Consider the following 141,494-nt stretch of genomic DNA (forward strand, 5'->3'; position numbering starts at 1 on the left):
TCATTACTTTTACATATTTATATACAGAATATAATTATTTTTTGTAGACAGTACAACCATATCAACTATATAATATAATTATTTTGTATATATATAACTATATAAATATATAAATATATAATTTAGTTTGTATATGTGCAGCTTAAGTGAACATTTTAGACACATTCTATCTAAGTTTAACATAATCATAGCCATGAATATACTAAGGTTAGTTTATAAGGATGGCAATACATGTAACTATTCTAAAAATAATAGAGTTTTTAGTTAGAGGGTGTGAAAATAATTATTGTGATGACACGTAAAAATAGCATTTTTGTTAACAATACATAAGAGTAAAGTTAGTTTGTATAGCAGTAGGAGTAAACATAAAAGTTATCATAAAAGTTAGAATATAATATAATTATTTTAAATTATATATATTAATTATATATTATATAAATAACATATTTGTTATTAAAAATGAATCTTATTTGATTATATAAATAAATTAAATTCTAAATGTTAAATATTATTATTTAAAAATAAATGTAAAATTTATTTAAAATATAGGATTAATTTTTGGATATAAGAATAATATTTGATGATATTAAATAAAGTAAATATATTATATAGTTTATAGATAAATTATCACTATTTATTTATTAGTAAAGCAGCAAAATGATAATTCTATCATAAAAATCTAATATATGATATATATAATTTATTTAATTCTAAATTATATAGATATATTTATTTCATAATATATAATATATATTTATATATTATGTTATGCTTTTATTAAAAATAGTGAGTTATATGTGTAATTATATAAATTATATTATATTTTAAATGTGAATTATTGTTTTTTCTTAAAAGTTAAAATATTTAACAGAAAATTTTATTTTTAAAATATTTATAAAAGTAATTTTTTATATTATTGAATAAATTATATTTAATTATATATAATTATTTTAAAATTTTTATATATTGTAATTTCAAATGCTCTACGAAAAATCTTCATATGAGAGCATCAAGGAAATAATATTTGGAAGAATATTATCATCTTATAAATGTTATTCTAAATGTTTCCAAATTGCTTAGTTAGACCAATATTCGATTATATACAGTTCAAATTGCAGATTTTTAGCTAAATTGAAAGATTGCTCAATAGATAATTCGCTCTCTGTACTATTCAAAGCTTCAGCATTTTGGTGTCACATCGTCTCTGCTATCCCTAGTGTTAGTCGAGATACGAGAATGTCTTTGCAATGTGAATGCAGCTTGGGACGCCAAGTCTAGGCACTGCGACATTGGAGGCATCTTCTCGGGTGAAAATACCATCACACTAACAAACCTTTGCACTTGTCGCAGTCGTGTATCATCAGCACTCATGGCTGAAGCCTTGCCGTCTGTTTTGCGGTAGCTACTACCGTCTACTCAAACATCCGATCCTTGGGAGTTATCTCTGATTCTCTATCACTCATCAAACTATTGAAGAATGATGGATTTCAGCTGAAACTTTTTGGTATCATGGATGATATCTATCACTATTTGTCTTATTTTGACGTTATATCTTCTATTTTCTTTCCTCACAACTTTAATGGAGAAACTCATGCTGTGGCAAAATCAGCTCTCTCTTTGGTTGTAACTTGTAACCATATCCTTAGGTGGGATATAATCTCTTCTTAAGTAATGCATGTTGACCAAAAAAAAAGTAATGCATGTTGTTTGATCAAAAAATAAAAATACAGTTCAAATTTCCATGGTGCTCAAAAGTTAACGTTCCAAGTCCAACGGATCTGTTTATATAATAGTTTATTTAGTCAATCGCATATTTCCTAATCAGAAAAGTTGTTGCACAAAAAAAAAGAGTTTTTAATTCCAGTTTAAATTGCTAACCCATATCTGACCAGAAGAAAATAGAGGTCAACTAAAGCGTTTTGAAATTATGATTTCATTGAAAAAATTAATGAATTCAAATCTGCTAGTATATTTCTATTAAGAAACTAGCCAAACATTTTATATAAAAAATCAATGTCTCTGGAATTTACTATATAAATGTTTTCATTTTGTTAATATAACAGCAACACAGTATATATTTATATAAAATTCTATATTTGTCTAAAATTCATAATTTTAGAGAAAGTATAGTGAGCTGTAAAATAAAATAGCAATCTAAGTTTTGTCTTTTTCCCAATTTGTTCTTGTGCACATCTACATTAAAGCCTATGGTTGTGGGTAACAACAAAAGGTTAACGTCAATTATTCGTAACAATAGTGTTATATGGCTGTTTTTCTTTCCATACAATGGCTTAACCTTTTCTAGAACAAAGATAATGGGTAAATAAGCCATCGTTTGACTAAGAATTTTACAATTAATTCATAAATAGAAAAGACAGAAAATAGTAGTAAAAAATTAGAAAAAAATCATATAATTCAGGCGTTCCAGATGACCCAACTGACCAATTCAGAGTAAACAATAAATAAAAAATCAGAGGAAATTAAATAAATAAAAAGGAAAACAATCTGTGCCCCGCAATAATTCCACTTGGACTTGTATCTTTTTCACATTATCGAAAAAGCCGAGAAAAGAATCAATTAAAAAAAAAGGTAAATAAAAAGACAAAACGGCTCTGGCAAAATCTCTGACCTTTAAAGATAGTTCAGTCACATAATCAGCATGTGTACGTCGTTTCTTTTTTTAAAAAAAATAAACAGAAAATTATAAAAAACTTAATTGTCTATATATAATAATAGTGTCAGATAAATATTAACCCAACAAAGTCTCTCTTTTCTCCATCTTTTGTTTTCTTTTTGGCGATTCCCATCAATACAAATCGACATATATATATTTATAAGGTGGTCTTGATGCAGAGGTTACATGCATTGTAGTATTAAAGATTGATTCTACTTCTCTCTCTCTCTCTGTTCTTCTTATACAAAAAAAAACAAAAGCTTGAATCTTTTATCCTCTGTTTTGGCCCGGTAAAGAGATGGCAATACAAGCGCAGTTGCATTACAACGCTTCGAACGCGAACCAAATCGGTACTGGTGGGTCTTTGATCAACAACAATGGAGGAATCGGAATCGGAATCGATCAGTCGTATAATCTTCAGTCGCAGAAGGATTTGAACCAACATGCTCTGTTTCAACACCAACAGTATCGTTCTCAGAGCGTTTTAGACGCTTATATGGAGAGACAGAGGCAAGAGATCGACCAGTTCATCAGAGTCCAGGTTCGTAATCACATCATCTCCCTCCCCCAAAAGATTTGGTTTTTAGAAAAAAAAACATGGGTACTGATTATAAAGTTTCGATCTTTAAAACAGAACGAGAGGTTGAGATACGCGTTGCAAGAACAGAGGAGGCAGGAGACGGAGACGATGCTGAGGAAGATGGAGACGAACGCTTTGGTTTTGATGACGCGCAAGGAGGAGGAGATGTCGAGAGCGCTGAGCAAGAACATGGAGCTGGAGGATCTGTTGAGGAAAATGGAAATGGAGAACCAGACGTGGCAGAGGATGGCTCGCGAGAGCGAAGCGATGGTCGCTACGCTTAGCTCGACGTTAGAACAGGTTCGGGAGAGAGCCGCCGCCTCAGCCGCGTGTTATGACGAAGCGGCGGTGGCGGTGGAGGACGAAGGGTCGTGCTGCGGAGGAGGAGATGGTTTCCCGGCGGAGAAGGTGAGGAGTTGCTGCTGGAATTGTGGGTCTGATGGAGAGACGAGAGTGCTGTTTCTGCCGTGTAGGCATCTCTGTTGCTGCACGGGTTGTGAGGAGGGTCTTGTTCTTTGTCCGATCTGTAGTACCCCAAAGAAGAATAGGATCGAGGCGTTTATTTTCTGAGGGAAACTGTTTTTTTTTTTTTGCTTTTTTTTCTGATAATTGGAAGAAAAGCCCGTTAAGACCGGTCTCCGGTGAACGGAGAGATTCTTACGCAGGGAAGATGACGTGGCAGGGTGATTTGTTTTTTTCGAGAAGTTTAGGGAAAAAAGGGAAAGTCAGACTAGGGAAAGGTTATCGAGAAGTAAATTCTTATTTAGGGTTTTCTTTTTCTTCTTTTGTTTGTTTTTTTTGGAATCAATGGAAAGGAAAAAATCCAGCCTGGATTTGATGAACATAAATCATAATTTTCTTTTTATCAATGAATTTCATGCAATTTAATTTTAAAGATAATTTTCTATATATCTTTAGAACAGCCTTCCAAATATAAGTATTTCTGATTAATATTTTTTTACATTTTATTGCTTTTAATAATTGCATAAAAGAAAACTAATTATTTATTTTGTGAAGAGAATTAAAAAAATGTATTTCATCGATAAAATGGAGAAAAGAGGTGGGAGTAGAGTCCGTAGACACCCGTATTGGGAGAAGTTGTACGTTATTATTGGGTTGCTCAATAATCAATATAGTACTGTGACAAGAGAGCACTATAATAATTATTTCACCAATTTTTTTTCCTTGAATAAAATTGAAAAATAAAGGGATCATCACTGTTTGGCCTGCCACAGGATTGAGTTCTCACGCTTTCCTAAACAGAAACATGTTTTATTGGACACTTGAGCCTTCTTCCAATGGATTCTCGGTCTCTGTTTGGACAGATCTGCGCTACCCTATGATTTCTAGATCCTCTCTAATACCTGTGACTATAGTAGTATTATTGGTATATGGTCTACACATAGGGTGTACTATGCTATAATCACCCTTCAATTTGTCAATAAATAACACTACAAGATTACACTATTATTTTTTTACTATAAGGTTTTGCAATGTTAGATTTTGCGCATCGTTACCTGAGTAACTTGCGACTCAAGAAGTTATAAAATCATAACTCGCAACGTTTTTTTTTCTTCTGGTCAACTCAAGAAATTTAGTTGATATAGTTATGCATGCCAACTGTGGTAGATTTTCTTACCAACTGTGATAGGTTTCTGCCCATATATTTCTTTCCAGTTGTGATAGGTTTATGCCCAATCTGATGTTTCCCATTTCTTAATAGTTAAGAGTCCGTTTTTTAAAAATATATGTAATTTTATTTTTAAAATATATATAGAGCATTTATATATATTTCATCAATTTTTAAAAATAAATATTTTAAGAATATTTTTAATATTTAAAACTTTGAACCGATATAAATTATAAGGATCCACAAAACTTTTACAGTAGGACCGTAAAATTCTTAAGCCGGTCTTTAAAATGAATATGTTACATGAGTGAAGGAGAAAATGCTCGGGAGTATTATCATCTAAATATATTGGTTATTAGGATTTTGATTGTTTCAAATGTATATATCCATGGAAAGGCTTCTGCAACCATCGTCTTCTTCCACAATCTCTCCTTCCAAATTCCCCTGGAGGAGGAATCTCCCTCTCCTTCCTCGTCTCCGCTTTGTCTCTTCGAACAGACCCGAGTCACGCCGAGTCAGCTCCATTTCCTGCAGCAGTCTCCAGAACCCATACGTGGGATCTAATAAGACTAACAATTCCCTGAATGTATCTCTCGAAGCAGGAGAATCGAAACCTAATCATGGGTTTCTCCAACGGATCGTCACCACGGCTGCTGAACAGCAAAAGGTATTGACTTTAGGGTTTTAAATAGGTTTAATCTGATTGGTTGAGAGATAGGATAAGAATCTAAATTGGTTTTTAGTTAACTTTTGTCAGAAGATTCCAAGAAAAATTGCAAAAAGTTCCAATCGGTTTCTGTAACAATAAAGGTTAGGACTTAAGACTGATCTGTAACTATTTGATAAGAACATTGTGTTTTTTAATCCAAAGGTTAAGACTTTCTAACTATTTGATAAGTGCATTTGCTGATCTGTCTCTGTGTGTTACATTCTGTTTTTTTCTTTCGCTGTTTTCTTATGAAGTCTCATGGGTGTTTACTGGATATGTGTTTCTATTGCAGACGTTATCTACTGGAAGAATGGTCGTATTGATATCTGCAGTAGTTGTTCTTTTGCTTAACCCGCTTCTTGCGCCACCCGCTTTCGCTACCTTTCAAACCGTAGCTAAAACCGGTTGGCTAACAAGTGCATGGACCGGTTTCCTCGCTGGTTGCTTACACACTCTCTCAGGACCAGACCACCTCGCTGCTCTAGCTCCGCTTTCGATCGGACGCACCAGTATGGAGAGTGCTGCTGTTGGAGCTCTCTGGGGATGCGGGCACGACGCTGGTCAAGTCATCTTCGGTTTACTTTTCCTGCTACTCAAAGACCGGCTCCACGTCGAGGTGTTGCAAACTTGGGGGACAAGAATCGTGGGGTTGACGCTTGTCATCATAGGAGCAATGGGAATCAAAGAAGCTTCCGAAGTAGTACCTTGTGTCGCCTTGGAAACGGGCATGGTAGCAGCAGAGAAAGAGGCATTGATGATGCCTCCCCTCAAGAAGAAGAAAATAGGGTTTGCTACGTTTGCGACTGGAGTGGTTCACGGGTTACAACCGGATGCTCTGATGATTGTGTTGCCTGCTTTGGCTCTGCCGTCTCGGTTAGCCGGGTCTGCGTTTCTGATAATGTTTCTGGTTGGTACGGTGGTGGCTATGGGGAGTTACACAGCGTTTATTGGGTCGTGTAGTGAGGCATTGAAAGAGAAGGTGCCAAGGATCACAGAGAAGTTAACTTGGGTTTCGTCTGTTGTGGCAATAGGTCTTGGTTTGGGTATTGTCATTAGCCCTTTCTTTGGTTTTAGCCTCTACTGAGAAAGTAAAAGCCTCTTCAGAGACCAGTTTTAACATTTGTTGTAGCTCTAGAAAACCAGAGAACTTTTCTTGGCCCATTCATTTTACAAGTACTTGCATTCCTATTAATATAGTTTAACATAAACATTAATATAAATTACTCATATAAATGTAACAGATTTTGTTGCATAACTTTTTTTTTGAATTGCAAATGGTTTAACCTCGTTGGTGTACTCTCCCCCATATATTCACACCTCTTGGCTCTAATACGTATACGATTTTAGTTGTCCACCTCTAAAGTAAACATATAAGTATATAACAATAGAAGAGAAATTAAATTTCTTTATGACTGTTAAATTAGTTGAACAGGTTTTTGACACATTCAGACCCAAAATGTCAAACCGATATTTATTTTCTGATGTCAGAATTCAATACTCTAAAGTTATTTGATACTTACTACGTTTCTCAGATGTGGTTAGTTCTACATCACATATTTACAACAAGTCTTAGTTCTCTATTCTCCACACAAAGCAAAGAAAGATTCTATTGCCTTTGTTGTCTTTTTCGTTTCATACTTGCTCTGCCTTTTCAAGTACATGTGTAATAGTAGTACGTCCTTGTCGATAGGTTACGTCCAGAACATGTGTGATAACAGTACGTTCTTGTCGATAGGTCTTTGGTTATGTGGTTCTTACTTCTTCTTTTTTTGTGTAATAATCTAGAGTTTGTTTTTTTTTTGTCAATTAATCTAGAGTTTGTTATAAATGTAGAATTCTAGATTTCACGTTTTTGAAGGGAAAAAGGAGCCCTCGCTGATTATATTATAACTTTGATGTATAATATGAGACAAAAACTAAGGTCACAATACAACACAGAAGGTTTTTTAAAGGTTTTTAAAGAGATAATATTACAACATAGCACATAGGATCCACATGATGAAGATTATATTTATAGGGTCTGATCTCTTCCCATCTTTCTTCTCTGCCTATTAGAACCACACAACGACCAATCAATAATCTTGATCACCCATTTTAGATGCTTGGTCTCACGTTCAGACGGCTGGCAAGCTTCTGTCCCAAGGATTTATCAGCCTGTTTTTCACACACAAATATTTTTTACCACATCAGTGACAAAAATGTTACAAAATTTACCTCACTGTTGAGGCTTAGGGAAAGAGACTAATGATAGATTGTCTACCTGAGACCAGTAAGAGATCCAGATGCTGCGGATTTCATGTGTGATGCGAGGGTCTGATAAGGCTTCAATCCATCTACGGATGAATCTTTCTTGTCTGAAGTCAAAACCAAACAGTATAACATCAAGAAACACATATATGCATTGGACACCCTCATAGTAAAAATAAAATAAACATATACCTCTCTGGTGTAAAGGAACGGTATCTCTCTCCAGGCTCCTTGAAGTTGTTCTCTTTCTCAATAATACACTGCAAACACACAATACTAAACTATTAGATCATATGCTTCTTGTGTGAAAAAACTCTTGTGTTGATATGATTACTGACCCTCTCACGTTTCCCTGAGCAGACAGCAGGTGGAGTTGGATACTTCTCAGCATGACGAACAGGATCATACCTTGATGGGAAGTAGTTAACCTGTAACAACATCTCTTCTTGTAAGATAACCACATTCTAGCTTCTAAGTTCAATAAAACGATACTGATACCTCCTCGTCCCTGTGCATGAAGTTCATGAACCCCTCATGGTGATTGTTGTGATGAGCACATTTTGGGGCATTGACCGGTAACTGAAGGTAGTTCGGTCCAAGACGGTGTCTCTGAGTGTCAGCGTAAGAGAAGACACGGGTCTGAAGCAGCTTGTCGTCCGAGTAATGTATCCCTGGAACAATGATAGCTGGACAGAAGGCAAGCTGCTCATTCTCCGCAAAGAAGTTGTCAATGCTCTTGTTCAACACCATACGACCAACGGGCTGGAGAGGCAAAAGATTCTCAGGCCAGGTCTTGGTCACATCGAGTGGGTCAAAGTCGAACTTGTCTTCATCAGCTGGATCAATGACCTGGATAAAGAGCTTCCACTCAGGGTAGTTTCCAGCAGCTATGGAGTCATACAAGTCCTGTGTCGCGTGACTGTGGTTGGTTCCGCCTACACGGACCGCATCTTCTTCCAAGAGGGACTTGACTCCACATGTGGGTTTCCAGTGGAACTTCACGTAGTGAGCTTTGCCTGATTTGTTGATGAGCATGTAAGTGTTGACACCTGAGCCTTCCATGTGTCTGTAGTCTTGTGGGATACCGATGTCATCAAAGAGGAAAGTGAACATGTTCAAGCTCTCAGGGTGGTGTGAGAAGAAGTCAAGGACTCTCCAGTTTTCTTGGATGTGAGATTTAGGGTTTGGTTTAAGAGCGTGGACCATGTCAGGGAACTTCATCCCGTCTCTGATGAAGAAGACCGGGAAGTTGTTTCCCACAAGATCAAAGTTTCCCTGTTCGGAAAGAACAATTTACTTGCTTAGCAAGAAATCTATTTTTTTCTTTTTTACTAATTTGTTAAAAAAAGGTAAATGACTTACTTCTCTGGTGTAGAACTTGACAGCAAAGCCACGAGGGTCTCTCAAGGTCTCGGGACTTCCACGCTCGTGGATGACGGTGGAGAAACGGACAATGACTGGTGTCTGTACACCCGGAGCTCTGAGGAAGTCTGCACACGTTAGGTTAGATATATCATGCGTGACCTCGAAGAAACCTTTTGCACTGGCTCCTCTTGCGTGAACCACACGCTCTGGAATACGCTCCCTGTCGAAGTTGGCAAGCTTCTCGACGAGATGGTAATCCTCAAGAAGTATAGGACCTGCAAAGATCCAACACAATCAGAAGTGTGTAACGTTAACATTTTTTAATTACAGACTGTAAACCATATGAAACGTTCATAGTAAGATAGAGAGGATACCTCTGGGTCCAACGGTCATGGAGGAGTTGTTGTTCCATACAGGAGCACCAGAGTTGGTGGTGAAGAATGGAGAGTTGTAAGAACTCGCCGGACGATACTGCATCAATAATCATAATAACCATTATCAATGGTTTAAACCAAACATTCAAGATGAAGAGGTGAGAGACTAAGGAGGGGTCGTTACCTTGTAAGGATCCATAGTTTGATGAGAGCTGAAAAAGATAGAGAGAGTTCGGAGAAATTCAGAGATTTAGCAAAACGAGGAGATGATGATGATTTTAATATTTGCTTTGCCTATTTATAAATGGCGTGTGTCTTTCTTTTTTTTTTGGTCAAAAAATGGCGTGTGTCTTTCTACCTTTGCGTTTTAAAGGTTATCGTTTTTTCTTATTATTTCTGATAAATTTTCGAAAGCAAACGTTATTTATTGTGGCGATAAAGTCAGAAACGTCTCGATGTTACATCAACAAATAACGAATATTATTGAGAAAATAAATTAACTAAGTTAACTCTTCAAAACTTATGAATAGAGGATGAAAAAACATGACATGTTTTTTGGCTCAAAATTACATTTATGTATTTTAAATTTTTGTTTAAAACCCAATTAATTTGTAGTTTGAACCTTGTAGGTATCATAATATTACTAACACCTTCAACTCGTGGGTAGCTCAAGACGATAAATTATACAATGTGATCAGAATCTAGAGACCCGAGAAGAAAGAGATGGTGATATTGTTAAAAATCTCTAAAAATCTCTTGAAAAAAAGGATGACAAAAACAATAAATAATGTATTTTCAAGTTTCAACCACAGAGAAGAAGAAAACGAGGACGGCATGGAGTTGTGGTTCCTTATCCGGTTCTTTTGGCTCTTTATTACAACCTTTTGGTTTAGTCTGGTTTTGATGACGTGGCTGATTACTTGAGCTCCACGTGTGGTTGGATAATGTGAACGCCTCAGGCTGGAGCAGATTCCTCTTGAATTGATAATTGTTTTGTTTGTCTATGCGAGATGAGATTATCAATTTCCGAATAGTCCACCTCAGAACCTTCATGTTGTTTCTGAAGTTTTAAGTGATTTGAAGACATTTCATTAAACAGAAAAGTACCATACGTTTATTCACCCACCCACGTATGGCAAAGTATGGTCGCCTAACAAAACATGCACATTGGGTTACTCAACCCCCATTGGTTATAGAGACAAAAAAAAGTAAGTGTACATATAACAAAACACTATCATGATTACTATGGGCTTAATAAGCAAGCTGATCTAAATTGACAAACCATGTTAGCTATAGACTTTGACAAATATAACAATATAAACTATAAAGTTTTTGATCTTCTTTTCTTCCATCTTAGTTTTTTTGATCTTGTAAATATGAATAAGATTTACCAAGTGAGCTAGAAAAAAAGAGAGGGAGCAATTGAACCCATAGTGATTTGTGAGTACACTAGCCCAAAAGCTCCACCGAATTAAAACGACACGGCAATAGCGCAAAGGTGTCAAGCGGGCCAATATTTCTGGGCTGGACCAAATACCAAACACGATTCTACAACTAAAACTATTCCTATGTAAGTTATCTATACTATTAAAGCATATTCGGATTTTTAAATTTTTGGCTTGTGATCAAATATGAATATATACATGAAAATTAAAAAAGATTATGTTTTTTCTAATAATCATTTATCCTTTTTCTCCAAACTGCATTATAAAAAATTCAACAAAGTTTTAGGAACCACACATTTATTCAGTTTCATATTATATTAATAAGTATATGAACAATTAATCAATTTTAAAAACATATTATCAATTTTTCCGAATTTTTATTGGATCAATTGGTATTAGATTACGGGTTTGTAGCAAGTTTTTGTTTTTATTGAGTTTATCGATTTTTTAATTATTTTTTTTTCATAAAAAACGAATCTAATTATATATGAATCACCAGATATATCGGTTCAACTACGGGTTAAAGTCGAATAAAAACGCTACCTATATTAAAACAAATTTTAAATTATAATTTTTCCAATTAAAAAGTTTTAAATTCATGTAAATTTTTTTTTTTGAAACCGTCAACAAAGCAAAAAACGCGGATCAAAATCTAGTATACTATTATACCCGAAGTAATCTTGGTTTATATGAAGTGTCCGGATATTATACTTGAAGTAAAAGTGTCCGGTTTCTTTAGTTTCCTAACTAATCTTGAAGTAAGAAGGTTCTTGGTAAGAATTTTCCACAGGCCTACCTTTAGGCTAATTATTGGATCAACCTCATGATCAAATAGACCGCAAATGGTTACGGCTGATTTGTTTTTGAGTGTGTCAAACAGCTACTGAGTTACATTTGATGAAGTCCACGTTATTAAGCTGGTTTAACAAGTTGTAGTATACATGATATGGAAACAGCCTGTTGATCGATTATGTTCGTCTCCTTCACAAGAATCACCATAGTGTCACTAGGTTCATGTTCTTCTAAAAGTCAAAAAGGATACATAGACTCTTTTTAGTTCCTGTGGTCGACTGTTTCATGTTTTGTCTCCACCTTCAATAGTATTTGCTAGAAGCTTGTAAGGTTTGATTTCCTCAAAAAAAAATTCCCTTTATAAAAGGCAACATTTTCTTTTAATTTAATATTAAATTATTAGCCATAACCAGAAACAGCTGGGAATCTGAAATATTGAGAACACCAGGTTTATAATCATAGTTTTTTTTTTTTTTGCCATCTTGTATATTATTAATCATATAAACGGATTTACAAAAGGCCCAAAGATACCCGGCCCAAACAAAAAAGACAAAAGCCCAAACATAAAAGACCAACCGACAGGTCCAAAAACCAAACCGAGACACATCGAACTCTCCCCACCGCAAAGCCCACGTGTTGAAACCAAACAACACAAAGACGCGTGTCAGCGTAAGAAGCATCGTCATCTCCAAGGCTGTCGGTCGTCACCGTCGGGATCGCTACCGATGCCTCGACGGGATCGCGAATCACCCACTTTCTTCCCGATCGAAGTCGACGCTGTTGAACGAGACGGAACATAACCACCGGATCCACCGGGACTAGACTCACGACCACCGCTTCCACTTCCAACGACAAATATTGGATGTAAAGGAAACGAGGTCACACACGAAGGCCCGACCTTCAGAGAGCTTCATCGCCTCCGAAGTCGGCCACCACCCACCACACGAAATACCTTTGTAAACAGTTCGAACCTTTCCTCGAGAATCGAAAGTCGGCGACCACGCCTGACAAAGAAACGGCATGGTCCCAGAGTCATACGCCGGTGAAGCACGGTGGAGGAGCCACCGTTTCCCGGAAAGCCGACGTCGGACCACCACCAAAAGAAAACGTGTATGGCCGCAAACGAAAGAGAAAACAGAAGAAAAAAAAAAGATTGAGAACAGGGCCGGACCGGCGGCAGCAAGAGCCGAACCCGCCGACCGGAAACGATAGAACACAGCGGTTTGTTTTTTAGAGAGAGGTCAGAGGATTTTTCTCTCACTTTCAATTTTTTCCCTTATAATCATAGTTAACTTTGTTTGGATATATACGCCCTTTTTAATTTTTTAAAAATGCTAGATTAAGGGGACGTACATTTCAAATAAAGTATTACTATATGAAAACTCTTGGAAGCATATGAAATCTCGATGCAACATTGTAACCGTCAACCGAAGTAGAATGGCCAGGCAAGATGCTGTACTTTTTTTTTCTTTGAAACACAGATGATGTACTACTATATATATGTTTTCTTTAAGTTTAAATATACAAAAAGACTTGTATGATAATTAAGCTAAGTTCATACACATGACACATTTAGCTACTAATACCATGTGTGACAAAAAAAAGCTACTAATACCATATGTAGTAGTAGCACTCGACAGGACACCTAATAAGAGTACAATCCACAAAATAAACGTATTCACTACATTATTATGTACGGTATGTTAAACATGTATTGTGTATGTATATATGGTGCTTATTAGAGCATATTCTTTCTGTGTGCGTGATTGAACTTAAACATCCGTGATCCGCCACAAGTTTTAACATAAAAGCAGTGGCCTGGCCGTTTGGTAATAATAAGACTTATTCTTAGGTTCACCCCTAGAGTGAACCTAAAGATTCACCCAACCAATAGGAATCACCCATTTCACAATCGATATCTTTTAAAAAAGGAAACAAAATATTATCAAGTTATATTATATTTTTAAAATAAAAAATGTTAAAAATAAATAAAAATAGTAATATATGCAACAAAAAAAATTTAAAATATTTTAAATCCGTCGTCAAAACGTTAAAAACAATAAATCTTAAAAATACCAAACCCTTAATCCTAAAAAGAGTTTAGGGATTAAGATTAAGGTTTTAGTATTTTTAAGATTTATTGTTTTAGTGTTTAGTTTTTTTAGTTAAAATTTAGGATTATTCAAGTATTTATGATTTACCTAAGGGTTTAGAGTTTAGAGTTTAGGATTTAGTATTTCGATGATGGCATTAAAATATCTAATTTTTTTTGCATATACTAGAGTTTAGGGTTTAGAGTTTAAGATTATACAAGAGTTTAGTGTATACCCAAAGGTTTAGCGTATACCCAAGGGTTTAGGGTATACTTAACGGTTTAGGGTTTATGATTTAGGGTTTAGGGTTTATGATTTAGGGTTTAGAGTTTATTTTTTTCGAAGATGTTAAAAATATATTTTTAAATCATTTTTTTAACTACTATTATTTTTAATTTGTTTTCATTTTATTTATTTTAATAACTTGACAATATTTTGTTTCCTTTTTTAAAAGATATCAATTGTGAAATGAATTATTTCTATTGGTTGGGTGAACCTTTAGGTTCACTGTAGGGGTGAACCCAAGAATAACTCTAATAATAATTAAAATAAGAGAAATACTTGGGTCACCCCTAGAGTGAACCTTTAGGTTCACCCAACCAATAGGATTTCGTTATTTCATATTCAGTATCTTTTAAAAAAGGAAACAAAATATTGTCAAATTTTATTATGTTTTTAAATAAAAATAAATAGACAATAATAGTAGTCGCAAAAAAAGATTTATATTTAAAATAATAAATATTTAAAATAATAAATCTTAAATCTTTGGATTTAAAAAACAAATATATTTTTAACACAATCAGCAAAACACTAAACCCTAAACTCTAAATACTAAACCCTAAACCCTTGGGTAAATCATAAACCCTTGAGTAAATTCTAAACCGTAGAGTTTAGAATTTATCCAAGCATTTTGGATTTACCAAGGGTTTAGGGTTTACCCAGGAGTTTAGGGTTTAGGATTTAGAGTTTAGGGTTTAGTGTTTGGCTAACGGTACTAAAAATATATTTTTCTAAAACGTATTTTTGTTTGCAATCAATATTAATTTTTATTTTTTAGTTTAAAAATATTAATATAATTTGAAATATTTTGTTTCCTTTTTTAAAACATAGTGAATATGAAATAACGAAATCTTATTGATTGAGTGAACCTAAAGGTTCAATCTAGGGGTGAACCCAAAAATTTCTCTTAAAATAACATATTGAAAACGAGGACCACCTTTTAGAGAGTTGGAGAAAGACAGATGTTGTAGATGAATCTAGCCGTTACCCGAAGGGGTACACGTGGCACCATTTGAGTGAACGAAGGAAGAGATCTGACCTGTCTTTTGCCCAACTGATGTGGAAACAGTGACGTGGATGTCTTGGAGATAAAGATTGGGCGAGAGAGGTTGTCCTTGTGGTAGGTTATTTCCTTGAACTTCAATTATTATCCTAATTAACTCAATATATATAACAAATTAATCGTAACCCACTTATTTTCGGGAGAAAGAACATAAATCAAAGGATTGGCAGCGAGATCATGTTTAAGATATGATTCATTATCACATGCAATGATATCGTCTGAACCAAAAATATGATCCCACCTCCTACGATAATATTCCCACCAGCTTTGGCTAATCAATTTTCAAGTTAAATATAGACACAGCCAATGACTCAGAGTCTCAGACCTCTCTGCGTTGAAGATACAAATGAATATGCATTAATATTTGGATTATTTTTAAGCTTACATAATTTTCCTTATATAATTTATAATGAGAAAACTCATACAGTCTTTAAGCAAAAAAAAAAACTCATACAGTCATGGAAAAGGAAGATAACAATAATCAGTTTCCATGATTGCACAGCGACCTGGCTTATCTTCTGTCACAAAGACAGCATAATTTCAAATCAAATATTTCTGGTGTACTGTACTTCCATGATGGTGTATTAATTAAAGTAATTTCTGTGTCTATATAGAAAGTAAAAGTATTTCTATCATGTTAATATGTTCACATTTGCGTAAGGGTAAAAAGTAAGTGTTTTTTTTTAAAGTAAGTGTTAATAATTGTATTCCAGAAAGTGATTAGTTAGCAAGTAACTATGGACATTAAAAAAAGAAAATTGATTAAGCCTCGGAGGATAAGAACAAATGTTCTCTTCACGTATTAAAAAAGCAGTAGGGTTTACTAATACTCTAGAGCATGAGCAATTGAGTGTTCTTCCCCAAAACTCTCAAAAGTATTATTTTAATTAATAATAATGTATTTTTGTGAACCAAATAAATTAAGATAAATAAGAAAAAGAAACTATGAAAACATATTCTAAACTTTTTTTTAAAAAAATCTTACTTTACTAATTTCTATTAATTATTTTGAGAGCACTAGAGGAGAGTTTCCCATTGCAAATGCTCTGCTATCATATAATCTGCTTTTCTAAGCATAATTAAAATTTGAAATTACTTTGTTTTGGGACTTGGATGGACCATAACGGTAATAATTACTGGTTATGGTCTTAGAGGCTTCCTCTTCCGTTAATCCCCTATTTTTAACTCGAGGATAATTGCTAGTTCCTTTTTTTCTTGGTCAAATATTTTTGCGGTAATGGTTTATATTTTATGCATCCTTATTTCTAAATTACCATTCATGGACGTTTATATATATGTAACACATAAAAAGTTCAGCTTAATGTCAAAGAAATCCCTGAATCCTGATAATTGTTCGAATAGTAACCATATAAAATAACAAGTTACAAGTATTGGTTTCTTATGGGCAAAAAGTCTGGTAGATTTGATTTTGAGGCATGAATTTCGTTTTTGTTTGCTATAACAACATCTATATTATCAAAACTGAAGTATACGTGAGAATTATTTGGAAACATAAATACTAGTATAAAAAAAAGTATCATGTTTTTTGTAAATACGGATAGTTGTATATTAAAAAAAGTAATAGGTTTATGTTATTAAAAATTTGAAAATTCATTATATTATGAGAAATTATTTACATAGGTCAATTTTAAAATATATGAAAATTGTCCAATCTAATTAATTACCTAAAAACTTTTTTTTGTCTAAAATAATCAGAAAAACAAATTTAAACTTTGTATTCATATTTTAAATCAAAATAATAATTTAAATTAATTTATATCAAAAATTGATTTAAAATATAAATATATTCACGATTTTTACTGAAATATTTATCAATAACCATCAAAAATATTTTCAATATATATAAGAAACCTATAATACAAGTCTAATTTCAATACTGACTTAAATTATGGTTTTTATATATCATATTAAATTTTAAAAATATATTATATATGATTATTTATATGATGATATGTATAAAATATTATTAATTATATGATTATTTTATGATGGTACATATAAAATACGATTAATTATATGATATATATATAATATAATAGTGATTAAAAAATAAATAATAACATATTTTGAAAAATATCCGCAAGGTCGCGAAGATCAAATTCTAATTTATGTTAAAAGTACATGATGAATCTCTAAATACTTTTTGTTCAAAAAGGAGAGTATCTAAATACTTTTAAAATAACAATATAGAACTAGATTCTGATTAAACGGCAGGTATATTTTTTTATTTGCATTTTTAGAAATTTTATTTTGATATTTGTGTTTCTAATCATATTTATATTTTTTAAATCATACTTATGTGAAATATTTTTTAAAAATGATTAATAAGAATTTTGAATAACTGTAATAAAATAGTTGCATTAAACCTATATTAATAGGTCACCTTCCTAATTTAATAGAATAGATACATTGTATTTAAGTTATGCATTTTAATTTGTAGGTTTTATTGTGATTATATTAAAGTTACATTTTTGAATTTTGAAACTAAAATGAGATTTTGTAAAAAAGAAGAAGAGATTTTGATAATTTTAGTTATATTTTTGTATAATATAACCGTATATATATATATATATATATATGTATATATATGTGAAATCTTTTTTTTTTTTGAGTGAATTGTTTTAAGATTCTCCTACATTCTCAGATTGTAAAATGGAAATATATTGTAGGATCCTATATTGTAACATTTGTTGTGCACTATTATAAATGTATTTGGTAACTAATGTCACACACTAAATGTTAGCCAAAGAAAAATGTCACAGGGACTAACCATTTGGTTACGGTTTCTCCGCTATTAATGAGACTTAATGATATGTTAAGAATAAAAATAATCGGTAATGTTTTGTTTGAATTAATTGTAGGACCAAAATAATAACAAATAATAATAGATACACCAAACAATTTTATATGTAGATTTTTTAAGAATGCTTATGTTTTAATAGTATAGACTAAAAATCAGTGAAAAACAAATTAAAAACTTTACAATTTCACGAGAATCCCATAATCAACTTATTTATCACATTAATTCTGTTTTATTTCTGTAAAATTTTAATACTTTAAAAAGTCGATAAGTTTACATGGTTAAAGATACTCGAATGCATACAAACATATGGTTTGAGATTTTCAAGGAAAGTTTTAGAAAATTTCTTCAGAATATTCTTAGCATAGAGTATCATCCACGAGTGAATAATTTATCTTTACTAATTTTGTCAAAAGTGTACCACACCATCAATCCAATCCATCTCCCTCTTTCTTGTTTTGTATAGAAGATGATCCTTTTTAACCACCACAAATAATATGTTCTTCTAAGATTATTCCTGCTATAACAAGTATCCGAAGAGTTTAAAACAAACAAAAGGTTCAATAGCCGTTAAGTAGTCGGAAAGTAGCTAGTTTAGATAGGTAAATACTAACCACTTGGAAAATCAACATTTCACCTTCTTTTTTTTTTGGGCTACATTTCACCTAAATAACGTTATTTGGTAAATAAATTAAAAAAGCAAGAAGAAAGTTGCAAGAAAAGGAGATTGGACAATAAAAGACAAAGAAATCGATATAACCGTTTGAGAAGAAGAAGAGAGAAAAGGGTCAGGATGACAGGCTGACGAGAAAACCTTACACCTCATTTCTATCATTAACCCTCCTCACATGGCTTACCTGTACACTTGGGTTCCACCATCTTCTACTTTTTCTATCCCATTTCAAATTGTATTAACCCCCAAAAATTATTCAGCAAATCTTAATTCACGTTATTCTCTCGCATTTTGTTTTATTATCAGAAAATAATCACAATTCCAGAACCGCAAAAGATTTTGTCTATACCCACCTTTGATTTTTATTTCGTCTCATCACTGTCAGATAATACTAAATGTTAATTATTTGGTATATAGTGCCTGTAATAATGCACAAAAATACAAAAGAAAAAAGAAACAATAAACCATAAATTTATCTAGTATTGTAACTATTTTTTTTCTCCATTGTGATTTAATGATCTTATTAATGCCTTGATTATTCGTTATCAACTAGAATAAGAAAGTTCTAAGTACGATTTTACGTTTAAGAGGTAATCATCTGACATTCAAATTCCCAAAAACTCTTTAAGAAACTTTCCCATTATAGCATTAAGACAGCATCAACCGTACAAATAGTAATAATTTTCTTACAGAGCTGTTTAAGATAATGACCAAAAAAATAAAATAAACACAAGACAATACCGAAAACACCCTTGGCTTATCCAATGGCACTTGCACGGTTCTTTTTAAAAGGCAGAAGAGAGACACACTGTCGTCGTCACTCACCACCACTCAATTCTAGCAAAAAACTCCATACCTATCTAGAGAGAGAAACTCAGAGAGAGATGTCGAAAGAAGTGAGCGAAGAGGGACACACTCAAAGCCATGGAAAAGACTACGTCGATCCTCCACCAGCTCCCTTTCTCGACATGGGTGAGCTCAAGTCTTGGTCTTTCTACAGAGCCCTCATCGCCGAGTTCGTCGCCACGCTCCTCTTCCTCTACGTCACCATCGCCACCGTCATCGGCCACAAGAAGCAAACCGGTCCTTGCGACGGCGTTGGTTTACTCGGTATCGCTTGGGCTTTCGGTGGTATGATCTTCGTCCTCGTTTACTGCACCGCCGGTATCTCTGGTAAGTTATCATCATCCTTCCTTCTTTATTACACGTTTCGTTGTCTTTATTACTAATCTTGTTCTTGGTTCTGTTGTTCTCAGGTGGTCACATCAACCCAGCTGTGACTTTCGGTCTGTTCTTGGCGCGTAAGGTGTCTCTGGTGAGAGCTGTTGGGTACATGATAGCTCAGTGTCTTGGAGCTATTTGTGGTGTGGGTTTCGTGAAGGCTTTCATGAAGACTCCTTACAACACTCTTGGAGGCGGAGCTAACACTGTGGCCCCTGGTTACAACAAAGGAACTGCTCTCGGAGCTGAGATCATTGGAACTTTCGTCCTCGTTTACACCGTCTTCTCTGCCACTGACCCTAAGAGAAGCGCTCGTGACTCTCACATCCCTGTAAGTCTTTTCATTATCTATAAAGTTTTTTTGTGATATAGTTTTGTTTAATCTCATATGGGTTTGTGAAAATTCTGATAATGTTTTGAATCCCTTTAGGGTTTTATGTTTAATCTTATTATAATCTGAAATGGTTCTGTAAAGATTCTTAACAAAGTTTGGATCTTTTGGAGATAATGATAAAGTTTTGGTTTAATCTGCTAAATTTTAGATTATTTTAACAGTTTTATCATGAACTTTGAAATAGTATCAAATGGGTTTGTATGGTACCTTTGATAATGTTTGAATCGAATGTATGGTTTTATGATTAACTTGCTTTAATCTGAAATGAGTCTTTAAAGATTCTGACCAAAGTTTGAATTGTTTGGTGTTAATGGTAAAGTTTATGATTAAATCTTGATGTAATCTGAAATGGGTCTTTAATGAACGAAAGATTCTGACTGAAGTTTGAATCTTTTGGTGCTAATGATAAAACTCTGTGTCTATGCAGTTTAACTCATTTTTGGTGGATTATTTTCTTTTGTGATTAGGTTTTGGCTCCACTTCCAATTGGATTCGCTGTCTTCATGGTGCATTTGGCTACTATCCCCATTACTGGAACTGGAATCAACCCAGCTAGAAGCTTTGGAGCTGCTGTTATCTACAACAACGAGAAGGCATGGGATGACCATGTAAAGTCTTTACTTATCATCATCATTCGTACATTATATTTTGTTAAAGTAATTCGCCTCTCTAATGATTTGATGTTCTCATGTTTTTTGTAGTGGATCTTCTGGGTTGGTCCGTTCGTGGGAGCACTAGCAGCAGCAGCTTACCATCAATACATTTTGAGAGCTGCAGCAGTCAAGGCCTTGGCCTCCTTCAGAAGCAGTGCTACAAATTGATGATGAAGTGTGAATTTACCCACTTAGTGGAGGATTAAATGTTACTTTATTTGTTGCTTTTGTGTGTTATGAGAAAGAATTTAAGTTGGTGGATGGATGATGTTAATTATGAAATGGGTCTATGCTTTCTTTCTTTCCTTTATTGTTTTCGTTTAAAAGAAAAACCCACTTTGTTAGTTTTCAATAGTTTAGTTTTGGTGTGTCTTGTGAATCATTTGGCTTATTATATCAGTTATCTTTTTATTTCTCACATCCAGTTCAAGACTATCATCACTATATTGTATTATTCTACAATATAAGATTTCTCGCAACCTTATCCGCAACGTAGAAATAAAATACAAAATTTTTGGCTGAACATGCTGTATTATTGTCTATAGGAGAGGCGTGGTGGGTTCATCGATTTCATATCAGTATCCTCGGTTTCTCAACAAACCAATTAGTCAGTGACATGTGTACTTTCGTATCAGAGTCGAGTACGTATAATGCGTAACGGCTGTTTCTCGATTGTTCCTTTTATTTTTTTGTCACGTTTCTCGATTGTTCCTTGGATTCCATTTTCCTACGATTAAACTTTTTTCGCTAAACTCTTTTCTCATGCTTCTTTTTAGTCTTTTCCTTCGAATAAAAAATTATAATATACTAAAAACAAAAACTTTTCATTTCTTTTCTTTTCGTGTAGGGATAAAAAAATGAAGCCAATGGGATTATTACAACCAGACAAACAACTATACATTAAGGACCTGACTGGTGTAACCGCAGCGATTGCAGTTGCGGTTGCGGGAGTTTGCGGATGTGGGTAGCTGCGATTTTAAGCGTTTTCTAGAGATTTGTACGACTGGTACTACGGTTAGAAATTGTTGCGTTTGCGGAACTCTTATGACTGGTAAACTACCAAACGAAACATCTGTTAAATAATAATTTAATAATATTTACATTTTATATAATTATAAAAATATTAAAAAGTATAATAATATAATAAATATAAAATTTATATTTATAAAATCATCTTATTAAATTTTAAAAAATTTATAGAAAATATTTTGGTTTTAAAATTTTATAATATAAACTGAAATATAATATGTATACATTTTAAAATTTCAATTATTTCAATTTTAAAATTTTATTGGATATTTTTAGTATTATTTTTATTTATTCTATTTTTAAAGAAAAAAGTTTTATCCTCCCGCAACCGCTCGCAACCGCAAACGCTTGCTGGAATCAACTTTTGATTTTAAGAGGTTCGGAGCGGTTTGAAGCGATTTGTAATGTTTTCTGTGATTGTTTTGAAACGCCAACAACTGCTACAAACCGCAAAAACTGCATTTGCGGGTGGTAGCGGGAAAACCAGTGAACCCCTAAGCCCATTTTCCACCGCACTAAACCTTTTGACGCATGTCACGTAGCTAATATTCACCAATCACCACATGGGTAAAAACTCCGTTAAGTGAATATTGCAGGTATTATTACTGTTTTATAGACCCACACTACCTGTTTATGTTTGGACTTTATTGAGAAGTGATCTGTATTCGGGACTATACCAACTCAACAAATTGTTTTCTGTCTAAAATAATTGAATTATTTGTCTCGACAAAAAATAGTTGTGAACTTTTTTCTAAAACGATCACAATCACATGAATTGGGGTAGAAACAATGTCACGTCTTGTCTTTTCAGCAAAGTGAAACACAGAGAGGAGAAGGGACCACAACAACAGCCTAGCATCTACCCTTTACTGGTTATCACGCCTTTTCGGCTCTGTTTTTGAAAATACTTAGCCGTTATGAAACCTTTTCTTCGTTATCTCTTCTTAGCTTCCGACATGGTCCATTCATTTTCAAGTTTGTAAACCCTAAACCCTATTCGCTTATGAGCCATGTTCTTAAATAAATGGCCGTAAGGGTTTTGTTTTCTATTTCTTTTATGGATTCTGGAGACAATGTTGCAAGCTGCAACTTCCAACAAAGCCTTCTAGACCTGGACAACCAAAGACGTATATGATTCAAAATGGAAAAAAAATATCTGAATAGATTCTATAATTCATTATTATTGCATAAAATTTATCCGAATCTAAAATGTAATTAAGTAAATCTAAGCAAACATTCTAAAAACCCAAAAATCCAAAACCCTCAAATGAAAATCAGAAATAAGTATTTGACACTTAAACTGATAGTTTAAATATTTAATTCCATGTTTATTTTGATATAGTATACAAATAAATATTTAAAACTTAAAGTACTTAAAATACTTAATTCTATGTTTATTTTAATATAATATTTAAAATTATCTGCATTCGAAATAAAATAAACCAAATCCGAAACAAGTTTACTTATAAATAAATTTTAACATTTTTACGAATTATAACTGAATTGAAGTGTTAGTAAACAAATATTATCCATTCAGCCCGTAAAGTTGAATATGGAACTTGAAAACTTGAAAAAAATTCAAATGAATTTGTTCAGAGTACTCGAATATCTATGTCTTATATCTACTGTATTTTATTTCTGAAATCATATTCCAAAATCAACTTAAAAAAACAACAACTAATGCGAAAACAAATTAATCAAGCAAAATTCTGTTGAATCACCAAAATATTTTATAGCATGCACTTGTTAACTAGTATATACTCAAATTCTTTTGAGTCTAGATTTCAATACTTCAGTTTTGTAGAAGATTGATTAAACGCAGATTCCTTTAAAAGTTGACGACTTTTTGGTTTGTAATTTGATGTTCGGAATTATTTTTCTGGAGTCGACAAAAACACACATATTATAGAAATTAAAGAAACATAAGAAAGCTATAGCGATGACAAAAAAAAAAGCAAAAATTCGTTGTCAAAGGTGATTTGAAGCGAAAACCAATTTGTTGTTGACATCATTTATCATCTTCTGTGTTTTTTCTTGTGAATCCTTTACAACTATTGATCTCACTAGTAGTTAGGACTTAATCTCAATGACGTTAATTAAATATTACTCATGTTAATATGTTATGCAAAAAGACCAAGCACATATCTCTTTCGGGGATTCTCGTTCAGTTTCGCCGTTTTACGCTTAGTCTTCGGCTCGTGAGCTGCCTATTGGGCCATTTTGCAGAGGGCTTCAATATAAAGGCCACATGAGTAACTGAAATCTAGTGGCATTGCCGCAAATAACAAAGTTGGTTTGTCCAACGGCTTAAGAAATAAGAACAGAGCAGAATTTAAGACAGAGAGAGAGGCTGTAAGATAATATTCTTACATTATTTCTCTGTGTAAGATTTTCTCAGTATACATTTTAACTATCTCCACAAAATTATCGTTTTGACATTTTCAAAAACAACTAGTTTTGACCAAGTGATTAACAAAAACATCCTCTGCATAAGCCACTTGCAGATTCAGAACATATCTTTCGTTACATAACAAAACTCAAAACAACCTATATTCTTAAAATCATTCCATTAGAGAAAACGAAAGAAACTAAAAAATAAAAGAGCATTTGCATTCAAAAGCCAAACATTTTATTAGCAACAACAAGACACATCAACAACGTTACTAATAAATAAACATTCAGCTTAGTGATATAAAACCATCTTTACCCATATACTTTTAACCTCTGAAAACTCATTGTAGAGTATTTAAATATTGTGCTACTACTTACTATTAACACTTAACAACATCACAATCACACAACACAAAACTCACAGAAGCTCATCTATAAACGTTTTACCTTTAAATTTCTCCATTTTGAATCCTATTTTCTCCATCCTCACCCATTCACTCTCCATCTCAACCATCATGGCCCGTGTCTCCTCGATCCGGGCCCTCGCTTTGGCCACTTCCTCCTCCATCCGAACCAAATCTGCTTCTTGAGCTCCAAGCTCTTCTCTCGTAGCTTTCACTAAACCCTCTTGCCTCTCTTTTTCACTCTCTACATCTTCTTGAGACCGTGCAAACTCCTCAAGAACCAAACGCAGCCAAGCCACTTCGATGTTCACCGACTCCAAGTCTTTAAAAACAGCCAACATCTCCTTGACTTTGACTTTGGTCAACTTCCCGACCGGGGTTGACTTAAGTTCTAGCATCAACGAAGATAAACACTCGAGGTAACGAGACCGCATTGATCCCGACTCCAGCTTACAGTTCTGAGCAATGTCTCCATGTTTCTCGATGATAGCTCTTAGGATTGCTGCCAAACCCGATCTCACTCTGTATTTCCCGACAGAGACGATAGTGTCAGACATTACTGACTCAAGATCGAGCTCTACTCCAATTTCATTGTTATTTTCTTCATCTTCATCATCATCATCACTGTTATCACCACTATTAAATAATGTAGTTTCACTGTCTGCTTCATTCTTTCCTTCTTGTTTTTCCGGTTTAGGTGATACCGGTTTGCTTTTATCAACCTTCACAAATATGGTAGAAATATTAAGAAACATCTAATATAGATGAATATATGGAATCATGGACAAGAGTAAGAGATGATTATACCAATTTTTTTGGGGAAAGAGGAATGATCTGAGAGAGCTTCTTCTCCGGTTTATGCTTAAAGAAATCATCGGATGATGAAGAGGAGAAAGACTTATTCGTATCAGAAACTATCTTGTTCTTCACAGCAACTGCATGGTGAACCTTAGTTGAATTAGCGTTTCCAAAGCTGCCTCCACCATTTTGATATGGCCTTGCAGATAACGGTGTAAGCGGTTGTGGATATGATTCATTCTTTTTCCTACCAAAACTCCCTGAGAAACTAAGAGCCTTTAAACCTGTATTGAAAAAATAACAACAACAATATATAAACTTTTTCTTGAAAAAATAAAAGAATTAACAAAAGAAAAAACAATGATCAGAAAAAAAGAAGAAGAAAATGACCTACCTTGCTTCTTAGTCTTCTTCTTGACATGGCCTTGAGCAATTTTCTCTAGGCAAGCTGAAGCACATTCATGGAAAGGATTGTCTGAGTATACGCAATCCGGATGAGCTTTTTGATTGAAATCCATAGCTTTTAATGAGTGTCACAGCTTCAGTTAGACGCAAGAAACTGCAATCAAGAATTTATAAGACACCAAAGAGCAACATAAGAGCTTCAGCTTTGTGGTTTCATATGAATGAACATATCACGTCGAGGGATATGTATAAAAGGTCAAAGCTATACTCAATAGTTTCAACAAGTAGGGGAAAAAAAAGATTAGACACAATTACAATATACAACAAACTCCAACGAAATAGGATTCCTTTCAGATTTCACCAACCCTCTTAAAGAATTCATTGCTTTATATGAAAGAAAAGGTAAAGAGAGACTTAAGTGAGTTACAAGTAGAGAGTTTCACCAAATATATATCCAGAAAGAAATTTCTTGAGACTAATGGTGAGTTTGATCCCCACAAGACTCATGGTGGAAAGATACAAAGACGACTTTTCGTTTTGGTTTCTTCCTTCGACCACACAAATATTGTAAGTACAATTTTCCAAGTGTCTAAAATTTCAACGAAGGAAGCACTCATTTGTTGACTAAGACCAGAGTTAAAAGGTAGATTAATTTGACCGGCTTGTTTTTATGGTCCACCTTCTGGATCATAATTTTCTTTTTAAAATACTATAAAATTTCGTTTTCATTGATTGTGTTCTTCCGTCACAAAGTTCCTAAGACAATAAAACAGTTTCCAGCACTTTTCATGATCGATCATAGAATCATATATAAACCCACAATTCTAAGCAAGAACAAGAATTGATCTGTTTATGAAAGAAACAAAATTCTATTCACATTAATGCAGATTTACATACAGAAAATGAAAATTGAGAGAGAGATATATACCAGGCGAAACTGGAAGAGGAAAAAAGGGAAAATATAAAATGAATAAAAAATTTCACCATTAAAAGTTCTAGTATATTATTTATATATGGTTTTTATATACTCTTTCCGTCTCAAACTGATCTCTTTTTTTTAAGTTATTTTAAAAAGATACATATTTTACATTTTCAATAATACATGTAATAATGATAAATTGTACATTCTCAACTCACCATCGTTCCGCAGAGGACAAATCAGACCTCAATCAACAAACGAACCAGTCAGAAAATCAATAACATGCATGATGAATGCAGCCTGGAACAAGGATCTGAAAATGGTAGGTATAGCATGGATTTTCTCATGAACATCACCAGCGGCATCGAGTGAACGATCTCTGGTTCAAAGCTTTGTAGGTTCACCACTTGTAGCGGATGCCCTTGCAATTCGATTTGCTCTGCTCTCTGCATGGTTCAGAGCCTCATATCTTTAAGATCTGAGTACTCAAGATGCTCCGACAACTTAACGCTCATCAGAACAATCTCATCCATCATCCAATCAAAGGAAATTGTTGGAATCGTTGCCGACTTCAATATCTTCTGGATTTGATTGTATCTCTTTCTCTCATGTTTCTCGTGAGAAGAATACTGTACAACTCTCTGTCTAAAAGAGTCATTCAGGCTGTTTTGACCTGTATGTGAACTTTAAAGATGGGTTTGTAATGGACTCATACACTTTTTCTGTTTTCCTGTTTTTAATGAAATATTCTGTAACAAAAAAAATGCTCTTAATAGTTTTATAAAATATCAAATTAAGTGTGTGTATAGACTACAAAAACTCTCAATTTATAAGCTCACATATGAGACTTATAATCCTATAGGGAATATGAAAAACAAAAGCCATCAAAAGGAGATTAAGAGAAAATGAAAAAACATAATGAAAGCCAAATAACAATAAGAGATGTAAGCTACTAAGCTGCATCAAATTTATCACAAACGTTTTGACTTTTCTCAAAGGAAACTATATTGGTTTATCTCTTCCTAAGCTAGGATCCAACCAGAGGCGTTCCTGATATGGTAGAGACCCTAAACAATTTAGTAACGAATTTTCAAATTTTTTTTTTTTTTACAAATTGGAGGCCTTTCTCCATGTTAATTTTTGTAAAAATTTTGGTGGTCCTAAGCGAATGTTTCATTTCGCTATCCCTGGATCCAACACTTTCATACCATCCTTTCGTTTTTGTTTTTAAATGCGAAACGTAAACACAATTGTTTATTTTCGTTTTTACAGGTTTGTGATGATGTTTGACAAACCGACAAAGATAGGTCGTATTATATGGGAATACAAAGATAAATTTGAACTTGTTAATATGAATTCAAACTCAAACGCAAATAAATGTTTTCATTTTTAAAATTTGTTGAGTAATTTTACTTGTATAATAAAAAATTATTTTGGTTAATATTGTATTTAATAGAAATGTTAAAAAATAGAAATGAACTATTTTTCAAATAGTATAAATGAATAACTTAAATTGATGTATTATTGTATTTAAGCTATGTAATGTGATTTTTAATGTAATAAATGTTTTCATTTTTAAAATTTGTCTGAGTAATTTTAATTACATAATAAAAAATTTATTTTAGTTAGTATTGTATTTAATAGAAATGTTAAAAATTAGAAATGAACTGTTTTACAAATAGTATAAATAAAATATGATACTATTAACTTTTAAATAAATATATATATATTAGAAATGTTTTATTTTAGAGTAGAAAATGAAATAAAATATTAGAATAAAATTCAAATTTATTTTGGAATTACTCTGTTTACGGTAGAAAATGGAGTAATATATCAAAGATGCTCTAGACCACTTGAAGTTGCATGTGTTGGTATGGTGGGAGGGATGAAGGTAATGTTGTAATGTTTAATTTAGAAAATTTTGTTAAAATTAAACTAGTAAATTCCTTTTTCCGGATTGTTTAAATGAAAGTAAATATCGTCAAAAAAAAGAAGTTATCAGTTACGTAATGCGTGAGACTGCATACTGTCATGTCATTGCATGGATCCCGTCACCCGTGTCATTTACGTGAGAATAAAATAGTTTATCGGCTTTTAAGCTCTCAAGGATTAACCATTTATCATTTGCAAATTGATACGTATATAATTCCTCCATTTTTGTTTTCCAAAATTTTTTGGACATATTTGAATCAATAAAATATTTAGTTGAAAATTTAATGTTCACAATGAATATTTTATAATAAAATAAGACATATATATGTATATTTTTTTTACACCGCAAATAATATATTATTTGGAGCCATGTAATATATATATATACTCTTTCCATTTCATAATAGATAAAATTTTGATTTAATGTATAAAGATTAAATATTTTTTTAAATATAATTTAAAAATTATTCAACCAATCATAGAAATGACTGCAAAATCTAATTGCTTACACAACTTTCAGTAAAATTAAAAATAATATAAAAATATAAAAATTTCATCTATTTTTAAGCATAATTATGAAAGAGAGAATATATCATACAATTTTACTGATTTTCTATGTTCACATCATAAATCTTATATATTAAAACAGAAGTCATGACTTCTTTCATGTATGATTTTTTTTTAGTTTGGACCATCCTTTAATTTTTATTAAATGTATTTTACTAAGACTAATAATATATAGAATCTTTCAACTACTTTAATCATAATATCTTTTGATATATTTTAATTTTAAATATAAATATATATTTTAAAATTTCTAAAAAATCTTTTAAAAGATTTTAACAAAATCTTAATTTTCAAAGATTATATGTAAATATATTCACTAATTTCAAAATTAGTTATGAAATATTATTATATATTAATATATTATATATTAATTTATTAATTCATGTATAACTGTTTTCTATTAATTTATTTTCTTAATAAAGAGTTGTTTGATAGTCTTAACAACATTTCATTATAAAATTATTGGACTGATAACAGAGTTTAGTTACTTTATAAGTAAACTTTGTGGTACCAACATGATCTATTGATAAATATTAAGTTTAAATAACTATATATTAATTTATTCAAGATATTATTCTATCAAATTAAATTAATTCTAAACAAAATTCAATTACAAAAAAATTCAAATATAAAAATTAAAATTTTCAAAAAGGTTTATTTGATTCTTTATTACATGTAATTCTATTATTATAATTCTGAACATTTGATTTTTTTACCTTACTATCAATCCAAATATTTATGTATATAAAATAAAATTCAATAGCCACACAGTTGTGCGTATTGAAATCTAGTTATTTTTAAATTGTGAGGGGGAAGAGAGGGAGAGAGACGTATTGTAATGGCGTAAGTCTGCGATACGAGAAGGCCATTCTTTGGCCCAATAAGAAAGTGGGGGCGTGTGATCAGTCTCATTAGTAATGGGTTTTAGGCTCTTATTAATTATGAATCTCTTTAGAACTGAAATACGGAAAAGAGAGTACTTACAAAATGAACGAAAATATTGCACAACAATACCGTTCAACACAAAGGAAACGGTATTGGTTTAGCTCTTTCTCAGCTAGGATTCAAGACTTTCATATCATCCTTTCATTTTCTGCTTTTTTAATTCAAAACATAAACAGACATGTTCATTTCATTTTTACAATTTCGTAATGATGTTGGATAAACCGGCAAAGATAAGTTGTACTATACTGGAGCACAAAGATAAAATTTACTTGCACAAATAAATTCAAACTCAAAACACAATATGAAACAATCCAGTATATAGCATATATATATATATATATATATATATATATATTTTTACAAAAATATATCATATGTAGCTTAAGAAAAAAGTTACTAAAAGCAAGTTACAAGTGCAAGTCCTTATGCATCAACAAGATTATTAAATACATGTGAAAATACAAAGAGCAAGCACAATAAACACAACATGGCTGGTACAGTGGTACTGAAACAACCCTTGATTGTTTTGATACAACACAAGCATTCAAACTTAACTGAAACTCATCATACTTACCAACAACAAGATAATCATTAATATATTGAGTTTTCTCGAATGAAATTTTGGTTTAGCTCTTCCATTTAAGACCGATACGCGATGATAACACACTGAACATCATCAATGTCCCTAACTTCATATCGAGCGAAACCAGCTTCGTTAAGAACAAAGTTCCATTCTTTCAGAGTCCTTTCTTTGCCGGTGCTTGTGTGAGCCATCATCACCATATCAAGCATCAATCTGACATGCTCTAATTTCTCATCTCTTTCTTCCACTATCGTCGTCTTTTTATTCTCTCTGATTACAGATTCCACTATAAACACTTTTCCGACATTTTCTGGGACCGCTTCTTTGCAATTCTTCAATATCTTTATGCAATCTTTGTCTCCCCAATCATGTAATACCCACTATCATCATTTCCATATTTTACGTATATTAGACCACGTACTAGATTTCACTAATTAATATCATGCTTTAAAATATGATTGAAGCTTTGGAGTATAAATATATTTTTAAAGGGCTCTCATATACTCTCTCCGTTTCAGATTAAATGTCGTTCTAGGGGAAATTTTTCGTTTCAAAATAAGTGTCGTTTTAGAATTTCAATGCAAAATTTATTAATAAGATTTCCCAGTTAATTTTCCTATTGGTTGAAATGTGGTTAGGTGTATAGGTAATTATATTTTTATTTTGGAGATGTATAAAATCAGATGTTTTATTAATATGTGTGCATAAGTCTAAAACGACAAATAAACTGAAACGGAGAGAGTATAAAAGAGTCTCACAAAATAAATAAAGAACGAATCTTTAAAAAGTGTTTAAAGATATAATTTAGGAAAGAAAGTTCTGTCAAAATAAAATTTTAGAGACGTACATTACATAGCCCAATTTCCAATAGACACATATATGTACACATTTTAATATTTTTCATTCATTACATATAGTAAAAGAACATTGGCATAAACTTTTATAACGTATACTTATCATGTTATTATTTCTGATAACACGTGATATTGCAGGGAAAATAGCCTTTTTCAACCCGAATAATTTCAGTCGTGCCAAATACTACCTGAACTATTGCTCAGTGCTAAATACGATTCCAACTCAATTATAATTCAAAAATACTACATAGACTTCTTAAAATATGCCAAAATCTACCTGAACAACTGATCAATGCTAAATACGACTTCAACTCAATTATAATTCAAAAATACTGCCTAACTTTTTAAAACGTGCCAAAATCTAAATTGACCGTAAAATAAGTTAGTCAACCGTTAAAAAAACAAAATAACTTTGTTTTGGTTTAATCTCTTTTTTTTTAAAAAAAATATGCTCATTCTGGGATTCGAATCCGTGCATTGATACACTTTAAAAGAGACACTCTAACCACTGAACTAAAGTAAATTTTTGATATATACTTCTTCATATTCTCCAAATAAAACTTTGGTGATAATTGTTTCTCATTTTTTATGAATACATTAACATATTTTTTTAACTACCAAATATTTAATATACTTATATTATACTAAAATATAAATATAATAAAATATTTTAAATTGCACAAATTAAATATAATTAAAATTTTGAAACTATTTATAAAGTTTTCTTATATAAATTATTGTAATTTTAAAAATTTATTATACTACTCCATTACTATAAATATATTATATTAATTTGTAAAAATAAAAAATTGCCATTCAAATTTTTAAAATTACAATAATTTATATAAGAAAACTTTATAAATAGTTTCAAAATTTTAATTATATTTAATTTTGTATCATTTCAAATATTTTATTATTTATATTTTAGTATAATATAAGTGTATTAAAGATATGATAATTATAAAACATTTTAATATATTTATAGAAATGAGAAAAATTATCACCAAAAATTTATTTGGAGAAGATGAAGAAATATAGTAGTATATATACTTTCGAATTTGTAATAATATATCAAACATTTACTTTAGTTCAGTGGTTAGTGTCTATTTTAAAGTGTATCAATGCACGAATTCGAATCCTAAAATGAACATGTTTTTTTTTTAAAAAATGATTAAACCAAAAAGTCGTCGTTTTGTTTTTTTTAACGTTGACTAACTCATATTACGGTTAATGTAGATTTTGGCACGTTTTAAAAAGTTTAGGTAGTATTTTTGAATTATAATTGAGTTGAGGTCGTATTTGGCACTGATTAATTGTTCATGTAGTATTTGGTACGATCGTAATTGTTCGGGCTGAAAAAGGCCCTTTTCCCTGATATTGTATATTCAAAAAAATCTATTTTAGTTCATGATTTTTTCATCACTTAGTTTTCTTCGTCAAATTTAAACAGAAGTTTTGCTACCTTGAAAAAGGTGTTTGCTTTTCAAAAGGATGTCTCTTTGGAGTATTGGTTAGTATTAGTAATATGATATCTGGGAAAAGAGTGGCATGGTTTCTTTATTTATATGACACTTGATAGTGGTCGCCATCAATTGATTGGGAAGTTTGGTAACATATCATTTTATCATGTCCCAAAGTATTCTTGTTTTTTTTTTTGCTTAAACTTGGAGTATTCTTGTTTTTTTTGGAAGATGGTAGAAACTAAATGGATTCCAAAGTTCAACATTTTAACCTTTTCAACTTTTTTGTTCGACTCAGATTTTTTCATTTGTAGAAATCGAAAAAAGTTTGGGGTTTTTTTTCTTTCTAGAAGTGGGTTGTAAGTTATCTATATGCCAATCAAATAAATTGTAAAGCCTGTAATACACTTTTTCTTTCAATAAAACATGTATTTGTGTTGTCAAAAAAACATGTATTTGTATTTAAATCAGTCCTGTAAATACATTTCTTACTGTATGAGAATTAATACTTCTCTTCATGCATGTATTTTAAGTCTCTTTAAAATATTTAACAAAAAAGTCTCTTTCAAATAGATATCATATGTCTTTTATGCTGTCAACACACACATAAATTAATAGATATACGTATCTAGTAAATTAAAATAACGTGTATTAATAGAACAAGTATATTAAAGCAAACTGACAATCCAGCTACAATCAAAACAATAGAATGCAAACACAAAGGTTATATACCAAAAAAAAAACAAATCATAACTTATTTGTAGCTTAATTAGTAGTAGGCTTATTGCAAAGTAAAAAGAATAACGATATTTCGAACAGTAGGATATTTAAAAATATTGTTAATTTTGACATTTATTCGTTTTTTTATGTTATGTGTAAATTTGATTTTGAGCACTAACTGAAAGTTGTGAGAAAAGGAAAAGAAAAACACTGAATTGTACTATAGCTAATCAAAAGAGCATAGAATTTGCGAATGAATTTAACCTTGATGAAGACGGCGTCACATTTTGGAACAGAATCAAACATATCGCCTCCAACATTCGCAACACCATCCAACCCCTGAGCTACGTCGATAACATGAGGAAGATCGAAGTTAAATCCTTTGATCCAAGGAAACTCCTTCACCAATATTCCCATCGCCTCTCCGTTACCACCTCCTACATCCACCACTGTAGCCACGCTGTCAAACAAGTCGTGACAAGCTTGGGCAACACGTGGTACCACTCGCCTTGTGTCACAAGCCATGGCCTCATTGATCATCTCACTAAAGCACGGATTATCCTCCGCTAAAGCCCACACGTCCTTATTGTGCACAGCATCAAACGGTGGTGGATGTGAACCGTTGACCGAAGAAGAGACAACTGAGCTCAGGTTTAACCACGGAGCCAGCATCTCGCGACTTGTCTCGAAGAGAACAAAAGGAGCTAGAGACTTGCCGTCACGTTTTGTGATCATCATACGGCGAGAGAGTGGCGTGTTAGTGTAGCCTGTGGCTAGACCATCTTTTAAGGGGACTTCTTTGAAGATTCCTTGGTGCACAAGAAACCTCATTATACGACGAAGATGTGATGGAGAGGCGGAGACTGTGGAGGAGAGCTCAGCTAATGTCACGGGCTGTGAGGAAGGATGGTTTTCAATGGCTTCTGGTATCTTAAGATCGATGGCACACTTTGCAGCTGCTATATCTGCAAACCCAAAGACATATTTCCATATGTCTAGAGATGCTTTAGCTTCTTCATCTACTAAGTTTCTTTTACTTTCTTCCATTTTGTTTCTAACTCTCTTTTGTATTTTGTAAAGACTGGTGATTTGGGGATTGAGTGCTTGGAGTTTTTATAGTGTGTATAAAACGAGGGCACCCTGGTAATTTGATCTTGTAAAGACACAACAGTAATTTCGAGACAAGAAAGGAACCCACGTGTTTCATGTGGATTTAATGTTCCTGATCAGTAGTGCACTAAAATCTTTACGGATTCGATTTTCTTTTAGTGAGGATGGAAGATCTAACCACTTGTACTTGATTTCGTTTGTTTATCACTGTGGATTGCCGGATATTAAGGTTAAATCTTATGTCTTTCAGCGTTTGTTAGGATTATTGCTAGTACAATGTGAACCCGTGACGTTAATTAAGTAACCTTGATAAAGAACAATATGAACCTTCAAATTCACTTCAATTCTTAGAGGAGTTTTAGTTTTGGGTTCTAAAAATACACATATATACTTTAATATATAGAACTCATAAAATTTATTCTAGCGACCAAACGGTCCAGAACTGTACAGCTCCCTTGATATTTCGGAACTACATTTGCTCCTGGACATGAGCTAACATAAAAAATATCTGACTCTAAAAGGTTGCTTAACCGAGTCCGACAACCAGACCAGAATCAAAACCAACTCCTTGCATGAAATATTTTTAAGATGTTTCTCACAAAGTGTGTAAAATTGAGAATAAACCAGATGATTTGGACCAGTAAGATATTTCTGCTTTTCAAAGCGACTATAGTGTTGTACTTGCATGATATTATTTCGCAGCTAATTTTCTAAAAACGTTTTCTTCAAATTGGGGATATAGTTAGTTGACTTTGTAATTTTCTACTAGGAGCAAACTAAGACAATGTCTCCTTCAAACTATATATAAAACATATAGACTGCTCATCAGTGGCGGGAGCCAGAAATTTTCTCAACCGGGATCAATCTTATATTAAAATATTAAATTAAAAATATAAGTATAACATAATATTTTTGGATTATCACTAAATATGATTTTTAAAATTAAAATTTATTTACTGTTACTGAAAAGTTAAAACTGATTTGGAGTTAAATATTATTGCTAGAGTTTATTATTTAGTTTAAATTAATTGGTATTAAAATATAATAAATATTTATATAAGTTATTGATTTACCCAATTTTTACCACTATTAAAATCTGAATCAAAGGATAGTTGTTTTAATATATTTGAAAACATCAAAGCTATGATAATTAATCTAAAAAGGACAAATGTATACCATATATTTTAATTTTAATCTTATCTCTTAAAAATTTCTTTAAGTGTTGATATGCTCTGCAATTTAAACAAGGGAAATGAATACACATAGATGATATTTTATTTTAATTAGAAATGTATTTTTGTAGCTAAAATTATTTATATGGGTTTATTTAAAATTAAGATGATAAAAATAATTTTTCAAGTTGGAGCAGTGTGCATTTCACAAAATATAGGGGTCAGTTAACAATTTGTAATGGGGTCAATGCTGTAAATTTAGACAAAACATTACAGATAATTAAAATGAAGTGTGGTCACCTGACCCCCCTCCCCTCAACATGCATCCACCCCTGCTGCTCATCGACCATTTCGTCTCTCCCACAATTTTGACCCATTATTATTCAGAACCGGCTCAGTATATTTATGTGCGCTAGGACGAAAAAATTAAGCTTTAAAACTTATGTTTATTTTGAAGATTAAATAATTTGTTTTTATTATTTTTTTTCAAATCATAATGCCTTTTAGTCAAAAAGAAGTTTAAGTAATTTGTTATTTAAAAGAACTTATCAGAAGTATTTTTATAAATTTTTATGAAAAAAGTTGTATACATATAAAATTAATGAGAGTTTTTCCATCTAATTTACTAAAACTTTAAGAAATTTTATATATCAAAATCAAAGTTCTTAACTATTAAGATACGAGGAACACATGTTTTGTGTTTTAGAATAGTCGCAATGCTTGTCATCTGATCAGTCAGCCCTGATATATTATTATAAACTTGAGCTTTGTATGGTCTAATTTACATTTTAAGATGTGAGATAAATTGTGTAATTTTTTGAGGTAAATCAAACAACACTACTAAATACATGTCATGTTCGATCTAATAAATATATGAATTTTAACTTCCGGATATACATAGGGAAAATCGCATTTTAAATTCTGGGAGTGTCACTTTATAGCACTTTAAACACTGAAGTTTTTTCACTAGCACTTTAAACATTGAAAGTGATATTTTTAGCATAACAAACCTCCAAACTAAATAAGTGACCAGTACTGTTCATTTTATGATGAGGTATCAGTTTTTTTTTGTTTTTAATAATAAAAAATAATAAAATACATGAAAATTGAAAAAAAATCAAATAGTTGGAAGTTCAAAAAAATCTAAAATTTCAAAAATATAAAATTAAAAATTTCAAAAATATAAATTAAAATTTCATATTAAAAATATATAAAATAATTTCTTTTAAATATGTTAATTTTACATAAAATATATATTTTTAATTTTTTATATGTTAGGTTTTGGTGTGAGTGAAGCTTTTTAGATAAGTGACATTCATTTTAGTTTCTCTAAAGTTTGACAGTAATTTATTTAATTTTAAAGTTATTTACTGTTTTTAAGAACTTTACTAATAAATTAATTTCTTTTAAAACAAAATTAAATTTACTATTTTTTTTATAAATAATACTAATAGATATCTTAACAACTTTGTAAAATTTACATAAAATAATAATAATTATTTTTTCTTTTATATATTTTTAAAATGTATGTCTTTTATCTAAGAAGCTCCACTCACACCAAAACCTAATATATAGAAAAATATATTTTATGTAAAATTAACATATTTTTCAAAAAAAATTGTTTTATTTTTAATTTTTAATTTTGAAATTTAATTTTTCGATTTTTTGAAATTTTGGATTTTTTTTTAATTTTCAAAATTTTTTTGTGATTTTTTTTTATTTTTTCGATTTTTTTTACTTATTTTATTATTATTAATTAAAAAACTAACAACTCATCACCCTCAAATGAATTACCTAGTTATCTTGAAGAACAAGTAACTTCGTTGGAGGTTTGTTCTGCTAAAAGCCAGGTTCTAAAACGCGGCCGCACCGGTCGATTAAGCGGCGGAGAAGCGCTAGGCAGAGGGTAAGCGAGGCGATTTCGTCTTATTCGGCCATTAACTCGGGCTCGTCAAAAAAGTTCACGGTTTTGAGGTTTTAAGCTCAAAATCGAGTTCTAAATGATAAATCTATGTGTATTAAGCATAAACATGTAGAAAAACGTAAAAGAAATGGATGAAATCGGTGAAATAAAAGTTATGGCGGCTCTGCAATTTTTTTGCGAAACCCTACAAATATTTGGGGAAAAGATGAAATAATTACAAGTATGCCATTAATGAGAAAAACAAAAAAAAACAAAAATATATGCGAAACGCAGACCCCTTGCGTCGAACCCGCGAACTGTTGCTTGGGCTTCAGATTCAGAAACCATTTTGCCATTGTAAATATCATTGGGCTCTATGGAATTCATTCCTACATATTTATAATTTATCAGAAAATTAAATAACCATTAAAAATTAATCACCGATTAATCGGCGACTAATCCCCGATTTTTGTAAAACTCGCTAGGTCCATACCGACCGCCCGACTCACGTCTAGCGCGATTCCGAACACTGGCTAAAAGTGAAACTTTCAAGGTTTAAAGTGCTAGTGAAAAAACTTCAGTGTTTAAAGTGCTAGAATGTGACACTCTGAGGGTTTAAAATGCGATTTTCCCGATATACATATCTTTTCAAATAAACTAATATAATGATAGTTACTATAAAAGCACACTTTTTTAGCCATTTTAAGTTTTAACGTTCAACTAGATTTTGACCCGCCCTTAAAAAGGGCGGGTATATTTTTTGTTAGAAAATTATTTTACATAATAAAACTTATGATTTCTGATAAATTATATATTTTAACTTTTTATGAAATTTATTTTAAATTTACTTAAATGACTTATTTTTGTTACTTTAAATATGACTAAATTTTAGAAGACTCTAAATAATTAAACCCGTGATATGATTTTATTTATTTAAACCGAAGTTAAATTTATTTTGAACTGATTTTTTTAATTTAAATAAAATATTTTATATCTTCAACACTCTTGTATTGAAAAATTCATTTGTGCGTTTCAAAACATTTTCTATAATTTTATTAAGTTTAGTTTATGTGACTTAGTTTTTATTTTAAATGAAACTATTTTTTTAAGGAGTTGAGATAATTCATACCCGTATTATGATTTTGTTGATTTAATCATTTGTTATTTCAACTTGATTTTATTTTGAGGTTTCATTTAATAAATGCTTTCAAATAATTAATAATGTGAAATATTTTGGGTAAGATATGGTGCAAACATTTAGGAAACAAAATTTTCAAAAAAGCTCAGAATTGAATTATATTAAATATTCTTTAATGTAATTGCAAAATAATGACTTTTGATTGGTCGCAAAAAATGGTCGGAAAAAATACATGCAATTTTTGTAATTACTTACAAATTTGAGGGGCAGATTCATAAACATGCATCTGCTTTAATAGTATAGTATAGATATGTCCGAATCTGTGTATCTGGTCCTAAAATCTCACTACCCGGATCCGTATCCAGGCTTTTTGGATATCATTTTTTCGGACCGGATTGGAATAGATACCGGATTGGATCACGGATCCGGATTTTAATTCACGGACCTATGATACGGTATTGTTAAAGTTTATTTTTTGATTGATAAATTATGCATTAACAAACCAATGAATTAAATTGTTTCCATTAATTAGCGGAATTAAAGTAGGAAGTTTAGGAATATTCCTTAAATAAGATTTACATTTTAAATATACTATTTGGTTGACTATGGATTAACCGTGTTTAAAGGTAAGATAAGAAAAATTGGTTTTAGTTTAAAATTATTAAAATGGTTTCAAATAATAGAAGAATGGCATACTTGTAAATACTAATCAAAATAAATTAAGGGGATGTTAAAAAAAATATGATGTTTTAACTGTATTGATGATAATTTATGAAATTTGATTGGTCTAACTAATAGATTTAACAATTTTTAGTAATATTTTATAATAATTCTGTTTTAAATATCTTGGTTGTTTTTTTTTTTTTTTTTTTTTTTGTCAACAAGATACAGACTCATATAGACTCTGTAAACCAAACTGGGAGCTCCGCATCCATGTGAATGACAAAAGACGATTGCTTCCTTGCACTACGTGCTAAGCTGTCCGCCTTTTTATTTTGTGTTCGTGGTATATGCACGAGCTCTGAACTAGTGAAACTTCTCTTCAAGTGGATAATATCTTCTAAGTAATTTGTAAAGGCTGGCCACTCCTCTGGTTCCGAAACCATCTTCACCAACTGAGAACAATCCGTTGCAAAAGTAACTGAGAACTGTCTTAAATTCCTCATACATTCCATCGCCCAAATAAGAGCCTCCATTTCTGATTGTAATGGCAAACTAGCCGCTCTTGTATTCCTCGCTCCCATAAGTCTATCAAATCCTTCCAAGGTACTATACCATCCTTGACCCGAGAAATTATCATGTTCTTTCCATGAACCATCCGTAAAACACCATCTACCCGGTATAGGTGAGATTACCGCCTGTGATCGTGACCTGTGCTGATCCTCATCCTGAGACAGAATAACTTGTGCCTCAGCCCATAAAGAAGCCTCCATTTCCGCCAATTTAAGCGTGTCTATTGGATCAATATCCAAATTACTAAACACTTTATTATTTCGTGCTTTCCATATGTACCAAAGAATCCACACAAAATGATGATCTTCCATTGCCGGTTGAACTCTCCAAAATAAATGGTCCATATTTGTAAACAGTGCCTGAGTCGGGAATATTGCCGGGTTAGTTGGAATTTTCGATAGTGCCCATATCTGAACTGCCGGTGGACATTCAAAGAACACATGATTGATCGATTCTTCGGGTGCCCCACACCTGTCACAGAGAATATCTCCCTTCATCCCTCTTGCCTTTAAATTCTTTTTAACCGCTATACATCCTGAAACTAATTGCCATAGGAAGTGTTTTATCTTGGTTGTTATTAATAAGAGATCTTATAAGAATCTTTAGATTACGTTTTCTATATAATTTGACAATAAGTATGTAAAGCAATTAAGATACAAATATATCAACATCAATTATTTTTAGAAATTGTGAATAATATATAAAATAAAAACGTGCATAGATTTAAGATTCCACAGTAAAGAAAATATCAGTATTAAAGTATATAATATTTGTTTATTATATCTGTTATAGGGTTTTGTTTTGTATTTGATAATTCACCAAATGTGACGAAAACATGACCAAACATGACGAAAATCATTTTGATCTCATTTAATAAAATGTGTGTATGGAATAAACGTCTGATCAAAAAATAATATATTTTAAAAAAGCTTTCAAAAAAGAATATATATATTAAACATGACATCGATGCATCTCTATAAATAATTTGCTGCTCTAATGGTGGAGGATGAGATATATATGATAGACACATCACACATGACCCTTTTGTATTGGAACATTTGATCTTGTTTGATAAAACGTGTGTATGAAATATTAATCTCATTGGTTTGATAAAAGTCATTGTTTATTTTCTTAAACTTTTGGTTGATATAAACCGATGGATTTTGAAAAAATATGGATGCGTGGATGCCGATATAATAAGGTAACATGAGTTATGACTTCGTTGTATATAAGAGGTTATGTTAAAAATGGATAGGTCTAATAGGTCCAAACAACTTGTATAAGTCGATTTTTCAAGACTGCTTCCCTTCTAATAGTATTGATTATAGTTTTCTTTTTTACAATTTTCTTTTCTTAGTCAGCATTACCTGTTATCTCTCATTTCATTTACCCACTTTCTAAAATCAAGGCCATAACTAAAATACTATAAACTTTATAAAACAAAAATGTTTTATTAGGAAGCAAGACCGGTTATAAGAGATAATGACGTGGCCGGCTAGATATCAGCCGTCACAGAGAATATATAAAGTGAGTCTACTTTGTGGAGAGGCCACCAAACCCAGACGTAGACAAGATATCGATCGACCATTATGAGTGTGTGGGGTTTAAGCAAGTTCGGGTCACCCGTTAACCATAGGGCCATGCCAGTTACTACCACTATGAGCGTGTTGCCAAGCCATCTTCGATTCAGTCCACAGGACCTTCAGAGAAAAGGGTACAGTAGTCTCCAAGTGCATGATCACGACAGTTGAATTGACGAGAACGATGATGAAGATTACAAAGAAATTAACGGTAAGATGAGAGGAGAGCAAGGAAAACGATACTGTGATTTAATATGCTGTAATTTCGGGTTTAGTGGGATTACGGGCTTAGACCCCGAACTGATATTGAAAAAAAACAATGTTTTACTCTTGCTTGTTGTTTACGTGTTCTGTCCTTCACTATCTTCTGCCTCATTTTGTGGAGAGTTTCCAAATCTTTCTCACCTATTGTCACTTCGAAGGTGATTTAATTTAGAGGTTTGGTTGTTTCTTACTTATTTTGTGTTGTGGAAAATATTACATTCTTAAAAAAAAAAGAATAAAAACATAAAAAGCAAACAGATAATCGATGACGATCATGATGATGTTACCATTTTAATTTTATCTTTTGTGGAGTTCAGCGAAAACCAATACTAATATCTCCAATGTAAAACTTTATTTTTCCATTAAATAAAATAAAAGTAAATATGGAGTAAAAATATTTCAACCCTACTCGATTCTTCACTTTATAATAGAGTAATGAACAAACAAAAAATAGATTATTTTATTTATGGAATAAACTTCTAAATGAAATGAGATATGAAGTTGGTTTGGAGTATTTGTTATTCTATGTCCTAAAAATTATGTAAATCATTCCAAATTCCTTTGTACATTGTAACATCCATTATGACCACTAGTGAGTAGATCATAAAATCAGAAACATTGTAACATCCATTTTGAAATCATATTTTCTTTGTTTGAATCAATTTAACATTCTTTAAAAAAAAGATTTTTAACCTTTTGGTTTAGTTCGAGAGGGTCTTCCAAACTTGGTTATTAATTCTGAATACCTGGACGGAGACAATGTAAAGATCTACAAATACATCACTTTTTCAGAGTTCAAACGAAGGGCCATACATGTTAAAGGCATGACGATAAAGTTAAGCTTGGTAACTATCTGACTTAAAATGATTTAGCTAAACACCTTAATATAAGTTATCTACACTATAACCTAACTTTTCTTTCCTTTTAATCAATGTTTCACCAGACAGGCGTTTTATGTAATTATATACCCGTGGATAGATCCGGTGTCTGATTGAAAATAATGTTGTGTCTTTTCGTATTTAGGAACGGAAATAAAGAACGTAAATAGTCATGTCATATTCATACACCAATCACTATCATCTCTATTAGATTTGAATTTATGGTACAATGGTTTCATCTGGTTGTGGGTGGCTAATTAAGCTCAAGTCAACTAAAGGTTGGCTTGCCATATTGTTTGTCAAGTTGATTTTAGATGTTAAAAGCCAGCATTCACATTACAAGATTTTAGGTGTCGGTAGATATACTAGTTGGAGATACTTTTGACTAAGCATTTTCTTCTAAAGGAGTAAAAGGAAGTTGAATTTTTAGAATGAAATATTAATGCAACAACAATGCAACTTCTTTAATAACATAACAACAATGCAACTAGTCTTTAACGAAGCGAGAAACAATAAAACTAAACTAGTCTTTAACGAAGAAGAAAAACAATACAACTAGTGGTTGTCGGCACTTTACTATGTAGAGCCGAAGTTAGAAAGCAAAAAATGGCCAATAAGTAAAGTGGTCCTCTATTGAGTATTTGGCTAGTTGGTTCCTTTTTACGTGAATGATATGATATATGAGAAACATGGAAGCGAAATCATTATAGATATTACCTATGTTACTTAGAAACAGAAGCGGAAACATGGAAGCGGAAACGTATGGAAACGCAGAAGCAAAATTTTTAAAAGAATTAAGAAGCGTAAACGTACTGGAAACGTGTATATATATATATATATATATATTAAAATATAAGAAAATTTTATAAAATCTAAGACTAAAATTTATATGACTTGAATTTAAAATAAATCATTTGCTCATTTATAATAATTTTGAAATGATTTTATATTAAAACTGTAAATATATATATAAAATAAGTTTAAAATAAAATTTTATATTAATACTTTTAGTAATTCATAAATAACTGACACAATATATTTGAATATATGCTATATCTTTAATAAAAACCTCAATACATAAAGATAATTTATAGTATTAGTTTTAATATTTGTATATTTCTATTCTCTCTATTTCATTACTATTAAATTTTAAATTTTATATAAATTAAAAAGTGTAATTTTGTATTTTTATTGATTTATAATACGGTGTCTTAAGAAACGGAAGCGTGATTCCAAAATAGAATCATAAGCTTCTAACGTCTTTTTTTTTAAAGAGAAAATTTTGGAAGCGTTTTGAAAGCGAGAGTCCGCAAGCTTCTACAAAGTTCCGATTCTGACTCTGATTTCGAAGCGGGAAGCGAACGTCTGATGAAGTTTTCGTGCAAACTAGGATATTACTCTATTGCTTTCTTATTCATTTAAAATTTCAAAATATATAGATTCTTTTTCAAAATGTTATCTCAGAAATCGAAACTGCACGAAGGGAAACTGCTTTCCTGCTAGCCAGATTAAAATGTTTCGCTAAAGTAACAGTTTGCTACTCATACAACAAAGGCTACCTTTAGTTTATAAATTATGCACGTGCGAGCAAGCAAAAATTTTCAGTGGAGTTATTTTAATGTCAAATTTATGTTATAGAGATCATATAAACTAATTGTGTAATATTTTACGAGATTTGTTTTCTAAAATGCTAGTAATTTTTTATATACAAGAATTCATATGGGTCACCTGACCTCTTCAATAAAGCGTCCGATTCATTTAGATTGGAATGATTATAATTATTAGAGGCTTTATATAATTTGCAAGTAATTTTTACTTTTCTTTATATTATGTGTCATCATACTATGATTTAAAGTTTCAAACCAAAGGAATTTAATTTCTTTTCGACAGAATAGACACGAGTATCACTATCGTATCACACTAACTACATTCTAAAACAAATGATTATTTGTTGAAAATTTTGGGGAAACAAAATGTTTATTGAGTCCTTTTGCTGGGGGTCGGATTTGAGATTGTGAAAGTTTGAAACATTTTTTAAGAACATTAATCGTTTTTTTTCACAGTTTGGGGTCCTATGCGTATATGAAAAACTATTGGAAACTTGGAATACAACAGATCTACTAGTAGGCTCAATAGTACAAAAAGACCCAATTTGATCAATGTAATGGTCGCATGGGGAGAACACATTATCCCGTCTCTCAGTCTCTGTTCATCGTTGAATGAGAGAAAGGTCTACTTTGTTCTATATAATAGAGGGCTGTGTAAGTATTGATTATGATGGTGAAAGCTTGGAGATGTTTTCGGGAAAACAAATCAATCCTTTACTTTCAGTTTTGTGAGACACTCTTGAAAACATGTTTTCTTGGGGATCAAGGACATCAATATTAACTTATATATATCCTTCTGCTTTCTTGTCCTCTTTATCTCCAATCTTTGACCGATGCTCTTAAAGACTAAAACCATTTAGCATGATGAAACAAAGAGAGAACATTATACAGTAATGGATTTCCCATTTGTAGCACCCGGTCGATATGAACTGTACTCGTTCAGATATTACTAATTAGTAGTAGAACTATAAGTTTTGTCCAAAAAAAATCTGAAGAAGAATGTTTATATTAAAAATGCCTATTTTGAATGAGTTAAAGTTGGTATTGCACATAGACATAGTTCAATGATTCTCTGTTTTTACTTTTTCCTGAGGCAGTGATGTTTAAGCTTTAACTTGTTCTTATGATAAAATAGCGAACATTTTCAAAAATGTAATACTACTGGGTTCCAAGTTTAATTATATACAAAGAATTAAAAAACACATTCTTTGATTAGAGAAAAAGTGAATAATCATGCACAGATAGAAGACTCAAAGATGTCTTTGTATCTAATCACAAAGCAACCAACCTTGTAGTTGTAGTACTTTTAACTAATCTTCATAGTTCTGTAAAGAGGGTCAATGAATGTTCGGTAGATGATATTGATGATGGTGAAATTTTTGTTTAAGTACATAAAGTTGCTAATTAAAAGGGAGTTAGCATTTCTTTGACCGAGTCAAAGTTAGGCATTGACCCAATATAAGCAGATAAGAACTGTGTGTTGTTTTGGTTTCAGAAGTACGAACTATGCGTCGGTTTAGTTGCAATCTACCATAGTTTCCAAGAAGATATAATATGTAAACCCAACAAACTAATAATGGAATGTTGTGTCAGGAGAAGTACATTCCTTACATGTTGACACATATGCACCAAGGGTATGGGTCATGATGTCGGACCCATGAAAGTTAGCTACATTAGTGTGAATCAACCCGAACTCGACACGTTGAGCCAAAGGACGAAACATTGTATGGAGAAAAGTGGAGACAAACGGTTCGATGATATGATGAACCATCTTGCTAGAAAAAGGAAAAATTTGATAGACCTAACACACAAATGTATTATGACATCATCACACCAACTTTGAATATGAAGTTAGGAACGTGAGAAATCAATGTTTGTTATTTTGATTATTAGAAATAAGGAGTTGTGATTAGTTTGTCACACTTGTTTTCCCCTTCAGAAGTTTTAATTTATTTTTGAACTGGGTTTATTTTTCTTTTGTTCTTGTAATTTCTTTGAATTTTAGTTTATCCTAAAGTGTTTTCTTTTATTTTTTAAAACTTTAAAAGCAACCACTCTTTAAGCCACAAAAAGAAAAAGCAGAAAGCTTGTTACTCGAATGTAATTGGATATATGTGGAACAGTACTGTCTTTGTTGCTTTGTTGTGTGTGTCTATATAATTTCTTGTCTCATTGTCTAAGTTGCATCGCAAAGTGAAACAAGAAAGAGTTGGCTTGAACCACACGTCCTTCTTCCCATAAAGAAACTTATTTTCTTAAAAAAAAATGCAAACTGTTTTGGCTAAGAGGATGGACACAGTGAAGTCGAGATTCAAGAGGGTTTGTGTGTTCTGTGGAAGCAGTAGCGGAAACAGAGAGTGTTACAGAGCTGCTGCCATTGATCTAGCTGAAGAGCTGGTCGGGTTATGTTTATACCATAATGAGAATCTTGAAACCTTTGAAACGGGTCTTGATTTTATTGTCTTTCTTTGCTTTTGGAACAGATTACGAGAAGATTGAATCTTGTGTATGGAGGAGGAAGCATTGGTCTCATGGGTTTGGTCTCACAAGCTGTTCATGAGGCTGGAGGTCATGTGCTAGGGTATGCTCCTTCAATCAATGATCTCTTTTTTACCTTTGTGCCCTTGACTGGTTAATGATCTGATATTACTGTGTGATTTGCTTCCATCTTGCTTTGCTTTTATGGGTTTAGGATCATACCAAGGACTCTGATGGACAAAGAGGTACGCTTAAACAACTTTCTTTGCTTGAATGAATATTAGTGTTCAAGGAACTTCTTGAAAACTTGATTTGTATAATAGATCACTGGAGTAACATATGGTGAGGTAAGAGCTGTGGCTGATATGCATCAAAGGAAAGCCGAAATGGCGCGCCACTCTGATTGTTTCATTGCATTACCAGGTACAAAGTAATTAACTACGTAGCTTAGATAGTTTGCAGACCTTAAAAGTTTTTGTTACTCATTAGGCTCCTTTTAGAAACTCTTATCACACTGCACATACCACATCTAACTATTCTAAGGAGAGTACAATTGTCAAAGTAAGGGTGTCCCGTGTCCATAACCTTATAAGAGATCAGTTGTGGCTGGTTTGTAATGTAATCTCTATGTCAAATTGGAACATAATATTATTCCATTACCGCTGCAATTAAATGTAAACGGTGGGTTCTTACTTGATAGTTAAGAAACAAGAGACTATTGCAGTTATATTGATCAAATAATCCTTGTAAACTTGAAACTCGGCCAGGGTTTTTCGAAGTTTACATCTTTCTTCCAAAAGAAGATTTATTAATAATTGCTCTGTTCATGCAAATTGATATCAGGTGGGTATGGAACACTGGAGGAGTTGTTGGAAGTAATAACATGGGCACAACTTGGAATCCACGACAAGCCTGTAAGTGAAAAAAAAGAAGACACTTCACTTTCCACTGTTTGTTGCTCTATGAATCACTAACCAGAATAAAAATATAAAATTCTTGATCTTGTGTGTTTCCACTTTGGGGGAAAAACTGTAGGTGGGTTTGTTAAATGTGGATGGTTATTACGATTACCTCCTCACTTTCATTGATAAAGCCGTTGATGATGGTTTTATCAGGCCATCTCAGCGCCACATCTTTGTCTCTGCCCCTGATGCCAAAGAACTTGTTCAAAAACTTGAGGTGTGTTCCCACCAAAACTTTCCTTTGCTTTTCTTCCCCTTGAGATTCTGACTTAGTCTTGTAAAGATGAAGATAACAAAGATAAAAAATAATTCATCACAAAGTTAACTTTTGTTTTTGATTTTACTCAGGCATATGAGCCTGTGAGTGATGGATCCATAGCAAAATCAAAGTGGGAAGCTGAGAAGAAAGTGCAACAGCAGCAACAACAACAAGTTGTGTTCTGTTCTAACACAAGCATGCAGACAGAGATTTCTCTTTAGACTTTTAGAGGGTCTTTTGTCGAAAGAATATTCAAGGTCCAGGGATAAAAGTCAGTGGGAATTATAAGTTTGTTGTACTGCATATTATTTTGCTCCTACCAACTAAATTTCTAATTTTAGATTAAGGAAATGCTGCTAAAACAAAAGTCCAATATTCAAACAAAAGTCAAATACACACAATTGTTGTGGCTTCTACTTATCCAAACATAGCCACAGCCAGAAGCACTAAAAGACAAAATCAGACAAGGAGAGCTTGCGCCCTTGCTCAAGGAAGAAATGTGTTGACCCAGTCAGCGAGTATGGGCGAAGCAGTCTGACCAATATCTAATGTTGGGACGAGCGATTTGCATCCGCACCGCAGGGAATGTATGACTTCACCTCACAAATCGAATATGTGCCTCATCAGCAAGGACGATGAGCTGTCTTTTGTCTCATTCGGATCATCTTGCGACTATGGAAAAAGGCCTTGTCGATCGAACAAAAGACCAACTTGTCTCCCAAGCAATTCTAGAGAGAGATTTTAGAGAGACAACTTCACGACCTCGATTCATAGTATGTCTGTTTCTTGCTTTAGAACCAGAATTGGAATCGAAACTTTGTTTGGAGGTTTATAATATAACCTATTTAACCTATTTAAAAACATGTCAGAAACTTACAATTCCATTTAAGAAAACACAATATAAATAAAAGAATATTGTTTTTTTAACATAAATTCTAAACTTAATCATTCTATATATTAAATGAAAATTTATTTTATTGACTTATGTTGACGTGTCACTCATACATGTAGTCTGAAAAATCTTTATAATTTTATCGGTCGATGATTTTTAATTTTTATTTATTTTAATCAAATCTAAAAAGGAAATCACATAATCAATTAATGTTAGTTGCCAAACTATTTAAATAGTTTTAAGCATAATCATTTATAGTATCAAATGGTATCAAATATGTAAATTCTATATAATATTTCATCATTCCATTTTTCACTAGTAGTCTATTTATAAATTATATGAAGTATGTTGTTAAAAATCTATCTTATTAAATCAGAAACATTACAACTTCTTCTAGATAAATTTTAAAGGTGGACTTCATATATTTAAATTAAATGTTTCATTCTTTATATATAATACATACCATAGTCTAACTTTGCATTGATGTATTTCTTTAAATACAATTCCTCTTTTTGTCCATATTCCATATATGGTTTTCACATTTATTACATGTCGATTTAAATAAGATAGATACTAAGAATAATAAAAATATTAATCTTACTAGAATTACCCTATACAATTCATTTTAAACTGATCAATATGCTTTCATTGGCCATATTGATTTTATTAGTACAAATAACATTAGGTAGATAAGTCATAGACATATACATAAAGATTTGACTATTCTTTAACTATGTTGAGCCTAATCTACTTTCTAAAACAAATAACACATAGCTTTATATATTGTATAGAATATACTAATATTGTAATACTTATACAATAATACTAAAAACAAACCAAACTGAAATATAATATATATCTAAAATGCTTTGAACCATTACACACAAAATATATTAGACCTCAGAGATAAAATTCACTTTCAAATTATGTAATAATTATTTTAAAAAATTAAACTTCGTAATGTACAAAAAAACATAAGTTTTATATCAAATTTTGTGTTACAATAAAAAGACACAACTCGCGCTTGCAAAGTGTTATTTTTACATACGAAAGATAGTTTTGGTATTGTTCTTTAAACACAAAATTAAATTAAACAAACTCGATACTACATAAAACTAAACAATATAGAATGCATTTTAAAAATAAAATCCGTACGGATGCGCATGGCCTTTGCAAAAATCGTAGATATATTTATATAATATATAAATATATTATGTTACATATATTTTTATATAAATAATACCCCAATGTAAGTTTTGTATGATAAGTATTGAAGATACAAAATATATAGCACTATATATTTAAAATAATATATAAAAGATCTACTTTACGTTATCATAAAATTTAAAAATCAAATTTAGTAATTAAACACATTGCTTATTTAAACACATTAGTACCACATTGTTATTTATCAAAATTTTATATTAATACACTTGCAATCATGTATAACATTTAGTACAAATAAAGATAAAAACAAATTGATTTCCGCTCGGTCGAGCGGGTCATGATCTAGTTTGTTAGTAAAACTAATATATTAGCTTTATTTTTCTATTATAAACAATTGTAAGTCAAAATATACATATATAAAACATATAATTTTAATAAAAAATATTTTAATAACTATTGATGCATCATATATCGGTTTTATTAATTATTTAAAATAGTTTAAAATCATCTGTGATGATTAAATATATATATATATATATATATATATATATATATATATATATATATTTAAAAAAAAATAAAGCCATTTATATTGATTCATTAGTAATGATTTATACCAAATGTATAATAGTATATAATTATATAAATATTTGGTAATCATTTTAAGGTTTTAAATCATCAGTAATGATTATTATATCATTAATAAGAGCTTACAAATAAATATATACATATATACCATATGTTATAAATATTTATAAAACAAAGAATTTCTCGTTATTTATAGGAGTTTACAAAATGTTTATGATGGTTAATAGATTATAAATCATCACAAAAGATTTAAAAATCTTTATAAATTTATTTATAGGAGTTTAAAAAATATTTATAAAATTATTTAAAGTTAAGATTTGAAATTATTGATCATTTATAAAAAATATTTTCTTGAGTTATAAAACCATTTATTATGATTTATGAAACTATTTATAAGGATTCTAAAACTTCTGAGAAAATAATTCATAAAATTTAAAAATTGTAAATATTTTATGTATTACTTATAATTGTATTGTTTCCTTTTTAAGAGGTTTTAAATGTTATCAAATCAGAATCAATCGAAAATATTATTTTCTTACGACTTCATCATTTTCAAAAAAAAAAATTCAAAATCTCAAAAACAAAAAAAAATTGTTTCCATTTTATCTAAAAAAGTAACCAAAAAATTACATCAATCATAAAAAATCCAATGAATATTATGAATAAAATTATATTCCGAAATTTATGAATTTTTTATATTATTAACCTTTGATTAAATCAACAGAATTCACATATGTATTGTTTTGTTTCTTCTTAATAATTTTTTGTGTGTTTATACTTTAGTTGCAAGTGTGGATCTATTTGTCACATTAGTTGATGTTTTGGATTTTAATAATTTTATGAACGAAAATTTGATCTACAAACCAATTAAATATATGTTCTAACAATAATGTTATAAAACAATTTAATAAATTATTGATTTGTAAAAGATGTAAAAACATTTAACTAAATACTACGTAAACCCTATTTAAAATTTTAAAAAGTATTAATAAATAAACTATGTTTAAAATTAGCTACCAAAAGTTTACTTTCGGTTTTAAAATATTTAAATATATTATCGCAGATCGAAAACACAAAATATTATGTTATATCAAAATTTGTACCCGAAAATTTGCGGGCAACCACCTAGTAGTATTAAAATATAGAAAATAGAAATATGTGAATGTTAAAACTAATACTAAAAATTATCTTTATGCATTCAATTTTTTAATTAGAGATATAGTACATATATTCAAATGAATTATGCCAATTATTTATGATATATTAAAATAATTAAGTGGATGATAATTTTTATAAAATTAATTTATTTGTATTTTCACAATTATAATATGAGATGATTTTAAATTATTGCAAATGAATAAATTATTAATTTTAATTTAAATCATATAATTTGAATCATAAATTTTGTAATTCTAATATATATATATGGCTTACGCTTCCAATACATATATGAATTTCTAACCTTTTTTAAAAATTGCTTTCTACGCTTCTGCGTATCCACTTTCAATTATAGAGCATCAGTTTCAGTGGGGGATAAAGTTGGCAAGAAACATGATTTCTCTAAGTCTTCTCTGATCTTTGATATATTTTATATTAGGACCGGCCCGTCATACGGGCGGGATAATAAATTGAAAATAATTTAAATAGTTAAAGTAAATATTTTTGATTATTTTTTAATATATATTTTTATTTTAAAATATTATGTTCTATATTAGTATGAATCATTATTGTATTGATTGTTATTCTTTATTCAGTTTCATTCTCATTATAATTAACTTAATTTTTTTTACGATTTATAAGATTATTTATTTGTAATTTTATTCTGTTTTTACTGTTTTTATTTAATTGGTGTAAAATTGTTGATTTATTTGTTTAATTTGAAGTTCTTTATTGGATAATAAATTTGTTACTTTTTACTTTGTAATTTCGTAATTTTAAGGGTCTTAGAACATTTATTTTTTGGAGTTCTTTTCTTCAACATCTCCTACATATATTTTGATTAATTTGTATCATCTATATTTTCCAATATATATATATAATCAATTTTGAACAATGGTTATAATTGTATTTGCATAGTATTGTTATTTTCTTGAACAAAATAGTTATTAGAAATATATCTTTTTAGATATATTATTTTGAAAATAGTAAAATAATAGGTTAGATATGACATTTATTAAATAATAACTAAGTTAGTTGTAAAAAAAAAAATAGGAAGTTAAATAAATGTGATGGTCTAACCTAAACTATTTGCAAGTAGATAAAAAGTTCTGACTCCACCTAAACAAAAAAAGTTCTAATGTTTTAAATTTTTAACAGTATTGTTACATATTAAATTTAAATATTAAATTTATATATTATGATCCAGTCAATAATATTTCTGACTCCACCGTTGTATATATATATATATCATCCACTCACACGTCTACTCTCTGCCTAAACAATCCATTTGGTTAACATATTCATTTGATATTGTAAACTATTCCGAGTATTCGAACCACCTATTTTTGTTGGTAGGGAATACATGTTTAGACTAAAATGCATAAGTTCACTTTTACTACTGACTAAATTTCCGCCAGCCTTGTCTCTCTGATCACATGTTTAACAAAACTTTGTTTTCTAGCTCATTTCTATAAATACTATAACAGCAAAACTTTACTTCAATTCATTTCTAATTTTTTCTCTAGAATAGATATTACCATTTTTCTATATCTAAAAGAAAAAATATCATTATTATACTACAGAATCATACTTTTTATTTTAAAAATGGTCATTAAAGTGTTAACTTGTTATAATTATAACTAAAACATATACTTTTAGAGAAACATGTACAAACGTTATATACAAAATAGAAACACAGTTTAAATTCAATTTTTTCACAATTATAACTAAAACAGATAATTTTTTTTTGAAAAGTAAAACAGATAATTTTAAGTCATTTTTTATTAAAAGAGGATTCTTTATAGGTCTGTGATGATTTTACAAAAGTTAAAGTGAGTAGAGATAAAAAAAATTAACTATAATAACCAAACGGTATTAAATACAAATCACAATAAATATGGTACTAAAATTTAGTGGGGCACAACGATAAGAAATAGAGAGTTGAAGAAAAGAAAAAGAGAGTAATTCCACGGGACGATGCGTCGATGGCCACTAAACAATTCATTTGGTCACACATATTCATTTGATATTTTAAACTATTCCGCGTATTCGAACCACCTATTTTTTGGAAGGGAATATACATGCTTAGACCAAAATGCATAAGTTTGCCATCTTTAGTTACAGACAAAATTCCGCCAGTCTCTGATCAAATGTTTAACATCATCCCATCAATTCATTTCTAATTTTTTTTCTCTAGAGTATGTATTACCATTTTTCTCTATATCTAAAAGAAAAAAATACATTACTATGTAAACTCTTAATAAAGGAATGTGTTGGTTGGCCATATTAGTTAAGGCTGACATTTTATTCCTTAATTTTGATCTGATTCGTTATTCGTTTCGAAAGATCCCCGAATATCCGTAAGTTTTCAAATCAAAACAAATTTTAAAAACCAATATCCCTTAAAAATGAAACAAATCACAAATACTAAAAATTTAAGAGTCGGATATCTGATCCGCTTCGACTTATATATATATATATATATAATCATATATAAAGTATAAATGTATAATTTTATATAACTATTATTTAAGCATATAAATTGAGAAAATAATATATACTCTTTATAAAGTTATAATTTTTCAAAAAATTTATGTTTTATAAGAACATCTAAATAATTTTTTTTAAAATTATGAAACATATAGTTTTACTAATCTTTATTTTATATTATATTAAAGATATTTTTGAAGATAAAAAGTGTCTTTTGATCACATGTATAACAAAATGCTATAGATACATCACAAATGTGTGTGTTAAAGATTATAATATGTTTTCATACTTTCAGCATATTTGCCTATATAAATATACAATAAAAAAATATCTCCCTCACAACTCTTATTTAAAAATAAAAACGATTCAGTTTCCTCATATTTACTACTCCTCTACGTATTATGGCGGTTTCTTCAGCCTATTTCTGCACCATGTTATTTCATCCATCGTCTTCGATAACATCTTCCAAAATCTCCCTCTCATTGTTAATAACCGCTAAAAAACCCCCCTTCGTCTCCGTTATTGGCGACTCGTACAAAGACGATGCATCTTCTCCCCTAGAGAAACCCACCACTTTCAACTCTAGATACGCTCCTGACGAGCCCGCAATGGCGCATACATTCTGCTCAAACCCCTCGAGCATCAAGGTGTGGAAGTAGTCTTCGCTTACCCAGGAGGCGCATCAATGGAGATCCATCAAGCCCTAACTCACTCCACCACAATCCGAAACGTTTTTCCTCGCCAGGAACAAGGAGGAGTCATCTACATCGCCACTTCCAGCCCAGGAGCTATGAATCTCGTCAGCGGAGTAGCCGATGCATTGTTTGACAGTGTAACTCTCATCGCAATCACAGGACATGTCCCTCGCAGGATGATTGGTACCATGGTGTTCCAGGAGACACCGTTGTTGAGATAACGAGGACTATAACGAAACATAACTATATTGTCATGGACGTTGAAGAAATACCTAGGATTGTGTAAGAAGCTTTCTTTCTAGCCACATCTGTTAGACCCAGACCGGTTCTAATTGACATCTCCAAATATGTTCAGCAACAGTTAGCAATTTCTAACTAAGAGCAGTCTATGCGTTTACCTGTCTACATGTCTACGATGCCTAAGCCCCCCCCACAATTTATCACTTAGAGCAGGTTGTTAGGTTGGTTTTGGAGTCGAAAAGGCTTGTCTTGTACGTTGGAGGTGGTTGTTTTAACTCGAATGAGGAACTGTGCATGTTTGTGGAATATACTGGTATCCTTGTTGCGAGTACATTCATGGGCCTTGGATCTTATCCTTTTGATGATGATGAGTTTTCTCTGCAAATGCTAGGAATGCATAGAACAATGTATGCTAATTACGCTGTCGAGTATAGTGATCTACAACTTGCTTTTGGTGTTCGGTTTGATGACCGGAAAGCTTGAGGCTTCTGCTAGCCTGACCAAGATATGCACATCAACATCGACTGAAATAGGGAAGAACAAGTCAACTCAGGTGTCAGTGTGTTGTGATGTTCAGCTAGCGTTGCAAGGGATGAATGAGGTTCTTGAGAACCGACGAGAAGTGCTTGACTTCGGGAATTTGAGAGGTGAGTTGAACGAACAGAGACAAAAGTTTCCTCTCCGCTTCAAGATGTTTGGGAAAGAAATTCTTTCACAGTACGCCATTAACCTATTTGACGAGCTAACCGGCGGGAAGGCAATTATCACTACTGGTGTCAGGTCACACCAAATGTGGGCGGCTCAGTTTTACAAGTTCAAGAAACCAAGACAATGGTTGTCTTCAGAAAGTCTCAGAGTAATGAGATTCAGACTTTCTGCTGCCATAGAAGCCTCTATTTCCGACCCGGAAGCAGTTGTTATGGACATCGATGATGATGGGAGTTTCATCATGAACGTTCAAGAACTCGCAACCATCAGGGCTGAGAACCTTCCAGTTAAGGTTCTGTTGATTAACATTGAGATGAAACTCCCATCACCATCGATGTTGTACTACTGCTTCCGGATTGGCAATAGAGGCCTCTACGGCAGCAGGAAGTTTGAATCCCATTGCTCAAACACCTCTTGAAGACAACCATTGTCTCGGTTTCTTGAACTTTTAAAACTGAGCCGCCAACATTTGGTGTTGCCAGACACTAGTAATGATAATTGTCTTCCCGTCGGTTAGCTTGTCAAGTAGTTGAATGGCGTACTGTGGAGGAATCTCTTCCTCAAACGTCTTAAAGCGGAGAGGAAACTTTAGTCTCTGTTCGTTCAACTCACATTTCCAATCCTCGAAGTCAAGCACTTTTCGTCTGTTCTCAAGAACCTCGTTCATCCCTTGCAACGTTAGTTAAACATCACAGCACACCGACACTTGAGGTGACTTGTTCTTCTCGATTTCAGTAGAGTCGATGTTGATGTGTACTATTTTGGCCTGACTAGCAAAAGCCTCAAACTTTCCAGTCATCAAACCAAACAACAAAAGCAAGCAGTAGATCGCTATACTCGACAGCATAATTAGCATACACTGTTCCATGCATTCCTAGCATTTGTAGAGAAAACTCATCATTGTCACAAGAATAAGATCCAAGGCCCATAAACGTACTCACAACAGGGATGCCAATAAATTCCACAAACATGCACAGTTCTTTACTCGAGTTAAGACAACCACCTCCAACGTACAAGACAAGTCTCTTCGACTCTGAAACCAACCTAACAATCAGCTCTAAGTGATAAATTGTTGGGGGGGGGGGGAGGGCTTAGGCATCCTAGACATGTAGACAGGTAAACGCATAGACTGCTCCTAGCTAAAAATCGCTAACTGTTGCTGAACATATTTGGGGATGTCGATTAGAGCCGGTATGGATCTAACAGAAGTGGCTAGAAAGAAAGTTTATTGCACGATTCTAGGTATGTCTTCAATGTCCCATGAAAATATAGTTATGTTTCATTATAATCTTCGTTACCTCAACAATGGGTGTCTCCTGGAACGCCATGGTACCAATCATCCGGCGAGAGACCTGTCATGTGATTGCAATAAGAGATACACTGTCAAACAGTGCGTCAGCTAATCCGCTGACGAGATTCATAGCTCCTGGACCGGAAATGGCGATGCAGATTCCAGGTTTACCAGAGAAACGAGCGTAACCCTTGACGGCGAAGACTCCTCCTTGTTCGTGATAGGGAAGGACGTTTCGGATTGTGGTGGAGCGAATTAGAGTTTGATGGATCTCCATTGAAGCGCCTCCTGGGTAAGCGAAAACTACGTCAACGCCTTGACGCTCTAGGGCTTCGACCAGTATGTTTGCGCCACTATGGGGCTTGTCCCGAGCGTATCTGGAGCTGAATGTGCTGGGATTCTCTCGATGTGAAGTTGTGCGGTCTCTGTTATTGGAGATGATGGATGAAACAGATACATGAGTAGGACGGCGCCAGAAGGAGAGGGCGTGGTTAGCGACACCGGAAAAAGACTCTAGAAGATGTTATCGGCGATGATAGAATGCTGCAGACTGAAAAAGGAGTCATGTTAGTACAAGAAAGAAATACGAGGAATGGTTATTGTTTTTTTTTAAAATGAATAACCCCAATACGAGTTTGTTTTTAAAAATCCTCTCAACTAGGTTTGTTCCTCCAAACTAACTTTATTTAGTGAATTAGTTCCTCTCTTTCGGATTTATTTACTTACTTTTGAAGGACATTTAAACACTTATTTTATAAATTATAGTGGAAAAAAAGTCGCTCCTTCTATTCAATCTCTTTATGGGGTAAAGAAGAAGATAACAAACTTAATAGAAATTTTGGGTTAGTACCATTAATAACAATGAATAATACGAAAAGAACTTCTTCTTTTTTGGCAATGTGCATATCATAATTACTTATACAACCGGTAAATCTTTAATTTAGGGGGTTTTCATAAATTGAACATAGTTAAGAAGTTTTACCATTAAAAAAAAAAATCAAAAGTCTAAAATATAATAAATTATCTAAAAATTAATAACTTTAATTTTCAAAATTAGCATTTTAAAAAATTTCTATAAATATATGAAACTGATTGTTTATAAAATCAACATTATATTTGTATAAATTAAAAATGTAAAAAACAAGAAAATATAAGATAAGATATACATTTTATTATCTAAAGATTTATTATTACATTTTTATTAGCTAAGATATAAATTTTATATATTTTCTGGTTTTGTAGTTTCATATATTTACAAAAAAATTGTTAAAAATGATAATTTTGAAAATTAAAGTCACTAATTTTTATATAATGTTATTATATTTTAGTTTTTTGATTATTATTTTTTTAATTGATAAAATCTCTTAACTATGTTTAATTATGAAAAACTTCATAAATTAAAGATTTAGCGATTGTAAAGGTAATTATGACATGTATTGTAGAAATGGTTTAATTCACTAGATAAAATTAGTTAGGAGATTTTCTCGTTAAATAGTGGGGTTTTTACCCAAAAATCACAATTTAAGTGTCATTAAAGCATGTGATATAATTTAATAAAAGAACTTATCTTTGCGGTGGAGAAGAAACAAACGTTCGAGGTGGCTCCTCGGGGATTATTGAAGGCGAGTTAAAGACGTCTCTACAAACGGCTTGTGGAATCGATGAAACTGATGGAGCTTGAACTCAGAAACGAGCTTCTAGCTACGGAGCTGTCTAAGATGTGGACAGTGCCGAGTAAAGCACGTGACTGTTGTCCTGCGTTATGAGAAAAAAAAAACAGCTAATCTGAGATTGGCGAGGGTTGATTGATCTATGAGATCTACTTTGAATAGATCTCTCTCTCGAGCTCTCTCTCTCTCTCTCTCGAGCTCTAACTTGGAATTTGAAATCTGCAGAGATCTGAATTTGAGATCTGTTTCTTTTTTAAAAAAAAAGAAAGAAATGGGTGGAACAAGCAAGAAGACGACGGATCAAAAAGCTGTATTAGACATTGCATCATGGCTCTTCAATGTCGTTACTTCCGTTGGAGTCATCCTCGTTAACAAAGCCTTGATGGCTGTTATGCCGTAATCATGAATCCAAATTTAATAATGAAATAATGATTGTGAAAACTTATCTCTTTCAGCGATGACTTTGTTTATATAAATCGTGATTGATCTTGGGCTCTTTGGTCGGTCTTTGGTGACATTAGAAAGCAAAGCTTTCATGAGAAAGCTTCTTCCCTTATCCAGAGACCACCATGGTTTAGTTGGTTTGCCGAGATCTTCTACTTCCCATATCGATAGCTTGAGGTGGCTCTAGATATAGGATTCTCCCAAATTTGTGTGTTAGGTGTCTGTCTATCAAAACTTTCCTTTTTCCGACAAGCTGGTTCATCATATTAAATATTATCGAACCGTTTGTCTCCACTTTTTTCCATACAGTGTTTCGTCCTTTGACTCAACGTGTCGAGTTTGGGTTGGTGCAAACTAATGTAGCTAAATTTTCATGGGTCCGACATCATGACCCATATTCTTGGTGTATATGTGTCAACTTGTAAGGAGTGTACTTCTCCTGACACAACATTCCATATTATTAGTTTGTTCGGTTTACATATCATATGTACTTGGAAACTATGGTAGATTGCAACTAAACCGACACATAGTTCGAATTTCTGAAACCAAAAAAAACACACAGTTCTTATCTGCTTAATGCTTATATTGGGTCAATGCCTAACGTTGATTCGGTCAAAGAAATGCTAACTCCCTTTTAAGTAGGGGTTCTTATTATTTTTTAATGCTTTTAAGTAGAAAACGTGACTTAAGAAAGTTAAGAAAATCCAACATGTAATTGCTCCATTGCAAGGCTCTGGATCAAAATGTTTTTGATAGCTTTGTTTGGTGAAAAGATGAAATTGTTTTTGATCTAAATGTATTTGACTGTTTTGTTTGGTGAGAAGGAGATAAGAGAACAATGTTTTGTTCGGTGAGATGGAGAAGATGAAAACTGTTTGATAGTTATGCTTGGTGAGAAAGAACTTTATATGGAGTGGACACAATGTTTACACAAATCTGTGATACACTAGAGAACGCAAGACTAGACACAACAATGGCCCGTGACACATTGATACAACAGAGTCCACTACACAGGACATTACTTTCAAACAAGAGTACACAAGACTAGACACAAGAGTGTCCCGTGACACACTGATATAAAAGAAGACAGCCAGAAACCAAATCATAATTTTACCGTTTGGTAATATATCTTTGTAGAGCCTGAGATCGAAAGTTTCAAAGAGACTGTAACCTTCAGTTTCTGATGGGCATTTTTCTTCATCCTTATCGTAGAAGACAATAGGATGATTTCACATGGTTATGCCAAACGTTTTGTCCATCTACCGTGACCCAGTCCACGACAGTTGCAGCAGGCTGCTCGTACCATTCGTCCAGCTGCATTCATATACAAACAAAATGCTGTTTGTTACCCCACATTCATTCATTATTGTAGTTTCTATAAACCTTGGAAAAAATGCGTGTGTGTTTAATTAAATCGATAATAACCATGTCCAAATAATAATTAATAGTAATGATAGTGAGCTTAGAAAGTCGAAGGAGTTTCCTACCAAACCCCATACGCATTTGCAGTGCTCCAATGAAGTTTGAGCATTGCTCAGGCAACCATTTCTCTGCTATTGTATTTATCTTGTTTTGTGGCGATTTCTAGGCAATGCTTAGTTGTCCTGCACATTGTATCAAGCAGAAATAAATTATATTGTACAACTGAGATGATAGCGGTGCATCATTCACACGATAGTATAGACGAGCACTGACTTACCTTTCATATTCTTGCTGGGAATGGTATGCATGGCTTAGTAGAGAGCGACCACTTTCAACTAAATCCTGATGTATATTCCACCAAGTTGATTGCTTTTGCTAAATCTTCCAACACACATGCCAGGGAGCCTCAAGCAGAACTCAAGAGACTCTAGCACCGACGCCAAACTTGCACTTGCATCTGAACCCTCCAAATCTGAAAATAGCAAGAAATAATTACAGCCAGAACTAGATTAAAGCTGTAACATGCATGTCCTACAAAATCAATTGGCTGGAAGAATATTTACCATGTTGGCTTTGAGAAGAGTAGTATATATGGTTTCAAGTTCGGATCTGCGGGCATCCATCTCACGACTAAGACAGAAACAAGTAAAAGAATCAACAGCCAGAAACCAAATCACAATTAATCGAACACAACAAACTAATCAATCTATATATATATTTATTTAAAACTGAAAACAAACACTCGCCCAACTAGTTTCTTTTATAAAAAGACACGGAATATATAAGAAATGCAGAATAAAATATTCTCTAAAATATTTTTATTCGCACATTTCCTTTTATTTTGAAGGAACACAAATTTATTCTCTCTTATTGTTCCCATTTTTGTTCTTAAAAAAAGCTATCTCTTGTTCTGATCGCAACCAGGGGCGGAGGTAGGATGAAATCGAGCTGGGGGCAAGCATAAATTTTCACTATACGTATTCTTTTTGGATTAGAAGCAATTGTACAAATGTTAATCTAATTCTTAAGATTTTTTTTTTTAAAGTAGACAGGGGCGCGTGACCCCGTTACTCCTTCTCTCTGTCCACCCCTGATTCCAGCGCTCCTATCTAATCAAAAACTTCAAAAACCTATAAATATCCAGAGTATCTCATAAGGCATATGAGCCTAGTGAGTGATGATGAAACCATATGAAAATCTAAGTGGGAAGATGAGAAGTTAAATACTATTTTTCAAAAATAACACCAATCAAAAATATACTAATATTTGGGTATACATTTTAGTGATTATTTTTCAGGGTTTAGTATTAACGAACTGTAGTTGGATTTATAAATGTTCAATAAATATTAAAAAAAAATAGTTTTGTTTTGTTTTATCACAAATATTATCACAAACTTGTGGTAGAAATAAAATTTCCCTTTTCTTAACAAAAAAGCTACATGAATAATAAGTCAACGACTCCTTCGGTCATTTATGACCAAAGACTAAGGGGGATGTATTCAACCGAGAGTTTTAGGTGATTTGTATTAAAATGACAAATCCACTGTTATTCAAACATGAATTTTAAAACTTCATTTAAAATCCACTGTTATTGAATTTGACATTTCATAAAGTACTCTCAAATCCACTGTTATTGAAACTATTTTAAGTTGTGGAGTTTTAAAGTTTTGAGGTGATTTTAGGGTGTTTGGGTGGAGTGTCTTAGTTAAAAAAATAAAAACTCAAATCTCATAGTTTTAGGTGATATTCTAGAGTAGTTTAACCAAAATCACTTAAATCTCTGCAACTTATTGAAATCATCTAAAATTCTATTAAAAATCAAATCACATCAAATGTTAAATTAAATACACCCCCCTTAGTAGCCCACAAAGAGTCCACATGGGTGAATCATCTTTTTCTTCTACTTACCCTTACAACTCTTATCCTCCTAGTTCATCTTTCGAAAGTCTGACTTTTGCTTATTTACTCAGGCATATGAGCCTGCGAGTGATGGAACCATAGCAAAATCTAAGTGGGAGGCTGATAAGAAAGTGCAACAGCCGCAACAAGAAAAAGTTTCTGTTATAATAGAGATGAAATTTGCTCCAATGGTACTCTATTTTAGAGTAAAAATTAGAGTGATGAACAAAAAAAAAACAACTTACTCTATATTTAGAGTAAACCTATTTTTCACTCTATTATAGAGTGAAAGATAGAGTACTATTGGAGCATTTTTTACTCTAAACTCTATTTTAGAATGAAAAATAGAGTGGAGTTGGAAATACTCTAACACAAGCATGCAGACTGCTCTTTAGACTTTCCGAAATTATTTGGTCTAAAAAGTATTCAAAATCTAAGGAGAACAGTCATAATGGGAAATATAAAAGTAACGAGACATTATGTTAAAGAGAACATAAAAGAAACAAGCTCTTTTCCAAAAAAAAAAAAAAAACTTAATCATATGGGAGTAATTAAAGAGAACAAAACATATTTCATCGGTGAAAGATGTACCAAGTTCAAATTTGATATCTCTTGATTTTTGTTGTGTATTTGTTCTTATGTTTAGAAAGAAAGAAGAACTGAAAGAACTTAATCATATGAAATGGTCTTTGTATATTAGTTTATGTAGAAGCTACCATTTACACCTCTTAACCTATTGATGTTTTTGATTAAAAAAACCCTATTGATGTTAAGAACTGAGGCTCTGAATTTGATTAGAGATTTAGAGAGTGACTAAATTCCATCTTCAAGATCTTTAATGCATGCCAACCACACGCAAAACGCTGAGAGACGCGCCTAAACTTCCCCTGTACATTTTCCCCTGTACATTTGTGTGTTAGGTCTATCAAAACTTTCCTTTTTCTAGCAAGCTTGTTCATCCTATCATTGAACCGTTTCTCTCCACTTTTCTCCATACAATGTTTCGTCCTTTGGCTCAACGTGTCGAGTTCGTGTTGGTCCACACTAATGTGGCTAAATTTTCATGGGTTCGACTTCGACATCATGACCCGTACCTTGGTGTATATGTGTCAACATGTAAGGAGTATACTTCTCCTGACACAACATTCCATTATCAGTTTGTTGGGTTTACATATGTACTTGGAAACTATGGTAGATTGCAACTAAACCGACACATAGTTCGTATTTCTGAAACCGAAACAACACACAGTTCTCATCTGCTTATATAGGGTCGATGCCTAAATTTATAGTCATACATTAATTTGTAAAACAACGTCATTTTGGACAGATTTTGTAAAATTAAAAAAAATTAAAAAGTGACGGATAATTTTATAAAATTTATCCAAAATAAAGTCTTTTGATAAATTAAAGGATGATTATTACCTTTGATAGTCAATATATATAAGCACGATTTTGAGAGTTTATTTTTATTTTTTATTTAAAAAAATTATTAAAAATAACGTTGTTTTGATAAATTAACGAATGACTAACACCTTTAACGTTTAGTATTAAATAAGCACGATTTTGAAAGTCTATATATGTAGTATTTTTAAAATTTTTGTTTAGTTCAATATGAAATACGTACTACTATATAAGTCCGTGAAGGAATAGACAGGACGCATAAAGTTCATATAGTATTTTAAAAATTTTGTTTAGTTCAGTGCGGAATACGTACTATTACAAAATTCGTGAAAGAATAGGCACAACGCGTAAAGTTCATATTAAAATAAACAACTTTCCGAAATATGCCCTAGGGTTTAAAAAAGTTTGCATGTAAACCCGTATCAGCCAAACGCAAAGACGAGCCAACCACAAGCAAAACGCTGAGAGACACGCCTAAACTTCCCACCAAAACGTTAAACAACCACATCAAGCTTTTCCTCTGGGGATTTTTGAGAGATATCCACATGAAACACGGGTATGTAGACGTAACAAGCAAGCCTACTGCTCCGATAAGAACCGCAAGATAAGTCATGAACGAGAATCCAACGGCTATTAAGAGACTAACCGAACCCAATAACACGCGCAACATCATCCGGACAAAGAAGGAGCAAGGCTTTTGTGTCTTCGTTATGTACAACATCTCTGCGTTATCACATGATGGCATTAAGAATATCGGATATGAGCATAAGCAATAGAAGATAAACGTGAGGTGTATGAAACAAGCGGCTTGCTTTGAGTAGCCTTGTTCGTAAAGTTTCAAGTAGTTGCCTATTGGACCTCCCGTAGCCGGAATCTATCATAAAAATAAATTCACAATAAAGCATTAACAATAAATATTGGAGATATCGTAGGGAGAAAGCTATTTATCTTGTGGATCAACTACTATGAACCGTTAATGTTTGATTATGAAGTGAATTATGTGAACCTACACAAAAGAATAGTATATAAATCGTAATCGTACTTTGACATAACATACCTTGTCACCGTATGCCCAATATACAACAATGGCTACTAGAAACATGCAAATCGCGATGATCACATGAGAGATCACCACGGCTCTCCACATTGTCTTTCTCGAAGGATTATTTGGATCGGAAGGTAGAGTACCCTACAAATATCACAACAAAACCTTGTCAATACTAACCAAAAGAGAACTTAAGTTGAAAACGTAAAATCAGTTTTAAATTGTGATTTTCTCAATCTTAAGACCTGTATCTCTAGGACGAGGTTGTTCCCGCGAAATGCCATAGCTATCATTCCAATTGCGTTGATAATGTTTTCGAAACTTGTATCATTTGTAGTGTAAGAGACATTGTTTTGATGATGATTCCTTTCATTAGCTAGAGGTAAAGTCCATACTGCGGTGGAATATGCTACGGCCATAAGACTACCGACCAACGAGATTCCAAAAAGAGAGTTCATGTTCGGAAACTGAGACATGACCACAGCGAGGATGCTGAAGATCAAGAAGCATTGCACGGTAGTAAGTGGCTCTGTGTCATTTTCAGACATAATGAGTAGAAGTTGATTTATTGTTTTCCCTCCGGTTATAACCAGAATTGCACAAGCTCCTCCTGAAAGATACATCACAGGGAATATTCCCAGAAGTTTCCCAAGCCTCACACCTATATCATATTATTTCATGACCACAACAAGAAACGGTAAACGACAAAGTTCGAAAGAATTTGATAGATTTTTTTTTGTATTACCGAATGAAGCAATTACAAGTCTCAAGTATCTACTGATACGTATTCCTTGTACGGCTTCGTGGAGATTAACAAGAAGCCATATTGTGTAAAGCTTCCATGCAAATCCCACCGTTAAAACAATCGTTCCCCATAACCTGGACAAAATAATATTTTCAGAGAGCACATATTATATACAATAAACTAAATAGTACATAATACAACTTACACATTAAAAACGTTATTACACAATACTAATCGGAACTTTAGATCCGAGAAACTAATGAATAGAGAGAGTTTAGTTTGATACGATATTTTACCATCCAACTGTTGCGAAAGCAGCAGGGAGAAAAAGCAATTGGAAACCAAGTCCCGAACAGATAAGATGAAACGTCGCCGTGTAAACATTCCCTTTTCTTGATTCTGTGATCGGCAGCCACTCTTCCACCGGGATCCGTCCACCATCACCATCATCGATGAGCTAAACCTTTATACGAAAGAGAACCCTCACCAACGAGAGGGATCCCGACCGTCGTCGGGAAGTAGCCGCGCGCATAGATGATTCGAGGGGTCCCGTTGAACTGCTAATAATCAGAACCTAGATGTTAGCAGTTGCTATCTCTTAGCAGTTTAATGCGGCCTTTAGCCCCGATTCGCGTACAGCCTTTCTCTCTGTCAGGTCACTGCAGAGAATGTGTCGATCTCATCACCTTACCAACCAGGGCCTATGTATACAAAACTGGTGCACCATCTGCAATCGCTATATATACCTGACCGGGTTGATTGAAAGTGCCCCTACGGACTGGGACACCTTCTTCCAGAGCATTCTCACCATCTGTACTAGCCTTGCATGAAAAAAGGATGGCCACTCCACTCTATTTCGACAAAAGACCCATCCCCAGCCGCTGGAGGTTGGCTGTGGATCCCTGGAGAGGTTTTGTGACATGGATGAAGGAGAACCATCACTTTCTTGTAATTCTAACTCAAACAACATGGCCAATTTTATCTCTAACATTGTAGGAAAAATTCAAACCTCTCTCTTTCTCTCTCTCTCGAAGATTTATAACGTACAGCCACAGGCTGAACGATGTTATCTTTTACTATTTCTTTTCGACATTCACTGTATTATATAGCTAATTTTTTTTTGATCAACTATATAGCTAGATTATCGGCTATAATTGGGAAGCTGCATTAAAAGTAGTTGAAATCGTAAGATGTGACATAAGCATAATGACGTAGTTAGTTGTGTCATTTTCTTACATTCTAAAGAGGAAGAAACTGAAACCAGCTATCTATTCAAAACCAATTATAGGAAGAAATCAGCCATCAATTCAAAACCAATTATAGGAAAAAAAAATTGTTTGCATATAGACCTTTCGTCTCTTGTCTATATTTATTCATATTGATTGCAAGAATCTTTAATTACTAATCATCAAATAACCTTCAAGATTCAACTACGAAGTACCAAAATCTTTGGAAACAATGTCGTGATGAGTAAAAACCCACTGGTCATTAAGGGTGATTAGATCATAGGACTTAAGAGTTGTTACTTTCACCACAAGAAACAAGAGAGACTTGAATCTTCTTGATTTTGTTCTCTAGTTCTAAAGTGTTTAGGTATTATGAAACTCTTGTTCTACAATTAAAAGCCACAGTAACTTCATGATACTCGGACATACCTTGAGGAAGGCCTATGCATTGTCGGCTTCTACAAGAAACGCTGCATATGCATTCTTGAGATGATTCATATTTTATTATCTTAACATAAATTATATATGTCCAAAATAATATTTATATCAATTGAAAAATAACAAATGAATGTACAAGGAGGTGACGGTAGCAGCACGGTTCATGTCATTAGTCATTACCACTCTGTACTTCCAGCTCATGTCATTACCACTAGATCTTTATACAAACATATAGAAACAAAATTTGAAGTGTAGGAAGCAAACAATATCTGATTCAATCTCCAGAATATTAAGTTTAAATTGTGCATATTAATGTATCCACGAGTGCTACGTTAATATCATATGCAGCAATGAGCTGGAGAAGACATTGCAGAAACATCGTTGAACCAACTTTAATTAAGACTAGATTTTGACCCGCCTTTATATATTTTTTTTTACATTTTTTTATAAATTTAATTTTTATATTTATGTTTTTATTTACGTTTTTTCATTATATAATATCAATATACTAAAACAGGAATATGACCTATTGATATATGTGTGGTCAAATTATTTTACGATAATTATTAAAACCTCTTATTAATTATTTAAAAGAAATATTATACAAAGAAAAATATAAATATGATTAAAAACATAAATATAAAAATTAAATTTCTAAAATATGTAAAACAAAAAAATATACCAGCTCTTTTAAAGGCGAATCCGAATCTAGTCAATACTATTAAAATAAAAACATAATGTATGGTAAAACTATTTTAATACAATGATTAAAACCTCCTATTAATTATTTAAGAGAAATGTTATACAATGAAAAACACAAATATGACTAAAACATATAAATATAAAAATTAAATTTCTAAAAGAATATAAAACTAAAAAATATAAAAAGGCGGGTTCAAATGTAGAAATCTATTTAAAACCCGTTAAACTAAAATCTCTAGAATATCGGATCATGATAACAATTTTTAATTTTAATTTTAGTTGTTTAGTTTTAGTTTTAATTTTATTTTTTAAAGAAACATAATTTTATGTTTGTGTGTTTGTATAATCATATTCTGTATGATATGAATTTAATAGAATTGATAAGTTTTGTAAGTATGTACATGTATCATATGGTAAGGCTTCGTCTTTTTGTCAATATTCAGTCCAAATTATTTGTTTTTTTTATTTGAACATAAAAACAGGAATATAGGGAAGTTACGAACGGTTAACAATATTCGAAGCCCAAATTATCGTTTCATATGCCGAGGGAAGTTACGAACGGTTAACAATGCTCTAAAGGACCTTTTTAATTGGTCATACAGGGTAATTAATATAATAGATTTTGACCCGCCCTTAAAAGGACGGGTAAATTTTTTGTTTTACATCTTTTAAAATTTTTATATTTGTGTTTTTAATTATTTTTGTTTTTAATTTGTATAATATCTTTTTAAAATGATTTATAAGAGGCTTTAATAATTATAATCTTTGTATAATATCTTTTTAGCCAGTTACGTGATTAATGACCATAATTAAGAAATTAAGAAATATAATTATGCAGTAATGGGCGTTCACAAAAAAGCCGATATTAAATCATATTGAATCATGCGCCCTTTTGGGCTGTTACGTGATTAATAGCCAGTTACGTGATTTGGCAGTTATATTAATACAAAAAGATATATTAAAGATGTATTTAGTAGCAGTTATAAAAATTAAAAAGTGGACATAACCCTATATCAATTGGACATGTTGAAGAATTAATAGAATAGATTCCAAATGTCTCCCTTCTCTAAAGGTGTATATATATGCAATCAGCAGAGAGCCAATATACACATAACAAACATCTTTTAGCTCTCTAAACCTTCTCTGAATCTAAGCAAAGCTAGACCATAAAAATGGCACTTTCTTTCCATGTTCGTTCTAACAGCTTCCCTTCAAGACAACACCCTCAAGCCACTCATGTCGATGAGCAATTGAGCCGATTGAGATCTTCAGAGACAGCTTCAAGCTCTTCTATCTGCCAAAGACTTAGCAACCTTCAAGATTTACATGATTCTCTTGACAAGATGCTTCGTTTGTCCATCACTCAACAAACTTTATCTCAAGAACAAATTGAGATGATTCTTGATGGATCTATCAAGATCTTGGATTTATGCAACGTTTCCAAAGACGGTTTATCACAAATGAAAGAGAGTCTCAAGGAGATCGAATCGATTTTAACAAGAAAGCGTGGAGATCTATCAGCTGAGATCAAGAAATACTTAGCTTCTAGAAAGTCTCTCAAGAAATCATTCCAGAAAGTACTCAAGAATTTGAAAACCGGCCACAACAAAAACAAAGAGTCTTTGGCTGTATTTGGAGAAGCAGAAGCTGTAACAGTTTCTTTGTTTGAATGTATGTTTACCTTCATGTCTGGAACAAAATCTTGTGGCAAATGGTCACTGGTCTCAAAGATAATGAGCCAGAACAAAGCTGCATGTGAAGATGCAGAAAATGAATTCACAAGAGTGGACTTGGAGTGCCAATCAGAGAAGTCCTTGAAGATTGAAGATGTGCAGAACTTAAATTCGTGCATTGAAGATCTTGAAGATGGGATAGAGTTACTCTCTAAATCTTTGATCAAATATAGAGTCTCGATTCTTAACATCTAATAGGTTATAGTGCCCAAAATATTTTTGTACAAATAGGATATGCTTGTTAACAAACTCGAAACTAATACAAGAATCTTTCATATGATTAAATTATATATTTTCTTCTTTAATTTCTAAACATAAGAACACAATATCTTTAAGAAACATGAAACTTCAATACCATATCATATCCCATCTCTGTACTTCAACACTTTCTTCAATACTTACAAAATTCTGAAACTATGTTGCTTATGAATTAAATCTTATTCTAATCTCATTTCTTTTGCTTCTTCACATGCCTTTAATCAACGAATGTGGATCTGCCTATACTTCATCATGGATTCATACCTTAATTCTTAGTTTGTTGATTTTATACTTTCTTTGTTTATTTATATTTACTCTGTAATGCTCCGTCTTACTCTGTTCTGCTCTGTTTAGCATTCTTACTCCTGTTTAGTATTGTTAGTGTTTTATTTTAACTTTAATACAAACATTTTCTGATGGATTTTTTCTGTGACTTAGAGCCGACTGATTCAAACGCATTGGTTACGGTTGCGTCTGCGGGAGTTTGTGAGTGCGGATGGTTATGATTTCAAACGTTTTGTCTGAGTGGCACAACGTTTAAAAATTATTACGTTTGTGAAATATTTATGCTGACTGATTATAAAATACTAGTATTATCTCCCATGCATACACACGGGCATTTTTTGTGATTTTCAGTGGAAATAAATTTTACTTTGAGATTATATAAGCTACAAAGAAAATAAATGTTATTTTGAAGGTTATATTTATTGGTAAAATTTAAAAGAAAACTAAAAGCTTGTTGTTTATTTCTCCAAAGTTGTATATTATTACTTTTCTAAACCCAAATAAAATCATTACAATTGAAAAACAAAATTTATAAGTAATCAATCTTTCTTTTGTTTGTCAAAGAAAAGGAAAGTATTATCAACCTTAAAAATCCCTTATATAACAGTTTTATATACTTATTAGTACCTCTATTGTTGTTGACAATCCTATGATGATTTTTCGATTCTACTGCTCCATTTAGAAGTCCTTTCAAAAGTGATGAAGTAGACGGAAACTATATATAAAAGAAAGAGAAATGAAACAAAGAAAATAAGCAAATTAGTTGTCTGGAATTATATAGAAGATAGAACAGTTATATAGATGACATGGTTTTCCTTTGAACGTGATGTAGTGATTTGAGAGAATCTAGATATTTTTTTTATTTTTTGCAGTTTAAATCGTAAGATTTTCTTTTGTTGGTCAATTTTTTTATTTTTACTTTTGTTTTTCAAATTTGTCTTACTGATCGATTTTCTCCATTACTCTTATTTGATTTTTTTTAATTATCTATGTGTCACTGTACAATTGATCGAGTGACTTATGCTTTTATTATATAAAGGATAGTTGTCTGGAATTATATAGAAGATAGAACAGTTATATTGATGACATGGTTTTCCTTTGAACGTGATGTAGTGATCTGAGAGAATCTAGATATTTTTTTTTATTTTTTGCAGTTTAAATCGTAAGATTTTCTTTTGTTGGTCAATTTTTTTTATTTTTACTTTTGTTTTCCAAATTTGTCTAACTGATCGATTTTCTCCATTCTCTTATTTGATTTTTTTTAATTATCTATGTGTCACTGTACAATTGGTTGAGTGACTTATGCTTTATTATATAAAGGATAGATTGCAGCAGTTTAACGATAAAGTACTAATATTAACAACATATTATTACATTATAAAATATGAAAAACATACTATTGTAATAAAATAATTACTAATATAATATGATTAATAAAATATTATGTTTACTTATTTAATTTTTAAAATTAGTTGAAAATTATAATTTTAGTAACATTTGTTTCGAAAATTTATATTGCCTTCATCAACTTTATGGTCAACTATTACAAACTTGATTATTGTTAGGATGTTTATGCAATTTCTCCTTTCAAAAAAAAAAATTAACTTGCACGAGGGACTCTGCACCTTATTGGCTTTGTTTAAACTAAATCCAGTGAGGCTTGTCTCCTTGGAGATGATGATAATAGCACCGTTCAAGCAAATATTCACTCTCAAAACCTCATGTGCAACCAATAGATATTAGTATATTACAGTTCATGACACAACAACAAGCGCTAATACTTGAAAGAGATGATATTCTGCAGTGTAGGAGACAGACAATATGTGAGCAAACCTTCAAAAGATTAAGATTATATAAGCTGGTGCACATGAATGTATCCGTGAGTGATGCTGATATCATATGCCTCAAGTAGACAAAGCCCTGCTGGCTTTGCATTGCAATATTTTATAAAATCATTTCATCTGAGCAATCTGAATCATGTATTTCTCTTATGCACATTGGATGATGCGTTAGGGTGAATGGTTGGAGGGAGACATTTCACAAACATCGTTATCTTTGATTTAAAATTTAAACTACCTAAAGATTCCACATGTCTCTCTTCCTTAACGTTGTATATATGTATTGACCAGAGAGCCAATATAAACAGTTCAGCCATCTAACTAGCTTCTTCATCTCAAGACATAGAAACAAAGCTCAAACAAGAAAATGTCTATTTCTTTCCATGCTCGTTCTAACAGTGTTCCTTCAATGCAACACCCACAAGCTGCTTATGTTGATGAGCAGTTGGCCAGATTGAGATCTTCTGAGGCGGCTTCCAGCTCTTCTATTTACCAAAGACTAAGCAACCTTCAAGACTTACATGATTCTCTTGACAAGATGATTCGCCTATCAATCACCAATAAGGCTTTATCTCAATATCAGATTGAGAAGCTTCTTGATGGATCCCTTAGGATCTTGGATTTGTGCAATATGGCCAAGGACGCTTTATCACAGATGAAAGAAGGTCTCAAGGAGATCCAGTCTATTCTAAGAAGAAAACGTGGAGATTTATTCGCGGAGGTCAGGAAATACTTAGCCACAAGAAAGGTCTTAAAGAAGTCATTTCAAAAAGTACTCAAGAATCTGAAAGTGAGCCAAAACAAAGAGAACTGCAATAAATTCTTGGTTGTGTTTGGAGAAGCAGAAGCTATAACAATTGCTTTGTTTGAATCTATGTTTAGCTTCATGTCCGGATCTAAGGCTTGTAGAAAATGGTCTTTGGTCTCAAAGCTGATGAGCCAGAACAAAGCTACATGTGAAGATGAAGCAAATGAATTTACAAGATTGGACTCTGTGTTTGAATCAGAGAAGTTACTGAAGATAGAAGATGTGCAGATGCTAGAGTGGTGCATTCAAGATCTTGAAGATGGAATTGAGTCACTCTCAAAGTCATTGATCAAATACAGAGTCTCACTTCTTAACATCTTTTAGGTCATTCTGCTTATAATATTTTGTACAGAAAAAATGTTAATATACCTCTAAATGAGAACATAAACTTTTTGGCTATATACCTTTGCTTCTCTTGTTTATCTTTATTCATACTTTTTGCTCAAATCTTTACTCATCAAATAATCTTCATGAAACAAGTGGCACTTCACAAAATCAACAACGAAGTACACAAATATTTGGAAAGGATTTCTTGTTAAGAGTAAAATCCACTGGTCATTAAGCGTGATCAGAGACCACAGGACTTGTTAACCGTTACTTTCACCACAAGAAACTGGAATCTTGTTGATTGTATTCTGTAGTTCTAAAGTGTTAAGTAGAAACTCGTCTTCTACATTTAAAGTTACAGGAACTCTTTTATTATAAGCTGATACACGGACATACCTTGAGGAAGGCCTATGCGTTGTCCCCTTCTCCAAGCAACGCTGCATATGCCATCTTTTTTTTTTTTGAAAATAGCGCTGGATATGCCATCTTGATATGATTCATATTTTATCATATTAGTATATATTTTATATGTCCATATATCAATCAAAAATAATAATGAATGTGCAGGAGGTGATGGTAGGCAGCAGCACAGTTCATGCATATAGTCGCTCTCAAACACTCTGTACTTCCAGCTCATGTCATTGCCACTCGAGCTTTATACAAACATATAGAAACAAAAGTTTGCAGTGTAGGAGGCAGACAATATCTGATTCAATCCCCAAAATATTAAGTTTAAATTGTGCATATTAATGTATCCACGAGTGCTACGTTAATATCATATGCATCAATGAGCGGGAGTGAGACATTGCAGAAACATCGTTGAACCAACTTTAATTAAGATTCCAAATGTCTCCCTTCTCTAAAGGTGTATATATATGTAATCAGCAGAGAGAAAATGAAGACATAACAAACATCTTTTAGCTCTCTAAGCCTTCTCTGAATCTACGCAAAGCTAAACCATAAAAATGGCACTTTCTTTCCATGTTCGTTCTAACAGCTTCCCTTCAAGACAACACCCTCAAGCCGCTCATGTCGATGAACAATTGAACCGATTGAGATCTTCAGAGACAGCTTCTTCATCTTCGATTTGCCAAAGACTTAGCAACCTTCAAGATTTACATGATTCTATTGACAAGATGCTTCGCTTGTCCATCACGCAACAAACTTTATCTCAAGAACAAGTTGAGATGATTCTTGATGGATCTATCAAGATCTTGGATTTGTGCAACGTTGCCAAAGACGGTTTATCAAAAATGAAAGAGAGTCTCAAGGAGATCGAGTCAATTTTAAGAAGAAAGCGTGGTGATCTATCTGCTGAAATCAAGAAATACTTGGCTTCAAGAAGGTTTCTCAAGAAATCATTTCAAAAAGTACTCAAGAGTTTGAAAACTGGCCAAAACAAAAACAAAGAGTCTTTGGCTGTGTTTGGAGAAGCAGAAGCTGTAACAGTTGCTTTGTTTGAATCTCTATTTAGCTTCATGTCTGGACCAAAGGCTTGTGGCAAATGGTCACTGGTCTCAAAGATGATGAGCCAGAACAAAACTGCATGCGAAGCTGAAGTCAACGAATTTACAAGAGTGGACTTGGAGTGCCAATCAGAGAAGTCCTTGAAGATAGAAGATGTGCAGAACTTAGATTCATGCATTCAAGATCTTGAAGATGGAATTGAGTCACTCTCTAAATCTTTGATTAAATACAGAGTCTCGATTCTTAACATCTAATAGGTCACTGTGTCCACAGAGTTTTGTACAAATAGGAGATGTAATTGTTAACTAACTCAAAACTAATACAAGAATCTTTCATATGCTCAAATCCTATCCTTTCTTCTTTAGTTTCTCCACATAAGAACACAATATATTTTTTTTAAAACAAGAAACTTCAATATCATATTATATGCCATCTCTATACTTCCACATGTTCTTCAATACTTCAAAAACTATTCTGAAACCATGTTAAGTATGAATTAAATCTTATTCTAATATCAGTTCGTTTGCTTATTCACATGCCTTTAATTAACGAATATGGATCTTGCTCATACTTCATCATGCATCCATACTTAAAAATTATTCTTAATCTATTGATTTAAACTTTTCTCTGTTTATTTGTATTTACTCTGTAGTGCTCTGTTTTACTCTGTTTTGCTCTGTTAAATAACCATATTAAAATTATTGGATGTGCACGAGTGACTCTGCATGTTATTGGCCTTGTTTAAAGGAAAACTCCAGCACCATTCATGGATAGATATGCGCTCACAAAACCCATATCAGTATTCCACGCACATGCCATTATCATAAGGAGCCTTTAAAAAATTGGAGAAATCAGATTTTGCAGTGTAGGAGTCAGACAAAACCTGCATTAGCCAACGAAGTTTTTAAGATAATTAAAGATGGTGCACATGAATGTAACAACGTCTCATAGGCTTCAATGAGACAAGCCTTGCTGGTTTTGCATCTACCTAAACCAATAACATGTAGAGTCGTTTGTGCACTAAACATTATTTTATAAGATAATTCATGTGACTAAATCTGAATCATATATAATCAATTAGTATTAGTGCTTGATGCGTTAGAGAGATATATATGATCAAAATATAAAAGTCTTGATCCTGTGTGTTTCCACTTTGGGGGAAAAACTGTAGGTGGGTTTGTTAAATGTGGATGGTTATTACGATTACCTCCTCACTTTCATTGATAAAGCCGTTGATGATGGTTTTATCAGGCCATCTCAGCGCCACATCTTTGTCTCTGCCCCTGATGCCAAAGAACTTGTTCAAAAACTTGAGGTGGGTGCCCACCAAAACTTTGCTTTGCTTTTTCTCTTCCCTTGAGAAGTCTTGTAAAGACGAAGATAACAAAGATAAAAAATTTGCATCAGAAAGTTGACTTTTGTTTTTGATTTTACTCAGGCATATGAGCCTGTGAGTGATGGAACCATAGCAAAATTAAAGTGGGGAGCTGAGAAGAAAGTGCAACAGCCGCAACAACAATAACAAGTAGTGTTCTGTTCTAACACAAGCATGCAGACAGAGATTGCTCTTTAGACTTTGAGAGGGTTCTTTTGTCAAACGAGTATTCAAGGTCCAGGGATAAAAGTCAGATGGAATTATAAATTTGTTGTACTACATATTATTTTGCTCTCACCAACAAAACTTCTAATTTAGATTAAGGAAATGCTGCTAAAACAAAAGCCCAATATTCAGAAGATTAAACCAAAGTTGCAGATTACCCTTAATTCAATCAATGAAAACTTTCCTTCAGAGCACTTATATAATTTATGTTAGTTAACCTTCCCTTGGAATCAGAACTTGCATCTACACCTAAGTTTCTTATCTCTTGATTTTTTTGTTGTTCTTATGTTTAGAAAGAAACTAACCGCAAATTTCTGGTAGGTGATCTATACTATTATTTATGAAGTAAATTTGCTTAGTTGTCATGTTCTCCATGATTTTAGGTAATTTTGCTTATTTGTCATATTTTTATTAAGTTTAAGCTAAATTATCATTGATGTATTATTTGTTTTGAGCTGTGTCACTAAATAATTAATTTAAATAATAGTCTTGATGAATATTCTGTATAAATAAAAATGAATTTTATTTTATTAATATTAATATTAAATTTATATGTTATATTAGCTTTTCTTATTTGTCATATTTTTATTAGGTTTTAGACTTTTAGATAGGATATTAATTTATTATTAGTTTCTAACTATTCACTAATTTATTTTAATGATATAAAGTTTATATGCTATATGCTATATTAAATAATTGATTACAAAATAATATTTTAGAACTATAAAAAAAGATAATTCTTCTATATATATTCTTTTTTGTGCCTATCTGAAAACAATATTTTTATTATAAAAGTTAAAAGAAAAATTAAGATACAAAACAATTTATTATTAAATATTAGTCAACATAAAAATATAAATATATTTTTTAAACTATCTCTAAGATATGAGTGTTTTAAAAAAAACTTAACACAATAATAAGTATATATTTTGATTAAAAGTATTTGACATATATAAATATTTTGATGTTTGATTTAACTATTTAAAAACATCAATAATAATTTATTATGCTGATTTTATATTAATAAGACATAAACTAATAAGTATTTATAAGAAATTTATGCCCGCATGTGCGGGCAAAACACCTAGTTATTTTTACTTAACAAGTTATGCAGATCGGATTTTTAATCAAAAAGCTAGAATTTGACCCGTCCTTTTAAAAGGGCGGGTATATTTTTTGTTTTAATTTCTTTTTAAAATTAATTTTTATGTCTATGTTATTTTTTGTAATCGTATTTTAGTTTAATATTAATTTAATTTAATATAATTTTGGTAATTAAATTAAATATGTTAAGTTGCTAATTATACACTTGTGTCATATGCATTTTAGAAATTATTTTAAGCTGTATTCCTAAAGTTTAAAACATATTATATTTTTTTATTAGTTACCTATCATAATTGGTAAAAACATATTTGTATCCAAAAAATCCGACTCAGAATCGACCCGAAAATCAAAATTTCATACTCTATTAGACTTGATCTATATATTCAAATAATTCTTGAAATGTTATATCCAAAGCTGGTATCGAATCCAATTCACATCGAAAATCAAATATTTTGTTTAAAAAAATGTTTGATTTTTTAAAATAATTTTCTGTTATATATGTGTGTGTAAATTGGTTAATATGGTCTTCACTAAATTTATATAAAATCAAATATAATAAATATTTTTAATCGAATAACCTATTTAAAATACATTAAAAAGTGATTTTGCACCATCTATTTAATTTATATTCAAATTAAACTCAAACAGGTACACGTTTATAAAAAACATAACCACTGCATTACAATCTAATCTCCAATTTTTATATTCTGACAATATATCCTTTTACATACATGGTAGAAGAAGGCAACCGATTGGTCTTTATATTTATTCAAACTAAAAAAAATGTATCCCTATAAAATAGGAATTTAAGCTATATAAGATTCACGTACATGATATTGACGTGGGGAAAAAAATAGGGATGACTGCCTAAACCCCTCTGTAAACTCAAAAACCCTATTTATTCCTCCTACACTACTAACCTCTTGACTAAACCACCCAAAGATATAAAGTTTCTGCATATTTCCCCCTAATGTTTTTTTTGCTCTGCACATATCACCCTCTCTAATCCGATTGCAAAATCAAGATTAAAAATTAATCTATTGCGTTTTAAAATTGCGGTTGCCCATTAACAACTACTGACCCGACTAAACCAACCCACACATTAAAAAAAGTGAAATCGATTTTTGGGGGGAGACACGACGAAGACTTCATCTTTGCAGAGGAGATAGAGAGAGAGACGACAGCGAAGGAGAACAGAGAGAGACAACGAAGAAGATGACATAGACAGAGAGTGAGAGAGAAATGAGAGCAGAGAGTGCAGAGGAGAGAGAGACAGCGACTCTGTACCCATGGACGAAACATAGACTCAAAGTGACGTTAGAGACACGACGAAGAAGAGAGGGTACAGAGGAGAGAGAGAGAGACGAAAACGAATAAGAACAGAGAGAGAGAGAGACGAAGACGGAAAAGAACAGAGAGATTAAGTGACCAACAAAAAAAAGAACATGGGAGAAAGAGAGAGAGAGAGAGTAACGAAGCAGAGATAGCGAGATGGAGAGAGAGTCACGAAGCAGAAACGATGTCGAGGGAGAGAGAGAGAGTATGGCAGATCTTCAAGGAGATCTTGTTATCAGATATAAAGAAGCTTCAAGCTTGTAAAAACAACTTGTTTACCTCTTTGTTTTTATTTGGTTGTCTAAATTTGAAGTTGAAATAGAGAATAGAGACTTAGAAGCAGGAATAAATGTTGAAACAGAATTGTTGATAGCTTTTGTTTCAGACTATGTTCTTGAGACTTCAAAAAAAATGTGTGTTTTGACTCTTGTATGGAGTTTTTATGCTTTCGTAAGACATGCGTTGGTGTTTTAGATAAATAAACTTCCAAAACACATGACAAATTCCCTACATAAAGATCACTCCAAACACTACATGATATACTCAAACTCAAACACATGTTACCACGTCTCTTCTCCATAGCTTTCAGTTATCTCTTCATTCCCAAGCAATACAATCTCATCCGTCTTACCACTCGTCTCTCCTTCTTACATCTTCTCAAGCCTTATTTTTGCTCAATAATACTCTTTCGCGAATCCCTCTCGACATCATCTCTGCTTCATCATTTCTCTCCCTCTCGCCGTTTCTGCTTCATCACTCTCTCTGGCTTCGTCTCCCTCTGTCCCTCTCCATTGTTCATCGTCATCGTCTCTCTTTCTGTTCTTGGTCGTCACTCGTCGCCATCTCTCTTTGTTATTGGTAGTTGATATCGTCTCTCTCTCTCTCTCTCTCCTTTGTCTGTCTATGTTCTTGGTCGTGTCTGTAACTGATAAATAAACAGACCAAAACCTAATCTTAATTTACCCCCAAATTGGGTCCCATTCAGTTTCATCTTCATGAGACACGCATATAGTACAACACGTCACGAACTGATGCAGAACACCTCTGCAAACTGGATCTTTAAACTAGTCTTCGCTTATCCAGGAGGCGCATCAATGGCGATCCATCAAGCCTTAACTCATTCCACCACAGTCCAAAACGAAACATAACTATTTTGTCATGGACATTGACGACATTCCTATCAAGAAGCTTTCTTTCTAGCCACTTCCGTTAGACCCGGACCAGTTCTAATCGACATCTCTAAAGATGTTCAGCAACAGTTTGTGATTCCTAACTGGGAACAGGCTATGCTCTTACCTGTTTACATGTCTAGGAGTCCCAAACACCCCAAAGTTTCTCAGTTAGAGCTGATTGTTTGGTTGGTTTCAGAGTCTAAGAGGCATGTCTTGTATGTTGGAGGTGGTTGTCTTAATTTGAGTGAGGAACTGTGCAGGTTTGTGGAACTTACTGGCATTTCTGTTGCGAGTACGTGAATGAGCCTTGGATCTTATCCTTGTAACGATGAGGAGTTGTCTCTGCACATGCTAGGAATGCATGGAACAGTGTACGCTAATTACGCGCACTGTCGAGTATAGTGATCTACTGCTTGCTTTTGGTGTTCGGTTTGATGATCGTGTGAAAGGAAAGCTTGAGGCTTTTGCTAGCAGGTCCAAGATCGTGCAAGTCACCTAAAGTGTCGGTGTGCTGTGACTTTCAGCTAGCGTTGCAAGGGATGAACGGGGTTCTTGAGAACCAACGAGAAGTGCTTGACTTCGGAGAGTGGAGATGTGAGTTGAAAGAACAGAGACTAAAGTTCCCTCTGCACTTCAAGATGTTTGGGGAAGAGATTCCTCCACAGTACGCCATTAAACTACTTAACAAGTTAACTGACGGAAAGGCAATTATCACAACTTGTGTCAGACAACACCAAATGTGGCTGGCTCAGTTTTACAAGTTCAAGAAACCGAGGCAATGGCTGTCTTCAGGAAGTCTCGGAGCAATGGGTTTTGGACTTCCTGATGCCATAGGAGCCTCTATCGCTAACCCATAAGCAGTAGTTGTGGACATTGATGTTGATGGGAGTTTCATCATGAACGTTTCAAGAACTCGCAACCATCAGGGTTGAGAATCTTCCAGTTAAGGTGCTCCTGATTAACAATGAGCATTTGGGGATGGTCCTTCAGTGGGAAGACCACTTCTACGCAGCTAACAGAGTCGACTTGTTCTCGGCGACCCGGAAAACCAGCACGTGTTACCGATGATCCCTAGTGGCAGAACGTTCATATATATTATGTAAATTATGTGGTAAAGTTTCCATGAATTTTATATAAAAAATACTGATAAATATTTAGTAATAATAAATACTTATAAAATTATTTATGTAATTATCACATCTACTTTATTAATCTAGTCTTATTTTTTATCTACTTAAAAAGTTGTCATTTAAGTTTGGACCTATTCACCTTTTACTAGAACTAAATATAAAATAATCTATTAAATTATAGTAATATTTGGATTTAACCTCCTAGATACTCGGATATTTAATTTTGGATTATCTAACATTAACAGCCTAACTCTTATGAATTATTTAAATTTCCTAATAAATATAATTAAACAAAACACTACGGGTGCTTTTTCTATTTTCTTTTACTACGAAATATAATTCATTTACATGTGATCTTTGATTCACAAAGTAAATGTAAATGTTTTGTGCACATAAAAAATTCATATCACAATATTATATACATTTTGGTATTAAAAATATAATTCTACTGTAATAATTTATAATATAGTTTATATATACTTGATCATTAATAAACAAATCTTCATTATAATTTTTACTGTGATTTTCTATAGACTGAAACGCCTTAATAGACTATAGTATGACTTTCTATAGACAAAAATGTCGACAGTGGAATGTTTATTATAGATACATATATCGGTTCTTTAATAATATCTAATAAATAAATTGATGATTTATATAACTTTTACTTGTTATTAAATAAAATATTCTAAAAAGTATAAATTAAAGTTTTCAAATTTTGGATTTTCTGAATCTAAACAAATCAATTGTTAATGGAATTATATGTATTTATAATCCAATCAAAGAGAATATAAATTTAAATTTGATCTAATAAAAATTAAAAGAAAATATTTGCTTACAATCTAACAGAAACTAAGAAAAAACTATGAAGAAACAAATTTTCAAATTTCAGATTTAATATATCTAAACTAATCTAACCTATTTTATCGACTATTTTTGGAATATAATAAAAGGTTATAGCAAAATTCAACTCAATGTTTTAAAATTTTATCGATAATTTAGAATTATCTGATTTATGAAAATGCCACTATCATTAATCAATTAAAGATTATGTTTGTTAAAAAAAACTTAACCAAATTTCTATGGCACATTAACTATACTATACTAATGCGGCTAAGGTAGTATATTTCCCAGATAAACTATTTGCAACAGAATATTTCCTATATATATGATTTAAACATATATTTTCCAAAAGTATGAAAGATTTATATAAATTCTACTAATATGAAAATTAACAAAAAACAAATAACTTATTTTTAAGAGAAGTAAACCTTCCATTATTGTTTTCATATTGTATGCTAATTCAACTTTAGTCACCTGCTTTGAAAAGAAAACTGAAAAGAATATATTAAACTAATTATGAACTTAAGATAAAACAAAATAAATGGCCAACTAACTTATCGTAAAAATATTTATACATAATTTTTATATATTCGGTAAAAAATAATCTGCGATTTCAACACGGGTACTATTCTAGTTAATATTTACAACACATATTATGCATCTTATTCGGTCTTTTCTTATTTTGATCGTTATCATTTTGTTTTTATTAGATTTTTCCTTATGTTTCTTATTTTTTCTTTTATTTTTCTAAATATTTATTTCTCTCTCTATGTAACGATACAAACAATACATTCAATGAACCAAAAATCGATCTTAGAGTTCTTTTCAATGATAACATTATCTTATTCACTATATTATTTGACTTAAATGAAAAACATTTTTAAATCAAAGATGTCATTGTTTCGTTAAATATAATCTGTCCATTCTTTAAAGTCTAATTATTTATAAATCATATATGGACATTATAAGAGATTTATAATTATTATATATACAATTATATTTTTATATGAATATAAAATCATTATATCAATTTCTATAAAAAAATTTATGTTCATTATATTATGTAGTATATAAATATAAAGAGAACTGATCAAAAATTATTAAAATTTCTATAATATTATTATTATATTCATTAATCCTGCTAAGGATTTGGGAAGAATTCCCGTTGCAAATGGTCTAATATCCCCTTGTCAAAGGTGCTCTAATGAAATTGGTATGAAGTCCAAAACCTTTTTTTAAGTCCAAAGCCTTAGCCTTCCCTTCTCTTGTTGCAAACCGTACACTCTCCATCCTATGGAACCCAGCAGAAAATTAATAACGTGGATTCACATGTAAGCATACTATGAACATTGTCTTGATCTGTATTCCACTTCATCTTCATCCTCATCCTTCCGCTTGCTTCATTTTACTGGATTCATATGTAGGCATTCATATGTAAGCACACTATGAGACTCTGTATTTGATTAAAGATTTAGAGAGTGACTCAAGTCCATCGTCAAGATCTTGAATGCATGTCTCTAAGATCTCCACATTCTCTATCTTCAAGGACTTAGAAGATTCGAATTGTGAATCCACTTTTGTGAATTCATTTGCTGCAGCTTCACATGTAGCTTTGTTCTGGCTCATCAGCTTTGAGTCCAATGACCATTTTCCACAACCCTCTCTGATCCCGACATGAAACTAAACATAGATTCAAATACACCAATTGTTATGGCTTCTGCTTCTGCTTCTGCAAAGTAAACGCAGATAAAGCCCGAAGCGAACCATATGGAACCACACATGAGCATAAACGTTGCAAGAAACATAATTTCTGTAAGTCTTCTCTGATCTTTGACAGAAATGCGCAGCAGAATTAGTTCTTTTTGTTCATTAAGATTTTTTTTGTGAGATATGGATGTAAAGGCATGGACCAACATAAATAATGTAGTCATTACTTTCTGTACACTATTAGATTTGATAGAAATCCCCTAGACTATATTTGTGAAGTGATTTATACACATGTCCCCACTACAATCATTCTCGTTGAAAAAAGATGACATGGCTTAAAACAAATATGACATGGCTTAAAATAAATATGACATGACATTTATCTAATTGTGGCACGTAAAACTTGCTATATCAAGATTTATATTTTTGGTAAGATTCTTAAATATGATGATAGTTATTTTCTATATATAGATTTATATTTTTCATAATAGTAATATAACTAATAAGTTTTATTTCAAAAATATTTTATTCTCTATAAATATTTATTTTGGCAAGATTTTAGAAATATGGTAATACCTAATAACTTTTTTATATTTATTAAAATAATATATTGTATAGATAAATAACAATTACAAATATAATTTTTTACATCAACTTATGAATCATATTTTATATTATTAAAATAAGTATAGTTATAATTATATATTTTATCAACTTACATATGTTATTTATATTTAATGTATATATTTATTAGAACTAACTTACATATTTGAAATACACTTATTTAAAAAACTAAATAAAGTATAATATGAGTAAAATAACTTTATAAAACTTAATTATTTTTATTAAAATTTAAATAAAATTAATTTAAAAGTTAAAGCAAACTTGGATAAATCAAACTAGAAAAATACATTATGGTTTTATTTTTTAGTTAATGAAATTAAAATAAAAATTCAAAAATATATTTCTATAAGAAAATTATATTTTTAGAATTTTATATCTGCGCACGGCGCAGGAGAACTCCTAGTAATAATTTAGGATGACAGTCAAAATGGCTTTGCTATAGATAGATAGAGATAACCACTATTAGTAGCTTATAACCTCAGAAACAATGCTACATCCATTGTAAAAATATATTTTTGTTTGAATCAACCTAACATTCTTTGAAAATAAATTTAAGCTTTCCTCTTTCTTTTGAGAAATATTTATCAGGTTAAGTATAAAGTTTTAAATATTTTTGTTTTCCATCTTTTTATCCATAGATGATTTTTTTCTGTGTGTAAATTCATGAGTTGGTTTTCATCCAACCCCAACCCCTTTTAGAATATGTTACGCGGTTACGTATTCAATGCCATTGATTGAGACTTATAGAAAGTTTAATCGTGCACAAGAAAAAAAAATCCAAGTTTAATATGCTGCCGTTTTTCAGTCCAAGTTTAATTGAGTTATTAAGTACAGGTGCTTCCAAGATTATAACCACTTGTACTAGAATTTTTAATCTACTTGCGAACAGTTACAAGAATATGATCTAAGGTTTAAAGAAGTTTGCATGTAAACCCGTATCAGCCAAACGCAAAGAAGAGCCAACCACAAGCAAAACGCTGAGAGACACGCCTAAACTTCCCACCAAAACGTTAAACAACCACATCAAGCTTTTCCTCTGGGGATTTTTGAGAGATATCCACATGAAACACGGGTATGTAGACGTAACAAGCAAGCCTACTGCTCCGATAAGAACTGCAAGATAAGTCATGAACGAGAATCCAACGGCTATTAAGAGGCTAACCGAACCCAATAACACGCGCAACATCATCCGGACAAAGAAGGAGCAAGGCTTTTGTGTCTTCGTTATGTACAACATCTCTGCGTTATCACATGATGGCATTAAGAATATCGGATATGAGCATAAGCAATAGAAGATAAACGTGAGGTGTATGAAACAAGCGGCTTGCTTTGAGTAGCCTTGTTCGTAAAGTTTCAAGTAGTTGCCTATTGGACCTCCCGTAGCCGGAATCTATCATAAAAATAAATTCACAATAAAGCATTAACAATAAATATTGGAGATATCATAGGGAGAAAGCTATTTATCTTGTGGATCAACTACTATGAACCGTTAATGTTTGATTATGAAGTGAATTATGTGAACCTACACAAAAGAATAATATATAAATCGTAATCGTACTTTCACATACCTTGTCACCGTATGCCCAATATACAACAATGGCTACTAGAAACATGCAAATCGCGATGATCACATGAGAGATCACCACGGCTCTCCACATTGTCTTTCTCGAAGGATTATTTGGATCGGAAGGTAGAGTACCCTACAAATATCACAACAAAACCTTGTCAATACTAACCAAAAGAGAACTTAAGTTGAAAACGTAAAATCAGTTTTAAATTGTGATTTTCTCAATCTTAAGACCTGTATCTCTAGGACGAGGTTGTTCCCGCGAAATGCCATGGCTATCATTCCAATTGCGTTGATAATGTTTTCGAAACTTGTATCATTTGTAGTGTAAGAGACATTGTTTTGATGATGATTCCTTTCATTAGCTAGAGGTAAAGTCCATACTGCGGTGGAATATGCTACGGCCATAAGACTACCGACCAACGAGATTCCAAAAAGAGAGTTCATGTTCGGAAACTGAGACATGACCACTGCGAGGATGCTGAAGATCAAGAAGCATTGCACGGTAGTAAGTGGCTCTGTGTCATTTTCAGACATAATGAGTAGAAGTTGATTTATTGTTTTCCCTCCGGTTATAACCAGAATTGCACAAGCTCCTCCTGAAAGATACATCACAGGGAATATTCCCAGAAGTTTCCCAAGCCTCACACCTATATCATATTATTTCATGACCACAACAAGAAACGGTAAACGACAAAGTTCGAAAGAATTTGATAGATTTTTTTTTATATTACCGAATGAAGCAATTACAAGTCTCAAGTATCTACTGATACGTATTCCTTGTACGGCTTCGTGGAGATTAACAAGAAGCCATATTGTGTAAAGCTTCCATGCAAATCCCACCGTTAAAACAATCGTTCCCCATAACCTGGACAAAATAATATTTTCAGAGAGCACATATTATATACAATAAACTAAATAGTACATAATACAACTTACACATTAAAAACGTTATTACACAATACTAATCGGAACTTTAGATCCGAGAAACTAATGAATAGAGAGAGTTTAGTTTGATACGATATTTTACCATCCAACTGTTGCGAAAGCAGCAGGGAGAAAAAGCAATTGGAAACCAAGTCCCGAACAGATAAGATGAAACGTCGCCGTGTAAACATTCCCTTTTCTTGATTCTGTGATCGGCAGCCACTCTTCCACCGGGATCCGTCCACCATCACCGTCGCCGCTGGAGGTTGGCTGTGGATCCCTGGAGAGGTTTTGTGACATGGATGAAGGAGAACCATCACTTTCTTGTAATTCTAAATCAAACAACATGGCCAATTTTATCTCTGACATTGTAGGAAAAATTCAAACCTCTCTCTTTCTCTCTCTCTCGAAGATTTATAACGTACAGCCACAGGCTGAACGATGTTATCTTTTACTATTTCTTTTCGACATTCACTGTATTATATAGCTAATTTTTTTTTGATCAACTATATAGCTAGATTATCGGCTATAATTGGGAAGCTGCATTAAAAGTAGTTGAAATCGTAAGATGTGACATAAGCATAATGACGTAGTTAGTTGTGTCATTTTCTTACATTCTAAAGAGGAAGAAACTGAAATCAGCTATCTATTCAAAACCAATTATAGGAAGAAATCAGCCATCAATTCAAAACCAATTATAGGAAAAAAAAATTGTTTGCATATAGACCTTTCGTCTCTTGTCTATATTTATTCATATTGATTGCAAGAATCTTTAATTACTAATCATCAAATAACCTTCAAGATTCAACTACGAAGTACAAAAATCTTTGGAAACAATGTCGTGATGAGTAAAAACCACTGGTCATTAAGGGTGATTAGATCATAGGACTTATTAGTTGTTACTTTCACCACAAGAAACAAGAGAGACTTGAATCTTCTTGATTTTGTTCTCTAGTTCTAAAGTGTTTAAGTATTATGAAACTCTTGTTCTACAATTAAAAGCCACAGTAACTTCATGATACTCGGACATACCTTGAGGAAGGCCTATGCATTGTCGGCTTCTACAAGAAACGCTGCATATGCATTCTTGAGATGATTCATATTTTATTATCTTAACATAAATTATATATGTCCAAAATAATATTTATATCAATTGAAAAATAATAAATGAATGTACAAGGAGGTGACGGTAGCAGCACGGTTCATGTCATTAGTCATTACCACTCTGTACTTCCAGCTCATGTCATTACCACTAGATCTTTATACAAACATATAGAAACAAAATTTGAAGTGTAGGAAGCAGACAATATCTGATTCAATCTCCAGAATATTAAGTTTAAATTGTGCATATTAATGTATCCACGAGTGCTACGTTAATATCATATGCAGCAATGAGCTGGAGAAGACATTGCAGAAACATCGTTGAACCAACTTTAATTAAGATTCCAAATGTCTCCCTTCTCTAAAGGTGTATATATATGCAATCAGCAGAGAGCCAATATACACATAACAAACATCTTTTAGCTCTCTAAACCTTCTCTGAATCTAAGCAAAGCTAGACCATAAAAATGGCACTTTCTTTCCATGTTCGTTCTAACAGCTTCCCTTCAAGACAACACCCTCAAGCCACTCATGTCGATGAGCAATTGAGCCGATTGAGATCTTCAAAGTATTGAATGTTTTCAATTAAAGCTTTCTTAGAGTAAAAGTTGTTACATGGTTTGCTATATATATTACATTGGTTAAGTAAAAGGAAGCTAAACCAATGATATAATACATAACCGATGTAACCGGTTCAATATATATCCGGTTATCATCTAATACGCCCCCCTCAAGCCAATGAAGCGGAAGCAAGTGAAGACGAAGATGGAGTGAAGAGGCTTGAAGTTGACATACGTCGAAGAATGGAGAAGAAAGGACCCGGCTGCAGAGGCTTCGTTAGAATGTCTGCGTGTTGATTAGAGCTTGAAACGTGCATCAGACGAAGGAAGCCATTCTTGACTTGATCACGAACGGTGTGGCAGTCAATCTCTACATGCTTCGTCCGTTCGTGGAAGACCGGATTAGTGGCAATGTAGATTGCAGACTTGCTATCACAGAAGAGCTTAGCACGAGTAGTAACTTTGACGCGAAGGAACGTAAGCAGTTGCTGAAACCAGAGTAACTCACAAGTCGCCTGAGCCATACTCCGATACTCTGCTTCAGTGCTGCTTCGGCTAATAACATCCTGTTTCTTGGATTTCCAAGTAATCAAAGAGTTTCCAAGATAGATGCAATAGCCAGTGATAGAACGACGAGTATCCGCACAAGCTCCCCAATCAGAATCAGCAAATGCATTGAGACAAAGCTCAGAAGATGCAGAGAAGAAGAGACCCTGACCAGGATTATTCTTGATGTAGCGAAGGATCCTGTGTCCAGCAGCAAGGTGGACATCAGTTGGAGCTGACATGAATTGGCTGAGACAATGAACCGCATAAGTGATATCAGGCCTCGTAATCGTCAGATAGAGAAGACGTCCTATGAGAGCTCGATAAGCAGTAGGATCTTCAAGAAGAGTGCCTGACTTCATGCGGAGTTTAGTAACAGGATCCATCGGAACCGAAGCCGGTTTACAAGCTAATAAGCCTGCATCAGACAAAAGGTTGAGAGCATACTTGCGTTGAGATACAGAGATCCCAGTAGCAGAGCGAGCAATCTCAAGACCAAGAAAGAAACGAAGTTCTCCCAGATCTTTGATCTTGAAATGCTGATGAAGAATGTCCTTAAGAAGCTTCTCAGCAACAGTGTCATTACTAGCGATCATGATATCATCAACAATTCTATTTCATGAATGCATGCTGGAAAGATTTAAATCTATCACCATAGCACTACACAACACTAAGAATCAGGCTAAGCACTTTTAAACAACTCTCTAGCAATTTTTAAAACACTTCTCAACCTCAAAACACAACTCAAACAGCAACTGGGACAGATTCTCAATGCAAAACCATTAAGCAATCTTAACAACAATCCGCAGCCCTGTTAACAACACCACAACACAACCAGATACCAACACAAGATTAATAGCAAGATGGGTTTCAAGAATCGCTCACATAAGAAACCAGGTTGGTTCCTTTAACTTCTTTATGAACCGGCCATGACTTGTTGGACATTTGAAGACTGGATCGTCACCCACCTTCTTCTTCTCCTTCAGTTCATGGCCACCATCTTGCTTCTCTTCACCCAAAGACCCCTCCTTTCTCCATGCTTGTAACTCGCCATCACATCTTCAAGTGAAAGCTACCACCTTTCTTCTTGAAATGAACTCGCCACACCAGTTCCAATAGAAAGCTATCACCTTTCTTCTTTGGACAGAGAAGAACAGCTAGCTTGGACAAAGCACAAAGCTTTTGGTTGATCAGACCAGCTCTTGCTCTTGAATCCAATGTCTTCTGTCTTCATGGGCGCCATGGGATGGTGAGAATCAGCAGCAACAAGCTTCTGGACACCAGGGATGAACACGCCTTCCATCTTCAGGTGTTGAACATCTTCTTGGCTCCTTTACACACTCTTGAAGCCTTGACTACAATCTCTGAAGCTCTTGCAATAGATTCTTTTGTACCAGACCCAAACTCATCTCAACTTTGTCTTTCCATTTCTTTTCTTCAAGTTAACATGGTATCAGAGTGGCGCAGCGGAAGCGTGGTGGGCCCATAACCCACAGGTCCCAGGATCGGAACCTGGCTCTGATACCATGATATTTTTATAAGTAGATACTGGTTTGTGTTTGATGAAACCCCAATGGGGAGAAGAGAGAAAGAACTTGCGGTTTGAGAGAGATAGATTAGGAGTTTGTTTAGGTGTGTGATTATGAGATTAAAGAACAGAGATTAAGAGACTGAGAGATTAAGTAACCAGACTAGAGAATAGAGAATCAAAGACTTGAGATTATGAAGTGGAGAGGGGAACTCCCCCTTACTCCCTTAAGGTTTACAAGTTGCCATACACACTGCCTTATATAGGCTTTACACTTTGCAAACTCATAAACCTATATCTAATGGATAGAAACACTTGATAGAAATTAATGGCTTGGATGCAGTCTTGGGTCTGGTCTTGCTTTAATTCAAATGGAGGCTCTTCATTGGTCTTGATAGTTGGCGCCTGGTTACTCTGAATAGTTAACCATGTATATGTCTTCATAAGTGACCAGATACACACTGATTCAAACACTTGGTGGAGAGTGGTCTTGGTCATAAAGGTAAAGCACCTTTTGACCAGACCTGAACAGCCTGTCACCAGCTCTTCTTTGCTACACCAAACTGTCACATACTTCTTCACTCTTGCGCCCAACCTTAATCTTTTTACTTCACCATTTGATCCAATATTACCCACAGTAATATTTAAAGTTACCACAGTAACTTTCCAAAGTTACCACAGTAACTTTGGAGTTACTGTCTAACTCAAATCTCTCCAAATGATCTCTAAGTCCCTCCTGGACTCAACCCTATCTTTGCACAGCCCTCATTGTACTTCTAGACTCCTTTACACACTCTTGAAGCCTTGACTACAATCTCTGAAGCTCTTGCAATAGATTCTTTTGTACCAGACCCAAACTCATCTCAACTTTGTCTTTCCATTTCTTTTCTTCAAGTTAACATGGTATCAGAGTGGCGCAGCGGAAGCGTGGTGGGCCCATAACCCATGTTGAGACATGATCTGATCAAGGAGAGTACTTGGTGGTGTGATCTGACCTGATGAAGATGGCAAGAAGCCACGAGAGAAGGGAAGACACAGCCGGTTTCAAGAAAGAGATCCAAGAAGTGTTGGTGGTGTGCAATGAGGTGTTGAGCTCATTGCATCACGAGAAGAGGCCATGATCCAAGTGGTTCTTTGGATCCCTTACATTGTTGGTAAGGTACAAAGAACCACTGGCCAATCCCCAGGCCTTGATGAACCTACTCTTTTTCCCTTACAAGGTTTTGTCCCAAAGGGTTTTCCTTGTAAGGTTTTTAATGAGGGGATTCTTCAAGGTTCCAAGCTTGACTTAGGATCACCTAGAGTCAAGCTTGAGGGGGAGTGTTAACTTGAAATCTTGTGTGAGCTTGCATTGTCTGATGTTGGTTGATGATAGTGATGCTTGGCCTCAGTTCTTAATGAATGTGTAGCAGATCGTAATGTATTGATCAGTTGATACACGCCGTAAAAGATGTACCAGAACAACGCACGAACAAGGTGTTGTCAGAGGGAGATTGTTCATAGCCAGCTTTGAAAAGTACATCCGTGAGACAATGATACCACTGTCGCGACGCCTGTTTAAGACCATAGATCGATTTGTGCAAGCGGCAAACAGGGTTTGGTGGTAAGACAGTACCAGGAGGAGGAGTATAACCCTGTGGTAAGCTCATGTAGATTTCTTCATCAAGATCACTGTGAAGAAAGGCATTTGAGACGTCCATCTGAGTAAGCTGCAAGTTAAGAACCGCTGCAAGACCCAGAAGAAGCTTCACCGAAGCAAGCTTAGCCACAGGAGAAAACGTATCAGTATAATCAACCCCCTCTTGTTGAGTATAACCCTTTGCAACTAAGCGAGATTTACGTCTCTCAACGGTACCATCAGCACGATATTTGGTTGTGAAAACCCACTTACACCCCACAACATTTTTATCTCGAGGAAGAGAAACAACAGTCCAAGTTCCATTGTCTTCCATAGCCTGCAGTTCATCAGTAGTTGCTTTTCGGAATTCAGGTGACATCATGGCCTGCTTGAAGGTTGTGGGTTCGGGGTCAAGGGAATATGAAAGAAGATAATGATGATAGATGGGTTTGAGATTAGAAAGAGTATCAACAGAAGCAAGAGGATAGCGAGATGAAGTAGAACGAAGAGAAGAATTATGAACAAAAGAGCAATGATACTCAGAAAGGTAACCTGGAGCACGAGCAGTCCGTTGTGGTCTTGTGCGTAAAAGCTGACTCTGTCCAGTCATCGATGGTACAGTCCCCCGAGGAATAGTCACAGATGGTAATGCAGAAGAAGATGATGCATGAGATGGCAATGCAGAAGATGAAGGAGAAGACTGAACTTGAATAACAGAATCTAAAGCAACAGGAGTAGAAAGAGGTAAAACAGTTTTAGGAAATATTTCATCAGAAGAAACCGAATCAGTGATATTATGATAAGGGAAAACGTTTTCTTTGAAGACAACATTTCGAGACACAAAAACACGGTTTGTATCAATATGCATGACCTTGTAACCTTTGTAACCAGGTGAATAACCAAGGAATACACAAGCATCAGCACGAGGAGAAAACTTATGTCGATCTTTAGGCAAAGTAGAGACGTAACATAAGCAACCAAAAGATTTGAGAAAAGAATAATCTGGTTGTTTATGCATCAATTTTTCATAAGGTGAAAGCTTAGCAAGAAGCAGGGATGGAGTTCGGTTAATCAAGAACACAGCAGTAGAAACACAATCAGTCCAATATTCAATAGGAATTTTCGATTGAAAGAACAAAGAACGAGCCACATTGAGAATATGTTGGTGCTTACGCTCAACAACAGAGTTCTGCTGAGGAGTATAAGCACACGCGAACTGATGAACCATACCAAACTTACGAATCAGAGCAGGGAAAGCGAGCTCAGGAGCATTATCAGTGCGAATCGATTTAATAGTGGATTGATATTGAGTATGAACATGTTGAATGAAGGTAGGAAAGACAGTAGAAACATCACTCTTATTCTTTAAAAAATAAAGCCATGTTACACGGGTACAATCATCCACCAATGTCAAGAAATATCTATAACCCTCTATTGATTCAACTGAAAAAGGACCCCAAACATCCATATGAACTAAGTCAAAAGGCAAAGAAGCTAAATGATTGTGAGATACAAAAGGTAAACGCTTTTGCTTAGCTAAAGGACACACAGAGCAATTCTCAACAGTTGATAGCGAGGACTTGTTAAACGGTTTGATACCCGGAACATGAAGCATCTTGGCCATGGAGGGATGTCCCAAACGTTGATGCCAAAGATGTCCATCATCCAACACAGAAGCACACAAACTAGGAGAGGAAGCAGAGACAGGATTATCAAGAACATAAAGATTGCAGAAAACAGAACCTCTACCAATCGTCAACTCCTGAGTAGATTCCTGAATCAAGCAATGATCAACATAGAAGTGAGCAGAAGCATTATTATCAACAAGTAAAGAACGAACACTAATGAGATTGAAATGAAAAGAAGGCACATAAAGCACATTATGCAGAGTGATAGTTGAAGAAATGATAACACTGCCTATATGACTAATGGATTCTTTGTGACCATTCGGGAGTGAGACTGTAACATCAGTAACCGTAGAGAGTCCACTAAAACGCGCAAGATCAGAACAAACATGAGTCGTTGCTCCACTGTCAACAATCCAAGAACCACGCGGGAGAGAATTGTATAGAGAGGTAAGGCATTGATGGTTAAAGGTGAGTGTATTTTGTTCAAAACGAAGATTAGAAGAGAGATTGAGGATTATACCAGAAGATGATTGAGCAGCCATGTGACCTTGTTCCGAAATTGAAGCATGCTGAAGAACTGAAGGTGCAGTAGGACGAACAGAAGCCTGAAGCTGTTGAAGAATGTACTGGACCTGATCCTGACTCAAACGTTGCACATCCAAAGATGGAGAAGGAGGAGGACCCAACAGAGATGAGTTGGTGACATTAGCAACAGTGTTAGTCGGAGGATACGGAGAGGTCTGATGTTGTGGAGGACGAGGGTAACCACTCTGGTTCTGTTGCCCTCGTGGAACCAAAGAAGAAGATGGTCCACGCGGTGGTTGTCCATGGAAGCGATGACCAGGAGGATAGCCATGAATCTTAAAACACTTTTGTAGAATATGGCCATATTGACCACAATATGTGCACAAAGGTCGTTGCTTAGGTCGATAACCAGCTTGAGCTGCAAGAACAGGAGCTTCTGAAGAAGAGAGAGGTTCAGATACAGAGCCCGTAGTTTGAAATATTGCAGTCTCAGTAGAAATAGCCGGCTTGATACTCTTTTGTCGTTCATCCTGAGTAATCATATTGAATACATCTTCAAGAGAAGGTATTGGCTTGATCATTAAGATCTGTCGTCGACTAGCATCATAAGATTCATTAAGGCCCATCAAGAACTTCATAACACGGCTTCGTTCCTGCAATTTCTCCCACAGTGCAGCTGCATTACATTCACACTTGCCACACGTGCAGACAGGAAGGTCAATGAAGTTCTTATATTCCTCCCAAAGAGTAACTAGCTCAGTATAGTAAGCAGTGACATCCATAGAACCTTGCTGAAGCGTCCCTAAACGTTGCTCAATTTCGTAAACACGAGGAGCATCATCTTGTTTGAATCGTGCCATTAGATTCTTCCAAATAGATTCAGCAGAAGACATATAAAGAAGACTCTGAGCAATCTTCTTTGACACAGAATTCATTATCCAAGTTGTGACCATATCGTTACATCTAGACCAAGATCCAGCATCACGATGATCAGAAGAAGGTTTAGGGATCGTACCATCAACAAAACCAAGTTTGTTGCGAACGTTCAAGGCCATACGAATCGAGCGTTTCCACGAATGAAACTCAGCTCCAGACGATAAGCGATCAGAGACAAGCACCAATCCAGCATGATCGGAGCTATGAAGATAATAGGGATTCTCATAGTGATCAGTGAAACGAGAGTCAACAGGCGACGAAGAACCCATGGTGACGAAGGATCGAAGAAGAAACAGAACGCGAGCTCAGATGGAGAAAAGCAAAATCAGAAATCGGGAGATGATGGAGATGAATCGGAGCTCCAGGAAGACGATGAAATGCACAAAGAGAGTGACGAATCGCAACTCTGATAAGCTAACCGCCATGAAAGAGAACTCAAGAACTCGCGAACGAAGAAGCCATAGATGGCTCTGATACCATATTGAATGTTTTCAATTAAAGCTTTCTTAGAGTAAAAGTTGTTACATGGTTTGCTATATATATTACATTGGTTAAGTAAAAGGAAGCTAAACCAATGATATAATACATAACCGATGTAACCGGTTCAATATATATCCGGTTATCATCTAATACAAAGACAGCTTCAAGCTCTTCTATCTGCCAAAGACTTAGCAACCTTCAAGATTTACATGATTCTCTTGACAAGATGCTTCGTTTGTCCATCACTCAACAAACTTTATCTCAAGAACAAATTGAGATGATTCTTGATGGATCTATCAAGATCTTGGATTTATGCAACGTTTCCAAAGACGGTTTATCACAAATGAAAGAGAGTCTCAAGGAGATCGAATCGATTTTAAGAAGAAAGCGTGGAGATCTATCAGCTGAGATCAAGAAATACTTAGCTTCTAGAAAGTCTCTCAAGAAATCATTCCAGAAAGTACTCAAGAATTTGAAAACCGGCCACAACAAAAACAAAGAGTCTTTGGCTGTATTTGGAGAAGCAGAAGCTGTAACAGTTTCTTTGTTTGAATGTATGTTTACCTTCATGTCTGGAACAAAATCTTGTGGCAAATGGTCACTGGTCTCAAAGATAATGAGCCAGAACAAAGCTGCATGTGAAGATGCAGAAAATGAATTCACAAGAGTGGACTTGGAGTGCCAATCAGAGAAGTCCTTGAAGATTGAAGATGTGCAGAACTTAAATTCGTGCATTGAAGATCTTGAAGATGGGATAGAGTTACTCTCTAAATCTTTGATCAAATATAGAGTCTCGATTCTTAACATCTAATAGGTTATAGTGCCCAAAATATTTTTGTACAAATAGGATATGCTTGTTAACAAACTCGAAACTAATACAAGAATCTTTCATATGATTAAATTATATATTTTCTTCTTTAATTTCTAAACATAAGAACACAATATCTTTAAGAAACATGAAACTTCAATACCATATCATATCCCATCTCTGTACTTCAACACTTTCTTCAATACTTACAAAATTCTGAAACTATGTTGCTTATGAATTAAATCTTATTCTAATCTCATTTCTTTTGCTTCTTCACATGCCTTTAATCAACGAATGTGGATCTTGCCTATACTTCATCATGCATTCATACCTTAATTCTTAGTTTGTTGATTTTATACTTTCTTTGTTTATTTATATTTACTCTGTAATGCTCCGTCTTACTCTGTTCTGCTCTGTTTAGCATTCTTACTCCTGTTTAGTATTGTTAGTGTTTTATTTTAACCTTAATACAAACATTTTCTGATGGATTTTTTCTGTGATTTAGAGCCGACTGATTCAAACGCATTGGTTACGGTTGCGTCTGCGGGAGTTTGTGAGTGCGGATGGTTATGATTTCAAACGTTTTGTCTGAGTGGCACAACGTTTAAAAATTATTACGTTTGTGAAATATTTATGCTGACTGATTATAAAATACTAGTATTATCTCCCATGCATACACACGGGCATTTTTTGTGATTTTCAGTGGAAATAAATTTTACTTTGAGATTATATAAGCTACAAAGAAAATAAATGTTATTTTGAAGGTTATATTTATTGGTAAAATTTAAAAGAAAACTAAAAGCTTGTTGTTTATTTCTCCAAAGTTGTATATTATTACTTTTCTAAACCCAAATAAAATCATTACAATTGAAAAACAAAATTTATAAGTAATCAATCTTTCTTTTGTTTGTCAAAGAAAAGGAAAGTATTATCAACCTTAAAAATCCCTTATATAACAGTTTTATATACTTATTAGTACCTCTATTGTTGTTGACAATCCTATGATGATTTTTCGATTCTACTGCTCCATTTAGAAGTCCTTTCAAAAGTGATGAAGTAGACGGAAACTATATATAAAAGAAAGAGAAATGAAACAAAGAAAATAAGCAAATTAGTTGTCTGGAATTATATAGAAGATAGAACAGTTATATAGATGACATGGTTTTCCTTTGAACGTGATGTAGTGATTTGAGAGAATCTAGATATTTTTTTTATTTTTTGCAGTTTAAATCGTAAGATTTTCTTTTGTTGGTCAATTTTTTTATTTTTACTTTTGTTTTTCAAATTTGTCTTACTGATCGATTTTCTCCATTACTCTTATTTGATTTTTTTTAATTATCTATGTGTCACTGTACAATTGATCGAGTGACTTATGCTTTTATTATATAAAGGATAGTTGTCTGGAATTATATAGAAGATAGAACAGTTATATTGATGACATGGTTTTCCTTTGAACGTGATGTAGTGATCTGAGAGAATCTAGATATTTTTTTTTATTTTTTGCAGTTTAAATCGTAAGATTTTCTTTTGTTGGTCAATTTTTTTTATTTTTACTTTTGTTTTCCAAATTTGTCTAACTGATCGATTTTCTCCATTCTCTTATTTGATTTTTTTTAATTATCTATGTGTCACTGTACAATTGGTTGAGTGACTTATGCTTTATTATATAAAGGATAGATTGCAGCAGTTTAACGATAAAGTACTAATATTAACAACATATTATTACATTATAAAATATGAAAAACATACTATTGTAATAAAATAATTACTAATATAATATGATTAATAAAATATTATGTTTACTTATTTAATTTTTAAAATTAGTTGAAAATTATAATTTTAGTAACATTTGTTTCGAAAATTTATATTGCCTTCATCAACTTTATGGTCAACTATTACAAACTTGATTATTGTTAGGATGTTTATGCAATTTCTCCTTTCAAAAAAAAAAATTAACTTGCACGAGGGACTCTGCACCTTATTGGCTTTGTTTAAACTAAATCCAGTGAGGCTTGTCTCCTTGGAGATGATGATAATAGCACCGTTCAAGCAAATATTCACTCTCAAAACCTCATGTGCAACCAATAGATATTAGTATATTACAGTTCATGACACAACAACAAGCGCTAATACTTGAAAGAGATGATATTCTGCAGTGTAGGAGACAGACAATATGTGAGCAAACCTTCAAAAGATTAAGATTATATAAGCTGGTGCACATGAATGTATCCGTGAGTGATGCTGATATCATATGCCTCAACAATATTTTATAAAATCATTTCATGTGAGCAATCTGAATCATGTATTTCTCTTATGCACATTGGATGATGCGTTAGGGTGAATGGTTGGAGGGAGACATTTCGCAAACATCGTTATCTTTGATTTAAAATTTAAACTACCTAAAGATTCCACATGTCTCTCTTCCTTAACGTTGTATATATGTATTGACCAGAGAGCCAATATAAACAGTTCAACCATCTAACTAGCTTCTTCATCTCAAGACATAGAAACAAAGCTCAAACAAGAAAATGTCTATTTCTTTCCATGCTCGTTCTAACAGTGTTCCTTCAATGCAACACCCACAAGCTGCTTATGTTGATGAGCAGTTGGCCAGATTGAGATCTTCTGAGGCGGCTTCCAGCTCTTCTATTTACCAAAGACTAAGCAACCTTCAAGACTTACATGATTCTCTTGACAAGATGATTCGCCTATCAATCACCAATAAGGCTTTATCTCAATATCAGATTGAGAAGCTTCTTGATGGATCCCTTAGGATCTTGGATTTGTGCAATGTGGCCAAGGACGCTTTATCACAGATGAAAGAAGGTCTCAAGGAGATCCAGTCTATTCTAAGAAGAAAACGTGGAGATTTATTCGCGGAGGTCAGGAAATACTTAGCCACAAGAAAGGTCTTAAAGAAGTCATTTCAAAAAGTACTCAAGAATCTGAAAGTGAGCCAAAACAAAGAGAACTGCAATAAATTCTTGGTTGTGTTTGGAGAAGCAGAAGCTATAACAATTGCTTTGTTTGAATCTATGTTTAGCTTCATGTCCGGATCTAAGGCTTGTAGAAAATGGTCTTTGGTCTCAAAGCTGATGAGCCAGAACAAAGCTACATGTGAAGATGAAGCAAATGAATTCACAAGATTGGACTCTGTGTTTGAATCAGAGAAGTTACTGAAGATAGAAGATGTGCAGATGCTAGAGTGGTGCATTCAAGATCTTGAAGATGGAATTGAGTCACTCTCAAAGTCATTGATCAAATACAGAGTCTCACTTCTTAACATCTTTTAGGTCATTCTGCTTATAATATTTTGTACAGAAAAAATGTTAATATACCTCTAAATGAGAACATAAACTTTTTGGCTATATACCTTTGCTTCTCTTGTTTATCTTTATTCATACTTTTTGCTCAAATCTTTACTCATCAAATAATCTTCATGAAACAAGTGGCACTTCACAAAATCAACAACGAAGTACACAAATATTTGGAAAGGATTTCTTGTTAAGAGTAAAATCCACTGGTCATTAAGCGTGATCAGAGACCACAGGACTTGTTAACCGTTACTTTCACCACAAGAAACTGGAATCTTGTTGATTGTATTCTGTAGTTCTAAAGTGTTAAGTAGAAACTCATCTTCTACATTTAAAGTTACAGGAACTCTTTTATTATAAGCTGATACACGGACATACCTTGAGGAAGGCCTATGCGTTGTCCCCTTCTCCAAGCAACGCTGCATATGCCATCTTCTTTTTTTTTAAAAATAGCGCTGGATATTCCATCTTGATATGATTCATATTTTATCATATTAGTATATATTTTATATGTCCATATATCAATCAAAAATAATAATGAATGTGCAGGAGGTGATGGTAGGCAGCAGCACAGTTCATGCATATAGTCGCTCTCAAACACTCTGTACTTCCAGCTCATGTCATTGCCACTCGAGCTTTATACAAACATATAGAAACAAAAGTTTGCAGTGTAGGAGGCAGACAATATCTGATTCAATCCCCAAAATATTAAGTTTAAATTGTGCATATTAATGTATCCACGAGTGCTACGTTAATATCATATGCATCAATGAGCGGGAGTGAGACATTGCAGAAACATCGTTGAACCAACTTTAATTAAGATTCCAAATGTCTCCCTTCTCTAAAGGTGTATATATATGTAATCAGCAGAGAGAAAATGAAGACATAACAAACATCTTTTAGCTCTCTAAGCCTTCTCTGAATCTAAGCAAAGCTAAACCATAAAAATGGCACTTTCTTTCCATGTTCGTTCTAACAGCTTCCCTTCAAGACAACACCCTCAAGCCGCTCATGTCGATGAACAATTGAACCGATTGAGATCTTCAGAGACAGCTTCTTCATCTTCGATTTGCCAAAGACTTAGCAACCTTCAAGATTTACATGATTCTATTGACAAGATGCTTCGCTTGTCCATCACGCAACAAACTTTATCTCAAGAACAAGTTGAGATGATTCTTGATGGATCTATCAAGATCTTGGATTTGTGCAACGTTGCCAAAGACGGTTTATCAAAAATGAAAGAGAGTCTCAAGGAGATCGAGTCAATTTTAAGAAGAAAGCGTGGTGATCTATCTGCTGAAATCAAGAAATACTTGGCTTCAAGAAGGTTTCTCAAGAAATCATTTCAAAAAGTACTCAAGAGTTTGAAAACTGGCCAAAACAAAAACAAAGAGTCTTTGGCTGTGTTTGGAGAAGCAGAAGCTGTAACAGTTGCTTTGTTTGAATCTCTATTTAGCTTCATGTCTGGACCAAAGGCTTGTGGCAAATGGTCACTGGTCTCAAAGATGATGAGCCAGAACAAAACTGCATGCGAAGCTGAAGTCAACGAATTTACAAGAGTGGACTTGGAGTGCCAATCAGAGAAGTCCTTGAAGATAGAAGATGTGCAGAACTTAGATTCATGCATTCAAGATCTTGAAGATGGAATTGAGTCACTCTCTAAATCTTTGATTAAATACAGAGTCTCGATTCTTAACATCTAATAGGTCACTGTGTCCACAGAGTTTTGTACAAATAGGAGATGTAATTGTTAACTAACTCAAAACTAATACAAGAATCTTTCATATGCTCAAATCCTATCCTTTCTTCTTTAGTTTCTCCACATAAGAACACAATATATTTTTTTTAAAACAAGAAACTTCAATATCATATTATATGCCATCTCTATACTTCCACATGTTCTTCAATACTTCAAAAACTATTCTGAAACCATGTTAAGTATGAATTAAATCTTATTCTAATATCAGTTCGTTTGCTTATTCACATGCCTTTAATTAACGAATATGGATCTTGCTCATACTTCATCATGCATCCATACTTAAAAATTATTCTTAATCTATTGATTTAAACTTTTCTCTGTTTATTTGTATTTACTCTGTAGTGCTCTGTTTTACTCTGTTTTGCTCTGTTAAATAACCATATTAAAATTATTGGATGTGCACGAGTGACTCTGCATGTTATTGGCCTTGTTTAAAGGAAAACTCCAGCACCATTCATGGATAGATATGCGCTCACAAAACCCATATCAGTATTCCACGCACATGCCATTATCATAAGGAGCCTTTAAAAAATTGGAGAAATCAGATTTTGCAGTGTAGGAGTCAGACAAAACCTGCATTAGCCAACGAAGTTTTTAAGATAATTAAAGATGGTGCACATGAATGTAACAACGTCTCATAGGCTTCAATGAGACAAGCCTTGCTGGTTTTGCATCTACCTAAACCAATAACATGTAGAGTCGTTTGTGCACTAAACATTATTTTATAAGATAATTCATGTGACTAAACCTGAATCATATATAATCAATTAGTATTAGTGCTTGATGCGTTAGAGAGATATATATGATCAAAACATTCTTTATAAGATGTATATCATTACAAACAAACATTAACAATTTTTTTCTCCCTCTATGGTTACATTACATCCCAATCAACAATCACAACAACAGGAAAGAATCTCCTGAAGCTAAACAAACTTTACAAGAAGATGTAAACAGGTCTTGTCTCAAGAATCAAGATCCTTTGCCGCCGCCTCGTTGTCTCTTCTCTTCGAGCTGAGCTGCTTCGTTCAACATATCAGCTGCGTCTGTGTTCATATTCAGCTTCGCTAATGCCACGGACTGCATGTAGAAAGCCGTTGGCCAGTCAGGATACACGCATTGCGCTTGCATCGCGTCGCGTAGTGCTGCGTCTGGTTGATCACATAGCAAGTAGCATAGACTTCTCCGACCAAACACAGTTGGCGACACCATTGTTCCAACGTCTACAAACTGTCCAAAAAACAAATGTATGTGAGTAAACCATATATGTCTCACGTTATTCAAAAACTAAACAATAGGGTTTTATTTTAACATACCTGTGAGTAACAGTCTATGGCGGTTTTGAAATCTTTATCGCGGAAAGCTTGATCACCACGTTTCCTTGCATCAAGCATATCTTTTATCTGTTGTGTCCATTCTTGGAAAGATAACTGAAAACAACCATAGATAAAAGAGTTAGCTTCTTTTACACGCAACCTGAACCCTAAACATATCATTTTACTTTACCTCGTTGGTCCCTTCGTCGTCTCTGTAATGTGTCATGACCAAGATCTGATGAATAGCTGTGAGATCCATTCTTGAGCAAGCTTCACCTAACGGCGAAAGTGGCCTCTGTGGCGTTGAAGGTGTCTCTTCTTGCTTCTTTATTCCAAGCATTACGCAAGAAGTAACCTGTATTCAAAATGTTTTTTTTTTTAACACGAATATCAAGAAGAGGAGAGAAAGTTCACACGCTTACATCTGGTTTAGTTTGTAATGGTGCAAGAGTGGCGACGAGATCTTTTGTGTTAGGTCTCTCTCGAGGCTCGTATTGCAGACACTGAGAGGCGAGTTCGACAACTACGGTAGCTTCTTCCGTTGAGAACTTACCCTCAAGGTGTGAATCCATCAACTGGATAATATTCTTGCCACGTATCATATCCAGAGCCTAGATAAGAAGGAGACATATCACTAAGTTAACATCACAGAACCTATGTTATAAAAAAAAAAAAAAGTTAACATCACAGAAAAAAAGAAAAAAAAAAAAGTTAACATCACAGAACCTATGTTATATGACATGGACATAATAGATAAGAAACTTACATGGCTTGGAGGGATGTGTTTGCCACTAAGTAAATCAAGAAGCACAGTTCCAAAGCTGTAAGTAACACTTTCAGGTGTCACTCTTCCTACAACACCGTAAACAATTTGATCCCACTGAGAATGCTAATATAGATATATACCAAATCATTTACATCTGATGCTGACTGTGATGATAATCTCAAGAGAGATACACACAAAACATTAATTTACCATTTCGTAGATACTCAGGTGGTGTGTATGCTAGATTTGTGCTGTAACTTTTACCGTCTCGGCTGTTCTTCATCAAGCCGAAACAAGAGAGACGAGGATCACCATCCTACAATATAATCCACTCAAAAACTTGTTAAAAAAATCATGTAAGCAATAAGTGTAGAGAAAGAGAATGAGATACCTCATCAAAGAGAACCCTGTAAGCATTTAAATCATGGTACAACGGAAGACCCTCAGTACTACAATAATCCAAAGCTTCAGCTATATGATACCCTACTCGCAACCTCATAGCCCATTCAATTGTCTGATTCTCCCCTGTGAATATAACCACACAAAAAAAACACAACTCTATAACATAATAACATTAATGCAAACTCATAATTCTAATAGGAAGCAGAGAGTATTAAAATAAAGCATACATACAATGGAACAAATGCTTAGCGAGAGTATCATTAGGCATGAACTCAGCAACAAGAAGCCTCTCATCTCCATCACAGCAGTATCCAATCAAATTCGCCAACCGGTTATGCCTTAGCTTCCCCACACCCCATGCTTCTTCCTGAAAAACATTCCAAGATTTCATTTTTTATTTTTAACACAATTGATCATTTTAATGAATTGGAGTGTTTTCTTTTTTCTTTTTCTTTTGGTTACCGCGAATTGTTTAGGATGAGGCCAAGCCATCTTAGTGAACTTCTTGACGGCGATCCAACGACGGTTCTCAAGTCGGCCTTTGTAGACAAGATTCGGGGCTTTCTCGCCGCTTTCCGATACGATGTTGTCGGAGCTGAAGTTGTTCGTGGCTGCTTTCAGGTCGGACAAAGAAAACTCAGAGAAGGACTGAATTCCTCCTCCAACAACATCACCAGCTCCGCCGTTATCGAGTCCAGCCGCCGTCGTAGCGCCGCCGCCGTGGTGGGTTTGAGACGGTTGTAGTGGGTTTTGTTCATCCGGACACAGGGATTGACAACAACCCATGAAATGAAGGTTCCAATCTTCTTTTTCTCACGAGTCGGAAAGTGTTTATCTTTCGCTTCTTGTAATAGAGAGAGAAAAGATATTAATGGAAAGAGAATAAAACATTGTTTTTTTTTTTAATTTTGTCCTTTTTTGACTCCTGAGGTAAGTTTCCAAGAAGTTGTCGCCTACTTGTCAAATGTGGTACCACTGCAAAGTAAAAGAAAAAAAGTTAGAAAAAGAACTTTATGTTATGAATATTGTGTGATGTCTATTATGGAATGTTCTAGATTTACTTGATTCCTAAGTTTACTTGCTCACCAAGTTCTACTTGGTCTCCAAGCTATTGTATACCTATATAAAGGATACATTACTCAATGAATAAGACACACCAATTCCTATCTTCTCTTCTCTTCTCTACTTTATTTACAACACGTTATCAGCACGAGACTCTAAACCCTAGCTAAAATCCAGCGACCACAAAATCCCTAATTTCAGCCGCAACTTTAAACCGTCATATCTCCCTAACCGTAAGTATCCAGACGGCGAGTAATATATCAAATTGAAGCTCTTGACGAGACGAATCCAGCGCCGCAGACCACGCATCAATCCGACTCCAGACGCGCCGTCACCTCCCAGTGCAAGCCGCGCCGTCAAAGATCATCCAAAACCCTAATAGCCGCCAACTCCTTATCTCTCTTAATTTCGATTTCTATTGTTCTTAGATCTCATACTAATCCAACTTTGAAACTTTCATTGTTGATTATTTAAGGTTTCTAAAAGAGGAACCAAGGAGAAAAGATCGGCAAAGATTAAGGTAAGATCTCAAGAACCCTAATCTTTACTTGTGGTTCAAGCAATTCGGATTTCAAACTTCTCTTCATCTTAAATCCGATTTAAAAATTTTGTGATTTGATTTGGTTGATTTTAGTTCTTGTTTATTTTAAAATCAAAACCCTAAATCCTTAATAGTTTTACATGACTTTAGTTTTGTATGGACAACAAGTGATACCCCTTTAAGGATGACACGCTATATGTCCAAACAAAATTTAAAATCAATGTTTAACCTAATCCTAAAATCAGATTTGAATTTTAAACCCTAATCCTTAAAGTTTAAGTCCGATTTTAAGAAACCCTAAACCCTAAAATATAAAGCATGTGATTACATGACTTTCGTTTTGTATGGACAACAAGTGATACCCCTTTAAGGATGACACGCTATATGTCCAAACAAAACATAAGGTTAATGTTTTCCACATCTTTTGGTCGATGATGCACACCATAGTGTGGCTAGACCATGATTTTCTTTTAAGTCAATGATGCATACCAATAGGTATGACTAGACCATATGAAGTAAAGGTCGATGATACATACTCTTAAGTACGATTAGACCATAAAACAAAATCAATGGTCGATGATGTTCACCCTCAGGTGCAACTAGATTTTTCACCTATGATTCACGGTGATCATCCACGATGATCCGCGTTGATCTATGATCCATGATGATCCTCGATGATCCGCGATAATCTACGATGATCAGTGATCCAAGGTGATCCACGGTGATCCTCGATGATCCACGGTGATCCACAATCACCGGTGATGGATGATGCGCACCACAGTGCAGCTAAATCACGATCCGTTTTATTTGGTCGAGGATGTGTACCGAATGGTACTACTAGACCATTAAATCGCATGGGTCGATGTAGCATACCATATGGTATGGCTAAACCATGCACTCTTCCATCCCACTATTTTCAAGGGATTTATAAATCAAATAAGTTGATTAAGTGATGGATGAGTTATGAGAAAGTAAATTTCTAAAGAGAATGCAAACTGGCCGTATGACCCTCTTATTTGTTTGCTGGCAATGTGATTTAATTGTGTAATAGCCGAATGGCATTGGTCACACAAGCCATATGGCTTTATTGTTTACATACTAGCCGAGTGCCTTTTATTTCTTGGATAGCCAATGGCATCAGAAATTGTATGTACTAACACAAATCATTTTGATATGATTCAGATGTCGAGACTCCATCACTCGGATTACCCAGCCCTTGATCTCAATGGAGATAATTACCTTGATTGGGCGATGAACACTTCAGCCGATTTAAAGTCTAAAGGACTTGGGAAGTGTATCAAATACGGCAATGATACCCTTGCATATGAAAGGCGTAGAGCTGTTTTGATAATGAGAAAGCATCTCGTGAAGGATCTGTATGATGAGTGCAGTTACATCAACGATCCTTACGATCTCTGGTCGAGATTGAACACCATGTTCTTCGAGCCATTACTAGATGAGTCCATGAAAGAATGGAAGGCTCTGAGGTTCCAGGATTATGAATCCGTGGATGACTATCACTTTGATCTTATGAGAATCACCTATAGTCTTAAACTATGTGGTGAAGTGATAACAAACTATGACTTGTTAAGCAAGACTCGTGACACGATCCATTCAAAGGAAGTGTTGTTATCACAGAAGGCTAAAGGTTTCACAACCTATTACGACCTTCTCTCGTACCTTTCAGCTCTTGAGGAAAAGAAGCAGAAAAGGAAAGTCAACCTCGACAAACTCGACTATGTTATGGAGATAAGTGCCGAGTATCAGTGTGAGATGATATACGGTGATGCTGAAGAAGCTAAGAAAAGAAAATTCGGGTGGACTCATATAGATGATGAGATTGGTTTATTCATTGAATAGAGAACCAAATGTGAGCCACGTCCAAGATGTTATTATGGACTGGCCGGCTATTGTTTAAGCCTTTTGACATTCTGATTTCATACTTATGATTTGGTGTTTTCTTTTAAATATAATTTGTCATTCAAATTTCATAGCATTAATAAAAGTTTTTCTTTTATCTTGATTGATTTGCTTGAAAAATATTTTTGATTGACAAATGAGAATGAAAACTCGAGAAGAGTATGTCTAGACCACCACGCCTAAGGCATGGCCTTAAGAGGCATGAAATTTATCACCTAAGACCCATTGAGAGAGACCCAAAATCCCCACTGGCCGTGGACAAGGATACCACAATAACCGTGGTGGTAGATCCAATCATGGTCGAGGAGGGAGTAAAGGTCGAAATGGCATTACAAGCCACATCAAAATGGTTTCAATAATAAACCAATGGGCAAAGTAAAGAAAAAGGAAATGTTCCTTTAGCTAATGAAAATCGCCAAAGGCATACATATAAAAGAGGTCGAGACTACATTCTCCCTACTGATCTAATACTATGTTAAGGATCAGTGTGATAAGGCATAAAAGCCTAGGTAACCAGTAAGGTTCACCAACGAATTTATACACTTTATGGCATGACCGGATTAGCCATCCTGGTCTGAACTTGATTAATAAGGCACAAAGAGTTATCCCATAAGATCTCACGTTGTGAAACATGTACACAAGAGAAACTCAGTAGGCTTCATTGTTCCAAGCAACACGAAAGTATAATCTGATCATGAGGATAGTAAGAACAGAACCCGTGATCATGACCAGACCACAAATTCGTGTATCATGGTCTAAAACCATGCTGACCGTCCAAGCATTACGTTTAAGTGAGGATAAACAAACGTACTTTATAGCATGTTCATGAGGGGGAGAATAAACACTCCGTGTGGTCCATGACCATACTATAAAACCCGAACATGATAAGCATGGCTGAAGGCCATAAGGCATTATAGCTTGGCCGTAAAAGGCATAACCTATAAGGTTGAGACTTCAAAAGTCTATAAGCTTGGGTACACCACAAGAATACATGTATGAAAGATAAGATACATCAGGCCATATAAAGTGAGCATAGATATTCCCGTCTAAAGATGATAAAGGGTCATAATCCAGATATAGACCATCCTAAGACTTTATGGATAAACCACCACATACCTATGTGCCATCTAGGATGGAATACCTCATCTAAGGATGAGATGAAAATCGGGAATATATGTTGGATAAGAGAACATGATCTTTCTCCCACGAATTCAATGAGACCATGAGCCAAACAAAGGTGATCATATTGTGGCCAAGGTACACGGATTACATACAAGATGAATCCGACTATCCAACATCATGGAGAAAGCTATAAGCTGGTAAATAGAAAGTGAAAGTGGAATGGTTTTAACCATCCAAGTCTTGGCAAAGATCCTCGGACCAGATATATATGTACTGGACGTCCATAAACAAAGAAAGAATGATAGCCAGACAGACCCGAAAGAATGACTAAGTCATACCAGCTTAGCACCACTATATAAATGTCCTAGTAGAGACATAATCAAGTTGCTGTAGAAGTCTATACAAGATAGACAAGTATGTTCCATATATAAGGAACCTCGAATAGAAAAGTTAAGGTGCTCATAATGATAGATTCGGGTTCATGAAAGAGAAACTATACTAGACAATGAGATAAGACCGGCCGGTCCTAAGGTACAGGTATCATACAATGTAGCCTTGCAAACTACAAAGTATTCAATGATCCTGATAATAATAAAATCTCAATCGATTGTATCATGTCTAGAACGCGATAGAACGCGATGGAACATTATATAAGGTGTCGACACATACACACACTCATAAGTGATAAAGAGAAAGCACTTGAGCATAAGAGATATGCGAGGATCACTAACCCACGTAAGAGTACTCATAGAATGAGACGTGGAGTTAAACCCAAAGAATGTATGAGATGGGCGTATTGGCCAAATACATAAGTGAGACGCCATCTAACCAGTGAACAGATGAGTCTTGTGAGGAAAAGAAAATCGTGAGCAGTAGAACATGAAAGTACAGACAAGTGGTCGTACATGTTGCTACATAAAGCATTCAATGGAATGGCTTGATCACACAAGGATACTCACAGGGACTAAGGAACAAGGAAATAAATTCCTAATGTGGTGAATGCTACTACCCAATATCGAAATCTGGACATCTAAGAAAGATGTAGTAGACATTGGATATCTCACTGGATATAAAGGTAATATAAGATACCTTGAAAGATGAGAAAGAAGTTCTCATAGAACAACATCGTTCCTGCGTTGTTCATGGACTGAAATGCAGCTGCATGCGTGTATGTACACACGATATGATAAGACTAAGTGATGCTTAGTAGAAAGTTCTATAAGAACGTTTCTGATCAGTCCATATAGTAGTCAATATATTCCTTGTGTTTATACTTAAAGAAAGGATGATTAAGATGATTGATTCTTGGAGAGGCTATGAAGAGACTACGATGATCTATAGTAGAGATCATTAGCCGTATATGAAGGTTGGAATCTATGATCCAACATACCAAGAATAGATTGGTCAAATGGTCTGAGAATCCATCAGATTCACGACCAAAGGGAAAAATACCGACTAGGATCATGTCCGACCTAGTTCGACCTTAATCATCATTGGTCCCGACCAATCCATCCCGTCCAGCTTGTTCCGACCAGTTCCTCTAGGTCTTAAATCCGACCTAAACCATCCAAGTGAGAGGAACGTCCTATTGACCAAAAAGTGGCTTAGTTTTGATTAAACTTCAAACTATAACACAATAGCCACTTCATGAACAGACCGTGGACATATACTAAAAGTTCATAAAGAGTTTTGGTCAAAGGATATGAATAAGATATATAGTGGACAAGAACATAATCCGGATGGATTATGGATGATGTCTTGATCCGGACAGATCATGGACATACAAAGACATTCATGGTCGAATTTATCTAAGAGAGATAAACCATATGATCCGAATGGACCATGAATATCATGAAAGCATTTTATTGATGCAGGTTACCAGTCCGATCCACACAGTGTTAAGTCCCAAACCGGCTATGTTTTCACATATGGAGACACGACCATTTCATCGAGATCAGTCAAGCAGACTATATCAGCCACATCATCCAATCACTCGGATATATTGGCGATCCATGAAGCAAGCAGAGAGTGTGTCTGGTTGAGACTCATGACACACCATATTCGGATAGCATGTGGGATCACGGATGGTAAAGACGAACCGACCGTTCTTTACGAAGACAATGCGGCCTGCATAGCTCAGCTCAAAGATGGTTACATCAAGGGTGACAAGACTAAGCATGTTCTCCCCAAGTTCTTCTTCACCCACGATCATCAGAAAGAAGGAGAGGTCAAGGTACTCTAAGTCAGATCCAGCGAGAACTCAGCCGACCTCTTCACTTAGGCATTACCAACATGCACGCTCAGGAAGCTTATGCAGCAGATTGGTATGCGATCACTGAGAAGCCTTCAGTGATGTTCACTTCAGGGGAAGTAATGCGGCTGTACTCTTTTTCCTATCCATGGCTTCCCGTTTTTACCACATTGGGTTTTTGGGTTTACCATGGAAAGGTTTTAACGAGGCAGTATTCCAAACGCATTACAAACTCTAGACGGTTATGGCATTACAATCTCGGTTTTTAACGAGATAGCATCTTACACGCATAATGGACATCAAGGGGAAGTGTTATGAATATTGTGTGATGTCTATTATGGAATGTTCTAGATTTACTTGATTCCTAAGTTTACTTGCTCACCAAGTTCTACTTGGTCTCCAAGCTATTGTATACCTATATAAAGGATACATTACTCAATGAATAAGACACACCAATTCCTATCTTCTCTTCTCTTCTCTACTTTATTTACAACACTTTATAATTATAAGTTTAATATATCATTAATAAAGAATTAGATTTTAGATTTTATAAGGTCAACTCTGAAGTCTGCATTTATTTTTTTTGGTGGGATTTATAAATTTGTTTTAATAATGTTTAATCAATGGATTTGAAAATTAAAAGTCAAAAAACAGCATAAGTCAACTTCTTTTCTCTATATGTATATACTATACTATATTACAATAAATAAATTGATTCCTATGTTCACTGATAATGATATACACCTTGTGGTACCAAATAAGGTTTTGGAAAAAAATATCATTGTCACCAGCTCAATGTGTTTTGTGATTGGAGTGTATCATCAACCATTCCTACTTTCTTTCTCGTTTTTTTTTCTTTTTTTTTCTGGATTATTGACGTGCCTTCTAATTATAGTAATGTGAATATCAATTTTCTTCAAACTGATTTGAACAAACTGTGACATGTTTTCAAAATATAGCATTTTAAGAACTGTGACGTATTTTGAAAAGAAACCTTACATTTTAAGAAGTTAACTTTTGAAACTTTGAAACCAAAAAGATATTTTCCCTCAGAATCTGTTACCATCTGTTTCTGGAAACCATATAAACTAATGTGGCTAAGTGTGCAACTTTTTTTTAATTGTGATTTGTTAACATTTAAAACGCATATTGCAGATTGCCAAATTTGAATTCGATATGGTTGTACGGTGCTTTTCAATATAGACCGCTAGACTAAAACTTACGGTCAACTTACTGGATCAACGGCGAGAAAAAATAGTTTTTAATAAAAAAACCTGAAATTTTATTGATTCATCCCTTAAAGGGCATCATACAGAAATATCATACAAGAAATTGAGTAAAATCAGTATAACCATAATCTAGCAGCTTAGAAATTGGGACTACATTGACAAATTGTGTGAATAATTCAGGATCCTACACATACAAATTAAGAAATATAGTTTGTATATTCTCAATGTGGATTATGCAAATGAAAAGTTCTGCAATGTTTGTTTCCAATTATTAGCTTTGGAGAATGAAATAGAGAATCAAGCTTTCGAGGACACAAGAGCTGTCTCTTTGTGCATAAAAGGAAGAGAGTGAAGTGATCCAAAGATTCTACTCTAATGTAATTGCCTTTCTTATATGATTAGATGCTCAAGCACTATCTTTAATTTGTAATAAATACATACTGTATAGTTGGATCACAACAATAACTTAGAGTGATTTACTCATTTAGACACTTTATGGTACTTATTCTCTGCATGTTATATAATTTATTCTAATTTATTATTTTGCAACAAGCAAACAGGACAAGAAGACTGACACACTATGCGTCAATTTCACGCTAATCATGTTTGGCGCGGCAACATAAAGTCGTTAGCTATTGGCGCAGGAACTAACTGAAAAAAAGGATGGACCACTGGGTGGGTTTAATTATTATAGTTTCAAATGAATCATTAGTGTTTGAAGCTGGTCAGGTTAATGATTGGAGATAGTTTGTAACTTCTCATACAATGATCATGTCTTTGTTCTTATTATGCCTAGTAACTTTTCTAGGCTTGCATAACTTGCATATCATTAGCCAAAAACTTTTCTTACAATGAGAATAATTCGACAACGCTCACATGTTAAATATTAGAATGTTAAATATTAGAATCGGATGACTTGGATTAGTGAGAAGCTTAATGCCGCTTAAAGGTAATCTAGTTTCTGCATATGGTAACGAGATCAAAAGAAAGAGAGACGTTCCTGAGTTACATTCGGATTCTACAAAAATAATTGCTGAGAATCATCAAAAGTTCAGTCCTAAACGTCCGTCTAATGTACATTGCCTGAATATAAAAATTATCAGAACTCAACTAATATATGCAACATGCGTCATATGTGGTTTACGTTAACCATCCGGTTCAAAGCCAATTTGCACTCTCTTAACCGAAGAACTGGCCATCTCTTTACAATTCTGCCTTCTCTTAGATCATCATCATCCTGATGGGGAACCTCTTCTTGCATGAGGCTCAGAATGAAGACGCAGATGATTCTGGTTGGTTCCACCATTGCAAGATCAGGAAACACATAGATCATGTCAATACTCATCAAATATAATCCTCCAGTGTTGCTTATCATCCCTCTTCACTTTCCTCAACTTCTCTCGGAGCAGTTTCTTCTTCAGCACGCACCAAGAGATCATCATAAGCTCTCATACACTCATCAGTGAACCTCTCCATAGCTTCGAAAATCCTCTGCAAACTACCTTGTAAACTATCGTTACTAGTATCACTCTGGTATACAACGTTACCAGACACCAAAAGGCTATCACCACCAGGTGCAACCAGAACCATTTTCTTCTCCAGTGCTTGAATCTCCCTGTGTATCCTCTGCTCTTCCCGGTCCATGTCCCTAACCTTCTCCCGCCCCATCAACGTAGTCTCTAACCGATCTTGCTCCCAAATCTGAAGCACGCTCGTGGTGAAACCACGCATTGCCTCAATCACTTCCTTCTCAGAGATCATGTCCAGAGCTTGAGACCACTGGTTACATATCACAAAGATCGGTGGAGCTCCAAGCCTACCAGGCGAAAAAGGAGCGATACCATCGGCTGCTTCCTCAGGTTCATAGAGAAGACACTTCGTAAGCCATTTATTCAGCTCTGTTACATAACCTTTCTGCGCACTAACCCAGCTAGAGAATCCTAATACCCAGTTTATAAGCTCATGACCAAGCAAACTAGTTGCTTCAAGATGTTCATCACCTAGCTTCTTGCTAGCTCTAATAGACCCTAACCCTCTAGCTTCCTTTATAGCCTGACACTGACTTCGATGACACTCAAGCATCTCTTTCCACATTCTTGTAAGCCTTCGAAGCAAACCAAAACACAGAATCAACAAAGAAACATAAACATGTGGAGAGGCAAAGTTATTAGTTATTACCCTTGGATCAATGCGTTGAGTTGCGGCCATAGGTCGTCATCTCTAATCTTATTAATCGTCACGGATATTTTATCCACAACCTGAATCGCAATCCGTATCTTTGTGTTCATGTCTCTTACTAGTTTCCTTGTTGTATCCACTTTGCTAGCTTCAGCACCTCTTTCGTCCAAACGTTTTAGCTTCCTCACCTTCTTCTCGTGAGCTACACGCAATTTTTCCTCAGCCTAGAGATGCGTAGAAGCTTATTCAGACAAAAGGTAAATGAAAACAAATCAAAGTGTTTTTAAGAGATCAGTGTTACCTTCACTTCTTGGTAAAGCTTCTTCTCCCAGAGATGGAGTTCGTGCAAGGTCGAAGAAAGGTTCCTTGACCTTGAAGCAAGCTCCTCTTCGATGTCTTCATACGTTTGCGGCGGCTCGGCAACATCAGTAGACACGTGCAACAACTTCGAAGAAGCTAGTCCAAATAAAAAGAATTTCAATTTTTACGAAAATCATTGAAAAGATCATTCAGACAAAACTGAAGAGTTTTATTACCATGTTTCCGACCGTAAAGATGCTTCCCGACTTCAAGCAACTTAGCGATCTCACTTCCCGACTCCGCGGCTCTCACGAACTGACTCTCAATCTCTTTCGCAACCTCAGGCACCGCACGTGGCCCTCCACCACAGCCACGTGCCGCCGTGGCATTGCTCTCGTTTCCACCCTCTTCAACAACCGTCTTCTCGACAACGTGCACTTCGTACTCAACCCCTTTCTTCTCCTCCATCGACACGCTCGGTCTAGTCTGATACATAGCCGCATCTCCACCACTAGTGCTAGCGCCTGATTTATCAACAGACAGACGCGGAGACAGAGACGGAGACTCGGAAGACTCTTCACTGTAAACAACAGAAGGAGTGGGCTGATTATTATCACCACGACCGTGAACTTCCTTAACAACAACCTCGTGATGTGAATCGTCGTCCTCCAGCTCCGGTATACCTTCTTCCTCTCTAAGCTCATTAGAGTCTCGACTCGGAGTGTACCGAGGATAGTAAGTATCAAACGGGTTCAGAAAATCCCACCCGTTGGACCTAGGCGGCGACGGAGGAGGTGGAGGCGGTTTCGAAGCTGGAGCATCAGTTGATGAACCGTAGTAGTATCCGGGTCCGGATCCGGAACTTGAGTATCCGTAATATGATTCGCCTATGAAGACTCTTTGAGGACTACTTGGTCTTTGCTCGTAGATGATTGAAGGAGGCATCGAACTGTTCTTCATGTAGTTCATGTGCGTATAAGGAGGAGGAGGAAGATGGTGACCCATCGTTTCCGGGTTCGGGTACCGGGTATAACCCGGTTGTTGTACTTCCGTGTAAGAAGGCCCGGTCTCAAAATTGCCGAGATGGTGAGGAGAGTGGTCCGAATCCAAATGGGAGTCAGAGTCCGAGTCGGACTCGAGATGACCCGAATCAGTACCCGAACCCGGATGGTGAGAAGAAGGTAGCTCTGCTTTCTTATTAGGGGAGTTGTTTTCTACTTCTTTGTTTTCTTCTTGAGGGTCGCCTTTTCGTTGAGGAGGGAGGTTGAGTGTTGGAGAATCGACGTGACTGTGGTGGTGGTTAATGAAGAGATGGAGTGAGTGTCCTATTCCTTTAAGCGAGTGAGTGTACGCCACGTGTGATTCCGCTAACAGGTAACGCTGCTGAATCGCCGCTTCTAGGAAACCGCAGCGTTCACGGCAAAGAGCAACGGCTGGGAGATCGTCCAGCTTGGAACTTGCACAACCCATCACTAATTCTTTTAAAAAAAAATTGAAGGAAAAAAGAGGAAGAGGAGAAGGTGTGTGTGGTGTGTGTTGATAGTGATAGAAAGAAAGAGTGAACTGGTTGTTTTCTCGAGTAAGTATTATATCAAAACTTTAGAAAAGAAAAGAGAGATTAAAATCAATGATTTTAGTTCAAGAATGTAGAAGAAGAGGGAATGAAAGAAACATAAAAATGAAACACAGCAAAGGACTGTGAAGGAATCTTTGCCAGCACCTAGATTTTTCGTCGGTTTCTCCCAACAGGATCAGTCGGTGTTTTCTTCTTTTTATTCTTTTTCAAGTAATTAATTACTACTAATCTCCCCCAAATTAATTTACCGAAATTCGGAAGAAAATAAATGAAAACCTGTTTTCAGACACAAGCCATGGATCTTAAAACAAAGATACGGGTACTTCTGGTCTTTTTAAAGTAGTACATTCAATTGGCTTTGAGTTTGATGGTAACTTTGACCCGTCTTGACCATTTTTATATTATTCTCCAGAATACCCTTAGCTTTTAGTCTCTAATTACGTAACGCCAGTATTTGATTTGGACACTCATTATTACATGATGGTAACGGGTAACGTCAGAAAATAAACGAGGAATTACGTGACTTCTTTTTCTAACAAATGAATTAGTTGTGTGGAAAGTCAAGGTTTAGGGGAGAATAAATTCATCTTTTTTTCAAGGCATAGTGTATAGTTGGTTTGTTCAAACTAAAGACGTAACTGAATGGGATGTTGTTACCAAAACAGATCTTTAGGCTTCAGGTGTGATGCTCACGTTCTCGTTGACTAGACTTTTGTATTTTATTTTATTAGTATAGAATATAGATTACGTCATCTGAATATGTATATATTACTATAGTCGTTAGTATTTATATATAGCTAATGTTCAATAAAAATTTCATTGCACGACTCAACCCGTTCAAGTGCGGAAAAAAACACAGATGGTAAAAGTTGGTTTAGGTATTTGAGATTTGTAAAATCAATAAAATGGGGTATCAGATTGAGAAATAGTTAAAAGAACCCTTATTTTTGTAAATATCTATTTTTATTTTAATTTCAACCACTGAATCAAATAAGATCTAATTTGATAAATAAAACTGGTCTGAGAATTTTAGTTATCTAATTCTTCTCGGATTAACCATCATCGTATAAAGTTTGATAATATATTTTGTCGGTCATTAAAACTCGTGATAAATAAAAAGATAAGTAAGCTTATATAAATAAATTCTAAATATTTAATTTATTCATAGCTTTAAATAACGTTAATTTCATTGTTTTATTATTTTTTACTATTTTTTAATATTCCATTTAAAGTTATATATTTATATATTTGTAAAAATTATAACATAACCAAATTTAGAAAAAGAAACTAAAGAACAACACAAAATGTAAGCCTAAAACCTTTACAATCACAGAGAAAAGTAAAATGTGATAGTAACAATAACTCAATAAGAGTCTGGAGTTGATAGGGATTAAGAATGAAGAGTAACTTATTTCACCTTGCCGAACAAGTAGAGGTCTGAAAAAAGTAGAAATATAAAATCTGAGATAAAACAATCTTTCGAACATAAATAAACGCAATTAAGCACCAATGCAAAGAACCAAGAAAGCAGATCAGTGAAAAAATAATCATCAGAAAACCAAAGTCACCACGAAGCAGAAAGACACATGTTTAAATTACCAGGAACACAACCACCAGGTAAGAGACAAAAAAACACCACACAAATTAAACAAGCACAGACAAGTCGCTCATGCGAGCGACGAACCACAAAGTTCTAAATAAAAGGCACCAAAGCTCCAAGAGACTAATTTTGTACACTTATACCAAGTGAAGCATGGAAATAAGAGAAACAACATAAGGGAAAGAGAACATAAGTCAATCACTGAGAAACCAGAGCCCAAGTTTAAGACCAGAAACAACTTTTAAATCCCATAAAGCATACACAGAGGAAAACATCCAATCATGGAGTGGAAAACAAGTTGAAAGGGAGAGTCACAAGAGACGCGAGCAGCTACGAAAACTATAAGAGATGAGAGAACAAAAAGGGAATGGGAGACAAAAACCGTGGAGCCGTTTTCGAACTATGAAAGAGAATATAGAAATTAAATCACCAAAAAGCAGATCTTGAAAAATAAGGCGAACATGGACTATCGACGGTAACCAACGATGAGGAAGACAACATCAAAGACGACTAACTCTAACCCAAACCAAGAAGATGCAGTCCTTAACATCAGCTGAAATCTAAGAAAGATAAAAAGCAGCCAATAGTGACCGGAACACCCTACAACATCGTGAGAAACAACCACACAACTGAGAGCTCATAAACCTGATCTACAACAAATACCATATAATCTCACAAGAGAAGCAGGTAAGGAAGAATAAGAGCATGGAGGTGAGTCTTTTTCAGTGATGGTAAAAAGCACCGCATATCTAAAGGTAAATGGAATACATAGATGATGACGGATCAAAGTCAAAATATAAGAAAAGGGCAAAAACATCTTAAAAGAATAATATTCAAAAATTGAAAAAAGAATTCAATTTTTATGCTGAAACACGTAAATTTTAGAACTAACTAATGTCTAAATGTAAAATTATTGAAATTTAATATACTTTACATCAGAGACCCAGTTCACCGCTAACAAATAATACAAACCACAACAACATATTACTAAACAAACAAACACCTAATATACTAAATTATCACTTATGACTATATAACACAATTAAATACCAAATAATGTTTTTGACAAATAGAAACGACTATATAATTATATTATCCAGAAAAATTATACTTAACAACAATACAATAATATCCGGAGCTTAGAGAACATCCTCATTAGGGGTTCACACCCCAAACTCTCACATATTTTCAGAAAAAAATATTAAAATAATCATGGATCCCACCTAAACCATGAATCTGTCTTGTAGGAGTGCTTCCTTATGAATCCGTTTATCACTGTTTTGTGGGTTCCATACCACGTGGCGGCATGCGATTGATTCGATTTTTTTTTTAAATCTAACGAAAATAATAATAATAATAATAATAATAATAATAATAATAATCATTTATTTTGTATTGGGAATCGAGTCCACCTATAGTTTCACTAATGAGATGTTCTAACATAGTGGTTTTTTATTAGTAAGTTGATTATGTTAATACTCTGGTTCAAACTGATGCAATGCATGATTTACCTGAAAATCCAAAATAGTAGAGAAGTCATCATATTTAATGGTTTGGCAAATGTCCAAAATTTTGTGATGTTAGGTGGAAAATATAAGAAGACCATGTTGATTCAGAGGTAGTGATATTATGAGAACGTTACTTTGGTCCCCTGCCAAATTTCAATTAGTCAATTTATTGTTACATTTTGGGGAAAGCGTGATGAAGTAAATTTTAAATAGTTTAACTTGAAGTGTATGTAAATGAAAACGTAAAAATAAATAAAAAAAAGATGGAATAAATTTAACAGTACAGAGTAAGACATTGAATTAATGTATTGCGACGTCTCCTTTTCTTGTCCCTTTCACCTTTTTATCTTCCTCACTTTCTTTAGCTTATCAAGTTTAGCACGTTTAAGTTCTAACACCATTTAATTTGCTGATTCTAGAATCTAGCTTACTGAATTGTTTATATTTTTTGTTCTTGTTTGGAGATGACAATATTTTGAATCAAGCTATTCGGCAGCAATAAAGTTTGCTAAGAGGATGTTAGTACGAGTTAAAAAAAAAATTTATTTTTTTTTGGATCAAAGTAGGAGTAAAATTTATTTTAAGAATCTAAACGGTATACTGTATATATTTGAAAGAATTATAGATCACTACAAAAAGTTTGTGACGATTGAAGAATTTTTGTAATGATAATTGCATGGATATTCTACTTATTATCTGACTTATTTAGGTACCGAACGGTACTAACGTTTCAGCTTTTATAGTTGAATGACTGATTTATAAAAAAAAAACTGCTTTTCTCATGGTATCTTAATTGATGATTTGGCTGAAAATACAGGAAAGAAAACATCATACTCAGAGTCCAGACCAACACAAAAAGAAGAAGACGTCAATCAATTGAGTAAGATTTTTGTTTTTCCTTTTCTATATTTATAAAGCACAAAACATCATGAAAGTGGGTCTTTAAGCATATTCCCGGAAATTGTAATCGTTGTTCTGATATTCAACTGGGTGTAATGTGCTCTACACAAATTATGTAAGTTCTGGCCACATTATGTAAATCAATATGCAACTCTCAATCTCATTGTTTACTGTCTACTTTACTTATACTTTATTTAATCGTAGATGCCAGTTATATAGATTAGGCCTTATACATTAGTAACGTGTATACTGTAAGAAAAAATAATACTGTAATAGTATGATACAACTATTTTATTCTTCTGCAATTTAGTGGGTAAAGTTCTGGTCAGTAAGATACATTTAATGTTTTTAATCTGGTGGTCATTAGTGGAAGCTGATTGAACTTAAGGTTTATAGGAAGAATAAACAAAACGCAGGCACAGAATAATTGGGGACGACAGGTCACAGGTAACATGTGCGACACATTTCACTAGTGAAAAGAAGGTTCACTATACACATGCTTTTCATTTCATATTTTCACGTAGTATTCAAATGTGTATATTATAATAGGAAATCGACCAAAAAACACTGAACTTTGCAGAAATTGCCAAAAAAAACCTGTACATATGGGCTAGTCAAACAAAACACAAACTTTTCATTGATTTTAGAATTAATTAACAACTAGATTTTGACCCGTCCTTGAAAGGACGGGTATTATTTTCACTTTTATGAAATATATTATTTATTTGTAATTATTGAATGTATTTATCTTAGTAAAATATTCTTTATAATAAGTTCGACATATAGAGTCTCTCTGATAAACTATGTGTTTTTTTGGCTTTGTTTCATTCTCTCTCTAATAAATATATTTATTTGGCTTGTTGTTAAAATAAATAATTTTAGAATGCAAATATATAATACTTTTATATTGATATTTTATTTAAACAATGTGACATATTTCTATATTAATTAAATATTTACATTGTAATTTAATTGTTTATACAAATAAACATATTTGTGTAGTTTGTTGTTAAAAAAATGATTTTGAATGCAAATGTACAGTACTTTTATATTGATTTTTTTGTTATGTGCAGCCATTATTTTTTGTTCAAATATAAATCATTTTCAAATACTTTCGTTATTTGAATATTTTTCGTTTCCTATAGAGCAGAACAAAATTCATACAGACCCATGGGATTCAATTTGAAACTCACACATAAATTTATATCCAAACATAGCCTAATATTAAAACCAAAAAAAATCTATACCCGAAAAAATTGACCAGTACCTAAATGGGTACCCAAATATTTATTTCTAACGGATTCTGTAAACAAATAAAAAATGTTTTATGTGTTTGGTTAAATTAAGTAAAATATAAAATTTTATTCAGTAATATTTCTAAAATATTAATAATGATCAATATATGAATATCGATTTGTTTCAATAAGTTTTGGAATTGTAATTAATGAATTTAAATTGATTTGAAATGCAGTGGTAAAATCTGTAAATAAAAAAAAATACAAAAAGAAAGTACCTAAAAATAAATATCAAAACCCCAATACCTAACTGATTTTGTAAACTAATAGAAAATATTTTTATGTGTTTGGCTAAATGAAGTTAAATAGAAATTTTTTATTTACTAATATTTTTACAATATTAATAATGATCAATATATGAATACGATTTGTTTAGATAATTTTTGAAATTTTAATTAATTAATTTAAATTGATTTTAAATGCAATGGTAGAATCTATAAATAAAAAAAAACACAAAAATAAGTACTAAAAAGAAATTTCAAAACCCAAAAAAATCTATACCCGAAAGAAACGACTCGTACCTAATTGGGTATCTTAATGTTTATGCCTAACTGATTTTGTAAAAAAAAAATATATATTTTTATGTGTTTGGCTAAAATAAGTAAAATATTTTTTAATAGTAATTTTACATATTAATAATGATCAATATATGGAGACATCAATTTGTTTAGATAAGTTTGGAATTATAATTAATTAATTTAAATTGATTTTAAATGTAGTGGTAAAATCTGTAAATAAAAAAAATACAAAAAGAAAATACCTAATTTTTTATAAATGCAATGACTAAATGTGTAAATAAAAGAAAGTAAATATACTGTTATCCATGTTTCCAAACAATTCTCATTTAATATTGTTATCCATATTTCCAAACAAACATCCTTTTTAAACTGCAATTCATGTCTCCAAACACTCTGATTTTGTACTTCAACTTTAATAATATAGATGTTTTCGTTGACTTGCCAATTTAGCATACCGTCAGCAAATTTAACAGAAAACAAATGACATCGTTAAATGTTGGTGTTAGGTGAAACGACGTCGTTTTGAAATAAGATGAAACGACGTCGTTTTACATGATTTCAAAATAAAATCAAGTCGACCATTGGGTTTGAACCCAGGTTGTTTGGACCAAATGACAATGTGCTTTAAAAACAAATTTAAAAGATCTTAAACAAAATTATCTAAAAAACTATCTAAAAACTATTAACACATTTAATTATATTTAGTACTGATTGAATTAAACAAAATTATCTAAAAACTTAAAAAGATCTTTAAAATTTCTAAAAACTGAAAAATTAATTCCAAAAAAGAAATATTTCATTTTTCGGATTATAAAAAAAATTGAAAAAAAATCGAAAAAAATTCCAAAAAGTTAAAATATTTCAAATCGGAAAACATATAATCAGAAACTATAAAAAATAATTTTTATTATTATTATTATTATTATTTATTTTTATAGTTTCTTATTATATGTTTTCAGATTTGAAAATTTTATCACTTTTTTGAATTTGTTTTCGAATTATTTTATTTTTTCAAATTTTCTTTTAATAATTTGAAAAATGAAAATTTTCTTTTGGCATTTTTAAAAAAAAATAAAATAAAAAAATTATTTTTTATAGATTCTGATTATTTTCAGATTCAAATTTCTTTATAATTTTTTTGTTATTTTTCGTTTTTTTTTATTTATTTTCAATTTTTTTAATCTTAAATGAAAATTTTCTTTTTTTGGAATTTGTTTTTAAAAATGTAAAATTTGGAAGATTTTTGATTTTTAAAAGTAAAAATAAATTTTATTTTTAATTTCAATTTCAAAATTAATTTTATAAAAAATTTCTTTATTTTCAAAATTTTGGAATTATAAAGACCTTTTAATTTTTTGAGAATTTTTTATATTCAAAATTAATACCAAATAAAATTAAACGTGTTTGTTCATACATTGAATGTGCCACTAGTATAGTGGTAAAATACCTTGCCATTTGATTCAAACAACCTGGGTTCGAACTTCGGAGTCTACCTTTTTTTTATTTTCAAATCAAATAAAACGAAACGATGTCGTTTCACTTAACGTGAACAGTTAACGTTGGGTTAACACTGTTTTAACTCTCGTTTAACGGTGTGCTAATTTGGTTAGTCAATCGTAAGTTACTTAATAATCTAAATAAGTCAACGAAAGTTCAGGTTTTTATTGGCGAGACAAGTGTACAGGTTTCTGTTGGCAATTCCTGCAAAGTTCAGTGTTTTTTTGGCCGATTTCCCATATTATAATGCATTTTTGTCAGTATATATTATAATGCATAATCTTAGGTTTAGGACGAACACAAATTTTCACTCATCCAGATTTCAGTGAGGAAATTGTAAATTTTTATATTTATCGTTTTCTAATTGAATTTATTTAAGAATTGTTGGAAAAGACTTTTTCTTTTGCTAGTTTTGGGTGAATGATCTATCTTCTCACAAAAACTATCGTATAGGATCAGATTTCCACAGTAACTATAAAGTCGTGTTAAAATTACCTGTTTTAAAGTTGTAAACTTATTTCTCTACGAATTATAGTTGTAAATTTTTTTTTCTAAATGATATTTCAAAAATTAATTGTCCATAAACTAGACATTTAATTTAATCGGTCTGCTACTAACTAACCAATTTTAAATCAACTAAACCAAATAAAACCATGGTTTTAATTGGTTTACTGTTAACTAACTAATTTTAAACCAATTAAACCAAATAAAACCAATTAATTGGTCTACGAAGTTATTCATCGCCGACTATTGCGGAGGAAGGATAGCGAGTAGTGATCAGGGAAACTAAACAAAATTAAAAAACAGTTTGAGAGACTGAAAAAGAGATTACAGTTGTAGGTGTTGATCGGTGAACTGAGAGAGATGAACACCATGGTGATAAAACTATTTTTTCAAACTTTTTCTGATTAAATCTTTTATTTTAGATGATACAGTTTATAAAAAACAGAATTATGTCTGGTTTAATCGGCTTAAATTAATTATAATAGTAAATTGGTTTTATAATTAAGTTTTGAACTATCGATTGGGGGAGAAATAAATTTACAATTTATAATTTGAGAGAAATATGTTTACAGCTTTATATATATAGAATTTAACATGATTTCATAGTTTGATGAGAATTTGATGCTATATTTCATGGGGAAGTAGATCAGTTCTAGTTGTAATGCCAAAGTTTTTTTTTTTGAACATTATTGTAATGCCATAGTTGAACCAAAATCTAAGTTAATCGAGGCAACCCAAAAAGGGATTGAGCAAACTGCTAAATTCTTGGAATAATTTATTTTGTAATATTTGTACGGCATTTCTGTATTTTCCGAAGGTGTATAATCTTTTTAAGTAAGTATTTAACCGTACATGAATGGTTTAGTGGCTGACAAATTCTTGTGATCTAGTGATATGGGTTTGAAAAAATCTCACTACACTAAACGAATCAAACGCTCAGGTACTCCTGCCCGGAAAAAAAAGAGCTGTGATACTCCTGCCCGAAACTGCCCAGATTTAGAATTAAATAATTCTTTATTTAAATACGAAAATTTATTAAAAAACCACATGGCCAACAGAAACTTGCATAATTACAACCCAACCAAAACCATTTCGCGGACCATCCAGACCCGATCTATGAAATTCGGATATCTTTCTCTATAACTTTCGAAATCTTTGTAAGAATTGGTGTGATTGTAAATATTGGTGAAATTGTACATCGTAATAAATCATCAACAATATTCTGTATATAATACTAAGTTGAACTAAATTTAACTAAATCGCACTTTTAGATTTCAAATGTTTTATTATGTTATTTTTTGGACAGAGTTGTTGTTATTGATATATTTATTGAATTTTGAATTTAAAAAATAGTTTATATAATATAAATAGATTTTGGCCAAACTTAGAAATGTTGTACATATTTAATAAAAGTAGAAATGTTGTAAAAAGTAGAAATGTTGTAAAAGTTGATAAAACTAATCTTCAAATGGCTAGTAAAGTTTATTTGTTAAAATAAAAGTAGAAATGTAGTTAATTTTTTAATGATATATTGAAGTTAAAATATACAAAGATTAGTTTATAGAGAGAAACTAGAGGATTGAAACTAGAGACATTACATTAAGTCAAACATAGTGAAAGTAGATAAAACTACATGCCATAAACTCGAGAAATAAACACCACAACTAATCTTCAATTGGCCAGTTGGCAGCTGTCAAGTGAATTTCATTGCAGAAGTCCCAAACTTCACATTGCCAGAAACAACGATCGCACTTCCACTGTGTTATTGATCCATTATAGGAGACTACAAACACCGGTTCTTCTATTGCGGAGGAGCACCAGCAATCATTTGAGAAGATGGGATTCTTTATTCTTTCAAGTAGTGACATAAACTCTTGAGGTTTCTCGTAACCCCAATGGCCTGAGGGTAGATCAGTCCGGATCATGCAATTCATCCGATGAACAAACTCACGACTAAAGTTAGGATATTTGTGAAACAACCCTCCATCATCTACACTAAACGCTAAGTTCAGCATTCATCTACAAACTTGGCCAACTCCAATCCTCTCTCAGCAGCAAGATGGATTTTCTCTCTTCCTTCATCAAGTAAATGAAGTTGAAAGAACTCATGCATACCTCGTAGGTAGATGGCCTCTGGATTACCGGCTTGGTAGCACCTAAGTCGGAATGTTCTTACAGCATTAATCTCATCAATCCAATCATTAAAGCCAATGAGATTAGCAGATTGGTAGAAGTAGTCGTCTCTGCCTATTTGATTGAACCCGAAGAAAGCAATTCTAGCACTACCGAAGTCCCGGATGTGGTTTGTTGCTACCTTTGAGAGAATCTTATGGAGGATGGAATGAGGGACATATTCCAAGTTGAAGTTCGACATAGAGTACAAAGATGATGAAAAACTTGAGAGATATTCGTTTAATCGAGTAAATGGAAAGATTTACGTGTTATTTATAATAGAGATAAGATTGCATTTACTATCCCACTTAAGGGTGTGATTTGATAGACGGCTTAAGACACGACTTTTCACTGCAAGTACAGGGAATAAGAAGAGAACTGCAACAGTCGTATGTCAAGTTGTAATTTAGTGAAACTAAGTGATTTTTGATTGTCTAAATTTATGAAAATAAGAAAAATTTAGCCTAGTTATATAGAACTATGTAAGAATTAACAAATTTAGATATTCTATTGTTTTATATTTTGCAAAACTCTAAATAGAAGCAGAATCGAAAAATTAATTATACGGAGTGTCGGATTATTTAATGATAACAAACAGTATAAGAAATAATAATTGAAATATTTAGTTTGAGAAAAATCTGTCATTTCATGATTTATGACCTGATTTATGACCATAGCGTCGTGACCCTTGATATTTGCAACGACCAACGCTACACGACTTCTCACGCACGCTTCTGACAGTTTAAGTGAAACTAACTGATATTAATTTTCTAAATTTATGAAACTAAGTAAAATTATATTGAATTTATAGTGTAAATATATGGAACTATGTAAAAATTAAAAAAATTAGGTATTATATTGTTTTATATTTTGAAAATAAATATAATATTATGGATTATTTACTTTTTTTTGTAGGATTATGAATTATTTACTGAGCAAGCAATAAAAGAGATCATAAAAATGGTTGAGAAAAATCCAGTAATTAATGGTATTGATGGACAGAGGAGAGAGTAATTAATCGATTGAAAAAGTCTCTAATAATAATCATTACAGCCGCATTGAAACCAAACGTGAAACGTCACAACACTACACCGTCTAGAATCATCATCACCATTGCATTTAGTTAAACTCCAACTCTGCAAATTCTCTCATTTCATATCATATCCGAGTTCTATCTGAATACTCGTTCTATCTTCTCTTCTCTCATCTCTGAGTGAAATTCTCTCATCTCTACAAACAAGATGACAGACTACTACAATAAGCTTTCCCAGATTTCTGAGGCTTCTTATAACCCCGACGTCAAGGCTTGGCGTTTCAGAGTCAAAGTACACAGGGTCTACCCTCTCTATTCCTCGGTTACCAACAGGGTTATGCCTTTCTATTCCTATGTCCTAGCAGATGAAGATGTAAGTGTTTTTTCATCATCTCTCAAGTTTTTCATCATCTCTCAAGTTTTTCATCATCTTCTCTCAAGTTTTTCATCATCATTTAACTTGATCATTGTACTTTATTTATGTAGGAGTGCAAGATGGAGATGACCGTTTATGGGGATTATGAAAGTTTTAGAGGCCTCGAAAACAAGGAGGGAGAATGGGTGGAAATCTTTCGGGTAGGAGTTGAACGTTCCTGTGTAGGTTTCAATGCAACTAACTCTCGGTTCAGACTAACTGCTTCGCGACTCACACAAGTCCGCATGATCGATCCTCTGAACAATCGGCTTTTCATGGACTTCAAGAACATCCATGCAATCCCTCACATGTCCCACAGGGAACGAAACTATCCCATAGGTATGAATGCTGCTAAAATAAATATATTCACATATAGTCACATATTTAGTTTCAGAAGTGAAACTAAGTGAAACGAACTGATTTAGTTGAGTTACACTTATATGGTAGATACAATTGGAGTGGTCTTCAATACGGAAGCCCGTTTCGATGACCCTACAAGACCAACAATGATTTTAAACATAAGGGACAACATGTAAGTAGAAAGTAACATATGATCCAAGAAAAATTTATTTATATTGTAATTGACACACGTTTTCTTTATTCTGAATAGTGACAGCCAGATTAAATGTGTGGCAACTGGCAAGCAGGTCTATGCCTTCCGGGATGGTCTTGAAAATGTGGAAGGTAGACAGGTGATTGTGGCCCTTAAGATGTCGAAGGTCTGCAAGTGTTGGAGTAAGTGTAGTTTCTGTGGTTAGTTTTGAATATGATAGTGGACTAAAATGTTTACTAAAATCATGTACATTAATACAGATTTATTTGGTCCTCCTGATCTATGGCTTGAGACCGAAGGTGGACTTTCAGACTTCAGGTTCAATCCGCGTTTGACCGAGGTTGAGGACTTCAGGCAGTCTCTACTAAACAGCGACCCTTATGTTCAAAAATATGGGATTGAAGGTCTTGTGTAAATCGTGTTGTTCTCACTGTTATGGTCTTGTGAAAATCTCGATGTTTCAACTTGTTTAACTTAATCTCACTTGTTTGAACTTTTGGTTTCACTCAATCTCACTTGTTTCAACTTTAGGTTTCACTTAATCCCTTGTTCCAACTTCTGGCTTAACTTAATCCTCTGTTCGACTTTTTCATATAAATAGGTCAGATATTGTGTTAGTTTCACTTTCTCAATTGTCTAACATACTAAAAATAATGAATTAGACACTTTTTCGATAGATCAAACAACATGGTTGTTCAACTTCGCATAACTTAAAAAAACATAGCTTAGCAATAACAGACTCGCAATAACAGTTAGTTCTAGGAATTGGAATTCTCTTAGGAATTTCAATTACTTTTTGTACATCATAATTCCTAGAACTAAAACGATGGTAAGAAGAACACAACCTCCTGATATCTTTATCATGGGCATCTTTTTGGGACCTTCGCGGATATCTCCTTCGTTCCTTATTATTGCTTTGAGACTCTGAACTTCTTCTTCGAGTATTCGAACTTGGTAGTCCAGCTGCTGTATCTCATCGGTGAAGGCTTCGTCAACCCATTTGAAGACATGATTGTCGTTCTCGAGCTACATGATTTTTTTTTTCAAAACGAGTTAGCGTGATTCATAAGCGTTCCATATGTAAACAACAAACGGATGTACCCTCTGTGAAGCCGCAAAGAGACACTGATAATACCGGCGATATGGGTTTGGATTGCTTTTGGAGATGAGCTCGGTGACGCCCACCCCGCACCAACACCCACTAGGTATCCCCGGAGTTCGTACCCGTCTCCGACCACCGGTCGTGGATGATGAAGCGGCGGACATCTAGGTTTTTGGGAGGGGAGGGAATGAGGTCGAGGAGAGAGATTTAGGGAAGAGAGAGAAAATGAAGATAGCAAATGGGGAAAACCTAAAAAATGGGTGTTTAATACTTCGATTGAACGATTCTAGGGTTTTAGTAAATTGGGAAGAGGGAAATTAGAAATTCGAAAAGCTGAGCGGGAAAATTAATCCCAGGGTTTTTTCTGTTGTAAGTTTCACCAAGTACTCAGTTTTATAGAAAGCGTCAAAGTTGCACTTTTTATTTATCTTAGTTATACTCTACTTAAATTAATTATTTTGTGGTTACACCAATGCAATTATGTTTCCTAAGTTCATTTCCCATACGATCACGTACATATAAACTTGATTTCGTGCCATAGAGTTATCAAATCTAACTCAGTCAGTTTCAGCGATAAAGCTATGACAACACATTGTATTTCCTATACAATTGCAACGAGCAATGAGATGGAATTTTAATAATTTTAATAATTCTTATTAAATCATAATTAACATAACACTACTAATAAACTAAAAGCGTACTACTTCCATGACTTATAAAATTAAATTAAAAACTTTAGAGTTTACAATCATGTTATTCAGTTTACATAACGTAGTTATACCAGTTTCACTTAGTTATACAACACACAAATAAAATTTATTTCACCTCACAACGTTCCCATATGATAAAAACACCAAAACCGAAAGTGAAAGGCAAACATCAAAACAGAAAGTGAAAGGCTTAGAACTTAATTTAGACCACTTCATACATCAAAACTGAAACCGAAAGGTTTACAACATACTCTTCTTCTGTTTCTTGTGGGGATGTTCATCGTCCTCCAAACCTGTTCCCACATTTTCTTCTTCTCCATATCCACTCTCACGCTCACAATAGTTCCTACTACAACAGCGCTCTCCAACTCTCGACAGTTGCTCGGTTATTTGAACTATTTGTAATTCTTCGATGTCCTCCACATGCAAAATACTTCTCCTTTCTTCTCTATCCACTGATGTTAGATAAACAAACACATCTTCATCATCCAAAATATACGATTGCCTCTTAGGTTCCACTACCAATGGAATGTAACCCAAATTGAGCCTCTTCGTAAACGGATCTATTCCGATCTTTCTGCATATCCTCTCTTTCAACAACGAATAAGTGATCTCCTCCAACGATGATGTATTAAAGGATATAGCATACAAACGAGCATCGGTTGGAATCCATTCATAATCATCTCCATCCTTAGAATAATGTCCATCATAATCAAAGTGTATGTTCGTCGAAATGGACACATTGTCTGCAATAAAAACATTTAACCACTTAAAGTTATACTTGTTTTTTCAGTTACACCATTCACGTTATACTTGGTTACACAGTTACACCATCAAAGTTATACTTCGTTATACTTGGTTATACCATGTCACAGAGTTGTGTCAGTAACCAAATACTGATAAGCAAGCAAGCACCTCTAATCTTCGATTGAATCATCATAATACCGTCACATTCAATCATTCCTTTCCGATCCTCGATTAGTTCATGAAACCCAAATGAATAAGAATTTTTCAATTAAAACTATAAATTTGGAGTCGAGTCTTCAATTCAAAACCAAATTGTTATCAGCTTTGATTCCCGACATTCAATTATGAGTTCGTCTATGGTGAGATACATACCCTGTATAACGGAATTAATAGTTCGATGCTCCAGCATCCAAGCGACGAGATCGAGTTCGATTGGGAGGAAGAACAAAGAGGGAGGGAATGATCGGAGTGATCGAGTCGAATCCGAGTCGACTCGGGAGGGGCGAGTGGAGGAGGAATGATCGGAGGAGATGGAATAGAGTGGATCGATTTTCCACATTCGATTAATTTATTCATTAAATTGGTCGGGGGTATTTTAGATATTAACCATATTCTTCAAGAGTATGAAAACAGATAAGAGTATAGCAAATCACATGAGAGTATGGTAGATCACTTTTTGCCTCATTAAGAGTATCTGAGCACTTGAATCACACTAAACATGTGTGTTCACGTGAATATAAAGCTGTGTTATCTAGACAAAAAGTTGTCTGTTGACTACACCTGTGTTTGAAGAATTAGTCTGAATCTTTTTATAGACTATGGATGCTCCTTGATTAAAAAAATCTAGTATTTGTCTTGTATTTCAACAAACTTCAGTGTACTATGATTTTGTGGTGTTACTTTTTGAATATAGACCTTTAAAAGGAAAAAGAGGATGTGAATCACAAGGCAAATGTTTCTGTGGATGTGAATATCTTGGATGGCTTGTGACATTGCAAGAAAAGCCCTCTCCTTCTAGATATGCCAATAGTGGACAATATGTTTCTAGGTGGTTCTTTTTGAGAAAGATGGCTATAGGTAGGTAACTTTTACTTGTGTAATAACAATATATTTTTATTGTAAATATATCGTATTTAATACGTACAGAAATATGAAGTGGCTAAAGTATTTTAGTAGTTTTATAGTTTTCATATTATTTTTCAAAGAAATCGTGCATCTGAGACTAAGGTATAGAAACCATATGCTTAAATTACTGCCCAAATCGCATACATTTCTAATTCCAGACAGTATCAAGTTGCTTATTGCAGATATTTTTCAAAAAAATATACACTTTTACTGCACGTGTTTCTCTGTTATTAGCTAGTATTCCTTTCTAGTTTAAATATAATTATTTATTTAAACAAAACTAAAACTATTAATATTAAGCTGATCAGATATTCTAAGAGAGTTTCTTACCGTTAGTGCTGCTAACTATAAAGAGTTTATTTCTCAAAAAATGAAAACTATACCAAGTTAATTTTAGCCAATTAAACTATACAGGTGTTTTTTTCAACAAGCAAAAAAACTATACAGGTGTTCAGTAATAACTAGAAAAGAATGTGTATACTGTAATTTGTAAGTAATATAAACAGAAAATTGCCATTTGTCTAGTATTGGTGTCACCCTCGTGGTAGGCCAGAACAGTTAGAGAAGAAACATGAGGTGAGTTTCATTGATCAATGAAAAGATTATAGAGAAGATATAGACAAGACAAGACGTTGTAGCCCAATGGTTAGGACGGGTCTCCGTCTGCACCCAGGTAGGGGGTTCGATCCACGCCGGAGGGAACTACCTTGCAACGCTCTTGTCACCCACACGGATATGGGCCATGCTTTCGGCCCATTTGAAAAACTGGGAGGGGCGTCTATCCGTGGGCATTCCTTCCCCTTGGGGATTAGTCTGGGCCTTCTGGGCCTGGGATACCCCCAGGTTAAACAAAAAAAAAAAAAAAAAAAAAATATAGACAAGATATTTCAACCACAGATAATAAATGATCTCGTTCAAGTTATAGGTACTCGAGTAACAAAAGAGGCTTAACCATGTCCACCCATATAAGTTTCTCAAGGTGAGAATATAAACAAACATTTTATATTTTAATCCTATTTGATTTTTTTCTTTAATTTTTTATACAAAAATAGATTAACTAGATGAAGACACCTATCGGGAAGAGTATGATATCTCATGAGTTCCCAAATGAGATATTATTATTTTTGATGAGAACCCTATGAAAACCTTTGGTTGAAGATGCTTTTAGACTGACATTTATTCATTATTTACCATTCCTTTTGAAAATAGACATATAGTTATCTCACTTACCTTTTGAAAATAGACATATAGTTATCTCACTTAGCCACTTTAGCCAAAATAAGAACCAATGAACTAGGAGTAAGTCTGGACATTTTGTCTGATATCCGAATTCGTATCTGAATCCGATCCGAAAAACTCGGACAAAAATCTGAACAATAGCAAAATACCCGAACAAGTATTGAATTAGAAGATATTGTATATCTGAATTCAAACGGGTAATATCTGAATCCGAGTGGTTATCCAAAGATAACCGAATATATATATATATATATTTCTAATTTACTTCTCTTATTTTATTTAAAATATTTATATTAATGCTATACATGTTTTAAGATCATATAATATACTTATGATTATGGACAAAATAATTTGATGCTTACTTAAAATGTATTTAAATTTTTGTTTCATGAATTAACAAAAGTTACTTCCAAAATTTTATAAATAATCAAATTAGTGTATTTTTATTTTTAAAATGTTATTTTTAAATTATTAATCATTCAATCTATTAAAAAATAAAAAGTTAGTTAAGTGAAAGTTATATTTATAAACATAAGAAACTTGAGAAATGAAAAATTTAATTCATTTTTTCAAAATCTTAATATCCAAAGCCGATCCGAAATAACCGAACCCGAACGAAAATATTCGAATCCGACCAGAATTACATAAATACTTGAACAGATTCTATGTTCATATATTGAAATACCCAAAATCTAAAATACTCGATCCGAATCCGAACGGGTATCTAAATGCCCACCCCTAACCAGGAGACTTGAAAATGAAGAAAAGTTTACAACCCTGACTTGTAACAAAAGCTAAACAATAACACACGTACACAGATGATGGTTCACAAGAAAAAAAAAATCTCATTTTCTTTTTCACCTGCTGGTTTCACCTCAAGGCAACAAAGAATATGTATGGTAAGCTACATTTATATTACAATAATTCTCTTTAATTACAAAAAGTACAATAACCCATTGTTGAATAAGAAACAAACCGATAAAAGCTCAGTGACACATTATGGACGCAAATGCAGTTTTTAATAGCGTTGAATCTTATTAAGACACTACAAGGTCAGAACTTAGAAGTAGATGTCTGATTGCTTGGATTGTGCCTTAAGATCCTTTAGTTTCTTCAGTATGTTGCTGAAGTAATCTTGCAAGTACTTCTCTAGAGTCACCAAATCCTTTTGATCCACACCTAGTAGACTATTAGTCTCAGTCATCGGAACAGAGAAGACCGTGTCACTCGAGAGGACCTAAGCAAACATAAACGTTAAAAAGCATGATTGTTCAGTTGAACTGAAAACTAGTAAGAAAGAAAAGCATCATTTTATCGAGTGACGAAGCCAGGTTTACCTCTGTGAAGGCCAATCTATCTGCAACATCGTTTGTCCACTGAAAAAACCTAGTTAACTGACGTGTGACTCTCAATACAGAAACTGGAACCGTTGTGACATTCGCATCTTGCCCAGCAAGTCTCTCACATAATGTTATTACCTGACATATTAGTTTATGCTTTCAGCAACATTCCTCTATGTCCATTTCATCACACAATCAGTAGTACTAATATAATAACTTGGGGCTTACTTCTTGAGTAGTCCATGCACGAGGGCCAGCGAACGTTAGAAGCTTTCCGTTGACTTTCTCGTTGCGTAAAGCAATAAGTGTCAGCCTAGCAATATCCTGTTATAGCCCCACGAGGAACATGTTACATCATCTACACGAAGGAAAAGAACTACATCTACATTGTTTAAATCACCTGCGTGTCCATGTAAGCCACACGCGTTGGTGCATCTGTTCCCCACACCGATTTTTCCTCCAGAATGGGGACTGCATATTGACCGATGAGACCCTTCATAGATCAGGCAAGAATTAGTGTTGTGAACAAACGTGAATCAATTACAAAAAAAAAGCAAGAACACTTAGAGAGAAACACATTGAGGTAAGTACCCATTTCAGGATTTGTATAATTAACTATGTGAACGAATAATTTATTACATCACTTAAATCCATATTTATACAATACAACCAAAACCTAATATTCTTTTTTCTAAAACAACATTGTCTACTAAAGACACTTTTCCTAGTCCTAAACGATATACCGTACTAAAAAAAACTTTTCATAAACCAACAAATGTGTACTCAATCTCTCATAATGCAACACAAGTGAGTCAAGGATAGCTAAATGCATTGAAAAAGTTAAAGGAGATGAGGGCATTTACTTGCATGAAACCGCATAACCGGATTGTAATGTGGTTTAAACCGGATTCCTGAAGGAACTTCTCGGTACAATACTTAATCTCCATGAGAGGAACCTCGGGGTGCTTATCGCAATTATGGATTGAGTAGAAGACGTACTTCTGAATCCCCATAGCCTTTGCACATTGTATAAGAGCCACTTTCCCTTCCCAATCTACCTAAACCGAACACAAACCAGCAAAAGACATGAGATTGAGACTATAACTCTTTGTCTTAGAACACACAAACAAAACATTGAAAGCTTACTGTCTTGATGGGTTCTTCAGGACGTCCCGTGGCACAATCTATTACAGTATGGACCCCGACCAAAGTTGCCGGAATTGACTCCGGTTTACTAAGATCCGCCTGGTCCAAAACAAAACCCGGTTTAGTTTTTTTTTTTTTTGGTACAAAAACAAAAGACTTGCAATGTGAATTACGTACGTTGACGACGGTGGCGCCCCAATCACGGAGGAAGTCGGCGGGAGCTGGTCTTGGTCGGACCAAGCACCTGACATCATACCCTTCGTCTAAAGCTCGTCGGACGATTTGTCTTCCCAAGGTTCCGGTGGCTCCGACGACCAAGATGCTCGTGGGTCGGACTGGAGTCCCCGGAGCAAGGTTAACCGCTGCAGCACTGCATGTAACCGGGACTACCGATGATGGTTTCCGGTTAAAGGATGAGGAAGATGGGAGGGTCGGAATTGAGTTGTCCGGTGAGAGAGATCGCCGCCAGGAGAGGCTTGAGGAGGAAGCGACGGAGGAGGAAGAGGAGTTATGGTGGTTGAGAGTGCCACGTGTAACGAGCTGAGCGGGGAGTCTGAGAGAAGCCATCGTGAAGTGGAGAGAAGAGACAGAGGGAGAGAGATAGAGAGAACTCAGTTGATGTGAGTTTGGCCACGTCAACTTTTCTTGAAACTGGATTGGGTTTCGTTTGTTGCCACCAAATTTTAATAAAATTAGTTATTTTTGACCGAAAAAATAAAATAAAATAAAAACAAAGAAATTTGTTTTTTTTTAATTATTTACGAAAGTAATTTTTATTTTTATATTTCTAAAAACCATTTTATTTAATTAATTTTTAAAATTATTAAAAATTAGAAAATCTTGAGCTTTTATTTCATGAACAATGTCATTTTTAAGAACAAAAAAGCATGTCCAATATTTTAAGCTTCAATATCATAACGAATATTAGCAAGGTAGATTAGATGTTTGTAAAAGAATAACAAAGCGTTTAGAATTAAAGTGACCTTTTTGAGATAAGGGTGCAAATAGAAAGTTATGACTGACTCCTTGTGCAAAGTTTCAATAGTGACGATTATGCTTTGAAAAGAAGTAAAGAACTGAAAACTAAACAGGTTTGGAGATTCGGCACTAAGATATCACCAAGCTTTCATTCAAGCTGAATTATATTTGGGAACAGGAAAATTTGATTGAAAGTTTTCAGACGATTTACGTCTAAAAGAATGTATGAAACTCAGAGGTACAAAACCAGACACCGTGGATCATATACCATATACTTTTTGTCAACATAAAATCTGTAGCAGAAACTTGATGATTTATCCAGAGAGTGAGAGGGAGAGGGATTAAGTGTTTTGTCACAAGTCACTCCAGCCTCGCAATGACAGCGTCAACGACCTGTTGAGTAGTGCTTTGTCCACCAAGATCTTTAGTCCGGCACTTTCCTTCAGAGATCACTCTCTTCACTGCTGTTTCGAGCCGGTCAGCAAACGAAGGAAACTGAAGGTGTCTAAGCATCATGGCTGATGAGAGAAGCAACGCCACTGGGTTTGCTTTGTTTTCCCTCACTATCGAGTCTTTCCCGACGTTTCCTGCTGATGCTCCTTGCTCAAACACCGCATGGTCAGCCCCAACGTTTCCTGTTCATAGCATTTAAGTTTCAGAACTGTTCCAATACTGTGTATGTCGAGAGGGTAATTGAGATTATTATTATTGAAAATGGTAATATTACCTCCAGGCATGACTCCGGTGCCTCCAGCAATACCAGCAGCAGTGTTTGCAACCAAATTACCATAGAGATTGGGTGTTACCATGACATCGAATTGCTCAGGTTTGGCCACAAGTTGCATGCAACAGTTATCAACAATAATCTCATTGTAGGTGATCCCTGGATACTTTTTAGCAACCTCTCGACAAGACTCCAAGAACAAACCATCAGCAAGCTTCATAATATTAGCCTTGTGCACAGCCGTCACTTTCTTCCTGTTGTTCAGGTATGCATACTCAAAAGCATACTTCGCTATACGCTCCGAACAAAACTTCGTGATCACCTATAACACAGACCAGCAATCATAATAACATTAACATTAGATCCAACAAATAACCCATAACTCCATATCCAGCTAAGATATCACCCTACACCATTCTTCATAAGCTAAGATTCCATAATCACAACACTAAAACCCATATCATAAAGGCAGAAAGATCCAAACTTTATATGACCCTAAGACTCTCGACGACATCCTAAGCTAAGATTCCATAGATCCAAGCCTTTGCTTCCAAGTCACACTAATAAACCCATAACATAAAAGGCATAAAGATCAAAACTTTCTATGACCTCAACACTCTCCACGACATCCTAAGCTAACATTCCATAGATTCAAGGCTTTGCTTCCACGTCACACTAAAACCCATAACATAAAAGACATAAAGATCAAAACTTTATACAAACTCAACACTCTCGACGACATCCTAAGCTAAGATTCCATAGATCCAAGCCTTTGCTTCCAAGTCACACTATAAACCCATAACATAAAAGACATAAAGATCAAAACTTTCTATGACCTTTCACAAATTCAAATCAGGGCAGCTTCAAAAATCGAAACTTTTCGTGACCAAACCAACCTTAAGACTCTCAACAACACCAGGAACAACCTCATGCTCAAGCCCAGCATACTCTCCCTCAGTATTCTCCCTAATCACCACGATATCCACGTTCTCGTGCCTCGTCGGCAGCCCGGGCAGGTTGAAGCAGTTCACGAGCGACGCGAAGAGGTCGAGCTCCTTCCTCAGCTGCACGTTCAGCGAGCTCACCCCTCCTCCCACTGGCGTCTTCAGCCCTCCCTTCAGGCACACCTTGTTCTTCCTTATCGACTCCATCACCTCCGCTGGGACCCGGCTCATCTCCCCCTGCACGTCGTACTTCTCGAAGTAGACAGGCGCGTGCATCGCTTCCATCACCTGCTCGACGGCGTTCGTCACGAGTGGGCCGATCCCGTCTCCTGGGATTAGTGTCACGGCGCGTGGGGCTCCGTCGCCGGGTCGGGGCATGTAGGTCACGGATCGGGTCTGGGTTCTTGACCCGTTGGAGAGGTTTTTGAGGAGGGTTAGTGATCGGCGAGACATGTTTTCGGTTGAATCTGGGAAAATTTTGATCGGAAGGGAAGACGATGGATTGGCCTTTGGGAAATGGAGGCAGACGACAAGTGTTTTACAGTATTTATATTATTTAAGATATTTGCACAATTGCCCCCTAAAATCTTTTAACCTTATAATTATATTGCCATAATAAATTTGATACTTTCTTATCTCAGCATATGGCAAAATTAGGGCTGGGAAAAAAGATCGAACCCGAAGAACCGAACCGAAATCGATCCGAAAAAATAGTACCAAATCCGAACTGAAATTGATAAAAAATCCGAACGGGTTCAAATTTTTGGTATTTAAAGAACCGAACCCGAACCTGATCCGAACCGAAATATTTTGGGTATCCGAATGTATCCGAAATAGATTAATATACCTATATATATTAACTAATTTTAGATTTAATGTATATTAAAAGGCATCCAAAAAATATATTATACTTTTAAATTGTCCAAAATACTTGAAAAATAAATATAAATAATCAAAAGTACATATCTAAATAGTTAAAGTATACTCAAAACACCAATAGTATTTAAAATATATATTGATTTTCATTCCAAATATTCAAATTAAATCAATTTATATGTTAAGTTTTGGTATTTTGACACATGTTATTCAAATTTATATGTAATATATTATTTTGTTTATAGATTTTGTGAAGTTTAAAGTATATAATGAATTTTAAAATTTTATAAATAATTTAAATGGGTTATCCGAATCTGAACCGAACCCGCAAGGATCCGAACCGAACCCGAACCAAAATTTAGAAATACCCGAATGGGACTGAAATCTTTGACCCCGAAAATTCGAAACCCGAATAGACCCGAACCGAACCCGAATGGATACCCGAACGCCCACCCCTAGGCAAAATCATCATTTCAGATATTTATGCAGATTCTCCCAAATTGTTTTATTTCTATAAATATTTTCCACCACATTAATTTTATAGTTGACCATACTTGCAAAATCTTTTCATGTATTCACAATTTCACACAGTTTCACCAAAATTTACGAACTCAGTTATAATCTCCCGTTTTGATCATGATGAGTGTAAATTTTTTAAAGTTCACTATCGAAACCAACAGTTACTACTGTTTAAACCAACAATAAGGTGCGTCGTCTAATGTAATGCTCTTGGATTTAATTTCCATTTCTTATGTACAAGATGATATATAACTTGTAAGAAATTGAGTACATGATGATAGACATACTGAAAACATATTTATGCTTAAGGTGGTGGTTCTGGATCATATCTTTCTTGAACTTTTTTTACCTGCAGGCTTGCTGTTTCATTAAAGTAAATATTCTTCTCTCTTTGTTTTCTGTGCTAACGACATTTGTGTTAATATGACTATCATATACCATTTACAGTTGAAATGTCAATATATCCCCCACTTGCCATGGCTCTCAAGCCAGGACTCAAATGTTTGTGCAATGCATTTTGATCCCTTGAATAACTCTGGACTTAGATTGTTGAAGCTAGTTTCTTAAAGAAAAGTTTCTCTGAATAAACCCAATGAAATCACGAATCGGAGACTGCTCTAATATAACTAGACATGTTTCCAGAGTTTCTTCCACTGTTACTGCTTGCATGGCTAACGTTTTTTTTCTTTTTTCATGACTAATGTTTTCATGAGTTTTAGACTAAAAACGTTAGGCTTTTTTTCTTGCATGACTATGTTTGCACGTGTTTTAGTGACCAGAAAACATTAGGCTTTTTTTTCTTCTTGCATGACTAATGTTCACATGTGATTTAGTACCAAAAGAAGAATATAGAATATATGACTACGACATACTTGCAGAGCTAAGTAGAATCCAGATGAAAAATGATACGGAAATAAAACATTAAGCATGTTCCGCTTGTCAAAAAAAAAGAAGCATGTTCCTGGTTTGCAATGGCCTTATTATACAAAAAATTCTGACTAGGCCGATGCAGAGAACCAGTCCACTACTACTA

General features: G+C 33.6%; 21 protein-coding genes, 1 long non-coding RNA gene and 3 pseudogenes across 28 annotated transcripts in view; 12 read left to right on the plus strand and 13 right to left on the minus strand.

Moving 5' to 3' along the window:
* Positions 1-2,764: 2,764 nt before the first annotated feature.
* LOC108821699 (probable BOI-related E3 ubiquitin-protein ligase 3) lies at positions 2,765-4,123 on the plus strand. Its single transcript, XM_018594688.2, has 2 exons — positions 2,765-3,215; positions 3,309-4,123. The coding sequence occupies exons 1-2, from the start codon at positions 2,973-2,975 to the stop codon at positions 3,822-3,824; spliced, it is 759 nt and encodes a 252-aa protein (XP_018450190.1). The 5' UTR covers positions 2,765-2,972; the 3' UTR covers positions 3,825-4,123.
* Positions 4,124-5,195: 1,072 nt separating this feature from the next.
* LOC108818744 (chloroplast protein FOR GROWTH AND FERTILITY 1) lies at positions 5,196-6,848 on the plus strand. The gene is made up of 2 exons (XM_018591670.2): positions 5,196-5,551; positions 5,886-6,848. Exons 1-2 carry the CDS (start codon positions 5,261-5,263, stop codon positions 6,675-6,677), a joined length of 1,083 nt encoding a protein of 360 aa, XP_018447172.1. The 5' UTR covers positions 5,196-5,260; the 3' UTR covers positions 6,678-6,848.
* A 594-nt stretch (positions 6,849-7,442) lies between these two features.
* Positions 7,443-9,921, minus strand: LOC108818743 (catalase-2). Its single transcript, XM_018591669.2, has 8 exons — positions 9,764-9,921; positions 9,580-9,676; positions 9,203-9,480; positions 8,339-9,115; positions 8,179-8,268; positions 8,033-8,100; positions 7,854-7,947; positions 7,443-7,747 (listed from the first exon to the last, which is right to left on the minus strand). Exons 1-8 carry the CDS (start codon positions 9,776-9,778, stop codon positions 7,688-7,690), a joined length of 1,479 nt encoding a protein of 492 aa, XP_018447171.1. The 5' UTR covers positions 9,779-9,921; the 3' UTR covers positions 7,443-7,687.
* Positions 9,922-19,552: 9,631 nt separating this feature from the next.
* LOC108822370 (aquaporin PIP2-7-like) lies at positions 19,553-21,431 on the plus strand. Its single transcript, XM_018595426.2, has 4 exons — positions 19,553-19,918; positions 20,002-20,297; positions 20,828-20,968; positions 21,062-21,431. Exons 1-4 carry the CDS (start codon positions 19,630-19,632, stop codon positions 21,179-21,181), a joined length of 846 nt encoding a protein of 281 aa, XP_018450928.1. The 5' UTR covers positions 19,553-19,629; the 3' UTR covers positions 21,182-21,431.
* A 3,195-nt stretch (positions 21,432-24,626) lies between these two features.
* On the minus strand, positions 24,627-26,635 carry LOC108822369 (uncharacterized). Of its 4 annotated transcripts, none has more exons than XM_018595425.2 (4): positions 26,484-26,635; positions 26,030-26,194; positions 25,645-25,919; positions 24,627-25,559 (listed from the first exon to the last, which is right to left on the minus strand). In XM_018595425.2, exons 2-4 carry the CDS (start codon positions 26,151-26,153, stop codon positions 24,852-24,854), a joined length of 1,107 nt encoding a protein of 368 aa, XP_018450927.1. In that variant the 5' UTR covers positions 26,154-26,194; positions 26,484-26,635; the 3' UTR covers positions 24,627-24,851. The 4 variants fall into 4 exon arrangements, with proteins under 4 accessions (XP_018450927.1, XP_056847841.1, XP_018450926.1 ...); XM_056991861.1 differs by having other exon boundaries at positions 26,468-26,485; XM_018595424.2 differs by lacking the exon at positions 26,484-26,635 and adding an exon at positions 26,356-26,483.
* Positions 26,636-30,778: 4,143 nt separating this feature from the next.
* LOC108819451 (acetylserotonin O-methyltransferase) lies at positions 30,779-35,097 on the minus strand. Its single transcript, XM_018592494.2, has 2 exons — positions 34,285-35,097; positions 30,779-31,366 (listed from the first exon to the last, which is right to left on the minus strand). Exons 1-2 carry the CDS (start codon positions 35,065-35,067, stop codon positions 31,043-31,045), a joined length of 1,107 nt encoding a protein of 368 aa, XP_018447996.1. The 5' UTR covers positions 35,068-35,097; the 3' UTR covers positions 30,779-31,042.
* Positions 35,098-47,043: 11,946 nt separating this feature from the next.
* On the plus strand, positions 47,044-48,955 carry LOC108821001 (cytokinin riboside 5'-monophosphate phosphoribohydrolase LOG5). Its single transcript, XM_018594047.2, has 7 exons — positions 47,044-47,302; positions 47,389-47,486; positions 47,598-47,628; positions 47,707-47,806; positions 48,227-48,297; positions 48,419-48,562; positions 48,694-48,955. The coding sequence occupies exons 1-7, from the start codon at positions 47,171-47,173 to the stop codon at positions 48,823-48,825; spliced, it is 708 nt and encodes a 235-aa protein (XP_018449549.1). The 5' UTR covers positions 47,044-47,170; the 3' UTR covers positions 48,826-48,955.
* LOC130498759 (uncharacterized) lies at positions 47,858-48,594 on the minus strand. Its single transcript, XR_008937694.1, has 2 exons — positions 48,455-48,594; positions 47,858-48,295 (listed from the first exon to the last, which is right to left on the minus strand). It is a non-coding gene; the product is annotated as an uncharacterized LOC130498759 (long non-coding RNA).
* Positions 48,956-54,248: 5,293 nt separating the features above from the next.
* Positions 54,249-58,356, minus strand: LOC130498758 (acetolactate synthase 2, chloroplastic-like; annotated as a pseudogene).
* On the plus strand, positions 55,301-56,960 carry LOC108823131 (acetolactate synthase 2, chloroplastic-like; annotated as a pseudogene).
* A 6,556-nt stretch (positions 58,357-64,912) lies between the features above and the next one.
* Positions 64,913-67,450, minus strand: LOC108821542 (lysine histidine transporter-like 7). Its single transcript, XM_056992839.1, has 7 exons — positions 67,328-67,450; positions 67,206-67,280; positions 66,756-66,916; positions 66,460-66,593; positions 65,960-66,375; positions 65,727-65,858; positions 64,913-65,543 (listed from the first exon to the last, which is right to left on the minus strand). The coding sequence occupies exons 1-7, from the start codon at positions 67,448-67,450 to the stop codon at positions 65,058-65,060; spliced, it is 1,527 nt and encodes a 508-aa protein (XP_056848819.1). The 3' UTR covers positions 64,913-65,057.
* Positions 67,451-69,997: 2,547 nt separating this feature from the next.
* Positions 69,998-70,795, plus strand: LOC130498744 (uncharacterized). The gene has a single exon (XM_056992307.1). It carries the CDS (start codon positions 69,998-70,000, stop codon positions 70,751-70,753), a length of 756 nt encoding a protein of 251 aa, XP_056848287.1. The 3' UTR covers positions 70,754-70,795.
* Positions 70,796-73,306: 2,511 nt separating this feature from the next.
* LOC108819968 (uncharacterized) lies at positions 73,307-74,071 on the plus strand. The gene has a single exon (XM_018592972.2). The coding sequence runs from the start codon at positions 73,307-73,309 to the stop codon at positions 74,069-74,071; it is 765 nt and encodes a 254-aa protein (XP_018448474.2).
* Positions 74,072-75,039: 968 nt separating this feature from the next.
* LOC130498767 (uncharacterized) lies at positions 75,040-75,795 on the plus strand. Its single transcript, XM_056992355.1, has one exon. The coding sequence runs from the start codon at positions 75,040-75,042 to the stop codon at positions 75,793-75,795; it is 756 nt and encodes a 251-aa protein (XP_056848335.1).
* Positions 75,796-80,137: 4,342 nt separating this feature from the next.
* LOC108819953 (acetolactate synthase 2, chloroplastic-like) lies at positions 80,138-81,820 on the plus strand (annotated as a pseudogene).
* Positions 81,821-85,917: 4,097 nt separating this feature from the next.
* LOC108821423 (lysine histidine transporter-like 7) lies at positions 85,918-88,009 on the minus strand. The gene is made up of 5 exons (XM_018594464.2): positions 87,654-88,009; positions 87,358-87,491; positions 86,858-87,273; positions 86,625-86,756; positions 85,918-86,446 (listed from the first exon to the last, which is right to left on the minus strand). Exons 1-5 carry the CDS (start codon positions 87,917-87,919, stop codon positions 85,961-85,963), a joined length of 1,434 nt encoding a protein of 477 aa, XP_018449966.1. The 5' UTR covers positions 87,920-88,009; the 3' UTR covers positions 85,918-85,960.
* Positions 88,010-89,118: 1,109 nt separating this feature from the next.
* Positions 89,119-97,325, plus strand: LOC108821660 (uncharacterized). Its single transcript, XM_056992046.1, has 3 exons — positions 89,119-89,219; positions 93,205-93,214; positions 96,630-97,325. The coding sequence occupies exons 1-3, from the start codon at positions 89,119-89,121 to the stop codon at positions 97,281-97,283; spliced, it is 765 nt and encodes a 254-aa protein (XP_056848026.1). The 3' UTR covers positions 97,284-97,325.
* A 2,483-nt stretch (positions 97,326-99,808) lies between these two features.
* On the plus strand, positions 99,809-100,573 carry LOC130498974 (uncharacterized). Its single transcript, XM_056992840.1, has one exon. It carries the CDS (start codon positions 99,809-99,811, stop codon positions 100,571-100,573), a length of 765 nt encoding a protein of 254 aa, XP_056848820.1.
* Positions 100,574-101,541: 968 nt separating this feature from the next.
* Positions 101,542-102,297, plus strand: LOC108821780 (uncharacterized). The gene has a single exon (XM_018594773.1). It carries the CDS (start codon positions 101,542-101,544, stop codon positions 102,295-102,297), a length of 756 nt encoding a protein of 251 aa, XP_018450275.1.
* Positions 102,298-103,156: 859 nt separating this feature from the next.
* On the minus strand, positions 103,157-105,718 carry LOC108834961 (serine/threonine-protein kinase BSK1). Its single transcript, XM_018608276.2, has 9 exons — positions 105,300-105,718; positions 105,069-105,204; positions 104,827-104,960; positions 104,646-104,751; positions 104,436-104,521; positions 104,092-104,280; positions 103,860-104,024; positions 103,670-103,783; positions 103,157-103,583 (listed from the first exon to the last, which is right to left on the minus strand). Exons 1-9 carry the CDS (start codon positions 105,621-105,623, stop codon positions 103,326-103,328), a joined length of 1,512 nt encoding a protein of 503 aa, XP_018463778.1. The 5' UTR covers positions 105,624-105,718; the 3' UTR covers positions 103,157-103,325.
* Positions 105,719-113,937: 8,219 nt separating this feature from the next.
* Positions 113,938-117,273, minus strand: LOC108819129 (protein ALTERED PHOSPHATE STARVATION RESPONSE 1). Its single transcript, XM_018592120.2, has 4 exons — positions 115,677-117,273; positions 115,442-115,596; positions 115,141-115,364; positions 113,938-115,066 (listed from the first exon to the last, which is right to left on the minus strand). Exons 1-4 carry the CDS (start codon positions 116,908-116,910, stop codon positions 114,334-114,336), a joined length of 2,346 nt encoding a protein of 781 aa, XP_018447622.1. The 5' UTR covers positions 116,911-117,273; the 3' UTR covers positions 113,938-114,333.
* Positions 117,274-129,800: 12,527 nt separating this feature from the next.
* On the minus strand, positions 129,801-130,277 carry LOC108819954 (uncharacterized protein At4g04775-like). Its single transcript, XM_018592959.1, has 2 exons — positions 130,113-130,277; positions 129,801-130,037 (listed from the first exon to the last, which is right to left on the minus strand). The coding sequence occupies exons 1-2, from the start codon at positions 130,275-130,277 to the stop codon at positions 129,801-129,803; spliced, it is 402 nt and encodes a 133-aa protein (XP_018448461.1).
* A 4,550-nt stretch (positions 130,278-134,827) lies between these two features.
* Positions 134,828-137,050, minus strand: LOC108819114 (protein HIGH CHLOROPHYLL FLUORESCENCE PHENOTYPE 244, chloroplastic). The gene is made up of 7 exons (XM_018592104.2): positions 136,598-137,050; positions 136,421-136,519; positions 136,138-136,332; positions 135,675-135,767; positions 135,503-135,598; positions 135,272-135,412; positions 134,828-135,171 (listed from the first exon to the last, which is right to left on the minus strand). Exons 1-7 carry the CDS (start codon positions 136,985-136,987, stop codon positions 134,995-134,997), a joined length of 1,191 nt encoding a protein of 396 aa, XP_018447606.1. The 5' UTR covers positions 136,988-137,050; the 3' UTR covers positions 134,828-134,994.
* Positions 137,051-137,544: 494 nt separating this feature from the next.
* Positions 137,545-139,584, minus strand: LOC108822368 (isocitrate dehydrogenase [NAD] regulatory subunit 1, mitochondrial). Its single transcript, XM_018595421.2, has 3 exons — positions 139,019-139,584; positions 138,126-138,444; positions 137,545-138,033 (listed from the first exon to the last, which is right to left on the minus strand). The coding sequence occupies exons 1-3, from the start codon at positions 139,517-139,519 to the stop codon at positions 137,759-137,761; spliced, it is 1,095 nt and encodes a 364-aa protein (XP_018450923.1). The 5' UTR covers positions 139,520-139,584; the 3' UTR covers positions 137,545-137,758.
* A 1,815-nt stretch (positions 139,585-141,399) lies between these two features.
* LOC108822366 (protein NLP2) overlaps positions 141,400-141,494 on the minus strand; it is a 4,757-nt gene continuing 4,662 nt past the window's right edge. For all 4 annotated transcript variants that reach the window (XM_056991903.1, XM_056991901.1, XM_018595419.2 and 1 more), the window contains one exon: positions 141,400-141,494. This exon is cut by the window's right edge and continues 1,028 nt beyond it. The gene's annotated coding sequence lies outside the window, so the exon portion shown is untranslated.

Source organism: Raphanus sativus, chromosome 8 (assembly GCF_000801105.2).
Source record: "Raphanus sativus cultivar WK10039 chromosome 8, ASM80110v3, whole genome shotgun sequence".
In the NCBI taxonomy this organism is placed as follows: domain Eukaryota; kingdom Viridiplantae; phylum Streptophyta; class Magnoliopsida; order Brassicales; family Brassicaceae; genus Raphanus; species Raphanus sativus.

Bases quoted from the DNA above. Each gene is read 5' to 3' on its own strand.
- LOC108821699 (XM_018594688.2), top strand. From the start codon at position 2,973: ATGGCAATACAAGCGCAGTTGCATTACAACGCTTCGAACGCGAACCAA. The intron at 3,216-3,308 runs GTTCGTAATCAC...TCTTTAAAACAG, and splicing joins ACCAGTTCATCAGAGTCCAG to AACGAGAGGTTGAGATACGC.
- LOC108818744 (XM_018591670.2), top strand. From the start codon at position 5,261: ATGTATATATCCATGGAAAGGCTTCTGCAACCATCGTCTTCTTCCACA. The intron at 5,552-5,885 runs GTATTGACTTTA...TTTCTATTGCAG, and splicing joins CGGCTGCTGAACAGCAAAAG to ACGTTATCTACTGGAAGAAT.
- LOC108818743 (XM_018591669.2), bottom strand. The intron at 9,116-9,202 runs GTAAGTCATTTA...CTTTCCGAACAG, and splicing joins TCAAGTTCTACACCAGAGAA to GGAAACTTTGATCTTGTGGG. The intron at 8,101-8,178 runs GTCAGTAATCAT...GTGTGTTTGCAG, and splicing joins GCTCAGGGAAACGTGAGAGG to TGTATTATTGAGAAAGAGAA.
- LOC108822370 (XM_018595426.2), top strand. From the start codon at position 19,630: ATGTCGAAAGAAGTGAGCGAAGAGGGACACACTCAAAGCCATGGAAAA. The intron at 19,919-20,001 runs GTAAGTTATCAT...TGTTGTTCTCAG, and splicing joins CTGCACCGCCGGTATCTCTG to GTGGTCACATCAACCCAGCT. The intron at 20,969-21,061 runs GTAAAGTCTTTA...TGTTTTTTGTAG, and splicing joins AGAAGGCATGGGATGACCAT to TGGATCTTCTGGGTTGGTCC.
- LOC108822369 (XM_018595425.2), bottom strand. From the start codon at position 26,153: ATGGATTTCAATCAAAAAGCTCATCCGGATTGCGTATACTCAGACAAT. The intron at 25,920-26,029 runs GTAGGTCATTTT...TTTTCAATACAG, and splicing joins GAAGAAGACTAAGAAGCAAG to GTTTAAAGGCTCTTAGTTTC. The intron at 25,560-25,644 runs GTATAATCATCT...ATATTTGTGAAG, and splicing joins CTCTTTCCCCAAAAAAATTG to GTTGATAAAAGCAAACCGGT.
- LOC108819451 (XM_018592494.2), bottom strand. From the start codon at position 35,067: ATGGAAGAAAGTAAAAGAAACTTAGTAGATGAAGAAGCTAAAGCATCT. The intron at 31,367-34,284 runs GTTAAATTCATT...AAATGATGATAG, and splicing joins GTGACGCCGTCTTCATCAAG to TGGGTATTACATGATTGGGG.
- LOC108821001 (XM_018594047.2), top strand. From the start codon at position 47,171: ATGCAAACTGTTTTGGCTAAGAGGATGGACACAGTGAAGTCGAGATTC. The intron at 48,298-48,418 runs GTAAGTGAAAAA...GAAAAACTGTAG, and splicing joins TTGGAATCCACGACAAGCCT to GTGGGTTTGTTAAATGTGGA. The intron at 48,563-48,693 runs GTGTGTTCCCAC...GATTTTACTCAG, and splicing joins AACTTGTTCAAAAACTTGAG to GCATATGAGCCTGTGAGTGA.
- LOC108821542 (XM_056992839.1), bottom strand. From the start codon at position 67,450: ATGTTAGAGATAAAATTGGCCATGTTGTTTGAGTTAGAATTACAAGAA. The intron at 66,594-66,755 runs GTAAAATATCGT...TATTTTGTCCAG, and splicing joins GCTTTCGCAACAGTTGGATG to GTTATGGGGAACGATTGTTT. The intron at 65,859-65,959 runs GTCTTAAGATTG...TGATATTTGTAG, and splicing joins ACCTCGTCCTAGAGATACAG to GGTACTCTACCTTCCGATCC.
- LOC130498744 (XM_056992307.1), top strand. From the start codon at position 69,998: ATGGCACTTTCTTTCCATGTTCGTTCTAACAGCTTCCCTTCAAGACAA.
- LOC108819968 (XM_018592972.2), top strand. From the start codon at position 73,307: ATGTCTATTTCTTTCCATGCTCGTTCTAACAGTGTTCCTTCAATGCAA.
- LOC130498767 (XM_056992355.1), top strand. From the start codon at position 75,040: ATGGCACTTTCTTTCCATGTTCGTTCTAACAGCTTCCCTTCAAGACAA.
- LOC108821423 (XM_018594464.2), bottom strand. From the start codon at position 87,919: ATGTCAGAGATAAAATTGGCCATGTTGTTTGATTTAGAATTACAAGAA. The intron at 87,492-87,653 runs GTAAAATATCGT...TATTTTGTCCAG, and splicing joins GCTTTCGCAACAGTTGGATG to GTTATGGGGAACGATTGTTT. The intron at 86,757-86,857 runs GTCTTAAGATTG...TGATATTTGTAG, and splicing joins ACCTCGTCCTAGAGATACAG to GGTACTCTACCTTCCGATCC.
- LOC108821660 (XM_056992046.1), top strand. From the start codon at position 89,119: ATGGCACTTTCTTTCCATGTTCGTTCTAACAGCTTCCCTTCAAGACAA.
- LOC130498974 (XM_056992840.1), top strand. From the start codon at position 99,809: ATGTCTATTTCTTTCCATGCTCGTTCTAACAGTGTTCCTTCAATGCAA.
- LOC108821780 (XM_018594773.1), top strand. From the start codon at position 101,542: ATGGCACTTTCTTTCCATGTTCGTTCTAACAGCTTCCCTTCAAGACAA.
- LOC108834961 (XM_018608276.2), bottom strand. From the start codon at position 105,623: ATGGGTTGTTGTCAATCCCTGTGTCCGGATGAACAAAACCCACTACAA. The intron at 104,961-105,068 runs GTATGTATGCTT...TTATATTCACAG, and splicing joins CGCTAAGCATTTGTTCCATT to GGGAGAATCAGACAATTGAA. The intron at 104,025-104,091 runs GTAAGCGTGTGA...TTTTGAATACAG, and splicing joins CATTACAAACTAAACCAGAT to GTTACTTCTTGCGTAATGCT.
- LOC108819129 (XM_018592120.2), bottom strand. From the start codon at position 116,910: ATGGGTTGTGCAAGTTCCAAGCTGGACGATCTCCCAGCCGTTGCTCTT. The intron at 115,365-115,441 runs GTAACACTGATC...ACGCATCTCTAG, and splicing joins AGCTTTACCAAGAAGTGAAG to GCTGAGGAAAAATTGCGTGT. The intron at 115,067-115,140 runs GTAATAACTAAT...TTTGCTTCGAAG, and splicing joins CTCAACGCATTGATCCAAGG to GCTTACAAGAATGTGGAAAG.
- LOC108819954 (XM_018592959.1), bottom strand. From the start codon at position 130,277: ATGTCCGCCGCTTCATCATCCACGACCGGTGGTCGGAGACGGGTACGA. The intron at 130,038-130,112 runs GTACATCCGTTT...AAAATCATGTAG, and splicing joins TCTTTGCGGCTTCACAGAGG to CTCGAGAACGACAATCATGT.
- LOC108819114 (XM_018592104.2), bottom strand. From the start codon at position 136,987: ATGGCTTCTCTCAGACTCCCCGCTCAGCTCGTTACACGTGGCACTCTC. The intron at 136,333-136,420 runs GTAAGCTTTCAA...TGTTCGGTTTAG, and splicing joins CTGAAGAACCCATCAAGACA to GTAGATTGGGAAGGGAAAGT. The intron at 135,172-135,271 runs GTAAACCTGGCT...ATGTTTGCTTAG, and splicing joins ATAGATTGGCCTTCACAGAG to GTCCTCTCGAGTGACACGGT.
- LOC108822368 (XM_018595421.2), bottom strand. From the start codon at position 139,519: ATGTCTCGCCGATCACTAACCCTCCTCAAAAACCTCTCCAACGGGTCA. The intron at 138,445-139,018 runs GTTGGTTTGGTC...TCTGTGTTATAG, and splicing joins GTGTTGTTGAGAGTCTTAAG to GTGATCACGAAGTTTTGTTC. The intron at 138,034-138,125 runs GTAATATTACCA...TGCTATGAACAG, and splicing joins CACCGGAGTCATGCCTGGAG to GAAACGTTGGGGCTGACCAT.